General features: G+C 47.4%; 2 protein-coding genes, 2 long non-coding RNA genes and 1 other non-coding gene across 10 annotated transcripts; all 5 read left to right on the top strand.

Annotated features, from left to right (window-relative positions):
* The first annotated feature begins 22,180 nt into the window (after positions 1-22,180).
* Positions 22,181-22,251, top strand: TRNAG-GCC (transfer RNA glycine (anticodon GCC)). Its single transcript has one exon. It is a non-coding gene; the product is annotated as a tRNA-Gly (tRNA).
* Positions 22,252-42,633: 20,382 nt separating this feature from the next.
* LOC126540307 (uncharacterized) lies at positions 42,634-116,384 on the top strand. 6 transcript variants are annotated; one of them, XR_011892882.1, is made up of 6 exons: positions 42,634-43,145; positions 53,405-53,498; positions 55,469-55,694; positions 56,843-56,925; positions 78,990-79,194; positions 80,766-80,856. XR_011892882.1 is itself a non-coding variant. In XM_055075947.2 (5 exons), exons 1-5 carry the CDS (start codon positions 43,137-43,139, stop codon positions 80,843-80,845), a joined length of 471 nt encoding a protein of 156 aa, XP_054931922.1. In that variant the 5' UTR covers positions 42,634-43,136; the 3' UTR covers positions 80,846-80,856. The 6 variants fall into 6 exon arrangements, 4 of the variants coding, with proteins under 4 accessions (XP_054931922.1, XP_054931923.1, XP_072142706.1 ...); XM_055075947.2 differs by lacking the exon at positions 55,469-55,694; XM_055075946.2 differs by lacking the exons at positions 42,634-43,145; positions 55,469-55,694 and adding an exon at positions 47,357-47,595.
* LOC140215986 (uncharacterized) lies at positions 94,076-96,363 on the top strand. The gene has a single exon (XM_072286297.1). It carries the CDS (start codon positions 94,101-94,103, stop codon positions 96,099-96,101), a length of 2,001 nt encoding a protein of 666 aa, XP_072142398.1. The 5' UTR covers positions 94,076-94,100; the 3' UTR covers positions 96,102-96,363.
* A 5,350-nt stretch (positions 116,385-121,734) lies between the features above and the next one.
* On the top strand, positions 121,735-134,540 carry LOC126540308 (uncharacterized). Its single transcript, XR_007601510.3, has 3 exons — positions 121,735-121,825; positions 123,900-123,969; positions 131,339-134,540. It is a non-coding gene; the product is annotated as an uncharacterized lncRNA (long non-coding RNA).
* Positions 134,541-137,297: 2,757 nt separating this feature from the next.
* On the top strand, positions 137,298-140,660 carry LOC129387390 (uncharacterized). The gene is made up of 3 exons (XR_011892620.1): positions 137,298-137,939; positions 138,778-138,916; positions 139,920-140,660. It is a non-coding gene; the product is annotated as an uncharacterized lncRNA (long non-coding RNA).
* Positions 140,661-144,179: the final 3,519 nt, after the last annotated feature.

Below are 144,179 nucleotides of genomic sequence, written 5' to 3'. Positions count from 1 at the left end.
TTTTTCCTACTCTTACTTTCTTTAGCCTGGCAACATATCTGGCCTCCATAACTTGGTAGCCGTCTTCAAAGAAGAAAAATTTTAAAGGAAAGAGTTCAGTCCTCTACGAGGAATCAAACGCAGCCCTTATCGTGCTGAGCGAGCATCTTTCCTTGGCACCATGGCCACAGTTGGAGAAGGGCTGGGTAGTAGTTAACACTAATGAGGCGGCAAAGGGAATCCAATCCGATGTGCTTCTCCATAGGAAGGAAAAGAAAGCGAAGCATCACAGCAGCTAGTGCTGGTCACGAGCGACTAATTTCAGCTTCTTCGAATAGAAAGGCCTTCACCTTTACAGCTACAAGTCAGACACTACCTTATTGCAAACCCCAGTGTCCAGTGCCATGCCGTATTATGGGCCCACTGTCGTGCGCTGGATGCTGGGGCGCTGGGGCGCTGGGCACCGGTGCGAAGATACAGAAAGCAACAGAGGGCGTTTTAGTGCAATAAAAAATTGAAAGAAAGTAAATATAAAGATGTTTTGATCGCCATACCTACAGATCCGAAGCCCGGAACGTCACAACTATGCCCCGACAGCTGAAGTAGTGCTTGGATAATTTGCCACGTCAAGATCCAGGCGCAGTTCTAGTCTCGCAGACACGTCTCGCACAGGCATGGTATAGATGCGCTATCGCCCCGCAACTAAAGCTTACGCCTGTATAAGAAAGAAAAAGTTGCCCGTATTCAGTAGTATGCTCGTAAGCGACACAAAACCGATTTTCATTTGCCATTGTTATTGGAAGTTCGAAAAAATATCCTAAATGAACCGCCGACCCAGGACGCTGTATGCGCTGTTAATGTTGATTTTTATAGCCGTTTCTTGTTCTTAGCGCAAGGGGTATGCAAGGCTTTTGTAGTTCATTGATGGGTTTAAATCATGTATCTGTCAGAGAAGTATGTCAGTCATGTATGTTCGTCAGAGAAGTTTAGATTAGAGCTGGCAGCCTTCGGCGTCAGCAGGTATACGTATGTTTACAACACGTCACACCGGCACTGATCGGTTCTTGTGCTAACACTAGACACGAGGAAGTGGTTTATTTAAGAACGCCCATGCGAAAGCTCAAATATGGAGTGATTTACCCTTGATAGACTTGTTCGTTCCTGAGCCCACACGGGTCGACAGCGTGTAGACGGACTCGGTGGATACGCTAGGCCTAAATTTCGGTGGAAGGAACCGATTTCGGCGCGGGTACCTGGCGAATGCTAAAATGTGTGTTTCAGTCTCAGAACCTTTTATGTATTACTTGTTAGCATACTAGGGAAAGTGGAAGTGTACGAATCCCCTCAGCGTTCTTATCGGTGCGATAATATTATTACGATACCAACGAGCGATGCTCAAGGGACGAGCCGCCGCGAAAACGACGACGAAGTGGGTCTGTGCCCTCGGCGCGAGCGAGTGTCGGCCTGGCGATCTGTCTCCAGTGTAAATAGCCTCTATATAGCCTCTTTAATCTGTCTCTTTCCACATGTAGCATTCTGGTGGAGGTCGGCGATCCCCGTCCTCACCACGGAACTCCGGAGTGGTCGGTACATCGAGCTTGTCACCATGCCTCCCGGTGACGTGACCGCCTCTGCAACGGCTTCAGCTTGTCCGACTGCTCCAATCATCACGGTTGCCCAACATCGAGACCCTGGTGTGTTCTCTGGCCTGGAGGGAGAGGACGTTGACGAATGGATCACGCTCTATGAACACGCCAGTGCTAATATCACGTGGGACCCAACGATCATGCTCGCCAATGTCATCTTTTATCTCGGCGGCACCCCACGCGTGTGGCACCAAACGCATGACGACGAGATAAACAGTTGGGACAGTTTCAAAGAAAAGCTCAGGGAACTGTTCGGCGATCCCATTGGGCGCAAGGCTGCCGCGAGAAAGGCTCTTGCGTCTCGTGTTCAGACATCCACAGAGCCGTACGTTTCATACATCCTCGACGTCTTGGCGCTCTGCCGCAAAGCTGGGATACTATGTCTGAAGCAGATAAAGTGTCGCATGTGCTAAAAGGCATCGCGGACTATGCTTTCAATTTGCTTGTTTTCGGCCACGTCTCGACTATCGACGCCATCGTCAAATAATGCCGTCTCCTTGAACAAGCCAAGAACCGCCGTATCACACATCACATCACGCGGCTACCCAACACTGCTGCTACGTCGACATGTGAGGGTCGACCGCGTCAGACCACCCCCTGTGACGGAGTAACTCGTATTGTTCGCCGCGAGCTCGAGGCTGCCTGTTTGCCAGCTTTCTGCGCGACGTCTCCCGATCCACCAGCAACCACGATTGCGCTGATTCAGGCCGTCGTCAGACAGGAATTTGAGAACATGGGTCTCAACTCCGTGTGTTCATCGTCTACACCCACGGTTCCCCAGTTCTCTAGCAGCCCTCCTCGTCCCCGGCAGTCCTTTTCTGCCACATCTCGCCGCAACCCGGCCGAGTGGCGTACCCCTGATGACAGGCCGATCTGCTTTCACTGCTGTCGCATCGGCCACGTCGCTCGTCACTGCCGCAACCGATGACCACCACCTCCTCGGACATACACCGCCGCTCATTCCCGCCCCTTTGGACCTTCTGTTCCCTATGCCACCCGCCATGAACCCATTGCCGCTGATGCTCCTGCCCCGAACCTTCGCTACAGCCGCTCGCCCTCACCTCGACGCCATCAGTCTCGTTCGCCCCAACCCCGTCGCTTCTCTCCGTCGCCTATCGCCCCCCGGATCCAGCCGGAAAACTAGGCACTGCAGCTTCTGGAGGTGAAGCTGCGTCGTCCACCCTGCCCTCAAATCCTCTGCGCACGTTACACACGAACCAAAACCTTCTTGACGTTGACGTTGATGGCTATCCTGTCACGGCGCTCATCGATACAGGTGCACATCTTTCTATTATGAGTGCTGCCTTCCGACGACGACTGAACAAGCTCCTCACCCCAGCGTCGGCACGCGTCGTCCGCGTTGCGGATGGCGGTACTGTGCCTATCATCGGCATGTGTACGGCACGTGTTAGCATCGCCGGCCGCCACACTCCTGTCCTCTTCACCGTGATTGCTCATTGCCCCCACGACCTCATTCTCGGCCTCGATTTTCTCTCCGCGCATTCTGCTCTTATTGACTGCTCTGTTGTACCCTTCGCCTTGAGTTGCCGATTCTCGCAGAACCTTCTGACGCACACCAGTGCCGCCTACGCCCCACCAGCTTTATTCGCCTGCCGCCAAAATCAATAGCCCATATTGAACTCTTGTCTTCCCCACCAGTCCCTGATGGCGAGTATCTCGTCACTCCTCTGCCGGACATTCCACTACAGTGTGACGTTACCGTGCCTCACAGTATACTTACTATTACTGCGAACCGCACTTTCATGCCTATCGTTAACTTTGGATCAGCAAAGCAAATTCTACCGCAAGGTATTTGCCTTGTCACCGTTGATTGTCTCGGCGACCATCACGTGGCAACTTTATCGACCGGTGCTTCTTGCGAGCTTAGCAGGCCCATCGTGCCAGCCTCGGCCGCCGACCCCAAGATACAGAAAATGGTTGCGACGGACCTGTCCTCTGCGCAGGCTGAACACCTTTACCAAGTATTATCATCCTACAGAGATATTTTCAAAATCGACGATCGCCCGTTAGGCCAGACGCTCGCGGTCAAGCATCGGATTCTTACTGGCGGCGCTACTCCCATTCACCGACGACCGTATCGAGTTTCTGCGTCGGAACGCCGAGTAATTCAAAGTGAAGTCAACAGAATGCTGAACAAAAACATCATTGAGCCGTCTTCGAGTCCCTGGGCGTCACCTGTAGTGTTGGTTAAGAAGAAGGATGGCTCGTGGCGCTTCTGTGTAGACTACCGCCATCTGAACAACATTACTCAGAAGGACATCTACCCGCTCCCACGTATAGACGACGCCCTTCACTGCCTCCACGGTTCCAGCTATTTCTCTTCCATTGATCTTAGTTCTGGATACTGGCAGATTGCTGTTGACGATATGGACAGAGAAAAAACCGCGTTCATCACACCTGATGGCCTATACCAAATAAAAGTGATGCCGTTTGGATTATGCGACGCCCCTGCCACCTTTGAGCGTATGATGGACTCCTTGCTCCGTGGTTTCAAACGGTCCACATGTCTCTGCTACCTCGACGATGTCATCGTCTTCTCGCCCACGTTCGACACTCACCTTGAGCGTCTAACAGCTATACTTGATGTATTTCGAAAGGCGCAGCTGCAACTTAACTTGTCCAAATGTCGTTTCGGCCGCCGCCAAATTACTGTTCTGGGCCACCTCGTTGACGCTTCCGGAGTACAGCCTGATCCCGACAAAACTCGCGCTGTCCAAGACTTTCCGGTTCCGAAGACAGCCGCAGACGTTCGAAGTTTTGTCGGGCTATGCTCGTACTTTCGTCGTTTTGTTCAAGATTTTGCGGCAATTGCTAGACCCCTCACTAATCTTTTGAAGAAAGGCGTACAATTGGTACGTGGCCAGGATCGCGTTATTGCTTATGCGAGCCGCCTCCTCACAGAATCGGAGCGCAACTATTCCATTACGGAACGAGAATGCCTTGCTGTAGTCTGGGCGGTTGCGAAGTTCCGTCCTTACCTTTACGGTCGCCCTTTTTCCGTAGTCACTGACCATCATGCTCTCTGCTGACTCATCGCTAAAGGATCCTACAGGCCGGCTTGGTCGATGGGCTTTGAGGCTACAAGAATTTTCCTATTCCGTGGTCTACAAGTCTGGCCGCCTGCACCACGACGCTGACAGCTTGTCGCGTTACCCTGTTGACGACCCCGATTCCTCCAATATTTCCAGTGCTGCTTGTGTATTCTCTGTGTCGCAGCTGCTTCATTTTGCCAACGAACGACGTCGTGACGCCTACATCAGAGCACTCATCGACCGTTTTGAACACTCTCCGGCCGACACCACTCTACGCCTCTTCGTTCTCCGCGACGGTACTCTATACCGTCGTAACCTTCATCCGGACGGCTCTGAGTTCCTACTTGTCATACCTAAACACCTCCGCTCAACTGTCCTACAAGAGCTTCATGACGCACCAACGGCGGGACACCTCGGCGTATCTCGAACCTATGACCGTGTACGTCGCCGTTTTGTCTGGCCGGGCCGGGCCTCGCCCGTTCCGTACGACGTTACGTCCCTGCTTGTGAACTTTGCCAACGACGCAACAAGCCTTCCCATCTCCCCGCTGGTTACCTACAGCCACTTGACATCCCTGCCGAGCCCTTCCATCGTGTCGGCTTAGACCTTCTCGGCCCATTTCCGGAATCTACATCAGGAAACAAGTGGGTTGCAGTCGCGGTGGACTACGCGACCCGCTATGCCGTAACCGGCGCTCTTCCGACCAGTTGCGCAACTGATGTTGCGGACTTCCTCCTGCATGATATCATTTTGATTCATGGTGCTCCGCGTCAATTGCTAGCAGACCGTGGCCGTACGTTCTTAGCCAAAGTCATTGACGACATCATGCGTGCCTGCTCAATACAGCATAAATTTTCCACCTCCTACCACCCTCAAACAAACGGCCTCACCGAGCGTTTGAACCGCACCTTATAGACATGCTATCCAAATACGTTTCAGACGACCACCGTGACTGGGACCAGGCTCTACCTTACATTACATTTGCGTATAACTCTTCCCGTCTCGAAACTGCTGGCTTTTCGCCTTTTTACCTCTTGTATGGCCGTGAACCGACGCTACCACTGGACACTGTGCTTCCGTCCACCACAGCTTCAGCGAGCGCTTATGCCGGTGATGCTATCGCCCATGCTGACCATGCTCGCCAACTTGCGCGCACTCGTCTACAAGTCTCTCAGGCAAACAAAAGCAACGCTACGACCTCCGTCACCGTGATGTCCATTTTGTGCCCGGCACCCTCGTGTTGCTTTGGTCACCATCACGTAAAGTTGGCCTTTGTGAAAAACTGCTTTCCTGCTACACAGGCCCATATCGCGTGCTTCGCCAAGTAACCGATGTCACCTACGAAATCGCTCTAGCCACGCCCACTACGTCCTCCGCTGTGACAACCAGTGACATTGTCCACGTCGCCCGACTCAAACCCTACAACTCTCCACGCGCCTTGGATATTTAACAGCACCGTGACGGCGCTTTTGCCGCCGGGAGGTAGTATTACGATACCATCGAGCGATGCTCAAGGGACGAGCCGCCGCGAAAACGACGACGAAGTGGGTCTGTGCCCTTGGCGCGAGCGAGTGTCGGCATGGCGATCTGTCTCGAGTGTAAATAGCCTGTATATAGCATCTTTAATCTGTGTCTTTCCACACGTAACAATATCAATTAGCGGTAGCCGTTGAACTCGCGGTCCGTTCGAACGCGTCTGAACGACTTTTTGGTTTCGTGTCGACCCCACAACACTGCGACAACGGCGACAACTTGCAGTGTTCGGTAACGTAGAAGCCACTAGAAAACGAGGCGTCCTCTGCTTTTGCGTGGTTTCGTTCAAGACTGTAGCTGTCCACCCAATCGAAAGGCAAAATGCAAATAGCAAAAGTAATCTTCAGTGTTAAATAGACATGCAAATAGGGCAGCCTACGCACCTTTATGCCAAGCTGAGACACGATATGGACTTTTATGACACCAAATTATCGCGTTATTTAGGACAAGAGACTAGTATCAAGCGATGAAATTGTGTCAAGCATGTAATATTCAGCAGCGCCTACCCTCCTTGCGTACTGGAACCAGTGCGGCACAAACGCAACCAGCGCAGTTTCCAGCGCGAGCCAGCGAACTGCAGCGAGAACCAGCGCATGTAGAGATCAAACCAGTGCGCCCCAGCGTCATGGAAGTGAAACCAGCGTCTCGTCCAGTGCGACCCAGCTATGATCCAGCGTTCTCACTGGTATCCCAGTGACTCCCTGCGAGCGACAGCGTACACAGTGAGATCAAGTGTAAAAAAAGAAATGGCTGCGGCTTAGCACAGCTAACCCTTGATATGTAAAGCGAAAGCTTGGTATAGCCTGGTTAAGTCTTCGTTTCACTTGGTTAACCTTTGATTTCGTCGTCCTCATCATCATCAGCAGCAGCAGCCTGTTTTATGTCCACTGCAGTACGAAGGCATCTCCCTGCGATCTCCAATTACCCCTGTCCTGCGCCAACCGATTCCAATTAGCGCCCGCGAATTTCGTAATTTAATCGCTCCAACCCGTCTTCTGCCGTCCTCGACTGCGTTTCCCTTCTCTTGGTACCCATTCTGTAACCCTAATGGTCCAACGGTTATCTAACCTACGCATTACATGACCTGCCCAGCTCCAATTTTTCTCTTAATGTGGACGAGAATATCGGCTACACCCATCTGCTCTCTAATACAAACCACTCTCTTTCTGTATCTTAACGTTTTGCGTAGCATTCTTCGTTCCATCGCTCTTTGCGCGGTCCTCAGCTTGGTCGCAAGCTTCTTTATCAATCTCCAAGTCTCTGCCTCATATGTGAGCACAGGTAAAATGCACTGATTGTAAACCTTCCTTTTGAATGATAATGGTGAGCTTCTAGTCAGGAGCTGACAGTGTCTGCCGCATGCAATCCAACCAATTTTTATTCTTGTATGAATTTCCTTCTCATCATCAGGGTTCCCAGTGATTAGCTGAGCTAGTTAAACGTACTCCTTCACCGTGTTGCTTCGTGTTTAACTTGACATGACAACAACTAAGCACCTCATAACTGCAATCCCGCAGTCAGACTAATCTACCACCAGGCTTCTGGCACTTGTGTAGGTGAGCGTGATAGTGTGGACGCTCTTATTGCTGAAGTACAACTTCAAGCAAAAAAATCATGCTGCCACGGCTATGCTATTTGTGGTTGCATGAAAGGGTGACTTGAGCAATTATTTCTTCCAAACAAGCAATATCCGGTCTTCATATCATGATTACTACTACAGCAAAATTTAAGCTAATTAAAAAATGGTGTAAAATTCCTTGCCTATGCTAGTACCTCACTTATTTAAATATGTGGGTTCTGAGAGGGGGGGAGGGACTTGGCCGCCACCATGGGCCGGTGCAGCCAACAGCAGCAGCAGGAGACGCTGGTTCGTCTCCTGTGAGCGCCGTTTCACTGCCAGCCGCTGCTGCTGAACGTCGCGCATGCTGCCGACCTCCTCCCTCAGCTGTTGCAGTCCGTCCATGTGGACAGCATGTTGCTGCCGCAGGACCTCCATATGGATGGTATGTTGCTGGCGCAGGGCGTCCATATGGACCTCGCGATGCTGTTAGCGAATAAGATGTGTAATTAGTTTAATTATAGAAGCTCAGTAACAAGGCCTTGGTGTGTTGCATTCATCCGTATTCGCAGGCTATTGTCACTGTATATTGAAACACTGAATATATCTTTCTGGCCCATCAAATTTGTGCAGTTCCATTCCATTAAGATGTCTTACATGGTTATACCTGCTTCCCTGAACTTAATGCCACTTCTTTCTTTTTGCCACATAATTGCGGAGATATTGACACATATTATTTCACGCACATGTGTACAAGATATGATCACCACAGCACCGTATGCATACATTATGCTTGTTTACTGCTTAATTTTTGGAGAAGTCATATGCTCGTCAATTTCATACGCAGAAAAATATATGTATGTGGCCTTACACATACCCGCTGGTTTCGCATCAGCATTTGTCGGCGGAAGCGGGCCTACTCCTGCGCCCTGGCTTCCGCCGACTGGCCATGCCGAACGTATTCGGCAGTAGCCATCTGGACGGCGCCCTCGAGGTCCTGCTGCCTCGACTGCCTACGGGGGGGTGCCTGCGGCTCTCGTGGGGTAGGCTGGGGGGTCGGCTGGGAGGGTGGCTGCTGGAGGGTAGGCGGTTGCTCTTCAAGCAAGAGAAAAACAAAGACTGCTCATTCACTTTTATCCGACCCACACAGCTTGATTGTCCTAACCAGTCACTTCGAAATGTCATTGTAGCTGCATAGCTACAATAATGACACACAAGGCAGTCGCATATTTAGAGCTAAAGATGCCACAGAAAGTTGCTGGTTACAGTAACCTATAAGAAGCACAAGGAATCTCCATTACAACATCATGTCATTTGTAGGCTTGCATTTCTCCTCCATGAATAAGAGCTGAATGCTGGACACAAAGGTAATAACAGCACAGTGGGCTACTTCATAGCAAGGTCATACAGCAACTGCAAACAATGCTACTACAAAAGCTGGGTCACTGACTTACGTGTAAGGCCACTTGGCCCAGCAACAGCTGCAGGGCCCGAAGCAACAAATGCAGTATTTGCTGGTGCACGTCTACGGGAACCGCTGGGCCCTGCAGCTTCCTCCGAACTTGTGTCCTGCAGTCGGAGTAGTGTTCAGACATTGCGAGCAGTGTGTACAATGCGCATTATTTACACAAGTTGCTGCTCAGAGTAGATAGCCTATATTATCACTTGCACAAAAAGCGAAAAAAAAAATATGGCTGAAGAGATTTTGCAATATTGTGTTACAATGTAATGATGAAAATTTCTGAGGCCACAGCAGGTCACACAAACAACACTTTTTAAACCCAATGTACGCACCTCGCTATCGGCGAAGAACTGGGGGGGGAACAAGGAGGCTGCCTGTCCTCGCAAGAACGTCGGGGACGCGGCCGTCCACCCGACCTACTCTGCCGCCTCCAGTGGCCCTGCAAACACAACAACGAGACAACAACTACGTGAAACGACGTTACTGCCAGCATCATTAGAAAGCTCACCTCTTCCCGCTCGCGGCCCTGGCCGCTTCTTTTTTCGCCTTATGAGCCATTTTGGCCCAGTGGTTCCGCCAACGGCTCGTTGACTTCACCGCTGGGCCCTGTCCGTTTAGGATTGCCGACACCTCCTCCCATAGCTCGTTCTTTCGAACAGCAGTCATACGTGGCGAGAACTCTGCAGAAGCTCTCGCCAAGTATGCGTGCAGCTCGATGAACTGCACCAAAATAGCTGTTTGTTCTTTCGAACCTCTGGGCCCTTTTGCTTCCGCCATTTTCGCTTTTCAAACTTAGGAATTTCAGCCGGCCCGCAACACAGTACGAAATTTACAGGCAAAGATTCTGTCTAAGCTAAGGGCCTGCATAAAGTGCTCACTACGAATTGATTATTTTTTGCCTTTTTATACCGCTAATATAAAAAAAAGGTGTAGTCGCTACTCACATTTACCGCTGTAGCAGCTTTTTTCTCGGAGCGTAACCGTCAGTGCAGGGGCGCCAGGCCCAGAGTATTACCGTTGCTGCGACCACTTTGACGGATCTATTGTGGTATCGTGGCGGTGCTCTAGGTGCTGAGTGCCTTGACAGTTCTCGATCCACTATGTTGCAAAGTTTGTCCTCGGGTGTTACGGATAATTCTTGTTGGCCCTTCGTAAAGAAGAAATTATCACGCGTCAGACATGCACCGAAAACCACACGACAATGTGAGCACTACACGAGCAATATTTACTCACCTCACTCCTGCTGTATCTCACGGCTCCTTCAAGCAGCGCAGATTGTTCTCATACGCAAGTACACCGCTGTGGGCCGCAATTAGTTGCGCAAAATGAATTTTGCTCCGTAAAGCAAAATGAATTTGCTTTACGCAGCAAGGAAGTCCGCTTTTATTAAGTGTTGTTTTACAAAACAAATTTGCTATACAGCCCCGGAAAAAGAGAAGAGAGCACGAAAGAAACATCCGGCCAATGAAAGGAGCTTCTGATTGGACTATCCAAAAAACGTCGTGCGTACGCAACCACCATTTCCAAAAGGGGTGACGTCAGGCGAGAACGCATTGGCATAAAGAAAGGCATTCCTACAAAATAGCATTCCTGTATTGCGCTCTCGACGCTCACGGACGAATCAATCAGACATAAAAAACTTCGCTTTCAAGAAAGAAACAATACTGCAAAAAAAAAAAATAATAACTCGCTGTAAGTTACTGTGCACTACGTAACTGTCTTATCGGCTATCGGCGGCCAGTGAAACGCCGTAAAGGCCGATCCACACGACGCACGAAGTCTGCGGGCCGATCGGTCACGTGATGCGACGTCACGGCCCGCCGCGGTCCGGTCCGGCGCAGAGCACATCCATACAGCGGACCGCCATAGCAGACGGCAGAGCAGACCAACCAGCTACCCTCCTCGTCACTCCAAGAGGACACGGTGTCTAAATAATATATCTGCTCCACGCACGTGTAGGTGGAACGGCGGACATGAAACGACTGGCTTGACTGGCTTTTGCTGAGCCGAAAACTAGATTGGATTTGGCTGAATACACTCTGCTGCTGCCGGGCAACATTCGTTGGCTACGCCAAAATCGCTGCGGTTTGCATGCGGTCCGCTGCCAAAACTGAAGCGGGGAAAGCCTCGGCGTTTTGTTGGACCGCGAGGGCCGCGGTCTTGCGCGGGCCAACGGCGGTACACACGAACTGGTGACGTCCTATCACGTGATGCGCGGACCGCGGTCCAAAAGAGCAATTTGGTCCGTCCTGTGGATCGGCCTTAAGCTGCCGTTTTCGGCAAACACAGGCGCGGTGGTAGTGCCAACAGTTAAGGCCGATCCACACGACGGACCAAGTCCGCGGGCCAATCGGTCACGTGATGCGACGTCACGGCCCGCCGCGGTCCGGTCCGGCGCAGAGCACATCCACACGGCGGACCGCCATAGCAGACGGCAGAGCAGACCAACCCGCTACACTCTCGGCCAGAGTGTTAGCATTGTTATCATTCCGGCTCGAGTCCCACAAAGCCAGGAACTGCTCAACGAGGGATACAAAATAAAAACCTCCTCGTCACTCCAAGAGGACGCGCTTTTTAAAAAAATATATCTGCTGCACGCACATGTAGGCGGAACGGCGGACATGAAACGACTGGCTTGACTGACTTTTGCTGAGCCGAAAACTAGATTGGATTTGGCTGAAGACACTCTGTTGCCGGACAAAATTCATTGTCTACGCCAACATCGCTGCGGTTTGCATGTGGTCCGCCGCCAAAACTAAAGCGGGAACAGCCTCGGCGATTTGTTGGACCGCGAGGGCCGCGGTCTTGCACGGGCCAACGGTGGTACGCAAAAACTGGTGACGTCCTATCACGTGATGCGTGGACCGCGGTCCAAAAGAGCAATTTGGTCCGTCGTGTGGATCGGCCTTTAGCGGAAGAGCGTCCCCCTTTCCCCTCTGTTTTTGACAGCGCCATCCGCGTATGCCCCAAGCTCGATTTGTAGGCTATTTGCCAGGCGTTCGCGTGTTCCCGCTCGTATTGCTCACGATAGTACCATAATGAAAGAAATTATGCAAAAGCGGACACTCCTATAGAGCTCAGCGGCCCAATTGACTGCAGCGCACCAAGCCGTCGGCGTTAATACCTGAACCACACTTTCACTTTTGGGCCCGCATGTTTTGAATGCTAGCTGGTACGCGTCACGCCGGCTGCGCTAATCGTTTTTTTTTCTTCTACAGCTTAAACGTGCGTGGTCTTCGTTCCAAATCATTTTATTGTTAATTAAAATTGATTGCGAACGATCTTTACAAGCCTCCATCGAATATGTGCCACGTGCAATTTCATAAAGACGCAGGACGTCTTATGAAATGGGACAATGTTTATTTTATTCTATATAAATGATCCTTGCGTGCTTTTCCTGCATTCATGCAACGTTGTGGCACCAGGTAAGCAGCAGTAGTTCCCCTAGGAAGCTCCACCAGACCATGTCAGCTGGAAAAAATTTCATTACAAGCAAGTGTCATTTAGGTATTAACATGCAAGAATAATGCGTGTAGAGGCGAAGCGTGCGAAAGTGGTAAATGGGCGGCATTACAAACAAAAGCAGTTCGCTTTTACATACACGGCGTAGAAAATACCCCAACTCCTCCCAAACAATACCGTACATACCACGAGAACATTCTATTTCCAAGCATTCCCCTCTTCCCGGGCCTTATTTCCTGCACCTTTTTAGCACGAATAGACGGGTTAATGCGCGTTTCCAAAACTTGACTGCAACGGACGCGATAGTATGCTTCGAATACACAGAGGTGGCCACAGCAAAGGTTCTCAACGAGACCATGCAGGACGCTCGCAGAATTCCTTCTACTCGCACTCAAGACATGCGTGGGTGCAAAGCCTGTCTTCAGTCGTTAAGACAGAATTTTCGAGTTACAAGTTCTTGGCGTTTGAGCGGCTTGGCGTTATCTTTTGCGCGTTCTACCGGCGCAAGCAACACGCTCCCGTGTTATCACTCTTCGCAATTGCTCGTCGCGTTTTCGATAAGCGTGAGTAACGAAAGACGGCTTAAATTGTTGCGGGGCCATAAAAGTTGGCACACACTTGTCGCAGTAAGATTCAGTACGCGCCAAACTAACTTTGTCACCACGGCCGAGCTGCTTTTCGCTGCGTCACGACAGGCGCGACGAGCGTGCCTCATAGGTAACAAAAAAGTACCGCAAAATAATTTTCAACAATGTTGGGCGTCAGAGAAAGCACCATGAACTTGTCAGTGCTACAAAGCGCGAAACTGAACTGCGCACCACGGCCGAGCTGTTTTTCGCTAACCGCGTCACAGCGCTTTGCAAGCGCCCCACTGCACTTGCAAAGTACCCCAAAAAGTAAGTAAGATTCAGTGCGCGCGAAACTGCGCCATAGCACCCTGTGGGCCAGCGGGCCCCAATACTACCGAAGGGAGGTAAAATAATATTGGGGCTCGTAGAAAACGTCGCAAGCATCTTTCAGTACGATTAAATAATTCAAATTAACTGCGCCACGACGGCCGCGTTGTTTTTAGTTAACTGCGTCACAAGTCTAGCCGCGCCGTAAACCTAATTGCTTGAAGTGCGTCGCAGACTGTCGAACAAAATTTCTCACCTTGCCGTAGTCCAACAGTGCAGTGGTGCCACGTCGAAGTTCAGGAGGAACGCATGAATTCGACGGGAGCCCACCAGTGAGTGAGTTAGAACTTTATTTAGGTCCTGAGGGGAAATCAATCCGGCGGCTCCACCCAGGTCGGGGCCGGTAGACAGAGTCCTTCGGCGACGGCCCGGGCCCTCTGGACAGCCTTGAGCTGAGCGATGAGCTCTGTGCTTCTGAGCGCTGAGTCCCAGGAAGACTGGTCGGGAAAGTCCGTGCTCGCGTTGGCAGGGCACAGCGAGAGCATGTGTTCGAAGTTGTATTCGTGGCCACAGTGTGGGCATTCCGTAGGAAGGTCGGGATTGATCCTGCGTACTGTTGTTGGCGTGATGTATGTCCTAGTATGCAACTGTCTGTAAGTGACGGCCTGTGCTTTTTTGAGCTTTGTATGAGGAGGAGGAAAAATTCTTCGTGATAACCTATGATTTGAAGTTATTTCATGGTATGACACGAGCAGGTCTTTGTTGTCTAGGTCCCTCCAGGCTGGGTTGAAGCGAGAGGGCGGACCGCAGACGCGGAATGTGAGCTCTCGCGCCAGTTGGTGTGCCCGCTCGTTCGGATTACAGTGAGGAGGTCCGGAAATGTTGCCCATGTGGGCCGGGAACCATGACATGTGTGGGGACGTGAGGTTGTCTCCTCGCGTTTCTTGGAAGAAGATGGTGTTGATAACCGTAGCTGCTTTCCTAGAGACGAGGGCCGACGAGATGGTTCTAATAGCTGTTCTTGAGTCCCAGTAAATGACTGACGCTCCTTTGCAGCTTCGAAGGGCCACCGCGATGGCCATTTCTTCTGCTTCGTGAGTGAAGTTGGTAACTACCGTGGCTGCGTTGACGAGTTAGCCATGGGCGTCCACCACAGAGACCGCGTAGGCGCCTCGATTCCAATGTCTGGCCGCTTCAACGAAGAGGACTCGCGTTTCGTTACTTTTGATGTTGTCAAGGATTGCCTTCGCCGTCGCTTTTCTCCGCTCTTCGTTGTGGGTGGGGTGTATGTTTCGTGGGATGGAATCAACATTTATTGATCTCTTGGCGTTTGTGCATAGTTGCGACTTCTCTGGTGGCATGAAGAGGGGCTGTATGCCTGCTTCTAGTAAGATCTCGATACCCGCCCTTGTGAGTGAGAGCCGACTAATTTGGGAGTTTCGCTGTGTCTCAAAGAGCTCGGTTGCCTTGTTGTGTAGCCCCAATTGGAGGAGTCGTTCCGTGCTACTCTTTCTAGGGAGGCTTAGGACCTTTTTCAATCCCGTTCTGATAGTGTATCAATTTTATTCAGCTCCGTCTTCATCCAGTTGAGGAAGGGGGCGGCGTAGGTTACATGGCCGATGAGGAAGGTGTGAAATGCTTTTATGAGGTTGTCCTCTTTCAGTGCGTCCCTTTTGCTGGCGACCCGTGATATGACCCTGGTGAAGTTGAGGGAGCTCTTTGTGAGGCGTTTTAGTGCCTCCGCGTTGTCATTCCTGTAAGCCCCAATGACCATGCCCAGGACCTTGATTGTGTTACACCTGGGGATGTTTCCTCCGTCCCTGGTGTGTAGGTGAACGGGGAGAGAGCTAAGGGGCTGTCTCAGCCTGGGGCCTTGTTTGCACAGAAGGAGCTCCGATTTGCTGGGGGAGAGCTTCAGTCCCGTGTTTGCAAGAAAAGCTTCCGTGGTGTCCAGCGCTTGCTGTAGGTTCTGCTCCAGAGTGCCTAGCGGGCCGCTCGTGGACCAAATGGCGATGTCGTCGGCGTAAATCGCGTGCCCTACCCCCGGGGCTTTCGAGAGTTTGTTTGCGAGATCATGCATTGCGATGTTGAAAAGAAGCGGCGAAAGCAGACTCTTGCGGGGTACCGATGTTACCTAGCATGTGCTTTCTGCTTCTGATTTGTCCGACGTTTATGGTGGCCGTTCGGTTATACAAAAACGTTCTTACGAAATTGTGGAAATTTACTCCGAGATCTAAAGTGGAGATTTCGTTGAGGATATGCTCGTGCCTGACCGTGTCGAAGGCCTTGGTTAGGTCGAGCGCCAGGATGCCTTTTACATCCCTGGATTTGTTGTCTATGACGGCGTTCCCGATGAGTAGCATGGCGTCTTGTGTGGATAGTGATTTTCTGAAGCCTATGAGATTGGGGCGGAATAGGCCGTTTTCTTCAATGTGCTTTCCAATTCTATTGTGGATGGCATGTTCTGCGACCTCCCCGAGGCACGACGTAAGGGAGATGTGTCTCAGATTCTCTGCATGAAGCGGTTTTCCGGGTTTGGGGATGAGGACTACATTGGCAGTTCGCCATTCGTCCGGCACCCGGCCTTCAGCCCATACCTCGTTAATTTTGCTCGTAATGATTTGTATGGCTTTGTCATCTAGATTTCTGAGTAGTTTGTTTGTTAGTCCGTCTGGGCCGGGGGCCGAGCGTCCGTTTAGTTCATGAAGGGCGTGCACAATCTCCGACACTTCGAAAGGACGATCAAGCGATAGTTGAGGTGTCCCTTTATACTCGCGCGTCGGGTCGTCCCACGGGACAGATTTGCGCTCTACTGGTAGGTAGATGTCTGCCAGGGCGTCAGCAAAGTCCCGCGGACTCGTGCCTTCTTTCGTGTGAAGATGAACGAGCCTTTCGATCGTTAGTCGGGCATAACTCTTGGTCAGTTTGTTGTTGTCGGCCAATAGGTTCTTAAGAAGGCTCCACTTGCTGCCCCTTCTCATTTTACCGTCCGCCTCATTACACACTTCGTCCCATTGCTGCGCATTCAACTTTCTTGAGTGTTCTTCGATCTCTTTGTTGATTTTCGTTAATTTAGACCTCAGCCTCTTGTTTAGCTTCTGCTGCTTCCATCTTTGATGAAACGCGTTTCATCGTGCGTTTCATCCTGGTGGCATCCTGTGCCATTACTCATTTAACACTGCTAGTGGATGTGCCTTCAGCATTCTTGAACATAAACTAGATTACGCTCGACACCCACAACAACAAAATTCTTGCAACAACAAAATATTTTCGCATCCCCGGCAAACGTCCATGGGGTTCAATGCATTTCTACCTCTTGTCAGAGAAATGCCATTGAACCTAAATCCCGCATCAACAAAACTGGCTGCAACATTGCCCCACATATTACCTACTTACCGACTCCAAAGAGTGCGCAAACACTTTTGCTTTGCAATTAAATTGTGTAAAATACTATCACATTACGCTTGCATGGGTGGTGCCATTCTTGGCTACAAGAAAAACGACGCTCCACACGCAATTGTGTGTGCCGAAACATATCATGGCCGCCATCTTGGTTAATGATTGCCCATTTCAAATGGCATGGCCGCATGACTCTACTGACATGTGACGATTGTTCTTGTGTACCTAGCACAGTGCATAATCTGCAGCTCAGAGAGGAAAGTGCAGTAGAAACAAAGAAATCCATGTCCCACCGACGGGGACTTGTTTATGGCGCTTGAGGTGGCAGCCGTAGCATGGGCTTCCACGCATCCAGCCATGATTGAGCGATCATGTAAGAATAAGTGCCTCTTGCTTTAAGAATGCTGATTGTGGTATACTGCAACTGGCATCACGTGCGGATTTGGTGTTAATGGACATAGATTTGCGTGAAGCAGCCGTATTCTCGGTCGATCGCTTTTGGGGATATGAGTTATGATGACATTCGCAAGCGGGACCAGGCACATTGGCGTCTATGGGCAACAGCATGCACTGGAGGAACGTTGCTGAATGCGTAGAATGCTGTTGTTTCACCTCCAATGCCGAGTTACACGAAATCTTGCGAAAGTGATTGTACCTCTGAAAGCGATCAACTGAGTGCACCACTCCGTGGCAGTGCTACCATTGCTGACCGACGCATGGAGCACACTTTGTGCTGTTGGCAGTGTGGTTCTATAGCCTTGAGCAAGGCTTACCAAAGTAGGCTAATGGAATTTTTACATTAAAGTTTCGTTCTGCGACGCATTCCTTGTCTATGCTGTCTCATTTCTGAACAAAATTTCTGTGAAAGCGAATTTTTTTGCTTTCCCTGTTGATTTTATTATTGTGAGGTTCAACTGTAGTTGGGTCACACTTGTATTTGTTTTCAATTTAAAATTTATTACACCGTGCGCCCTTTCAACAGTTAGAACATGTAAGGTGCTGAGCGGAAATTGACATTGTTGTGGTCATAGCTTTTTTGACTTACGGCTGGTACATTTGTGTACCGTAAAATCATGAGACTTAGGCCACCTAAAAGTGAGAGAAAATTGAGTGAAAATATGGGGTGAGCTCACTTTTAGGGTACCTACAGGAACTAGCACATGTTATTTTATAAAACTAGAAAATCTTGGCAACAACAAGGGTGAGTTATCTTTCGGGTGTAAGGCATCTCAGCATTTTACTGTATGTAGTAAAGGTCAATGTATATGGTGCGTCAACCATCACAGGTTTTTCGTCATAGGTCTTTCATCACAGGTGGCAACCATTTGAAGAGTTAGGTTTCTTACATGCACCATCTCAGCAGCTCTCACTTGTTAAAGCACGAGTCTCATCTTCCCCTTGCCCACATTCCCAAATAGGTCTAGAGCCATCATTTAAGGGGGTCCTAAACCAGCCCTCAGGCTTGGTGAAAAAAAAACAAAGTCTGCAGATAGCATACACCTGGTGCAGCGGTGGCGTAGAGGTAGAACACCCGCCTCGCGTGCAAGAGGTCCGTGGTTCGAATCCCGGTGCCGCGCAATTTTCCACCGGATTAAAAAAAAAATCCGCGTGTTGATAAAATTGCATAAACAGGCCTGGAGTGTGGCCTGATCCCGGTGACCAGAACCGGTAACGCACTCCCTCACCAGAGCAGGATTGGCCACCCTGGTGCAGTACTTGGCCACAACCTCCTATATGAACACAACAATCAAACCCCGGCCCTCAGTCCCCAGCAGCTGCGAAGCAACTGACCACGGCGGCGGTCAGACCTGCGACGCTGCAGAGGGTGCTAAGAATCCCTGGCTCCGGACAGGCCGCCATTGGAATATGAACCTGGCAACGTTTAACGCTAGAACGTTATCTAGTGAGGCGAGTGGAAGAATTGGAAGAACTCTATTGGAAGAATTAGAGGGCAGTAAATGGGATATAATAGGGCTCAGTGAAGTTAGGAGGCCAAAAGAAGCATATACAGTGCTCAGAAGCGGGCACGTCCTGTGCTACCGGGGCTTAGCGGAGAGACGAGAACTAGGAGTCGGATTCCTGATTAATAAGAACATAGCTGGTAACATACAGGAACTCTATAGCATTAACGAGTTTAAGGTGGCATGTCTTGTTCTGAAACTTAATAAGAGGTACAAATTGAAGGTTGTACAGGTCTACGCCCCTACATCTAGTCATGATGACCAGGAAGTCGAAAGCTTCTATGAAGACGTGGAATCAGCGATGGGTAGAGTGAAAACAAAATACACTATACTGATGGGCGATTTCAATGCCAAGGTAGGCAAGAAGCAGGCTGGAGATAAGGCAGTGGGGGAATACGGCATAGGCACTAGGAATAGCAGGGGAGAGTTATTAGCAGAGTTTGCGGAACAGAATGATATGCGGATAATGAATACCTTCTTCCGCAAGCGGGACAGCCGAAAGTGGACGTGGAGGAGACTAGAAATGAAATAGACCTCATACTCTGCGCTAACCCTGGCATCATACAAGATGTGGACGTGCTCGGTAAGGTGCGTTGCAGTGACCACAGGATGGTAAGAACTCGAATTAGCCTAGACCTGAGGAGGGAACGGAAGAAACTGGTACATAAGAAGCCGATCAATGAGTTAGCGGTAAGAGGGAAAATAGAGGAATGCCAGATCAAGCTACAGAACAGGTATTCGGCTTTAACTCAGGAAGAGGACCTTAGTGTTGAAGCAATGAACGACAATCTTGTGGGCATCATTAAGGAGTGTGCAATAGAAGGCCGCGGTAACTCTGTTAGACAGGATACCAGTAAGCTATCGCAGGAGACGAAAGATCTGATCAAGAAACGCCAATGTATGAAAGCCTCTAACCCTACAGCTAGAATAGAACTGGCAGAACTTTGGAAGTTAATCAACAAGCGTAAGACAGCTGACATAAGGAAGTATAATATCGATAGAATTGAACAAGCTCTCAGGAACGAAGGAAGCCTAAAAGCAGAGAAAAAGAAACTAGGAATTGGCAAGAAGCAGATGTATGCGTTAAGAGACAAAGCCGGCAATATCATTACTAATATGGATGAGATAGTTCAAGTGGCTGAGGAGTTCTATAGAGATTTATACAGTACGAGTGGAACCCACGATGATAATGGCAGAGAGAATAGTCTAGAGGAATTCGAAAACCCACAAGTAACGCCGGAAGAAGTAAGGAAAGCCTTGGGAGCTATGAAAAGGGGGAAGGCAGCTGGGGAGTATCAGGTAACAGCAGATTTGTTGAAGGACGGTGGGCAGATTGTTCTAGAAAAACTGGCCACCCTGTATACACAATGCCTCATGACCTCGAGCGTACCGGAATCTTGGAAGAACGCTAACATAATCCTAATCGATAAGAAAGGGGACGCCAACGACTTGAAAAATTATAGACCGATCAGCTTACTGTCCGTTGCTTACAAAGTATTTACTAAGGTAATTGCAAATAGAATCAGGAACACCTTAGACTTCCGTCAACCAAAGGACCAGGCAGGATTCCGTAAAGGCTACTCAACAATAGATCATATTCACACTATCAATCGGGTGATAGAGAAATGTGCGCAATATAACCAACCATTATATATAGCTTTCATTGATTATGAGAAAGCGTTTGATTCAGTCGAAACCTCAGCAGTCATGGAGGCATTGCGGAATCAAGGTGTAGACGAGCCGTACGTAAAAATACTGAAAGATATCTATAGCGGCTCCACAGCCACTGTAGTCCTCCATAAAGAAAGCAACAAAATCCCTATAAAGAAAGGCGTCAGGCAGGGAGATACGATCTCTCCAATGCTATTCACAGCATGTTTACAGGAGGTATTCGAGACCTGGATTGGGAAGAATTGGGGATAAGAGTAAATGGAGAATACCTTAGTAACTTGCGATTCGCTGATGATATTGCCTTGCTTACTAACTCAGGGGACCAACTGGACTGCATGCTCACTGACCTGGAGAGGCAGAGCAGAAGGGTGGGACTAAAAATTAATCTGCAGAAAACTAAAGTAATGTTTAACAGTGTCGGAAGGGAACAGCAGTTTACGATAGGTAGCGAGGCACTGGAAGTGGTAAGGGAATACATTTACTTAGGACAGGTAGTGACTGCTGATCCGGATCATGAGAGTGAAATAATCAGAAGAATAAGAATGGGCTGGGGTGCGTTTGGCAGGCATTCTGAGGTCATGAACAGCAGGTTGCCATTATCCCTCAAGAGAAAAGTTTATAACAGCTGTGTCTTACCAGTACTCACTTACGGGGCAGAAACCTGGAGGCTTACGAAAAGGGTTCTACTTAAATTGAGGACGACGCAACGAGCTATGGAAAGAAGAATGATAGGTGTAACATTAAGGGATAAGAAAAGAGCAGATTGGGTGAGGGAACAAACGCGCGTAAATGACATCTTAGTTGAAATCAAGAAAAAGAAATGGGCATGGGCAGGACATGTAATGAGGAGGGAAGATAACCGATGGTCATTAAGGGTTACGGACTGGATTGCGAGGGAAGGGAAGCGTAGCAGGGGGCGACAGAAAGTTAGGTGGGCAGATGAGATTAGGAAGTTTGGAGGGTCAACATGGCCACAATTAGTACATGACCGGGGCAGTTGGAGAAGTATGGGAGAGGCCTTTGCCCTGCAGTGGGCGTAACCAGGCTGATGATGATGATGATGATGATGATGATGCTTCCATCTTTCTCTTAGCGCGTTCTTGGCCTCGAGGAGGTATGCGAGTCTGGAGTCTATGGCTGGCACCTCCAGATCCACGCTTATTTCTTTAGTGGCATTGGTCACCGTAATTTTCAGATTTTCCAGGAGCTCTTCGAAGGTTTCTCCTTGTTGGTCCGCATTATTCCTTATTTTTCTGAAGAGGTCCCAGTCGACGTAGGTGTAATTCTTGGGAGAAGTGGGTGTGATGCGAACGTTGATTTCTAGGATGTAATGAACACTGCCAAGGTCCTCTTGCAGGTTGTCCCACGACCCGTCAGCGTTTCTGAGGAACGTCAGGTCCGGGGTGGTGTCCCTCTGAACCGAGTTGCCTCTGCGCGACGGAAACCTTGAGTCCGTGATGAGTTGCATGCCTAGGGTGTCCGCAGCTTAGGGAGTGACCATAAACGCATCATTTTGAAAATGGGATATGTAGTTGGGAAAGAGAGCAAGTTGAGAGTGTCGCGTAGGTGGTTCAGTGGTAGAATACTCGCCTGCCACGCGGGTGGCCCGGGTTCGATTCCCGGCCGACGCATCTCTCTTCCTTTTTGGCTGCGGCACTGTTGCCGTGTCAGCGCACTCATCAATTATGTACCTTCAGATGCTGCTGCTGGCTATCCTGGGTCATCCGCGTTTCCACTCAGCTTCAACGGTTCATCTGGGGCCTCCCCTGGGCAACAGACACTGCACGGACTGGAACCAGGTGCTGCCCGGCCTTTCTTTGGACGCTCCGTGTGCTCCGCCGCCAGGAATAGCCTTTCCTTCGTCCATTGTCTGGCAACCTGGCACCGAGTCACTTGGCACACCCCTTCAAAAGCCTGCTCACTTGCTCGGCGCATTGGGCTGCGGCACTGTTGCCGTGTCAGCGCACTCATCAATTATGTACCTTCAGGTGCTGCTGCTGGCTATCCTGGGTCATCCGCGTTCCCACTCAGCTTCAACGGTTCATCTGGGGCCTCCCCTGGCCAACAGACACTGCACGGACTGGAACCAGGTGCTGCCCGGCCTTTCTTTGGACGCTCCGTGTGCTCCGCCGCCAGGAATAGCCTTTCCTTCGTCCATTGTCTGGCAACCTGGCACCGAGTCACTTGGCACACCCCTTCAAAAGCCTGCTCACTTGCTCGGCGCATTGGGCTGCGGCACTGTTGCCGTGTCAGCGCACTCATCAATTATGTACCTTCAGGTGCTGCTGCTGGCTATCCTGGGTCATCCGCGTTCCCACTCAGCTTCAACGGTTCATCTGGGGCCTCCCCTGGCCAACAGACACTGCACGGACTGGAACCAGGTGCTGCCCGGCCTTTCTTTGGACGCTCCGTGTGCTCCGCCGCCAGGAATAGCCTTTTCTTCGTCCATTGTCTGGCAACCTGGCACCGAGTCACTTGGCACACCCCTTCAAAAGCCTGCTCACTTGCTCGGCGCATTGGGCTGCGGCACTGTTGCCGTGTCAGCGCACTCATCACTTATGTACCTTCAGGTTAGTTATTGCACGTCGTGCAACTTCCGGAGTGATGATGTATGCTTGATAGCAGTGTCGTGGCCCCCTTGTTGTTTGAAACGTGTTTGTGAAGCAGTACTGTGTATCTGGAGCATGTTATTGCTTAGCGGGGATATTGAGGAAAACCCGGGGCCAATGACTAAAGCGCAAGAAGAGAAACTGAACTCGGTTTTTGACGCAGTTACCCGCATTGAATCAAGCCACACACAGCTTTTGGATTCTGTCAACAAAGTTTTGACCATGCAGATTACCGTGCAAAATGAAGTGGACATACTTAAAAAGCGAGTTCTTGCACTTGAGTCACAGGGTGGCGTGGGAGCTTGTGCGCAGGTTCCCCAGTCCTACGAAAAAACATTTTCGGCCATGCAAGACACAATTGATGATTTAGAGAACCGCTCCCGCCGTGCCAATGTTCTGTTCTTTGGAATTGAGGATACCGAAAAAGCGGAAACGTGGGAGCAATCTGAAAAACTTGTGCGTCAATTTTGCTCCGATAAGCTCGAACTAACTGTGAACACCATTGTGAGAGCGCACAGACTAGGCGCATTTTCGGCAGATAAGAAAAGGCCAATTATAGCAAAGTTTTGTAATGAGAAAGAGGTTGAATCTGTTTTAAACATGGGCATCAAGTTGAAGAACACAACACTTAGAATCTCCCGAGATTACTCAGCCCCTGTACGTGAAAAACGCCGAAAGCTCTTACAGTTTACTAAAAGTATTAAGAAAGAAGGCGATCGCACTAAGCTCGTTTTCACTAAGCTCTTTATCAATAGATATGTGTACGTGTGGGACTCGGACAACAACTGCGCAGTTCGTCTTAACACCAACGAACGGGGCACAGAAAATGTAACTGCTATAAAAGACCAGACCGAATGACGCACTAATACATGCTATCCCGCCACATTAGTGCCTTCTTTACACAAAGCGCAATTGGCCTCACGTGATATTGGCTTTTTGTACACAAATATACGAAGTGTTCTCCCAAAAACTGACCCACTGTCTTCATTGATAGATTCCTGTTCAGCTTCCATAGTGGCTCTTACCGAGACCTGGCTGAATGATACTGTTCCTGACAACTGTATCTTGGTCAGCGGTACAGAATATAATTTTTTTCGTACTGACAGGCTTCAACGAAAGGGAGGCGGTGTTCTTATTGCCATAAAACATGATGTAGTGGCCGTTCCCGTTGCTGTTAATTCCTTTCTTGAATGCGTGTTAGTTTCCTTCAAGTGTGGCCCGACGTCCTTTGTTATCGGTGTATTTTATCATCGCCCTCCTGATATGACGTGCACGTTTGCGAGCGAATTTCGCAGAGTTTTGGATGATGTGGTAATCCGATTTCCCAGCTCGGTATTAATTATTTTCGGCGACTTCAACTTTCCTTCAATAGACTGGTCAACGCTCACAGTTATGTGCAAAGATACCGAAGCGAACGAATTTCTTACCACTTGCCTTGACCACTCGCTAACACAAGTAATAGATCAACCTACGCGACACTCGGCAACCTCTGCAAATATTCTCGACCTCATCCTTACAAACAATCCTGACCTTTGCTCTGATATCACCCACTTAGATGGCCTTTCTGACCACGCCATTATCACCGGCAACCTCACACGCCCGTTTAACACGCGACAAGCCACCAACAAAAAAATCAGATGCTACAACAGAGCCAACTTTGCTAATATGAATTCCGAATTATCGAATTTTTCAGAGCACTTTATTGACAGGCACCTATCATTCACGGTAGAAGAAAATTGGCTTCTGTTTAAAAACTTCCTCAAAGAACTAATAGCAAAATTCATACCTATCATTACAATAAAAAGCAACCGTACTACTCCCTGGTTCACGCAGCAGCTTCGGCGTTTAAACAATAAAAAAAAGCGACTCTACAGACAGGCCGATAAAAACGTTACGTCGGTTTCTTGGCTGCGTTACAAAGCCTGCGATAAAGAATACCAAACATTACTTAAAACCACACGCCGTCATTTCTTTTGCCATAACCTAACATCTATGCTTAAAAATAACCCTCGAAGATTCTGGCGCATCGTGAATCCCAAACAACATCCTGGTATCACTCTTCATGATAGCAACAACATTTCACTTCCGGAATCACAATGCGCAGAACTTCTAAATGAGACATTCACGGCTGTTTTTTCCTGCGAGGACATTACTACCGCACCTATGAAGGATTGTATATCTGACATTGACATGCCAGAAATTGATGTAACCGAAGCGGGCATATTTTCCCTTTTAAGTAAACTGAAAATTTCTTCTACATGTGATCATAATGGTATCAATAACACTATACTGAAAAATACACGCCATGGCATCTGTAGTATTCTGACGGCCCTTTTTTCACAATCTCTCGCGACAGGCACTATCCCCGATGATTGGCGAATAGCCAAGGTAGCACCCTTTTTCAAGTCAGGCGACCGTTCTTTACCATGCAACTACAGACCTATTTCGCTAACAAGTACCATATGCAAGGTCATGGAACACGTCATTCACTCCCAAACTGCCAAATACTTAGAAAGCCACAACATAATATACCAGTATCAACACGGTTTCCGCAAGGGCTACTCTTGTGAAACACAAATTGCAGGGTTTGTTCATGACTTACACTCATCCATTGACGCTGGTTTACAAGTAGATGCAGTTTTCCTTGATTTCTCCAAAGCTTTTGATTGCGTTCCGCACCACAGATTACTTCTCAAACTTGCATGCCTTAACATACACCGTAACGTCCTCGCATGGGTTAAAGATTTTCTTTCCTCCAGGCTCCAGTACACTTCCGCTAACAACTACAATTCTTCTTTTGCCCACGTTACTTCCGGTGTCCCCCAGGGCAGCGTGCTAGGTCCTTTACTTTTCTTAATATATATTAACGATCTTCCTTCTTGCGTAACGTCCCGGGTTCGTCTCTTTGCCGATGATGTCGTAATTTACCGCACAATTTCCTCTGATATCGATTGCCAATGCTTGCAATCTGACCTTGATGCAATTGCCTTATGGTGCTCCAAATGGCTAATGTCGCTTAATATCTCTAAAACCAAGTTCATGACATTTAACGGCCGAAAGTCTCGAATTGAAAACACTTACTTCATTAATAACAGCACGATTGAGTCTTCCACTTCCTACAAATATCTTGGCCTTCATTTCCAGTCTGACCTAACGTGGCATCACCATATAAATTTAACCCTGGCAGCTGCTAACCGTACTCTTGGAATACTTAAACGAACCCTCAAGCAAGCGCCACCACTCGTACGAAAACAGGCATATACCACAATCATTCGCCCGAAAATTGAATATGCTGCGGCAATTTGGGATCCCCATCAGGTATATCTAGCCTCTAACCTTGAAGCCCTGCAGAACCGTGCTGCTCGATTTATTTTTTCAGATTATTCTACATTCACCAGCGTTACATCTTTAAAAAATCGTGCCGGTTTGCAATCCTTGAGCCTTCGTCGAAAACATTCCCGCTTATCACTATTTCATAAAATTTTCCACCACTCCTCACTTCGTGATGATTTCTTTCAGTCACCGCCGATTATCGTTCCTCGCCGCGATCACCCTAACAAAGTGAAACGCATTTTGTGTCGGTCATTAACTTTCGCTCAATCCTTCGTACCACGCACTATCATCGATTGGAACAATTTACCCTCATACATAGCCATGGAAACTGACATAGCCAAATTTAAGGAAACAATTTGCACTACTGTGAGAAGCTGCTAAAATGTTGTTTCCTTATTAAGTGTGTTTCCCGGATAATTTTTATGCTTTGTGATGTGCTGCTTGCTCCTGACGTTTTTATGTAACGTTTCTTTTTTTTTTTGTTTCCTTATGTTGACTACACTGACTTGATGAACGAAAACAAAAAAAAAACGTCTTCTAAATGTTTTTCTTTTTATGTATGCTGTACCTGAATGTACACTTGCTTTTCTTGTAGCCCCCCCCCCCCCCCCCCCCCCTATGTAATACCCTCCTTCGAGGGCCTTTAGGGGTATTGTAAATAAATAAATAAATAAAAGAGTAAAATGGCCAGTCCAAATTTTAACGCTGAACTAATAGCAAATATAGTCACTAGATTTGAGGAAGAACTTGGCAAATGTCCAAGTAAAGAGTGGGAATATGGTGAGCTTCTAAGTGTAATAACAACAGAAATACGGAAAGAGAAACAACATGTTCGTTGGAAAGGAAAAAAGAAACCGAAAAACTGGTGGAACAAGGAGATACGAGAAGCGATCGCCGAACGACAGAAAGCACCTCGAGAGCGCAGGAAGGCAAAGAAGGCGCAGTTGCTACAGGATGAAGTAACCAGTAAATTGGAAATATACCGGGAGAAAAAGTCTATGGTTCAAATACTGGTGCAAGCAAAATTAAAAGGTGAAAGTGAACGTTTGTTGTCAGAAATACGTGAGAAAAAGAAGGCCGCACCTAGAATATTTTGGAATCACATAAAATTATTAGGCAGGAAGTCAATAAAAATACAACATATCCTAGACGAAGATGAAAACAGACTGGAAGGAGAAGCGACAATAAAACATCCAAAAACTAACCGCCGAATCTTTCCAAGGCAATGACGAGGTTGTATTTGAAGCAAAAAAGAGCATGAAAGAGACCCAAGTTGAAAAGGAGCTGGTGCTGACAAATTTAAACTGGAAGAAAGCGGAAGAGAAAACTCCTAAGCGCACAGCCACGAGGCTAGACGAGGTTTACGTTAGGCTGATAAATGAACTAGGACCAAAAAGTAAGGAAGGTCTGGTGAAAGCAGTGGAAAAAACTTTAAAAGATAGACGAATACCAGACAGTTGGCGACAAAGTAGAATGAATGAATGAATGGCATTTTGGGAGAGCTTCAGAATGGCTTCAGAATAGGTAGGCGTTTGGATCATAACTTGTTTGTTCTTACTCAGTGTATTGAAATATCAAAAGCAGAAAGCAGACCGTTGTATGTGGCCTTTTTAGACATTACAGGAGCCTACGACAAAGTAGACCGCAACATTTTGTGGGATATTCTGGAAGGGGAATGCTTAGGTAACGATTGTCTACAGGATTTCAGAGAGATTTACCTAAAAAGACCGTTTGCGCTGAATGGGAAGGGATGAGGAGCGATGAGAAAGTTCATATCAACAAGGGAGTGAGGCAGGGGTGCCATTTATCCCCACTGCTGTTTATGATGTACATGGTGAGGATGGAGAGGGCGCTAGAAGGAAGTAATATCGGGTTTAATCTCGCATACAAACAGGCGGGTACAGAAATAGAGCAGCAACTCCCAGGTTTATTTTATGCGAACGACGTTGTGTTGCTAGCTAACAAGCAAAGTGATTTGCAACGTCTGGCTAATATCTGTGGACAGGAAGGCAACAATTTAGGTTTGAAATTTAGCGTTAGAAAATCAGGTGTTATGGTATTCGATGAAAACAGTGAACAGACAGTGGAGATACTGGGCCAAGAAATACCTCGGGTAACAGAATATAAATACCTTGGTATATGGATAAACGAAGGCAATGGATATATGGAAACACAGCAAAAAACCATAACAGTAAAGGAGAAGAGAAATGCAGCCATAATGAAGCACAGAGCGCTATGGGGATACAATAGGTATGAGGTTCTCCGAGGTATGTGGAAAGGTGTAATGGTTCCAGGACTTACATTTGAAAATGCGGTTGTTTGCTTTAAATCAGGGGTACAATCAGGACTCGACGGGAACCAAAGGTCAGTGGGTCGCCTCGCATTGGGCGCTCACGGGAATACTACAAATGAAGCTGTGCAGGGTGATATGGGCTGGACTTGTTTTGAAGTGAGGGATGCTCGCAGTAAAATTGAGTATGAAGACGGCTGAGGAATATGGAAGAAAGTAAATGGGCTGGGAGAGTGTTCAGGTATCTGTACAGGAAAAACATTGATTTACAGTGGAGGAAAAGAACTCAGAAGCTTACCAGCAAGTATGCGGCCTGTGGGGTGGGCAACACAGCAACAAAGAAGGTCAAGCCGAAAGTCAGAGAGGCTGAATTAATCTCATGGGTGGCGGCAATGGAAAAGAAAGCTGCCATGAGTAACTACTTAAGAGGAAAAAACGAAATCAGGAAAGAAACCATTTATGATAACTCAAAGGGAAACTTTTCGAAGCGAGATCGGGATGCCTTAGAACACGCACCTATAAAGCGAGATATAAGAAGAAAGAAGAAACATGTGCTTGCTGCAGTAAAGCTAGGAAAACTATGGAGCATGTTTTATTAGAATGTGAAGATGTCTAACCAGCGGTCGATTTAGGCACCACTGGCCTCCTTGAAGCCCTTGGGTTCAGCGGGAGCAGTGGTAAAGCGAACATGTCCGCAATAGACATTAGTAAGAGGCGATCGGAGGATTGGTGGAAGAAAAGTAGGGAAACGACAAAAGACGGACACGTACAAAAGCACAGTTCGCAATAGGGGATAAGAAAATTTGGGTGTGGTGGTTCATAGTGTACTTTTTTTCTTTTTTCATTGTTTCATCATCAGCCTGGTTATGCCCACTGCAGGGCAAAGGCCTCTCCCATACTTCTCCAACTACCCCGGTCATGTACTAATTGTGGCCATGTTGTCCCTGCAAACTTCCTAATCTCATCTGCCTACCTAACTTTCTGTTGCCCCCTGCTACGCTTCCCTTCCCTCGCAATCCAGTCCGTAACCCTTAATGACCATCGGTTATCTTCCCTCCTCATTACATGTCCTGCGCATGCCCATTTCTTTTTCTTGATTTCAACTAAGATGTCATTTACGCGCCTTTGGTCCCTCACACAATCTGCTCTTTTCTTATCCCTTAATGTTACACCTATCATTCTTCTTTCCATAGCTCGTTGCGTCTTCCTCAATTTAAGTAGAACCCTTTTCGTAAGCCTCCAGGTTTCTGCCCCGTAAGTGAGTACTGGTAAGACACAGCAATTATAAACTTAGCTCCCAAGGCTTTCTTCTTCCGGTGTTACCTGTGGAATTTCGAATTCCTCAAGACTAATCTCTCTTCCACGATCGTCGTGGGTGCCACTGGTACTGTATAAATCTCGATAGAACTCCTCAGCCACTTGAACTATCTCATCCATATTAGTAATGATATTGCCGGCTTTGTCCCTTAACGCATACATCTGATTCTTGCCAATACCTAGTTTCTTCTTCACTGGTTTTAGGCTTCCTCCGTTCCTGAGAGCATGTTCAATTCTATCCATGTTATAATTCCTTATGTCAGCTGTCTTACGCTTGTTGATTAACTTCGAAAGTTCTGCCAGTTCTATTCTAGCTGTAGGGTTAGAGGCTTTCATACATCGGCGTTTCTTGATCAGATGTTTCGTCTCCTGCGATAGCTTACTGGTATCCTGTCTAACGGAGTTACCACCGACTTCTATTGCACACTCCTTAATGATGCCCACAAGATTGTCGTTCATTGCTTCAACACTAAGGTCCTCTTCCTGAGTCAAAGCCGAATACCTGTTCTGTAGCTTGATCTGGCATTCCTCTATTTTCCCTCTTACCGCTAACTCATTGATCGACTTCTTATGTACCAGCTGCTTCCGTTCCCTCCTCAGGTCTAGGCTAATTCGAGTTCTTACCATCCTATGGTCACTGCAGCGCACCTTGCTGAGCACGTCCACATCTTGTATGATGCGAGGGTTAGCGCAGAGTATGAGGTCTATTTCATTTCTAATCTCGCAGTTCGGGCTCCTCCACGTCCATTTTCGGCTATCTCGCTTGCGGAAGAAGGTATTCATTATCCGCATATTATTCTGTTCCGCAAATTCTACTAATAACTCTCCCCTGCTATTCCTAGTGCCTATGCCATATTCCCCCACTGCCTTGTCTCCGGCCTTCTTCTTGCCTACCTTGGCATTGAAGTCGCCCATCAGTATACTGTATTTTGTTTTGACTTTACCCAACGCTGGTTCCACGTCTTCATAGAAGCTTTCGACTTCCTGGTCATCATGACTGGATGTAGGGTAGTAGACCTGTATAACCTTCATTTTGTACCTCTTATTAGGTTTCACAACAAGACCTGCCACCCTCTCGTTAATGCTATAGAGTTGCTGTATGTTACCAGCTATGTTCTTATTCTCGTCTCGTCTCTCCGCTAAGCCCCGGTAGCACAGGGCGTGCCCGCTTTTTAGCACTGTATATGCTTCTTCTGGCCTCCTAACTTTACTGAGCCCTACTATTTCCCATTTACTGCCCTCTAATTCCTCCAATAGCACTGCTAGACTCGCCTCACTAGATAACGTTCTAGCGTTAAACGTTGCCAGGTTCATATTCCAATGGCGGCCTGTCCGGAGCCAGGTATTCTTAGCACCCTCTGCAGCGTCGCAGGTCTGACCGCCGCCGTGGTCAGTTGCTTCGCAGCTGCTGGGGACTGACGGCCGGGGTTTGATTGTTGTGTTCATATAGGAGGTTGTGGCCAAGTACTGCACCAGGGTGGCCATTCCTGCTCTGGTGAGGGAGTGCGTTACCGGTTCTGATCACCGGGATCAGGCCACACTCGAGGCCTGTTTATGCAATTTTATCAGCACGCGGATTTTTTTTTTAATCCGGTAGAAAATTGCGCGGCACCGGGATTCGAACCACGGACCTCTTGCACGCGAGGCAGGTGTTCTACTTCTACGCCACCGCTGTACCTATTTTTCATTGTTTAACCTAGGTCAGATATTCGGCAGTATAGTAGCAAGAGCTTGGTCTCGCAGCCCACCGCCCCGTTCCAAAGGGGACGCGCATAACATCCACCCATCCCAGAGAGCATATTTTACCCGTTGCCGCCAACGGTACCTCAATTTGATTGTGAACCCCGGCATAAAAAACTTTCGTGTTGAAAAGCCACAGATTGTGGTCATGTGGTACCAGAAACTCTTATGTATGCAGCAGTCAGCCCGGTGCAGAGGTTGCAACTTGCTTTCCACACAATGGCCGCGTAGCTGCAAGCTAAACACAGTATGCTCAAACCATGTTTTCTGTTTCTTGTTAGCATCCGCGCTTCTCGAAAAATAAGTGAAAAACCAATTCTTAGATTACACGTGCCAATACTACAATACTAAGGAAACGACCTAGTGGGTGAGTCCAACTTTATTTTGGCCAGCTGAGGTTTTTACACTTGCCCCCATGCACAGATCACCAGCGTTCTTGCATGTCGCCCACAACAGAATGGGGTCGGCGCTGGCGCCGGCGGCATCGCATCTGAGACCTTGAGCTCCGCTGCTCACCGCAATAGGCACTGAGATACTGTGAAGGGTCTCTGGGCTTCAATGTGTCGACACGGGATAGCGGGCTTTGTATTTTACGGTCGTTTTTCTCTGAACGCGCAGCGCCCTTCTGACCTTCAGTGCGTTATTATCCTGCCGTTTTAGGTTTTCGGTAAGATGATGACAGTGCTGCTTTCACCGCTGCATAAAACACCACATACTAATTTGCAGGACCCCCACAGGAGCTTTTGTAAACAAATCCTTCGCCAGGAAGTCGCCCAACATTTGGCGTGCGTTTTGAATCCCTGACGTTAACAATTATAAATTCATAATTACCTTTAAGTTCAAAGAAGTCAGATCGCATACCGTGATTATGAAGCTGGCAGCTATCTAACAAATAAAAAGAAGCAGACATTATTGTGTCAGTATTTTTTCAAGAATCTAATGAATGAGAATACTTAGGGTATAAGGGTGGGTGGCGCAATGGGAGACTCAGATGGCGCGAAAAAAACCGTAGAGTGTATAAATCGCGAGATAATCATATAGAACAGTGCATAGCGTTTGACTTTTGTGATATATTCAAGTTAATGCTGAACTAGTAAAAAGAAAACGTTTCACAGAAGTTCTGCACAATACTGAAGGAAGTGTGTTTATCGAGAAGGCACCGTACGTTATTGGCATGCGAATAGCATATTTTTAGCGTCAGTAGGAATGGCCACTTGATATGTGCTGTATTCAATGACAAAAAGATCATTTGAATTTGCGTGACAGCATATATTTAGGCAATCATGCCTCAATATGTATCCATACACGCGTGATGGGCGGACTTCGCGGCGGATGCGCTAGATGGCGCAGCGTGTCAAAATGGAAAAATGAAAGAGGCGCCTGAGGAGAGCTGCGTCGTTGTGTGAGTGTTTATGCCGCATGATCACCTTTTGCGCGCTGAAATTTTACAAAGGACTCAATAAGATCGAGTCACATCCACAGATATCAACTAAAAGGCAACTCGGACTCTTATCTAGCTTCTGTGGCTCGAAAAAAGCCTTGCCGCGCCGAGCCGCTGCGTTAGCCCTAACGCCAGCGTGGTCGGAGTCGCCCGTCAGCTCCGGCACGAACCCTAGCGCCGGCGCGGCAGAAGTACATCGCGAGGCCCGTTGAAGCAGGCAGCCTTCAATAATGTAAGTGGTCGTAGAGGGCGAGAAGATTACCGAAGACGAGCATCACAGTGGGAGCTGGACGAAGTTGGAGGCGCTGCTCTGGTGCGCACGCCAATCGTCCGGAACCGAGATGGAAACGACACAGACCGCTACCGCTACGGGACCCGTGCACTGTGATAGCGGGAGAGCTCGGTTCCGCGCCAGGCCGCTACCACTCCCTAAACGTAAACCGCTGCCGAAACTTCCGCCCGAAGATTAAAAATCATCCTCCGACCGCAAACAGCAGTCAGTCTGCTGAGCTACGGTGCGACAGAACTATTTAAAGCAGTCTGCGCCGCGACGCAAGTGAATCCCACTGAAGTCGTCGCCGAGGGTCAGCTCCGGGTGCACCCTACCAACAATACGGCGCTGATTAGCAGCCCTTCTCGGGATAGGGCCGATGGATACATCAGATTGCAAGTCATCAAAATCGGGCAGCAACAAATACAAGTTTTTGCCTACGCTCCGGCGCCTGAGAACTCTACCAAAGGGATACTGTACCACGCCTGTTCTGACGAAGATGATGCAGCGATCTTTGACGAACTACGATCCAGAAATAAGGGCACCCAAATCGTTGGGGCCAGGCGACTGGGGAAATCCAAACACATTGCGGCGATATTTGCCGGGGCCGTCCGCCCGGACTAAGTAAGGTACTGGGGAGCCACGTACGTCGTTTGCCCTTTCCGGGACCGGGTCGAAGCCTGTTTTAACTGTCGGAAAGTAGGTCATCGAACAGACGTGTGTCCCCAAGAACGAAAGGCAAAATGCAAGAGATGCGGTGATGAGACACATGCCACACCGGAGTGGGGCACCAAGCCCGCATGCGTAGCTCGGTGCATAGTGTGTAAGGGTGGCCACCCCACCAGGTGGTAGGACTTGTAAGCTTAAGTACTATTCCCAAGTACAACAGCATAGCAGCAACGACAAGCAGCAACCGCACAGTTTACGAGAAGCCAGTGACCAGGAGCGCACGGCTCGCATCACCTCGGCGCTCCAGTCCAGCCAGCAGAACACGGGTTACAGGGACGCGGTACGATGCATTCGAGGGACCAAGGTGATGCAAGACCGACAGCAAGACGCGATGCCAGGGCAGCAAGCCCCCTCGAGCTCCCGAGATCAGACTTCCAGCAGAGGGACGGCCACAGCACGTGATCGCTTCTCCAGCCACGGCTGCGGGACCACGGCTGCGGGACCACGGCCCTGGCCCAGCCACGGCTGGGCCAGGGCCCAGCACGGACAAACACAGCGATTGGCCCAGCAGTACCCTGCTGCCAGCACAGACCGGGGGAGAAAGCCTGGCGGAGAAGAAGTCAACGAAACGGTGAGAGGGCTAGGCGCAGAAGTAAAGCTCAGAAAACAGCTAGCAGCCGCTAACAATAAAATGCGAGCGCTAGAAAATCCCACGCCCATCCTGGTAACAGCTACAGCTAGAGAAACTGCTGCATCCGTACACAGGAACGCAGAGGCGAGCATGGAGGTGGATAAGGCACGTAATGCTAAGAGCAAATTAACGGAAGCTACAGACTCCACTGCACAACCCGCGAACAGCCTCGAATAAAGAGTCGAAGCAGTCGAACAAACAATGATAAGCCTAGCGAAAAGCATAGAAGAAAGGTTCAACACAATACAGTGTGTAATGCAAGAAACACTCAAAGCCTTCCATGACATGCTTAAAACCGAAATCATCAGCTTGCTACCCACCTTGGGCAGCAACACAGAGACTCCGCAATCCTCTCTCCCAATATTCAACATGATGGCTACGAGTCACGCAGGACGACCTCACGGCGGACACGGCATCCCCACAGATGCGCCCGACGCCAGGTCCATGGTATTCCGCATAGGTGATGGCGGAACAAGTTAGGATATTACAATCGAACTGCAGGTCGTTTGCCAAAAAGAGGGCAGCGTTGCAGTTCGCAATGGCAAATCTCAACCCCAAGATCGATGATATCGCGCTACAGGAAACAGAATCGGCAATCAAAATAACGGGCTATACCGGTTCTAATAAGCTCTCTACAAGCAAGAAACCGAGTGCAAGAACAGCCATTGCTGTGCATCGAAACATCACCGCAATGCAAACCGACTTAGAAATCGAAAATCTGCACTACACCTTTGTGCCGCTAATGCCCCAAAACAGGAAGCATAAATGCCTCTATATACTAAACATATATAGCCCGCCAAAGTGCAATACTTGCCCCTTCTCCACAATCATGAGAAAAGCGTGGAAAGAGGCGGCACAAGCCCAGCTCGTCGTCCTGGGAGACTTTAATACAAGCCATACCATGTGTGGCTACCCGCGAAATACTAAGACGGGAGTGTCGATAGCAAATGGGGCCAACAACCACGATTTGACCCTGCTCACAGATCCCACGCCGCCGACACGTATTGGCAACAGCGTGTCACGAAACACTACTCCCGATCTGACCTTCGTACGGCAAGTGGAGGGCGCGACGTGGTCCAATACAGGCCTCAATTTGGGCAGTCATCGTTATGTCCTTGACATTAGAATACCTGCTGCGGGGTATAATAAAAAGAAGAAACTGCTCGTCAAACATATCAAGTGGGATCAATTTAGATTCAAACGCAACCGTCAGGCAGCAACGAAGATTAAAGACCTAAACGAGTGGACGGCGCAGCTCCTCCAAGATGCGGAAGAAGCCACGATGGAGGTACCCACCGAGGAAGATGGCCCCAGGCCCGACTCTAAGCTCATGAGCCTCTGAGAAGAGCAGCAGACTCTACATGCAGAATGGATGAAGCACAAAGATAACCGCACACTTAAACTAGCACTGGCCCAGGCTGAGGCGGAAGCACTGGAGTATTCACGCGAGCTAAATTCGGCTCAATGGATGCAGCTGTGCAACAGGCTAAATGGCCAGCTCGGCTCGGAGAACCCCTGGTTCTTGTTTAGACATTTGCTCGATCCCGGTAGCAGCAGAGGGGCAACGGCCAAGAAGGTCAATCGGCTCCTCTGGGTGCATCCGGCCTCGGAGCAAGATATCATACAAGAGCTCACCAGCCGCTATTTTAATACAGAAACAAATGAGCTGGCGTACGCATAGTACACTGGCGAAGCGAATGAGAGCATAGATGCCGACATAACCGAGGCTCCGGTAAGAGCTGCGCTCGCCGATCTAAAAACCACCTCGGTGGCGGGGCCGGTCGGCATAACAAATAAAATGCTGCGCAACCTCGATAACCGGCCTCTTCAATCAGGTGTGGCGCACCGGTGAACTACTACAGCCATGGAAGGAGGCTGCCGTATTCTTTATTCCAAAACCTGGAAAAACGCTGCAACTGGAGAATCTCCGCCCTGTCTCACTTACGTCATGTCTGGGCAAATGACTAGAGCACTTGGTCTTAACACGCCTCGCCGAGCATATCGAGGAACAACAATTATTCCCACCCACCCTCTTTGGCTTTCGGCCAGCTGTGTCCACGCAAGACATGTGGATGCTCCAAAGGGACGTTATGGATGCCGGAATCCCGGGGGCAGAGCGCACGATCCTTGGGCTCGATGTGCACAAGGTGTTCCATAACGTCAGACACGAGGCCATACTCAGAAATCTATCGGACATGAATGTTGGGGCACGCGCGTACAGATATATCATTGCCTTTCTTCGCGACTGGACAGCCACCTTCAACATTGGAGATATCAACAGCCCTCAGATGAATCTTGGCGCTAGGGGTAAACCCCAGGGTGCAGTACTATCTCCTTTTCTTTTCAACTGTGCAATGAGGAACCTACCCAAGTAACTTAACAAGATCCCGCTCATCCGCCATGCCATCTATGCGGACGATGTTACCATTTGGACGAGGCAAGGCAATGCCGGGGCCGTCAAGCAGGCATTGCAAACAGCAGCCGACACGGTACAAGCCTACGTGGCCGGCAACGGCCTCAAATGCTCCTCTACCAAGTCAGGACTGTTTATTGCCGGCAAAACAACGCAGGCAATCAAAACTACGCTGCAAATAGTAGTAAATAAAGAAGTAGTACCCCAGGTCGCCACCATCAGAGTACTGGGGCTCTTCCTAGGGGAAATGAACGCGTGCAAAGAAACTATGAAGAGAATGGCGAGCACCACTCGCCCAATAATCGGGCTACTGCGACGTATTACTGGCCGAAAGTATGGACTCCAAGAGAAAGAGGCATGCAGGCTAATCCAGGCTTACTTCGTCTGCAGGAGAGCATGCATACACATGTCCTTTCCTTCAACTACGAAAGATCGATATCGCAAAGATCGACACTTTATTGCGTTTAGTCTAGAGTAGCCGTCGGACTTCCTACATGGGCAAGCAACGAAAGACTGATGCAATTAGGACTCCAAAACGCCGTCACTGAAATCGTGGAAGCGCAGAGAGCAGCGCAGTGGTGGAGGCTGTCATGCACACAGCAAGGACATGAGATCCTACAACTCCTGAATCTCCCCCCCCCCCCCCTCCCACACACACAGGAATCACCAAGAGAGTGAAAATTCCGAGAGACATTAGGAACCAACTGGTCATTCCACCACTCCCGAAGAACATGGGAGAACACAACAAGGGACGCCGACGCGCACGATCCCTTAAGAAGACTCTAGCAGACAAACTGGCCGCATATGTGGACGCCTCACCTGTGGGGAACGGCGTATATCCGATAGCAGCTATGGACGGAACGGGACGGGTCCTCCGAATCGAGGAAATCGCAGCAAGGTATATCCTAGAAGCGGAAGAGGCCGCCATTGCTAGTACATCCGCAGTCGCAGAGACGCCCTTCATAGTGTCGGACTCAATGTCAGCGATCAAAAGCTTCAGATCGGGCCAAGTAAGTCAAACCGCGGCAGAAAAACTACAGAGGCCGGAGATAAGCATCAGGCTTCTCTGGGTCCCTAGTCACGAGGGAAACACCGGTAACGAAGCTGCCCACCTCACAGCCCGCGCAACTACTTACCGGGTCGAGGGGCAGCCTCCTCCGGAAAACCCTGAAACCCTGTCACTAAGTTCCGGAGATCGCCTCCGTCGGCAAAGAGAGGAACGACATATTTACCCGCCCCCATTCGGCGGCTTAAACAGACAAGAGGCCGTGACCCTGCGCCGAGCTCAAACGCGCAGTGTGCTCAGCCCCAGGAGACTAGCGGCCATACTGAATGATGACAGCGTCTCGACATGTACGTTTTGCGGCTTAGCACAGGCTGGACAGGATCACATTCTATGGGGATGCGACCGTCACCCGCCCCCAAAAGAGCTCCTGCGGCTAGCCCCCTCACCTGAGAAATGGTAGAAAGCGTTGAAAAGTGTCGAACATGAATCACAGTCCAGGCTGGCGGAATGGACGGCGACAGCTGCGGCCCCCTGGGCCCCGACCTAGCCTCCCCCCATGACCTGGCTCCCCCTTCCCCTACTATTAAATAAAGTTATTTCTTCCTCCTCCAGGCGCCTGGTTGCATACATGCGTCATGATCCGTTTGGGTGGTGGCTATATGGCACGTCGGTTTATTGTTATTTACACAGCCAGTTCACATTCATCGGCAGATGGATTATGCCGGAATTTCTCCTTTCATTCTACAGCTATAACAATTTGTAAAGGAATGTGCCAACGAATTGTCATATTGGATATTAGCAATGTGACAATCAGACCACGTGCTTCCCGTGCGAAATTTAACCGAGTTCCATAACCACATCTCTCGCTAGGTTTGTGGTCTGTGGCGTAAAAAGACGGCGAAAGGCCACCTGCGGATCGCTCACTCACGGTTATGCGATCTTGCGCTGATGTTATCTTGAACCTTGGTCGGCAATACGACCTCCCGAGCCAGGCTCACCTCTGCCGAACAGCCAAGTGGAAGCAGCATAAAGAATCTGTCAGCTCTGGAGCACGAGAGAGGGTCGCATTCAAGTCAGCGGACCAAATAACTATACGTGTATTTCAATGTACAATGCATTTCCCTAATTTGTTTTTTTAAAATCTTTCTACACAAAACGTTTCCAGTTATTTTTAACAGCGAATGTAGAAGCAAATGGCAAGTTGTTCTCGTGCAAAAAAGAAAGGAAAGTCTGAATTCGGTTCCTAGATCTTCAACAGAGAAAAATGTAAATGTGATAGTACCACCGTTCTTAAGCCAGCTGCAAAAACAAGAGCAAAAAATCAGGTGGTACCTTTACAAAATGCGTTTTAGTACAGTCTGTTTCACAATAGTGCCTGTGAGCACAAAATAACCACATGTCCCAGGCAAGTATGCTTCGTACAGCAAAGGGACACAGGCGACCGATTCAGAAGCTCCTTGGTTAGAATTTGCACAGGTCGTTTCGCATGCATAGATCATACTATTCTTGCGGTAATTGTAAAGTATGAGCTTCTCAACATAGCACACTTGAACTCTACATCACTAAAGAAGGCCGGGCAGTTTTCAGGAAGACTCAGCACAGTTCGTACAATAAACTTTCAAGGTACTTTCAATGCTGATATTTAATATACTGATGATGATAACGCGACAGCTTAAACTGAACTGACACAAAAGCTCAATGAACATTTTATTTACTTTTGATAATGACATTCAGTATATTCAAAATAATAATATGTTACCAGAATGAAATGTCTCAATGCTGTTTCAACAAAAGCTAATCAGCCAATATTTAACTTTTGTCGGTGAAATCATCAACAGTGTTTAAATGAATGGTCAACAAACTTTAATCAAACATGAATGACGCTTGTTTTCATCGACTAATAATTTTGAATGGCGTCCTAAAAATTTTGGAAGGGAGATCGTGATTTATTCTGAAGGACGATCTATCTTACATACATAACCTAGTTTTTAAGCGGAATTCGCCGTTGGAACATGAAGGCCGCGGAGACACTTTAGAGAATAAGTAGAAGCAGCTTAAGATTTCCTTGAATTCAAGACAGTGAAATGGCGCTTAGGACACGAACATCCATGTCTCATCCCACAGTCAATGCTCGTCATTACTCATCACACCATTTTTAGCTCTGCTCCTTTCCTTTGGGAAGTGTAGCATGCTACTGGGGCCCGCATACAGGGTGTCCCAACTTTCATACACCAAGATTCAAAGATATGCAAATGCCATGCAGCTGGACAGAACCAAGGTAATGTTGATTGCCGTCTCATGGAGGAACAGTTTAATTTTGCATTCCACGTAATTACATAATAAGTCCTATTGAATTATTAAACTTCTTAAACATATTAATTAGATAAAACGTGTCAATAAAAAAATTGTGGAGCAAAATAAAAAACTCTCCATACAGATTTGTGTCTCTCAGTACGTTCTACATATAAGTGCTTTTACGAGCGTGAAAGAAGCCCGCAATTCACGCAAAATTGACACGCGACTGTCCGCTAGAGGCACTTTGCGTGCAAAACTTTGAAGCAGGCCGGCGACAAATATCACCTAGCCTGCTTGAGTTACTCAGGTACGCTGTACATGCTTTTTATTTTAGCACCTTTGTATACATCTATCTAATCGTTTTTCTCCGCCTCAAAACTGCTTTACATACCTTATACCGCTACCTGTGCCTTTAACGCATCCGGTCGTATGAATCTCTTCCCTCCTTTCTTTCTTAAAAGTATCTGCTTATCTCAACTGCTGACCAGTTGATACTTCCGTGCACTTTAAATCGAATCGCTTACGGAAGACGAACCCCTTCGCATTCCATTGGCATGTGCAGAGTGGTCTCCGGGTTTTTGCTGCAGCTTACACATGCCTCCTGTAGTTGTAAATTTTATCTCTGGCATGTTTTTGTCCTTCGGCAATCAGTTCGAGCCTCAAATAGCAAGCATGCACTTTCCTTCGTGTTAACGTACAGATTTTCCCTTCTAACATCTTCTCGCTCTTCTAAATACCCATTCTCTTTTTTGTTTTCATTCGTTGCATCCAGTTCACTGTCTCTGTTTATCTCTCTTTCTGGTGGCTCCTGATTGTCTATTTACACTTTCAATTACCCTGTGCTTGGTTGCCAACTTTCTTCACCTCTTCCCCCATTCTGCGTCAGCTCCATGTGAAATGTACGCTGCGTAGCGTGATGTTGATGATACGGTTTGGTGGTGCAAGATCTAGGTGGATAGATGGATGTTATGAGCGTCCCCTTTGGAATGGGGCGGTGGGTTGCGCCACCAAGCTCTTGCTATTATACTGCCTATTGTCCTACCTAGCTTAATCAATAAAAGAAAAACCACTATGAACTCCCACAACCAAATTTTCCAATCCCCTATTGCGAACTGTGCTTTTGTACGCCTCCGTTTTTTGTAGTTTCCCTAGTTTTCTTCCACCAATCCTCCAATCGCCTCTTACTAATCTCTATTACGGAGATGTTTACTTTTCCCTTGCTCTCGCTGAACCCAAGGGCTTCAAGGAGGCCAGTGGTGCCTCAATCGACCGCTGTGTAGACGTCTCCACATTCTAATAAAACATGCTCCACAGTTTCCCTAGCTTTACCGCAGCAAGCACATGCTTCTTCTTCCTTCTTATATCTCGCTAGGTATGACCAAAGAGCGCCGCCGCCTAGCGTCGGTACGTGCGAACTTTGTATTGCAGTTGCGTTGTAGTCCACAAAATGTCACGACATGCAGCATTTGCATCGTATCGTGCCCCGGGTCAAGGAATGTGACATGTGCGCCGCCTTGTCTCGATACCGGTGTTTACTCTTCGGTACACGTTATGGCGACTCTTCGCGATGGCCGAACCGCTGCTGAATAAGCGAACCGTCGGGCTGCGCGCGCGGATGCAGCCAGGCAACAACGGGCTCATCAGACAGACCGCTAAGAAGAGAACAGCTCAAGCAGCAGCTCGACGTCGACGCCGGGTGGACAGTTCAGTCTGTTCTCGTCGAAACGACGCAAAGAGACTTCGCCGCGAAAACCCTTTAGCTCGTGCTGCCGAACAGGGAGCTCCTATGGAGGAGCTCTTCCAGTTTACCTTGCGACTGTGATGCGTGTGCGGCGCAGGCCTGTGACCTTTTACTTGACGTTTAGATTTAAGCAGAGCTCCAGGACAATTTAGGGTATATCCTCCCATGTAACATTATTTTCACCTTTGTGCAAGCAAAGTACGTGTTTTCTTCGCCACTTTTCTACGAAATAAATAATAGTGCTTGTTTCGCAGGGTGCGCTGCTCACGCGAAGATGGTCTTTGAAGTATCGGGATTGAGGTCACGCGGGGAGAAGAAGAAGACTCGCTGAACTCATAGAGTTGGTAGAGGCTCCGCGCATTTTGTTTTCGTTTGCTAAGACCAGCAGTACAAGTATAGTTCCCTCTAGCTCGGGTGGACGCCAACATGGATGACAAAGCAGACAACCACAGCAAGGCATTCATCGAGAACTCTGATGCGGCTTCAACGAAGGAAAGTCAGTTTGTGACGCCGCGGCTCCGTACCAAGTCTTCGAAAAAGAAACGCCGTCGACGCTCCCTGATGGACGCTGCGTCCAAGAAGGTGCCGCCGGGTCTGCCCCCTCCACCGACGTCAGAGGTGGAAACGTCCGTACCTGCTACCACCGAGCCTTGCGCCCACACCGACGAGAACGCCACTGCAACCAGAGAGAGTCGAACGCATGTACAATGTAAGTGCCACTGCATTCTTTTGCAAACAGCAAGATAACGTAGGTTCTCAAGTAGCATAATGGATAGTTTCCATCTGGCTGCTTGATCGCCGAGCAGACGGGCCATCATCTGTTGAACTGACTCTACAATGTGGCTATGTCGCCATGCCGTTTTCACTGAGTACGAGGTTATCTCTTTGATGCATCACGAGCGGTGGCCGCATGCTGGCGTGAGCGTACTGGTAGAATGCTCAAATGCTTGCTCCTTGAAGAACAGCGCGTGATCTAGAAGGTGACAAATTAACTGGGACCTGTATTATTATGGTTTGTACAATAAATGGCATGTCTGAAGACAAATGCACAAACTACAGCAAGGACTACGGTAATCCCGAAACCTGGTAGTCTGAGCTTCGTCGTAAACGTGCTTAATCAATATATACACGCGAACAATGCTATGTTCCGAGCGCGTAATTTGCGACAGTGGCTATCGTGAACTTGATAGATACGCGAGAAGATACGAGGAACAAGGCTTTGGCAGTCACGCTTAGGTTACAAAAATTAAAGGGTGTGTAGGCGCCGATAGCTATCGTCATGTTTCCAACCAAAGAAATGTGCCGTTTCCGACATTCTCTTTATAAGTGGGAAAATCAATGAGTTCTAACACGGAAATTCACCGATGATGAAGGACTCGGGAGCTCTTTGAAATGCATCGTTTAGTTCAAGCACTTTGTCATCAAGACTTGGCGCATGAAGGCTCCTATTCACGCCCATCCTAAGCTGTACGCGGCCAAAACTCCGACAGCCGGTTTGGCAGTCATACGTACCATCGCCGTTGGTTACATGCTGAACGCTCGTGCCGTTGTGTCGACCACGAGCTCCTGTTTTGCTGTTAACAGGTGAGTTTTGTAACTAAGGCACAGATAAGTAAGGTACAGTTATGTAAGGTAGAATTAAAGCACTCAAACCCGCGACCATTGTTGTTGGTCGAACCCACCACCTTTGTTGTTAAGGCGAAGTTAATTAAAGCACAACTAATTGAGCTAGCATTAAGGCACTCAAACCCACGACCTTTGGCGGGAGTCGAACCTACTACCATTTGTGTGAAGAGGAAGGTAAGTAACGCACAGTGATGTAAGGTAGAGTTAAAGAAGCACTCGAACCACGTCTAATTGGTGGGAGTTGAACCCACGACCTTTGGTGTTAAGACAAAGTTAATTAAGGCACAGCTAATAAAGGTGAAATTTATTAAGGCACTCCAAGCCACGACCTTTAGTGGTAATCGAACTCATGACCCTTGACGTTAAGACAAAAGTAAGGCACAGTTATTTAAGGGGAGACGCGGGTCTTGAAATGTCAAAAAATCGCAAAAGAGTCGATTTTCGGAAAAGTGCGTTTTCGCTACGTTTATACATTCAAGAATCCCTCCGCGAAATCTAAAACCTAAATTTAATCGGAAAATAATAAAAAAACACACTTATACGGGCCAGGGTGGCCGCGGAATTAGCAAAAAATCGCCAAAAATGTTCGAACTTCGCGCCGTCGTCATTTGCGAATACGTTGGCCGGCGGGCGCCATCTTGAGCTTGTTTGGAAGCTGCTTTCTTTGTGCGTATTTTGCGCCGGTTCAATGTGGCGTAGGTGAGAAGGAACCGACGCTATCGCGTCATTTCTCAAGGATGCGCCCGTGCCGCTGATTGGCCAAAGCACGCACGCCCCCCCGCGCGCCTCGCTCCTATTGGTCCGGCGCCGTTTGAGTGCCGATTCCCGCGTTCCCGACAGGCTGGTCGCTCTCGTGCGCGCTGCGTGTTTGTGTCGTTTCATCGCGCCGCTGTGAATTTTCGGCCGCTCGCTTCTCGACAACGTTCGATAAAGTGTCTTTTTCGCTGCCCAAAAGGCTGGAGGAGACCGTCGTATGAAGACTACTACGCGTCAAGCGTTCGGCAAGGCGCGAAGGCGGCCGTGGAATGCGCGACGGAAGACGGATGCTGTCGTGTACCCGGAGTTGCCGGCTGCTGGTCTGCCTGAAGATTCTGCCGGATCGAGTTCCGAGCTGCAACCCAGTACGTCTAGCATCAACACTTCGTCCACCCACGCCTCGCGTGTTGGCGCAGACCGCGTAGATACCGTTTTCTTCACGACCGAAGAAAGAAGCAAGCGCGCAGCGATCGCCGATAAGGCGAAAACGCGCCTGGCGTCGCAGTCTGCAACGGAGCGAAAGTTTGAGCTGCTGGGTGTTGACACGAAAGAGGACGTCAGCGACAGCGGAACGGAACTTGCGATCGTGGATTTATACGTGGTGCAAGACTTTTTTGGACTTATACCGTGTCCCGTGTGCGCCAAGAAAACTCTGATGCTTTCGAAGGACCTCGCCAAGGTGTACGGGTTCTGTGCCAAGCTTGTGGCATGCGCGAAAGGATCGCCGGAGGCTTCACATGTCCAACAAGGATCACACAAACAGAAATGCTTTGATAAACAAGCTTGCAAAGAGGCACAAGCCACCAACAGACTCTGCCTACACTCCTGGGCTTTTATAGGTATAGGTGTGACCTTTTGCTGAATGCACAATTGTGAGAGTGTGCAAGAGATAATTTTTTTTTTAAATTTGAGTTCTGGGATTTTACGTTCCAAAATCGTGATATGATCCTGGACCAATTTTGACCACTTGGGAAGCGCTACAACACAAGCAAAGGAACTTTTTTGCATTTCAGCTCCATTGAAATATGGCGACCACCACTGGGATTTGATCCAAATTTTTTGTTGTAGCCATAAATTTTGTGGAAGGGACATATTTTGTTGTGGCCATGAACTCTGCGCAACCTTATTTGCATAGGGATGCCATTTGTATGCCTTCTGTACAACAAGGAACTAAAATAGGAATGTGAAGCTTGTGGTGCTAGCTTTCTGGCATTGCTTTCAATGACTATGCATGATTTTGCAACCAATATCTCAATGTTATTTTTTCAAAATGGCCATATATATGTCATGAACTTGTTGCTGAAAGACAGGGCTACATGGTGGTGCAATTTATATTGCCATATTGTTAGTCCATTAAAAGTTATAGTGAACTGAAAGTTCAAACTCGTTTTTCTCAGCTTCATTTTTTGGACACCGCACACTGCCTCTCGGGGGGGGGGGGGGGGGATCTTCATATGTTCTTTCTAAGTACCAGCAAAATGTTTGGTATCAAGATATTTGTGTCGAATGGATCTAGCCGGTGATGCTATTTATTTAGTTCTAAAGTTGCCGGCTAAATTTTAATTGCCACTAAATACAAATTAAAATTAGCAAAAATATTGAAATTATGTTTACAGCTGGTATTTTTGAATTATAATTGCACTGAGAACAATAAAAATAGCATCACCGGCTAGAGCTACTCTCTGGCGTTCTGGCCGTATACTTTGTTTTTCCTTTTGACAAAGTTAAGTTTTTGAAAAGTCCCGTAAGAAATTGATTGAATTTCTGTATTAAAAACTTTGCATCATTTGTTCTACCGAAGATATACAAAATCTAATTAGATATTTGCAATCAGCAGAAAAAGCTGAACAATACTGTTAAATATCATCCCGTTCACACTAAAATTAACAAAGTTGGTTTTAGGACCCACGTCTCCCCTTAAGGTAGAGTTCAATAAAGCACTCGGACCCGCGACCATTGTTGTTGGTCGAACGCACCACCTTTGGTGTTAAGGCAATGTTAACTAAAGCACAGCTAATTAAGCTAGAAGTAATTAAGGCACTCAAACCCAAGACCTTTAAAGGGAGTCGAACCCTCGACCATTTGTGTTAAGAGGAAAGTAAGTAACGCACAGTTATTTAAGGTATAGGTAAATAAAGCACTCGAACCCGCACCATTGGTGTGGGTCGAACCCACCGCCTTTAGTGTAATTAAGCCATAATTAATTAAAGCGCAAATAAATAACGTAGAGTTAGGCACTGAAGCCCACGACCTGCGTTTTGCGCGCCTTGTGACGAACCCCGTTGGTCACGCGACATCACGGCGCTTCTGCTGACATGCCCGCTAGAGTCACGTGACGGCGCCAGTGGAGCCACCGGGCGGCGCTGCCCTTCTGTTGACGTGGCCGTAATGCTTTCGCATCCATCCGCTTAGGTACAACTAAGCTCCATGTAGCGTCAGTAATGTCACCTGCAAGCAATCTAACTACAGAAGGGGAATTTCTCTCCATACCGCTGGCCTGCTTTAAATCTTAGGCTGTCGTGTGTTTTTCAGCTGAAGCCACTGACCCACCCGATGCTTCCGCCAGTCCACTGCTTGCTCCACGCGCGTTACTGTCCGGGAGTACAACCTCGATCGCGGAACTGGACCGTCGCAGATCTGGGAGCAAGTCGGTGGGCTTCATGCCAGAGACGACTCGCAGCTTATTGGCGTCGCCAGAAGAGTTAGGGGGTTTCGGTATCGGCGAGCTTTCTCCACCACACGCGTTGCTGAGTTCACTCAGCGTCTCACCAAAACAGGTATGGAGTTCACTTTGTGGCGACGCTGTGGTTGTGACGAAGTTTAGAAAACATCAATGGAAATGAGGGATACGTAATGCAAAGCGGCGCGAACACGGACATCCAAGCGCAAACCGAGCGCCTTTCTCAAGAACCGAATTTCTAAATATTCAGGAAATTGTACGCCGCATTTAAGGTGACAAAGGTTATGCGTGAGCAAATATATAGGTGTTGATGTGAACCAGGTGTGTTGTGGGAAATTGTGTTGCTGTCGGCGATTGCCTGCTCGGGCTAATGTGGTGTTTGTATAGAAGCACCGAGCAATAACTTGATAACCACAACGTAAATCAAGTATTTCGCTGAGTTATGCTACGGCTATATTCAAGTGGCAAAACAAGAAACCGCGTAAAATAATTATTCAGTAGATCAAAGACAAAATTTATATTCACACAGTGGGCGCTATAGATAAATATACATCGAAAAATCATATAGCACTCAGAGTAATGCCAATATATAGCCAGTGCTGAGAAGGCCGCAAAACAGCCATAAATGTTGAGAAATTTTATAAAATATGGTGGAAGAAAATGTCTGGATAGTTTTATACGAAACTTTACTGAAGCAAGCTGTTGACCTCGCAAGCACGCAAGAACGTGTTTTTCCTTCTTTTTAAACGTTCGAAATAGCAAACTAAAAAAAAAAAAAAGTTCACCCACGACTACACTACTTCTTAATGTGAATTTTGACCACAGCTCTTTCGATGTTTTGCATTCGCGATATATAATGTCAAATCATTTTATTATGGATGACAGGGTGCTCCCGGCCGCGGGGCTGATCCTGCGCTCGATCATCTGCGTATTTAGCCTAGCACGCTCTACAGTCTGGCAACAAGCGCGGCTTTGGGATCTTTCTGAAACAGCTTCATCGCTGTTGACACCATTCGAGCCTGTTCGCGCACGCGACTCGCACAAGAGCGACTGCAATGAACTTGAGCAACGAGGCAACTTTCTGCTTGCATCTCGTGGAGCAATTCCCCGCGTTGTAGGACATCACTCTCACCGATTACGCGGACACGAGAGCGAAAGAGACGATTTGGCAGCGCATCGCCAGCGAAGTGGACCAACAGCTCTCGGTACAAGTGGTTTTGCATACCGAGATGGCTTGTTGGCGATATGGTCCTTTTGCCAACAAGACCTCTTCCGATGAAACAAGTACTCGTCATCATCCAATTCGGACAAACAACAGCCATTGCGGCCAGCCGTCGTTTCCTTTCCATCTCCATCTTCATTCAGAGTGAAGACGTATGAAGCCGGAACCGCATGGCGCGATTTCAGGCGCGATTGACGCGCGGATGGTCGGACGCGCGCGTCATTTTGACGCGTGCCCAGCATGATCCGTCACGGAATCGCGCCGCCGCGTGCTGCTGCTCGGAGTAGAAAAAGATGGCCAGGCTTAGCTTGGTTAAGCCAAGAATGCGTTGCATATTGCGCGCGTTGCATATTGCGCGGTCCGTGACGTCACGCGCCGGCGCAGCACCCCTAGCGGGAGGAGCGGGAGTCAGGTGGTGGCTGCGGCCGCGCGCGACCGCGCGAGTTGGGGCCCAGCTTTCCCTCCGGCTGTCTGACGTCACGTCACGTGGTTGCGCTAAAGGTCAATGGTGGCTGCCCTGCCGCGCCCAAGGGCTGAACTGAGTGATTGCAATATGCAACGCATAAAAAAAAAAACGCGTATCGCGGCGCGTCCGACAATCAGAGTTCAGGTAAGTCACGTGGCATTTTGGTTTTTTTTGGTTCTGCCACCAGATGGCCCTACTCTCTGCGCATCTCGACGGAACCTCCTTGGCGCATTTTTTTTTTTCTCGGCAGAACTGGCGCGTGCGTCAAAGAAAAAACGTGCTACCGTGATTTCGTTCGCGCATCGTGTTCACCTAAAATGAACAAAACAACCTTCAACAAGGCCCTAATGAAGTGGGAATGAAATTATGGGATTTTAAGCGCGAAAACCATTTTCTGATTATGAGGCACGCCGTAGTGGAGGACTCCGGAAATTCCGACCACCTGGGGTTCTTTAACGTGCAAATAAGTCTAAGTACACGGGTGCTTTCGCATTTCGCCCCCATCCCAGCCGCCGTGGCCGGGATTCGATCCCGCGACCTGCTGCTGAGCAGCCCAACACCATAGCCACTAAGCAACCACGGCGGGCGAAACTGAAGTAGAGAAGCGTCGCGTCCTGTGGGACGTACGCGACCGCAATTACAAGAACATCAAACGTGACCAGGCTTGGCGAGCTATAGCAGATACCCTCAACGTATACGGTATAGCAGATGCCCTCAACCCCCTTAATAGTAGCGATCTCTTCTGCTCAGCAGTAAGCGGCCGAGACTCCATTTTCTGTGAAGTTGTATACAAGCAGCGGCCTCTCAGCATGCGAAAGGTACATAGTCGCAGTTTGGCACACAAACTTGCTACTTGAAATTAAGCTTGATAAATACACTTCGGAAGAAAATTTCGCTTTTTAATTACACTAACATTACTTTTATTGTAGTGTTCTGTAAGTTTAAGGGCATATTGTATATGCGGTAACAGAGACAATTCATGTCGTTGCGAGTTGTCTTGTCTGACAACCCGGAAAACGCGACGCGAAAGCGCCGCTCCCCTTTTTCGTGCGGGTGCTCGCGCGTCGGCGGCAACGCGGGCGTTCGCCGCGCCTCACGTTTTTAGCTCGCGGAAAACGCACCATGCGGTTCCAGCTTAAGCCTACACGCCGAGAATTTGAGTATGGCTTTCGGAAACGGTGCCCACTCATCACGAATACTTTGCCGTCGAATCTTCTGGACACAAATTTAAACCAAATACAAGCCTCAGTTTGGAAGTTACGGGATACACAGTGGACGACGACGACTTGACAGGTTCGAGGCGGACGGCAGTCGCTTCGGGCGGTGCCGCCATCTTTATTGTTTCCGGCGCGGTCGTCTGCTCACTCCGTCGGTCGTCTGGATGCAGCGTCCGCGGGACCGATTATCGCGGAGCCGTCCGTCGTGTGGATCCACCGTTAGCAGCAGCATCAGACGAAGCATGGCCACCGGCTGCGTCGCTCATTCATCCGGAAGAAAGCGTGAACACAGGAACGTGTGGCTGTCGCGGAGCAGTCTCTAGCGGCGCCACAGGCGAACTAGCTCATGCGCAGGGGGTCGGAATTCCACGCCAGCGCTTTGTTTCACGCTGGTCGCAGCATGTCTGGTCGCCGCCGCCACTCCACTTACCTCCTCACCCTTTAGCCATGCCCTCCTCTCCGAATTTGTAACACGCCACTTCGCTCTCGCCGTTTTTGTCATCCTGCGCTGCGCGCCGCGTTCGCTCTTATCGTTGTGCTCGTTCGCACGGTTACGCCGACGCTCGCCGCAGAAACGGCCGCTAAGTGCTTTTGCTACGGAAAGCGCGTTTAAGGTAACCACCGACCCAGGAGCACCAACCACAAGCCCAGAAGCACTTTACTAGACGGCGGCGGTAGCGGTACGGCAGATAGTTCTCATCCCTGCTTAGTTTGCGCAGTCTTAGCAGTCGCGCCGCAGCAATTGTCACGTCGTTAAATATGGACCTGTCACGGTACGGCATTATTCGATTCGGCGAAGCACCGATCAACGGGCGCCAAAAGGTGGTAGGAATAGGAACCGGCGAGCAAGGCGGTTATTGCCGGCCACTCGGGCAAGCGGCCGAGAGAAGTCGAAGGTAGGTTTGGAGATTATTAGATAGCTTTAGAATAGGGGCCCCAAACGTTTTGGGGCCCCAAAGAAATAGCGTCGAAGCCACTGCGCATGCGCGAGACGCAAACTGCGTTTGGGTTTTGCGTTGGGAACGCTATTTCACCGATTTAGCGGGAGCCCAAATAGCGTCCCCAAAAGCTTTGCGTCAGCAAACATGGCGGCACCCATTGAAGCGACGGCTCTAACCTAGCACTAAACTGGCTTCGATTCGTGGTAACGCGTGAAGTTCGCAAGCTAGGAGCAGTGACTGCGGTTATCGCTTTCTCTCAACTAACGTTTGTTATGAAGATTGATTCATTAGACGCCGCTGATTCCGAATTCGATTGTGGATTTTATAGCTCGTAGGCCTAACACGGCTAATCTTGGCTGGTGAAGGCACGTAAAGACCGTTTGTTCAAAACTAAGTTCAAACAATTTTTTTGCTGCTTAGGGAATAACCTCTAAATTGTAGTTAAACGCGAATACACGCAAGTAAAAATTACTATTCCTATCATAAAATGGTATATTTCGTTTAATTATTTCTAATAGCTTTTCTTTGACGCCGTAGTGGCGCTGTCAGCGCAAGACGCTATTCGCAAACGTAAAACCCTATTCTAAAACTCTTCACTCCTGCGTGCCCCAACGCTAACAACCGCAAAGCTCTTTGGGGCCCCAAACTATTGGGGCCCCTATTCTAAAACTCTCTATTGTCTTTTTGTCGTCAGCGCGACCGTGACGCCCCGACGGCTTTTTGTAGGAACCCCTGCGTATTCGCTGCCCCGCGCGTGCATTGAGAAGCTTGCTAAGAAGGCCGGGGTGCGGATACACCGAAATATGCGGCGTCTCTGTGCAATCCTTTGTCCATGAAGTTTGTGAACGAACAATAGAGGCCCGCTACGGAGTCAAGTGTGTGTGTGTGTGTGGTGCAATACAAGTGCGCGAACCCTAACAGCAGGGGTTAATCACCCGTTCCCTCGGCCCTAATTAAAGGGCCGTGGCCACGACCTAGGGAAGAGCCGACATACAATTGGGGGATATCTGCCGTTCCCCAACATAGGCAACTAGGGAAAAGACAAGTTATTTAAACGCAGGTTTTAGACCGAGCTGGGCAGTCTAGAAGCTGAGCCTACAATCTACTGAACAGGGTCAAGGAGCTAGTGTCGTCCAGTATCGCCTAGCCGCGTCTGAACTGCGAGTGACTAGTTGACTTAAGAGACGACGAACCATCGGCTGCAACGAAGCTCACGGTAGTTCCCCTGAAGTTAGCGCAACCTGCTCCGGGGAAGACGTCAGACCTAGACTCCCGGGAAACCTAGCCCAGCAATCGCATCCACCGCAACGAGATCGGCTTGCCAGCGTTCTTCGGGAAAGCTCTGGTGTCGACTCCACGCTTTATGGACTTACTGTTGCTGCCCGGCCATGTGTATGCCATCATTTATTTTCTTTTGAACTTTGTTTAGTTGACCACCGTTAAGTGTGTTTTGCGTAGTGTTAATTTCAATGTTCACTGTTCGTTGTATTTCTTTTGGGTTCATCATTGATCTAGATTAAGTGCATGTGTGTTAGTGTTCTGGTGTTTTTCGTGTTTCGTTTAAATTGTGTGTCGTTGTCGGTCTATAAGTTTTTTTTTTTAATCTTTCTCCCTACTGTGTGTCCTTCGCTGTTGTTCGACGACTTCGTGCCGACGGCGAACGGTTGACAAGCCGTGACAGGACCTGAAGCGTATTATGCATGCACCAACGGTCGCGTTGTACTGCAGCCGTCGAGCTAGTATCCGGACACGATGCAAGAGCGCTTGCATCGTGTACGGGTACCGAAATTTTTAAGTTAGAATAATAAATTTCAGTGTGGACAGCCTGCCGACGAGCGTCATTAGCGCAAGGACATGAGCTGATATCAACACAAAATATACAAGGGCAAGAACAGTTCGAGTTGCTATTTTACAATGCTGGCATTCCTGACCGGATTGACGCATGCGCATTTATAAGTGTACCCTACGCAGCGAGCTACCGACTTGCCTGCCTAAATACGTGTATTTTTTTTGCGGGTTTTTTTTTTTTTTTTTTTTTTTTTTTTTGCTCCTTCGATCAGGCGAAAACAAGCGATATGGCCTTGGAATACCCGGAGCGGATGTTAGCTGGCACCGAGTCAACTGCCCTACGTACCCGCAGGGCGACCGTGACATGTGAGTAAAATTAATTTTCTCACACTACTGCGCAAGAATTGACGCAGCGCCGACACAGGCCCAGAAAGGTTTTCGGAATGTGAGAAATGCGACACGCTTTGAATATTTTGCTGCTTGAGAAACGCAACCACCAGCAAATGATATTTACTTTGTACCAACAGCGCAAGCGCCACAAGGCGCACCTATTATTTGTAGAAGGCATAGGTATAATCTGCGTGAGCAATGTGCCTATCTTCCGCTACAAGTTGCATGGTAAGCATGCGCCCCGTGCTTTTTGCGCGGCGCTGATGTTTTATTCGTTACACTATGGCAAATCAATCGCGCAAGGTGGAGGAAGCGTTATGAAATGGAAGATTTCAATCCACCCGAACGTAGCATGCGCTACAAAAAAAGAAACCCATACGTATTTTTCAAAAAAAAAAGAAAGCTACGTAATTGAAGAAAAATTTGTCCTTCTCCAGTCCAAGTTTTTTACTCAATTACGAAGTTTTCTTCTGAGAAATCTGCATGCATTTTCTTTGTAGGTTCGTGCTACAGTCGAGTGGATGACAATTTTGCCCTTAATGTGTACACTGTACGCAGGGAGTAATTACAGTGGGGTGCCGTAGTGCTAATCTTTAATGCCTCAAAGGCATAACTCGATCACTCCTCCGCTCCTTGGTCGCTGTCCTCGTCATCAGTCGATGAGCTGCCCCGTAACTGCAGTCCTGTGGTTTCGAGCTTGCAACGTCACCGTCATCGCTCTCTGAACACACTCGGCTGTTTAGGCTGCGTTCGTGCAAGCAGTCTTTGTGAAAGTTCGACCGGTAGTGTGGATTGGCTGCTGATGTTACAGAAGCGAGTGCCCGTTCTTGGCGTAATTGACCTAGCGTGTTCTCGTCGCTCTCAGAACTGTCAGTACCACTGCTGAGTTCGTCAGGGACAACCTGGCTTTACGATTCAGCGGCTTTCCTTCTACATTTCGTGCGGGCCGGGACGCCTACTACAGCTTCATATAGATACTGCTTGGATCTCCTTCTTTTAGGCATCTCCGCAGATACTTACTCTTCCGCAAAACACTGAATTCCAGCACGGCAAGCACCTCTACCTCCGGCAGAAGTCCAACGTATCCAGCGCTCGGACATGGTACAGAGGGTATATATACAGATGGCAGATTGTCCTAGAAGGGGAAGTGGGTCGAGCGCGGCCTCCCCGCGGAGGCTTTTTTTATTGAAAAAATCAGTGGTGTCACCATCTCCTTCAGCTGAAAGCGCGGCCCTGCGCCCCGGCCGGATGCTTGTCGCGTCGGAGTCCCGCAGCTGCATGGAGCTGTGACGGGCGTTTCAATCTGCTGCATATAGTTTTAACACTCGGTGGCGGAAACAGTGATTTTATTCCCCACCGATATGTAGCCAATAAAATGGAGAAAGAGCGACGGAAGCGATGAGCACGCAGCAGTGACGGTGCGTCGAGCAGACGACGGCTCTAAGCCCGTGACATGGCCCGTAAGGTTGTCTCAGCCAATGGACGCTACCGAAACCGCAGGAGCTTCACAGTAAGGCAACGGCAGCGCCGCCACTACTGCAGCGTTTTTTTGCATCACCCTTGGCGCTTGCCAAGTCGTCCGCTGGACCCACTGCCCCTTTCTGGTACACTCTACAGGTGTCCTTTAGATGGTGCTTGCTTGGCTATGCTTGGGTAATGAAAGCGTGCTTGCTGAAAATATTTTTACTTTCTACTTTGTTTCTACCTTTTCAACAATGACTGAGCAAAAAAAAAAAAAGAATCGCGTAAGAGAGGTGATGTCCACATCGCAATTTTCAGAGACAGTTTTGGTAGTGTAACAAAAAATAATGTCGAATTATCACGGTTTTGCGCTGCCGCCGGTCGTTCAATATTTAGGTTTACCCAATCCAATCCAGTCTTCTTTAACTGGAAAGCGCATAAAAGATGGGTACTACCAGCATGATTCTCAATGTCTGTCCGCGTAGTTTACTGCGTTTGACATTTGACAACGGCACCATGAAGCACGTCCTCGTAAAATGGGAGAGTGAGGACACGTGGGACGTGTATCCAGTGAAGAGAATCAGCGATGTCGCCATCGGGATGGAGCTGCTTGGGGACCCGGCCAGCGCACTGGAAAAGTTTCAGGGGTCATTGTGGGCGTCGTGTGACAGCCTGGAAAGCCACCAGCACCAGCCAGGATTCTAGCTATCGGTAAGTTGAACTACAAAAAGCCGTAGAACGTTATAGCCCCGGTAAGCGAATTTAGGCAGAACTTAAACGTGTGGTGTGATGCGTGCACCTACCACACTGCAGGCTAAGTGCGAGGAAATCTTGGAATGATTTCACTTTCACTGCTGGAGAATTTACTGTGCTTGGCTAACTTTGCCGTTTTGGTGCCCTTATGTTGGCACGCGAGGGGTTAGAACAAAAAAGAAACCTTTATTATGGATTTTAATTGTTGCGCACGTGGCGATTGGCATTTTGAAGAATTTTGCAATTGGTGTCGCGTCCTGTCATTTTGTATTTGTCTGACCTCGTGTATTTGTGCAGCAGGTCGGTTTTCGCATCTCCCGTGTTTTGCTAAGTCTTGCGGCCGCTTGGCTTCTTGGCAGCCGCAAACCATTACCCAAATGTAATCTTCTACCTGCTTTTTTTTTTCTTTTAAGCCATGCTGATCAGAGCTGTAGCACTTTCTACCAATTAGTTAGCACGTGCAAGGGTTACATGTCAATTCAGGTTTGCACGTGCTAGGTGAATAGGCAAGCTGAGTGGTAGGCCAGAACACATAGAAGCTGAGTGGTAGGCCAGAACGCATACATTTACCTATATTTCCCATGAAGTGGCGAAAGTCTGTAAAATGGTAAAACTTTCTCCTCATGTGCAGTTCAGTTCTTAAGCAAATTTTATGCAATAATTTTTGCCTTCCTGCCAGCGATTTACTTAAACATCGCATATGACTGGCACAGGGATTATTTGTGTGTAGAAAGAACTGTACCTTACAACCTGATTCATTCTTGATGTTTGTCTACAAGGCTACTAGTTTAGAAATTTTTAACGTTTGCAGCATTTGTCTTATGCAGCCGGTAGCAGCAAGTGCCCACTTCATTGTAGATGCTTTTTGTTGATAATTGGTGCCAGCACGTTTTAACATGCACCATTAAAGACCTGCCTGTTATATGCTGCTTACTGTGTAACATGTTCACAGCTTCTTATGAAGTAAATGAACGGAATAGCCCAGAAATTGTCAGCCAGAAACAATAGTATTTAACATATTCCAAAGAAGGGCATTTGTTTTTGTGCACCAGCAAACCGTCCACTATCATTGTAACTTGCATTGTTGTGTGTTTGCATGCTTACAGGGAGTCAGGCTTCCACGGAACGAAAAAGAAATAGGCTGGCACTCGAAACTGTCGAGACTGACAGCCCAGCAACTGGTGCGAAGGTAAATGTCAGTTCTTACTTTAAATAAGAAATTTCCAAGTAACTGAGCTTCCATGTTTTTGCAACTTGTAAACTAACAACTTACAGGTGATCTGTTTGCTTGCTTTCTTGGAGTGTAATTCAGGGTACCGGCATGCCTTTCTTCTTTAATTGATTGCATGTGCCGTTTTTAACCTGATGGATGTTTACGTTTCCATAAAACTATTTCATTCATAACTTCTCGTTCCTTGCCACGTTAGGTTATGTTAAGTAAAATGTGGGATCGTTGAGACATACCTACATCTGTTTAAAGCAAAGTCCTACTATGTATGAAACTCATCTCTTGGAACCACTAATTGGACGTTTTTGTTTGCAGCTATATTTTAATACCATTGGTGTTCACCATTGATATAGAATGTTTCAATCTTTAAATAGTGACTGCTGCCAGCTGCTAACCACTTCACAATGACCCACTCATCTGTCATGTATTTTTGGCATGGGAAAGCTCGTGAAAAGTGCTGCTATACATGTATTTTCTGAAGCAGACAAAACAGACTAAAATGGCTTTGAAGGTGTGGTATACTTCAAAAAACAATGTAAATGCACTTGTGCTAGTCTTCGCATGTACAGGGGTGGTAGAGTTGCACCAATAGTGACCAAGTGCTACATATTCTACTTGCTGCTTTGAAACCATAAAAAAATATGCCGTGGATTGCGCCAAAGTTGCTCCGAAACACTAAGCGCGTCTAGCACTGGTTGGTGTTTACTGCTAACTTGAGAGGAAAGTGTAGGCTAGGTTTAATAGCCTGGGTTCTGTAACTTCATACTCAGGATACCGGGACTCACATGTGTTATTCCGCTGAATTCATGTGCATTAGCACCTATATTAGCGCTCCTGTGTGTTTTGTCCTGGGCTTATGAAGGGCATACCTTCATGCGTAGCCCTTGAGATATGCGCGATCGTTTCCGCCACTGGTAACGGTAGACAAAATAAGTTTTGACTTGGTCACCCACGCCATCGGAAGACATCTTGGTTCTTTTAAATGACTTGTCATGTGTCTACTTTCATGTAATGTTTATTAGTGTGCGGGTGCCTCGCTTACAGCAGTGCGAGTAAATGTAAAATAGGAATGCACAAACTTCTAATAGACTGCACGTCCCCTGCAAGGAACACTACAGCAATGCGCATGTATGGTCCCTAGAATATTGGCTAGTCTACCGTCCGCCGAAGGGAGCGAGTACTGTTTTCGAATGACTGTGGCGGCGGCGCTGCGAGCAGTCCTCGTGCTACGACGCGGCGCTCGGCCGCCTGGCTGCGGGCTGGCGAAGCGTGCGCGCGTGTTCGGCATATGGTTTAGCTGTTTATTCTTTTTTGTTAAATGATTTTCTGTCGCCGCGTACTTGTGTCGCATTAGAGCAGTATTTGTTACGGGTTTTATGCGCGGTTTTAGCTGTGTAAATTGGTATTCGCTTGCGAATACTTTTTTTTTTTCTCAGACGTATGAGGAATGCCTATGGAGTGGGATACGACTCGGGAACACAATGCGATTGGGCAGCCTGGAATAGCTTGAGCACTGAATTTATTTATTCATACTGTACTGCTGCCCATTGGCAGCCAAGCCTGCAGTGGTTAAAAGTGAAACAATAAGTTTGAAGGGGCCTTTAGTTTTCCCAATGCGAAAGCATTGCCACCACCTCGTGATGCCTACGCACTTTCAGTCGTCTTAATTTAACTTTGCCCTAATTAACACCAAAAGTCGTGGGCTCTACTCCCACCAAAGGTCGTGAGTCCGAAATCCTTAATGAACTCCATCTTAATTGACTATTTAATTTCACTATAACATCAAACCAATGGCCGAGGGTCCGGCTACTACCAATGGTGTGGGTTCGTGTGCCGTAATGAGCTGTAGCTTAATTAAAACTGCCTTAATTCACTGTCTTAATTGACATTGCCTTAATAAACTTTAATAAATCGACGTTATCAATTGCCTCGATTGGCTCACTTGACTTTTTATACCACTGGGGTCGCGCGAACACCGACAATGCGGGATTTTCCGCGTCTTAAGCCATATAATGCTTCCGCATTAATAACAAACATGAAGTATAGTTGTGCGATGTGGCACAGTAGAGGGTAGGAATAAAAATAGAACCCAAGCCCATTCAGAACATATACAAGCGAAAAAGGAAGTACTTAATTTCAGCTTAGGGTGAGCAAGAGCAGTGAGGACAAATATAAACACATAATAAAAGATCAAATTGCAAACAGCGAAAGTAAACGAAACAAAAAACAAGAAAACATTCCCGAAGGATGCGCCGCTGATGTGATGTCAGGAAGTGACGCGACATCATGGTGTTTAATTTGGCTAAGTCCGTGGCTGCGAGTTTGACATATGGTGTCGAGTACATGGTTCTGCTGGTTATGTATGCCTGCACAAGTCGAAGCAGATCGCCCTCGCCCATGCCGTGGTGCCGATTAGCCACCCGGCGAATGAGCTGTAGTGTGTAGTTGGTCGCCCTCTGGAGTTTCTTTAACATGAGCCCGCAGCGCAGCGTGTTCTGAAAGTCTAGTCCCAATATTTGGATACTGGGGCGCTCCGGGATGGTAAGTTCTCCGACCTTAAGTTCAAGGAAGCGCCTTCTCCGTGGTAATCCCCTGGGACAGCTGCTCCTGCCGGGCTTGATCAGGAGGTATTCGGATTTTTCCGGTGAGCACGTCAGGCCCCTCGACTCCGCATAAGCTTGTACGACGTCGATGCCGCGTTGCATGATCTCTTCAAGAGTTTGTGGATCATCCGCCGCTGCCCATAACGTCACGTCGTCAGCGTAGAGGCTGTGGTGAAGCCCAGAGATAGAGCACAGCAGTTCCGGGAGCCCGCGCATCGCCGCGTTAAAGAGAAAAGGGGAGATGACTGATCCCTGCGGCGTGCCTCGGCTCCCCAGCTCTATAAATTCAGTTTCATGTTCGCCGAATCTGATCCGGCACTTCTGGTCGGTGAGAAAGTTTCGAACGTATTGGTATGCTCGGTTTCCGACACCCAGTTGGGTGAGGCCCTCGAGCATCGCTGCGTGGGCGACATTGTCGGCCTTCTTCTGGTCGAGGCCCAGGAGGCACCGGAATCGGCGAGCGTCCGCCGGACTTTCGGGTTGCATCACCTGCCTTTTTAACTGAAGGAGCACATCTTGGGAGCACAGGTGCGGTCTGAAACCAAACATAGAGTGGGGGAACTCGTCCCCATCTTCTACGTGTTCATTGAGACGGTCTAGGACCACGTGCTCCATCAGTTTGCCGACGCATGATGTGAGTGAAATCGGCCTGAGGTTGTCCGCATTGAGTGGTTTGCCTGGTTTTGGTATAAAGACGATCGTTGACGTCTTCCACTCTTCCGGGATGGCGCCCGTCTTCCAGCTTTCGTTCATGAACTCGGTGAGCTGCTCCATTGCGGCCTCGTCCAGGTTGCGTAGGATCTTGTTGGTAACGCGGTCCGAACCCGACGCCGAGTTCGTCCGCAGCTTGTAGGCGGCTGCCGACACCTCAGCGAACGTAATGTCTTCGTCTATGTGCGCGTTCGGCCGGCCCTGGTAGGCCGCAGGTAACGATGTCTTGAGTTGCGGGCCGATGTGCTTGTCTCGCATCTCGGCCAGGAACGCCCCCGGGTCCTGAGCATGCCTGTGGATTAACTTGGCCATGTTTCTTATGCCTTCGGCCCTGGTGGTGTCCGGGTCCAGGAGGTGGCGTAGGAGGTGCCACGTCCAAGCTGCGCTGAGGCGTCCCCTCATGCGATCACATATTTGGTACCATTGCTGCCGGGTGACCTCGGTCGCGTGATCGGAGATCTCTGCGTCGAGTCTAGTGATTCTTTCTTTTAGGGCTTGGTTATCTTTCCCCTGCTGTTGCCAACGCCGGAGCATGCTCGATCTTGCCTGCCACATGTGGAGCAGCCTGCTGTCGACGTTGGAGGTTTCCGGGGCGTCTTCCGTGTCAAGATGTTCCGTATGCTCTTCCACGTCGGCCAGGAGTTGGCTCGTCCAGGATGAGATATTGGCGATGGATCCCTCACTGGCTCGCATTCTTCTAGACTCGTGGAATTCGTCCCAGTTTGTAACCGAGAAGCGATGCTTCCGCCGACGCTTGCCGCGTGCATAGATTTCCGTGTGAAGGATGCAGTGGTCGCTTCCCAGAGTTTCGTCGGTGTTCGTCCAGGCGTAGTCTTGCGAGTGGACGACGAACGTCAGGTCCGGGTTAGTGTCTACGTGACCTCGGCTGCCGATTCTGGTGCGGGTGATAGTATCGTTGATTAGCGTGAGGCCCAACTCTTGCGCGGCTTCTGCTAGATGTCTACCCTTGCGGGTGTCGCCCAGCTATCCCCACAGAGTATGACCGGCGTTGAAGTCCCCAACGATGAGCAGGGGGCAGTCGCGGCTGACTTTGAGGGCCGAGCGAAAAAGCGCATCGAGCTTCGAGCTTCGGGCTTCGTTGAGGATGAATAAGCTGGGATCTGACGGGCGCGTCGGGATGATCTCCACGAAAACGTGGGGGATGCCCGAGGGGGGAGAAGTTTCGATGTCGTGGATCGCCGTCACCTGTTCTCGGCGAACGACCGTAGTGACTTTCTTGGAGTTGTTACGGCAATGGAAAGCCCGGTAAAAGGAGAGGCCGGCTTCCATGTTGACTTCTTGTACCGCTATGATATCAGGTTTGTAGGATTCTTGCTGTGCCGGGTTATTAACATGCTGGTGAAGGTTGGCCTTCTTTTTGAATCCGCGGCAGTTCCACTGCCAAACGTGATAGGTGCTATTGGTTGTTACAGCCATGTTGATTATTGGGGAGCGTGTGGACGGCCAGGTCCAGGCGGGAAGGGCAGAGGACCACCCCTGCGCTGACGGGTGCCACCTGAGGAACGACCGCGGGGTAAGGGAGAGTCTGCTCCGGCTGGACGGGCGCTAATTTTGGGATGTATTGCGCGATTTGTGCGACCTGTGCGGCTAGGGTGTTGTGGTTCTGTTCGAGTACCATCATGCGGTTCTCTAACTGCTGGAAGCGTTCAAAAATCGCAGGGAGGATGGCGTCCATGGCCGCGTTGACCACGCTTTCAACGTGTTGCTCTACGCGTTTCATTAGGTCTGCGTCCTCAATTGGGGCTGTAGTGGGAGTCCTGTGAATGAGGCTGGCTTTTCGTTTGTTCGGTGGACCCTGGGAGTCCATATCGGACTCTTCACTTTCGGTAGTTGTTGGTATGCTAATAGGCACCGAAGTCGGTGAGGGAACTGATAGGGCGCTGGTTGTCGTGCTAGGGTGTCGGTCCCTGTCCATTGGTTGTGGGAAGCAACCCCTCTCGTAGGCGCGAATCTTTGTATCCTGTTGTGCGATCTTTGTCTGCATGTTTTGGATGGTTTGCTGTAGAGTCTTAACTGTATCAAGTGTAACTATTTCGGCATGCACCTCACTCCCCCTCCCTGCCACTATGCTGGCCCAGTTTCTTTGGGACGTCACATGTGATTGGGCTCCTTGTTGGTTTCGTTGCTGATGCTGCTGTTGGCCCCGGCCTCCACGGTTGGCTTGGCCCCCCGGCTGCTGCCTCGGGGCGCTCCGCGATCTCGACCGGCCGCAGCGGCTCCGGCTCCGACCTCGGCTCCGGCTTCGACCCCGGCTGGTTGACCGACGTCTTCCGGCCGTGGCGCCGCCGTCACCGGTCGACTCTCCGTCCGCGAAGGAGACTGACGACGAGCGCCTCTCCCTAGACCGGCTGCGGTGGTCGTCGCCCCGTGGGTGCGGTGATTGAAGCTGCTCTTCCCGCTCTCGAGCCTGCCGATCGCGGCGCTGGCGTCGACGCTGGCGGATGATGAAAGGGGTCTCAAACTTCTTCCGGCACTCCCGGCTTCCCGTGACGTGGCTCTTGCCGCACAATAGGCAATGCGGCGTGCACTCGTGCCCGTCGGTCGTGTCGGATGCTCCGCATTCTCTACACTTCTTGGTCGTGCCTCGATTCGGACAGACGTCTTCTCGATGCCCGGTCTGGTAGCAAATCAAGCAGGCTTGTACTCTGCGCCGGAATAAATTGCATCGGTGCCATGCCCCGCCGTACATGACGTAATGAGGAACTTCCTGTCTCCTGAAGACCAGCAGGACGGTTTCGGACTCGCCTAGACGGCGGAATCCCACTATGTCGGAATTCATGCCGTTGTAGGACAGATTCTCCTGAATTTGCTGTTGGGTGTGGCGCGGAGGAATTTGGCGAATAATGCCTTTCCCTTGATCTTCAGTTGGGAAGTAAGCATTAATCGGATGGGTTTGACTTCCCACCTTTAGCGTCGATAGCGTCGCGTAACTGTCGGCTCGGTCCCCATCCTCGGTACCCACGACAACGAAGTTGCCGACGGCGTCCAAACGTACCATGTCCTTGCCGCAAGCTTGCTTTGACAGTCCCGTGGAAACACACAATGCCTCCATGATGGCTGATGGGCGTTGTCCGGACACATTAAAACCACCGCTGATTCGCAACACCACTTTGAAGTAGTGCGGAGGGATAGGGGGCTCCCTCGGGTGCTTGGGACGCCGCGCCGGGTTAGGCCTAACAACGACTCCGGCAGTGCTCGCCTTCTCGCGGGGCGAACTTATTGCTGACTTGCATGGGGTACGTTTGTCGCGCTGCAGCGTGCGCCATCCTTTATCTGCGAGGTCTTCGGGGGTGATGGGCGTCCCCTCCACGACGACTTCCATGTTGGCGTGGCGTCGTGGGCCGGTCCGGCCCCGACCACTTCAGACAGGAGCTATGCCTAACGGCAGTTTTCAGGCGAGAAAGCGGTCACAACTCGACGTACCGAGATGGGAGCGGTGTCCGTCGATGCCGCTTGACATGTTGAACGTGAGGATGCAATCGGTTCCTTCCTAGGACCAAGGGAACCTGCCGAAACAACACAAGATAGCGGACCCCGTTTCCCATACGTGTGCACAGAAGCGCCTTCGTCGTCTTCTCCCCAATGGCTGTAACAAATCCGCTCCAGGAAGTGACATAATATTGTATATAATGATCAAACACTTACACCCTGAAACCCACAAAACACTACTATCACTCTTCAACTCTGTGTTCTCTGCTGGCTACATTCCATCCGCCTGGAAGGAAGCAATAATTATTCCAATTCTAAAAGACGGCAAGGACCCAACATCAGTCAACAGCTATAGACCTATAGCGTTGACAAGTTGCCTATGTAAACTCTTTGAAAAAATGGTTAACCGGCGTCTCCTTCATTTTCTAGAAAGTAACAAACTATTAGATCCCCTACAGTGTGGTTTCAGGGAAGGTAGATCCACAACTGATCACCTTGTCCGCATCGAGACGAATATTCGCGATGCTTTTGTGCACAAGCAGTTCTTTTTGTTAGTATTTATTCACATGGAGAAGGCTTACGACACCACGTGGCGGGTCGGAATTCTCCGTGACCTGGCCGAAATGGGAGTCCGAGGTAATTTGCTGAATGTCATCCAAAGTTACCTGTCTAACCGCACGTTCCGCGTCAGAGTTGGTAATATGCTATCTCGTCTATTTACACAGGAAACAGGTGTACCACAAGGTGGCGTGCGTAGCTGCACTCTATTCGTTATAAAAATGAACTCACTCTACACTATCATACCACGTACAATGTTTTATTCTGTGTATGTAGATGACGTACAAATAGGTTTTAAATCATGCAGTCTTTCCATCTGTGAGCGACATGTAAAGCTTGGGCTAAACAAATTGTCAATGTGGGCTGACGAGAATGGGTTTAAATTAAACCCGCAAAAAAGCACGTGTGTTCTCTTCTCGAACAAGAGAGGTATATTTCCTGAACCCGTTATTTACCTTAATCGACAACAGCTCCCAGTGAGCCATGAACATAAATTTTTGGGCCTCATATTAGACACTAAATTAACATTTATCCCCCACTTGAAATATCTGAAGGCGAAGTGCATGAAGACAATGAATCTTCTGAAGCTCTTGTCCCGTACATCCTGGGGAAGTGACAGAAGATGCCTTTTGAGCATATATAAAAGTTTGATAAGGTCACGCCTTCACTATGGTGCTATAGTGTATAACTCTGCTACGGCTAGTGCCTTGAAGATGTTAGATTAGATTCACCACTTGGGTATCCGTCTTTCTACAGGTGCCTTCAGGACTAGTCCTGTAGAGAGCCTGTACGTTGAATCCAACGAATGGTCTCTTCATCTACAAAGGGCATATTTATCTTTCTCTTACGCCTTGAAAGTTAAATCAGATATTCAGCATCCATGTCATTTTGCAATTAGCGACTTGTCCACTGCCAGGCTATTCCGTAACCGCCCAGCCATCAGACCTCCTCTGTCCCTCCGAATGGAAGCACTGTCAGAAGAAACAGGCGTCCCTTTTCTAGAAAATATCCCAATGGCTCCTACTCGGTTACCACCGCCTTGGGAGTGGCAAACTATCCAATGTGACATATCTTTCTTAGAAATATCGAAACGAGCGCCTGAGGCTCACATACAATCCCATTTTTTTGAACTAAAGGAGAAGTATTCCTGTGCTGAATTTTACACGGATGCTTCGAAATCTGCTGATGGTGTTGCTTACGCAGCTCTTGGACCATCATTTTCAATATCTGGGACACTAAACGCATACGCAAGCATCTTTACAGCGGAAGCATACGCTATACTCTCGGCTATTAAACACATTAGGCTCACAAACATCGCTAAGGCTGTTCTCTTCACAGACTCATTAAGTGTCGTGAAAGCACTAATTAGTTTACAAAAACATAAGAATTCCGTTTTGAATGAGCTGTATAACTTATTGTGCGCCCTATATATGTGCAATCAAGTGATTGTCATATGCTGGGTACCCGGTCACAAAGGTATAAAAGGGAACGAAGTAGCTGACGAAAGCGCTACATCAGTAACTTTTAGCGACAGAGATAGAAATATTCCCATCCCTACCACAGACCTAAAGCCTTTTCTACGCCGTAAATTAAGGAATCATTGGCAAGGCAAGTGGGATACACAAGTAATGAATAAGCTTCACATAATAAAACCAAAACTGGGGAACTGGATAAGTGGGAAAACAGCACGTTACAAGGAAGTAATTCTTTGCCGATTAAGGATAGGCCACACATACGGTACTCACTCTTATATCTTGACTGGAGGCGATCCCCGGACTTGTGGTAAGTGCGGCAATAGTCTGACAGTAATCCATGTTCTTATTCAGTGCCCTGCAATAGAAACAAAGAGGAAAAAGTATTTTCCTTCTGCATATCGTGAAAATACACCTCTTCACCCTGCATTTTTTCTTAGTGATGAACCGCTTTTTACCATGAAATTAGTCTTACAGTTTTTATTGGAAACAGATACTCTCAAATTCATTTGGACAGGTAATTTTTAGCACACTACTAACAGCCCTTCTAATAAAAGGGCTCTCTTGCGGTTCTACTATTATTGTTATGTGTTGTCTTGTTCCATCATGTTTTTTTTAACGAAACCCAATTGCCATCGTCCATGCCCTAATCAGTGTCATCATTTTAGTACCTATTTATTTTACGCCATTTATAGCGACAGTTTTAGGCCTTTTTACAGCCATGTCACATTTACATTATGAATCCACTGTCCACTGCATTCACAATACATTGTCAAAATTACCTTTTGGCATGGCGCTCTTTGGCCATACTTGGCCCTTGCGCCATTAAACACCACATATCATCATCATCATCACTTCTTCATCTCAGTCTTGGATCTTCCGCTTTATGCAGGCTCAGTTGCATGTTCGGTTCTGCCGCTCTCACATGGGCTGATCGACCCCTTCTACACTACTCGAAACAGGCCACTTTGTATGCCATATGTCGCAATGGCTTTCTGTGTTTCACGGTTAGTTTGTATTGCAATTCCTAGTGTTCTAATGTCTCCGTGTAGTAAATGCTGAATGTTGGATCTCCCTTGTGAAAAAGCTGCACAGCTCCAAATGAGGTGTTGCAAATCTGCTCTGCATGACTCCTGGCAATCTGTGCATCGGGTATAAGCCTTCGCAATCGTAGCTTGTCGGGGTTGGTGCCATTTCTCGAGTATGTGTGGCGTGTATGCAACGTTGGCCATAACCTTATTCAAAAAAAACCTCTTCCGTGCGAGTAAGCCCGCCCTTGTCGTCAAACACATGTACTGGTGTAGCTTCTAATAGTCTCCGTTTACTGTCTGCTTTTATTTTAGTACGAATGTAATGCATCAGTGCTCTGTAGGAGAGCCTTCGGCCAATATCTTTAGGTATGGATTTTGGTCCGCGGGTTTGGCGAGGAAATGGAGTGTGGGGAGCTGTACGCGTAATCAAGCCGACCCGCTTGCGCGGCAGCTGCGTGAGCGGCTGCGTTTCCCCCATCCGTGCCGGTGAGCTCCGGTGTCCATAGGATTTCAACATTTGTCTCATTGTCCTGTATTCTCCTTAGCTTTTTTCTGGTGTCGTTGGCCACCGCATCATCGGTCGTAGGCCCCGTTAATTCGGTCACTGCTTCGTACGAATCAGTAAGGATCCGATAATTATTTCGCACACTCTGCTCTACAATGTCCCCGTGTCAATGGGAATGGTGTTGACCGCTCCCCATATAGCTAAGAGCTCAGCGTGCAAGGTTGCACCCTCAGGAAGCTGACATGTGTGATAGCCATTGTGTTGGGGTGCAGATGTGCTAACCCAGGCCATGCTTGCTATGTCGTTTGTGATTGCAGCGTCCGTGTAGATGTCAATGGTGTGCTGCGGCGTTCTTAATTCCAATCTCTTTTCAAATATTTTTCTAGCTTCCGCGTTTCGTCTGGCGATAGGGCGTTGTTGCCTCCGTATGCCCAGTGGTGCTTCCCATGGTGGCGCTATGGTCGCTTCCGCGGGCTCTGGCTTCGCATGGACTTGTTTATCCCATGCCATGATCTGTTTTCTTTGGGTCGTGTTTTCCAACCGGGATCGCATTCGAATTCGTGCTTCACTGATTATGTCCCGTATGGGTGGAATCGCTACGAGCTTGAGCAGGTCCTCGTTCCTCGTGTGCTTCGGTAGCCCAGTGATCGTACGGAGTGTGGCCCTGTGTAACTTTTTGATGTCACCGAGGTGTGGTTCAGAGAATTCGTACACGGGTGCCCCGTAAAGAATCCTTCCAACCGCGGCCGCTTTTGCAAGCGCTTGGCACGCTTTCTGACGCGCTCCGCCATACTTGCTCGATATTCGTCTAACCATGTGCAACAGCGGTCTCCATTTTTGCTTTAGTGTGCGAATCCATAGCTGGGGGCTGTTGCAGCTAGCAATCTGTGCTCCAAGAATCCTAATTTGTCCATTGGCCGACGTAATATCGCTTTGGCCGATGTGTAAAGTTATCTGCTTGTTTACATTGGTTGCTTTCTTTCCGTCTACGCTGACCAATTCGGTCTTCTCTGGCGAGAGTTGCAGTCCAAGGTTATATAAAGTGTTGCTAAGGCTCAGGATCGCTGCTTGTAGTTCAGTTTGCATGCTCTGTATGTCGGAATAATCCGCCGCTTCCGTCCATATTGTTATATCATCGGCGTAAATAGTAAAACGGGCCGAAGTGTTTCGCTCAAGACTTTCTGCCACGCGTGTCATGGCCAAATTGAATAGCATAGGTCCGAGGATGGAGCCCTGGGGCACTCCCCTATCCAAGTAATAGGTCTTCGGACTCCATCCCGGTGCCTTGCCATGGAGCTCGATTGGTCTGCTTTGGAGGAAGCTACGTATCCAATTGTATGTTCTTTGGCTAGGGTACCTGGTTGCCAATTCCTGTAAGATGGCCTCTTGTTTCACGTTATCGAATGCTTTACGCATATTGACTGCAAGAATATAGTCAGGCATCTGTTTGCGAGACTTACGGTTGATCACTCTGCGGAGCAACCAGAGGCAGTCATGTGTGCCCATGTTCGGCCGAAAACCTGCCGGGTATAAGTCACAAATGCTAGCTAATGTGCACTGAACTAGTACCAAGTGACACATCGTCGCCCACTGAGCAATTGGACTTTGTTCTGACTGAGTTAATGTCCCGCAGCACAAGTGTCTACGTCGCTCACGATACATCATGGCAGCGCAACACAGTCATCACGTGATGCATGCTCCTTGGAGAAATCGGTCGCATTTCTCTGTGTCAGTACCCCTTGCCTCCCGTTATGGGTTATGTTCCCTCTAAAACTTTTTATATGCTTTAAAGTCAAGCTGTGGCACACTAGTATATGGCAGAAGTGTCCCAACTGTACAGCTACCTGAAGTGCCTTTGCTATGACACTCTCTTCATATTGTTTTTCTTTAAATACCTCAAGACTAGTGAAGCGCCTCAAACACTTGCTGGACAAGGCGAGCGCTGCTGCGGAGCCTGTTGGCATCGCAGCAGCCCCAAAAGTAAGGAATTTTGTATTCTATTGGCAGATAAATATTTATAACAATCGTAATTGTGCAGGAAGAATGACGTTATGGACAGTAGCTTGGAAGTCGTAGCTTTTAACATACTAAGTATTATTTAAGAATGTTCTTTCAGAGTCACTGTCTAAAGCAGTGGCTGACATGAGAGGACAAGTGAGACACGATAATTCCACTAATCAACTCCGCTCACTTAACTTCCACCATTGGACTTAGATGGCTCATGGCAGTGGCAAAATAGAATTAAGATCTACAAATTGTTATTGCTTCTGCTGTTATAATGTGACAAATTGGGCTGTCTGTGCATGTGAAACAGACTGTGAGGCTGAGCACAAACAGCCATTCATAAGAGCATGCATCTCTCATTAACAGGAAGCCAGGACACTGGTCAAGTGGCTAGCTTTGTTCAAAACAGCACCATCCTTCAATGTCTATTCATTGTCTCTCTTTAGCATTGCCATGGCTAGAACAATGGCTAGATGATCTTCGGCTGCTGAAAACATTTAGATGGTTGCTGCTTATGTAACTGTGAATACACATGCCTACTTAGCGGTGTGTTTGTATGAAGCTACACATCCTCGTCGGTTTGTGCCTTCCATTGCTGCTGTGGTTACAAGCATTTGCATTCCAACAGTTGGGACTGCACTTTCTCGAAGACAGCATGCTTCCACTTCAATTGAGCAATTTGCAACTAACGCTCTCCTGTACGTGGACATGAAGTCTGTCAAGTGTAGGATAAATTGCAGCTTCATCAGGACACACTCTCACTACAAGGAACCAACATTGCTGCCTTGTCTGGTCCTTTATTATTACACAGTGCCTGTACAATTTTAGTGTTTTTCGTCGATCTAGTAACTGTTTAGAAAAGCTCTTTCCACCATTGCCAGGCTGTGCCTCTTCATGCTATACTCTCCATCTCACGCATAGCAGGCAGCACCACAAAAGCTAGCAAAACTTCTCTTGCTGCTTATAGTTACTGGACCCGCGGCCATAGCGCACGGCAATGAAGTCACCGTAGCCGCTGTGAGGGGCGTGGGCACACTGACCGCACAGGTCATGTGCTCTGCTTTTTATTGTGCATCGTGCGCCCCCTGGTGGTGTCATTTACATCACTTCCTCCCCTCTTAACAGATTAACACACATATAAGCAGTTACAGGTCAAGGAGAAAACCGAAGCATCGGACGGCGTTCCCTAGTGCTCCGACGAAGCCGAGGTGAGGAAGGAGGCGGGGAGCAATCGGTGTATGTTGATGTTATGTTGTCACCGGGCTCCAGTTGATAGGGCTAGCCGGATAATAGTTGACCCTCCAAGCTTGTCGCTGCTTCGGGTAAAACTCAGTTGTACCTCCGGTCCCTGAGGATAGTCAAATGTGGTTCCGAGCGTGCGGTAGAAGGGCTGGAGCACTGACGATTGTGCTGGTCCAGCATCGACTGTGGCCTTACATGGTCGAGATGCCGGGTCTATTGTCGCCCATGATCCAATTGTAGCTTCACCGGTGAATTGTGGTGCCTGGTGACTACAGCGGGAATCCAGCTCGGACCTGACCGAAAATTCCTGGTGGATACTGTGTCTCCTGGTTGTGCTGGCACCCTCGGTTTCATTCTTTCATCGTACTGCACCTTCTTAGCGAGTTGTTTCTGGAGGACTGTTTTCTTTAGGTCCCGCCGCAGCACATCCAATGCAGTCCTGAGCCTCCGTCCCATCAACAGCTCGGATGGGCAACACCCGATGACCGCGTGGGGTGTCGACCTATAGGATAACAGTATTCGTGCAATTTGTGCACGAAGATCCCCTGGGCTAACTTTCTGTAATTTTACTTTCATATTTTGAACGGCTCTGTCCGCCGCACCATTCGAAGCAGGGTGATAGGGCGGTACTAGCATCCTCTTCACGCCGTTCTTCTTCAAGAATGTCTGGTACTCTTCACTCTCGAATGCGGGTCCATTGTCAGATGACACCATATCGGGGAGGCCCTGATTCGCAAACATGACCCGCATGCAAGCAATTGTAGATTCTGCTTAAGGTGATGAAACGGGGAAAACTTCAATCCATTTGGAGAATGCATCAATTGCAATAAAAAATAGGAATTCTAGTAAGGTCCCGCATAGTCCACGTGGATCGTTGACCAGGCCCAATCTGGGAACGGCCACGGCATCGTAGGCACTGGTCTCAATGGTCTCTGTTGGCAGGCGAAGCACTCTTGAACCGTGGTTACGATGTCGCTGTCTAACGACGGGCATCACACATGACTTCGGGCGATGGCTTTCATTTTTGTGGCCCCAGGGTGGCTGTCGTGTAGTAACGTGAGGACTTCCCCTTGGAGGCTGGTGGGTACCACAACACGGTTTCGCCAGAGCACCCAGTCCTGATGCACACTCAACTCATTGAACCGAGACATGCATGCCCCCCCTCCCCCCCTGATGTCAATTCTTGAACATGACCAGATAGTAAATCCTGCAGAACTCTTGACAACACCGGATCTGTTGCAGTGACTTCGGCAACCACCTTTGATGAAAGGACACAGGGATAGACGCCTTCAAGCATGAATACCTCCACAGGCGCCCCTGGAGAGCAATCAGTTGTTGGCAAGGAGAGTCTACTCAACGCATCTGCATGGGCTAGCAAGCCTCCAGGCCTATTGCTCAAACTGTAGCTGTACCCTGCCAGCAGCAACGCCCAGCGAAGAAGCCTTGGCGAGCGTGTTTCCGGAATAGGACTTCCAGCACATAACAGGCTCAACAAGGGTTTGTGGTCGGTAGCCGCTTGAAATTTCCGTTCCCAGAGATACTGCCTCAACTTTGTCATACCAAACACGATACCAAGTGCCACTTTATCCTGTTGACTGTAATTCTTCCCAGCGCCCGTGAGGCTTCTTGATGGAAAGGATATCGGCCGCTCTTCTCCACTTGGCTCTCCCTGTTCCAGGACTGCCCTCAGTCCATGAGGGGAAGCATCAGTGATAAACACCGCTTGTTTGGAAGGGTCATAAATGGCCGAGACACGGGCGGATGCGAGCAGCTCTTTGCTTTTTATGAATGCACATTGCTCAACTACCGCCCAGCGCCACTTTGTTCCAGGGGTGAGCAAGCCATTCAATGGCTGCAGTACATCTGAATGGTTGGGGAGAAACTTGCTATAGAAGTTCACCAAACCCGACTAGCTTTGCAGCTCTTTCACATCTCGAGGTTTGGGAGCATTCCCTACTGCTTCAGTCTTGGCAGGATCTGGATGTAGCCCGGCAGCACTTATTATGTGACCCAACTACTGGACTTTAGGTAACAAAATATTGCACTTTGCAAGTTTCAGCTTCAAGTCCACCTCTTGCCAGCGCTCTAGTACCTTGCAGACGTTTGCCCAATGTTCGTCGTCATTAGCGCCTGTTACCAAGATGTCATCGAAGTAAACTGTGACATGATCAAGACTTCGCAGGAGGTTTTCCATTTCCCGTTTAAATATGGCTGGGGCGGAACCAGCTCCAAATGGCAGTCTCGTGTATTGAAACAAACCCTTAGGGGTATTGATAGTGACGAACTCCTGTGATTGTTCTTCCAGCTCGATCTGCTGGTAGGCGTCCTTTAGGTCTAGCTTTGTGAACCTTACTCCTCCCTGGAGCTTTGTGAACAATTCCTCTATGCGTGGCACGGGATACGTTTCCACAAGTGCTATGGGATTAACAGTCAGCTTGAAATCGCCGCATATGCGCAACTGCCCATCTTGTTTTAGCACTGGAACGACAGGTGCTGTCCATCTGACAGTCTTCACTGGTTAGACCATGCCTTGATAGAGCAGTCTCTGCAACTATTCTTCACACTTGTCCTTCAAAGCAAAAGGCATCCGCCCGGGCTTAAAGAATCTGGGTTTGGCGTCTGGCGGCACCAAGATGCGAGACTTAACCCCACGGAACGTGCCTAAACCATCTGAAAACACCTCTTGAAAACGGTCAACAGCTTCTTCTGCAGACGACACAGACAAAATAGATTCCGGCTTGCTGATTCCCAACTGGAATTCCTTCATCCAGCTTCTACCAAAAAAATGTCGGGCACTGCCCCTTTGTCACAAGCAAAGGTAGCCGTATCTCCTCCTCCCCAAGGTTTGCAGCGGCTGCAACCTTCCCGGCGACTGGTCGCGTGCCACCGCAAAAACTCCTCAGCTGTACGTCTGATCGTTTCAATGCGGCCGATGGGAACAGTTGCGTGAACTTTGTTTCACTTATGGTTGAGACACAATGGCGCCCGTATCAAGTCCCACTCTAGTGGAACGCCGTTAATGATAACCGCAATGCCCATAGGCGCCGGCCCAGCCGCCTGAAGTGCCCAAAAGTCGTACGCTTCCGGCGTTTCACTTGCTCAGGGTGCCCCAAACACTTCATCCACGGTATTCACGCGCCTCGAATCTGCGCGCTGCGCCTGTCTGTTTACTAACTCGCTATCACTTTTGCACTCTCTTGCCAGATGACCTTGCCGCCCCCATTTCTAGCAAACTGAGTTGACGTGTTGGCACTGGCGCTCTGGACGGGTAACGCCGCAGCGGAAACACCCGCGTTCGCGACGGCCAGGTTGCACTACGTTTGTAGCCACCATGGCAGTTTCGACTGTCCATTGGACTTACTCCGACTGTGGCGTGGGGTGAGCTTAGCGTACGAGAATCCTTGCGAGCAGCCTCGATGGCCCGTACCGTACTTATTGCGGTTTCCATGTTTAAATCGGCTGTTTCCAGTAACCGCGTTTGCATTGGCACGTCGTCGATGCCACTGACGATTTGGTCTCTTAGCATACGGTCTCGGAATGACCCAAATTTGCAGTCGTCGCCCAGTCGCTTTAACGACGCGAAGCACTGGCTCACCGCCTCTCCGCCCCACCTGTGTCGTGGGAAGAACTTGAAACTTACTACCACTTCCGACACCTTTGGCGCGAAGTGGTTGTTCAGGGCCTCAAAAATTGCCGATAAGTTCACCGCGGCAGGTTTCTCAGGGCCCTGTAGGCTTCGCCGTAAGCGATACGTCGCGGCCCCGCAACACGTTAGAAATACGGCCGTTTTCTTACCGTCTGGCACGTCGATCACCGTCAGGAATAGTTCCACCCGCTCTCGGTACTCGGTCCAGTCTGCAGTGTCCGCGTTGAACTCTATCTTTCCGATGACCGGCATGCTTGTTCTTGCTTCACCGTCACCGGTGTCGCTCACTTGAAGCATTTTCCCTCGTCGCCAGTTGTAGTGACCGGACCCGCGGCCATAGCGCACGGCAATGAAGACACCGTAGCCGCTGTGAGGGACGTAGGCACACTGACCGCACATGCGCTCTGCTTTTTATTGTACATCGTGCGCCCCCTGGTGGTGCCAGTTACCACACTGCTCACATTCATGACGAAATGGCGCATCACGTATGAGAGTTATAGCAATTTGACATGTAACTCTGTGTAACATAACGTGTCATTCATACTTTTGTCTCAGTATATGCACAATTTCGTATGAACTGTCTCGCATCTGAACCTATTTAATACCACTGAACGAGCAGAATGACATGTTTCTGCGATCGGCAGCGCCAGCACACCACTTGTGGTTGCGACTAAAAAATGCACAAATATTGCATGATTAAACTTAGCCTACGTCCACAAGTCGTAGTCGTTCTTCTGAAGAAAAAAAGTGTGACTACAAAACTGCCCTGAAAAATGCAGAGTGGGACGTCTGTGCCCACGCTACTTGCGCAGCATGGGCAGCATTGCCTGCTTATTAGGAAATGGGGTAAAATCGCTTGAGCAGTGCAATGCTGGTGGTGGTGTGCTGGCTTCATGCAGCTGAGTTACGCTTCCTCGTTATGTCTGCTCGAGGGCATGGCTCCTTGCACTAATGAACCTTCAAGCCAAAGTTTTCTGTAATCACAATTTTTGATACCTAAATGCTTATGGGGCACATACAAACTGCTTCATTCAATTTAACATTAAGCTGAGATGTCCAAAATTTACTTTCAGTTAATATTTGCAATAATCAACTCATTTCACCTGTCTCCTAAAGAATCTAAAGAAAATCCATGCTTCTAGCTTGACAAACCTATATACACGGCTTTTTAAATTGAAGCTATCAGTAACTATTAAAGCCTACGCTAACTATGAAAATTCTGCTTGTGTATGTGGTTTATTCACTTTGTCAAACAATATCTCTACACACGAGCGCAGTCAGGAAATTGAAAATTGCATGTCTGCAAGAGGAAGTCAGACAATTGTATTCGAAGAAAATTGCATCTTGCTTGATACTTCTAGAGCACTTGTGCGTCACTAATCAAGCTCAGCTTGACCCTTCGCCCACTAATCAATCCAGCTTGAAGCTTTCAACTTCTGCTAGTCACTAGAACTGCACCAAGAAGCGATGAAGCTACCCGCGTCACCAAATTCAAACAAACTTCGACAAGCAAAAAAGCACAACGCGTGAGGGGGGCGTATTTCAACAGGCCAACTTTACGAGCGCGCCTTTTCGCTCATTTCAAGACGCGCATTGCATTGCACGTGAGAGTGGTGTCAACGCCCCCTGTAACGATGGGCGCTGAAAAGGAATGCATTTATTAATAATAAAAAAATTAAATAAATTGTATTTTCTTAACTCGTCTAGAATATATAAAATTTACCAGAAATTTTATTTTCGTTGAATTAATCTAACTATGTCTCGCTTGAATTAAAAGACGCTTTTTTATTTCCCAATGTTTGTTCCCTCCAAACCTAGTCGCGCTTCAATCGCTGCTCCCATAACCCCCCTTGCTGATGTCGGTGACAATCTGTATTGAACCGCTTTTCGCCCGAAGCTTCGCGACCTATTTGGATCGACCTTGTGTCCTGCGCCGAGTCGCGCGAAAAACACGTTGCTGACTCAGCCTTCTTGCAGAGTCAGCCCACTGTTGCTGGTGGTGGCAGCGTATGCTTGACGTCACGTACTCGTTTAAGGCGTGGTAAAATGAGTAGATACGAGACCGACAAGACGCTGACGCTGACAATTGGAGACTATTCAGCACTGAGTCACTGAGTCCATTTGATCATAATAGGCCGACAGCGACGCAACAGACGGGTGCGAGTTGTCATGAAGCGTGACGGGCTTTCTTGTCGACGGCACCGACAAAATCAGCGTGCCGACCATGATAACTTGACGGAACCCTACGCGATAAGCCGTCGAACCAACAACGCGATAGCTGCAGCTCATTCACTTGTATACATAATTATTCACGCTCAAAATGCGTCGACATGCCTTCGAAGTTGAAATGCACGAGCTTCAGACCTCTCAAGCCGTGCACGTGAAGTTTGAGCCAATGTTGATCCTGTTTTGCGAAGGTTGGGTTAGGCCTCACACCGTTGAGTTCGTGCTACCGATGGGCCTGAACATTAAAAGTAAGCAGTCAGGACGGAGGAAACCGATCTTAGAGTTCAGTTGTGGGATTTGACAACTACTCTTCACCTCGCACGGCACGTACACGATAAGCGGCAAGCGGCGACACAGCGCTGTGCCAACATCTTGTACTTTGGTCACCGACGCTGCCGGTCGCATTCACATTGATGGTGGGTCTGTGTGCATTGTTATGCTGACACATTTCTTAAGTCCAGAGAAGCACCTTTTACCTCGGGGTCAAACGGGAGAGACAGTGCATTCGGGACAGCAGCATAGACTCGCTCAGTTACCAACCGTGTCAGCGATGGCATCCGCGTTTTCGCGAGACAACTACACGGCCTATAAGTGAGGGCTTATGCCGAGCACAGTTTTGTACAATAATACTTTATGGTACGCGCAAACTGTAAGTATGATGAAGGTAAACAAAAGCGAGAATCAGCAGTAAGAGCGCGTAATATATATGTGTCTGGATCGCAGTTGCTGTTGTATAAGTGGCTCGGATACTCATATTGACTCGTCCCAGAGTGGAACAATACGGCTCATATGCGCAGATATGTATGTTTTGCTACGTTCTGAGAACCAGCGATGCGCCGTTTCTACAATATCTGACGCTAACAGCGATCTGAAGTTGTAGATGTAGATGTAAACAAATGCTCCGCTTTGGCAAATCTGACGTGGAAGGCTGCGCCCGAAGGCTTCTTGAATATGCGAAATGTTTAGTGAGTGTGTAAAAGGAACAGAGAAAGCGATGTGCAAGCACAGACATCAGCGACAACGAACTCTAACGCAGCCGTGTTGGCAGACGGAACGCAGCGCGCCTTTATCGGCCGCACTGTTACCACGACAGCGCACTCGGGCTTGTTCACCCAGTATAGTCGATGGGTGAACGACACGTTGGCCGGGGAAACCACTAATAATCAATCGCGATCCACGAAACGCACAACCGACGTACACTCAACATGGGTGCAGGTACACAAATCAACCGGCGCGTTCCCCGGCACCCTTCCAAAACGTTTCCAATGGCGTGCGTCAGAGGGCAGCACGGGAACATGAAAGAGGCGGATTTCAGACCAGCGTTGCCATCTGGTGAAATGGGCCACCAGATTTCGGAAATCTGGTGAAAATGTAGAGCTCCTGGTGGCCAGGCCAACAAACTACTACACCAGACAAAATCTGGGGATATCTGGGGAAAACCACTCTACCGAAATTACCGTCCACCCGCGCTGCTCATCCAAACATTTAACACTAGGTAGCGCCTGCGGCCGCCACGATGCTAAGGTCTATATTTGTATTGGTTTATTCCTCATGATATACCTGTGTTGCTGTGCTACTGCTAGGGTACAGTGAACTATATAAAGCTTACTGTAGCTAAGGTTTGTGCTACCGTGTGATGCTAGCGCTAGGTTTCAACGCACGTATAGTTATAAGTCGCTTCAATAGACGGCACCGGCTGTTTTAGTGGAGGAATGAATTTACCGTGGGAAGCACGGGAAGAGCAACGCCGGGCCACCGGCAATGCGTCAAGTGGCTAGCCAACACACGTGCTGACGCTCCGCTCGTTTCGCTGTCACAAAAACCTGTTGCGCAGGCCGTCTTCGACGGGAAACTTCCTGAGGATTCTGCAGCATTCTGGGCTAGAATTTTCAAGTTTAAAAATGCCATGGGGGAAAAGCCCTTCCAGGAACTTGCATTGTATGCACTGGCATGTCTTTCTTGCCCAGTGTCGAATGCAGTGGTGGAGCGTGTCTTCAGTCAGGTCATGTGTGTTAAGACGAAGTACAGGAACAAAATGTCGCTGAAAACTTTGGATTCCATTGTACGAATTCGCACAACGTTGACCTCTAGAGAGGGGTGTTGCGTGAAGTTCACTATCACAGACGATATGCTACGCAGGTTTCGTTCAGGCATCTACGATGCTCCAAGGGATGATTAAAGGCTTCTCATCGTGATTTTATATAAATAATAAGATGAGTGCTTGACGAATGTTAATTCTTGGTCATTTTTGTGCATATTAGGGCAATTTTATTTTCTGGTGAAATCTGGGGAAACTTTAGCGAATTTCTGGGGTCGTGCCGACTTTCCAATCTGGCAACGCTGTTTCAGACCTTTCCGTGGCGCGTAGCGATGTAATTCTTTTGTAAACACGATCGTTAGCGCGCATTGTATGCTCTGCGCTTGTCAGCTCAAAATGGCCAGACCTGGTGAGGGGACCGTTAAACGGAATCATCAAGAAGCAGCTGCTGCCATTTTTGTAAACGTTACCCTATTTCCTAATCATTCCATGTTCAAAAGTTTATAAAATTAATCTGCGCCTGTTCTATTGTTTCACAGGTACACATCGGTGACGGAGCCTGCGTTGAAGAAGGGCTGCTCAAGAGGCGGCGACTGGACGCAAATAATTCGGGCTCGCGGTTTGCGAGGGGCCTCCTCAAAGCTCTGTTTACGAAAGAAGAGCTCTTTGGGCGGCCCTCGAATGCCCATAAAGGGCTTCCGCAAAAGGAGCCACTGGACTTCAAGAAAGTCAACGCCATACTGGGTACGTGTGTAAAAGAAAGAAGCATCTTAATATTCTTTGTGCAGTTTTCAACAAAACTCTTTTCATGACAAGTTAAGCACTATGTTAGGGTAGCGCTTGTTCTCCTGGTAAAATAGCTGTTAATCTGATTATAACAGCATATTATAATAAAAGCTTTGGTAACCTTAGTAGAAAACTGTCATTACTGTTGGCACATGCATTTTTGTGATAGAGGCCTTGGTCATATGACTGCACTAGAAGACATATGACTACGAGACATGACACTACAGTGTCATGTCTTGTGGAAAACTAAGCTGTTTTGTAACAAGCTCACATTGACAATGTCTGCCTACACAGAAAAAGGATTTTATAATATTGCTGTAGAACGTTCATAATGCCTGTTCAACTGCTTAGATGTTGCTTGTATCATTTTGTGGTCCTTAAGTGCCGCTCTTAAGAGGAAGCTTTAGCTATGCCCAAACTCCGACGCGGCCTATTCAAATACACGTAAAACGCAAAAACATTTTGTGAGATAACGCCAGGACCGATTTTGATGAAATTTGTTGCATTTGAGAGAGAAAGTTAAATTATATTGACTGCTGGAAGTGCAATTTCGACTTATGGCCTGAATTTCGTTACGAAAAATTTAACATTTTGAAAAAAATAGAAGCACGAAGTATGCAAATTAATAGCGTTGCATCATGAACAGATATCGTAGTTCTGTAAGCGGAATCCATTAGATCATTCAAAGCGGACAAATTCGATGTATCAAGTTATAGGTGAATTTGTTACGTTGTGTGCAATGGTTCTACAAAAGCTGTATTTCCATATTAAAATTTTTTTTAGATTCATGTGTAACATATCAATTTTGTTCGCTTTAGATGCATCATTAGATGCAATTCACAGAATGGTGATGACATTTTTCATTGCTGAGTTAGAGCTGTAAACGTGATAGTTTCGTTTTCTGAAAATTTTAGATTTTTGCCCATTTTTATTAAAACATTAACAGCCTAAATTGAAAATTGGAAACGCACAGTCGCTAGATTTTAAGTGCTTCTTTTAAATGAAACAAACCTCGTCAAATTTGGTATAGTGTATGCCGAGAAAAATGAATTCTTCTTTTACATGTATTTACATAGGTGTACCCGATCTAAAGCTTCCTCTTAAGTCAACTCGTCTGTGTACCTGTACCAAAGCAAAGGTGCGACACAGTTTCCACTGGCCCCTTGCCTTTCTTAAGATAATTCACACGCATGAAACTTCCATGTACTGGTCACGATATGAATGTGGAAGTTCATTAAACTGAAGTTGATTTGCAGCTTTTATTTGTATATGACAATTGGTATGATAGAGCTTATGTGACTTGCATCTGTTGGTCTTGCGCACATCCATCTTGCTCCCAGTTCTAATGCACTAATTCAGCCATTTCGTGAACTTTAGAAGGGCTTTGCACAAAACAGATGTACACGATTACAGGTCACAGGGTTTTAAATTTGCATCTTGTGCACTTCCTTTCTCAGAAACAGATGCATGGTGTGTTGCAATGTCACAGTAACAAAACCAATATATTGCCTTCTTTTTCTCTTTTCCAGACTACACAACGCAACACTTCAGCGTGCTACCAGGACAGCTGAAAAACTTCTTGTCATCATTGCTAGCCAGGCGGTATTAAATTGATGTGTTCAATCACACGTGTAAACCGGTCTTCTTCTGTTGCATGCCACACCTAGCCACTTGGCAACGTGTGACACCTGCGTTTGTTTAGTGCCTGCTTCTATGAGAGAAAAAAAACTGCCGTGGCTTAGCTTGGTTAAGCCTGGTGATTGCGAAGCAATAGTGTGTTATTCTCGGATCAGCTGGTAGTATGGCTGGTGGTAGTCTTGGGTTATGCTAGTGTTACGGCTTACAGTGAATCATCTAAGCACCAGCACGTCCAGGTGCACCTCGGACTTGAGCACGCCGTTGGCGAACGCCCGTATCGAGCTGAAGGACGAGAGGTCCAAGTAGCGCATGACGACGTTCTCGATGCTCGACACCCGCCGAACGTCGGCTGCTGCGAGGAGGCCGCTGCTCATGTCGCGACACGCGAGGATGACTCGGGCGCCGCGCCGCGCCCCTGGTGAGAGGAGCGGGAGTTAGGCCGCCGTTGGTGGCTACCGCCTCGCCTCGCGACGGCGTGAGATGGGGCCCCGTTTTTACACAGCTGGTGTGACGTCAATCTAGGTCACGTGGTGTGACGTCACGCAGCGAGGTCACGCTAAAGATCAATGGTGCCTACCACCGCCTCGCCACGGAACGGGCTGAAGTGTGACCTAAAGTAGTATTGCTTCGCAATAATAATTCCCGTAGTCACTATATGCCTTGCAATGGCCAGCATTCTAAAGTTTCTAGACAAATGTCAAGCTAAATCATGCTGCATCATTATGGACTTTAAGTAGCTTTCATTAAAGCTTGCATGCTACTTACTAAACAATTATTGTGTTCAGTTGAGTGGTATACATTTTTTAAACGGCAACAAGTGTGCGTTACTCAGAACGTCATTATAGTGTTCATTGAAGTCCGACAAGGAGTTCTTGGACAACAGGTTTTTAGGAAGTACATAAAAATTTTATTCGCGTGATAACAAAACGTTTGCAAATGCTTGCAACATCTCTGTGGCCAATAGTTGACAGGATGTCCCTAGCGAGTTGTTAGGATGTATAAAGGTGGTTAATAAACAGTCGCTTTACAGTTTTTAGGAAATACATAAGAATATTATTCAGAAGTACTAAAAAGGCTTTTTTGCAGTATACGATTGCAAAAGTAATTATCTCTTAATAAAATTTTTATGTACTTAAAAACCGTGAAACGACTGTTTATTAATCACCTTTATACATCCTAACAACTTGCTAGTAACATCCTGTCAACTGTCTGTGGCGAATAGTCGACACGATGTTACTAGCAAGTTGTTAGGATGTATAAAGGTGATTAATAAATAGTCGCTTCACGGTTGACACATTCTACCAACTTAAGGTAGTAAGCAGTCGGTAAGAATTCAATCGACATTTTATATCTGTATTATCAATTCAATATCGGTGGCCAATAGTCGGTAGGAGGTTACTAGGGCGTTGTTACGGTTTCTAGAGACGGTTTATTGGATGTGGATAGGTTCTAATAACGTTTGTCTAAAGACGGTTTATTCAATGTTACTAAACATTTTTGTAAGGGCAAAGGATTCTGTGCGAAGCTGAAGTGACAATTTAGACAAATGGCTCTTAATAACCTTGGAAAAAAAAGGCAAAAACGTTTTCATTTGTTCTTCGAATTATTTAAAGAAGTTCTGATTCTTCTTGTTTCTACAAAAACAAACTTTGTACTCGCCAAAGAAAATTATGTTTAAACCTGGTATGATACGGTCTGCTGTTACACATTTTGCGATTTTAATGTTTATTCTTGCTCTTGATAAGTATATCTTACAGTAATAAGGTTGCTATTTCGGCCTGTTTGTGTGCGACCAAAACGTGTACCGTTGCGTGTACCGTGCAACGTTATACGTTCCAATTTTATTGCAATTTCGTTATTTTACCTTTCGTTATTTATTGCTCACACTGGCGATTGCTTTATGGTCACTACAGAGCACGTAGATGCCTTCTACCTCAACCGCATTCACAATATTCTTCGTGGGCCTAAAATCGTACGTGAGAAGTTTTTCCTTATGGGCTCGGCAGGGTTAATGTGGCAGCGCCTTGCCCATCCTCATAACTTTAGTGCCTAAGTTAGAATATGCGTATTTGAACCCAAAGCTGCGCTGTTGCGCCAATATAATTTTTAAATGTTTATTGGGGTTTAATAAGTCAATAAGTTTAATAAGTTATTGGGGGTTTCTACGGACTATCTAAAGTAATTTTGTCGCAATAGCTATCCGCCCTTTGCGATGCATTGTGGTGCCATCGAGCGGTGGCCACGAGAAACAATTTGGCAGGCGCCGCTGCTCGCCGCGACAGCCACCCCACGCGAGACTCGCTGCCACACAAGCAGCGTGAGAGACGAGACCGAAACAACGTGTACGAGCCGTCATATTTTGCCGTCGTCAGCTAGCCATCGAGCCCGCTGGTGAATGCTTCGTACCCGGAGGTTTCTTCAGCGTGACGAACGGCTGGAAGAAGAGCTTCGGCAACGCTTTACAAGCTCCTCCTTGGCACCTTTGGCGTAAAGTGAATAAGTAATAAAACTGTATGAGTACGCACAAAAACGCATGACTCGAATATGGCATGAGGTGTAGTTCTTAGGGCGAATATTACGTTTTACCACTGCATGTCTTGCTTTATGGTGTGCCATGTGCTAGGCGCACATACATACACAGGCAGTGGGAAGGCCAACAGAATGCCAAGTTTCATACGTTGTTTACCCACATGATGTGTGTACATCTACAAAAATGCCAAAAATGATCGGAATGACCAAAATCGGCGATACCCCCTGTTTGTGGGGCGCCTGTCTTCCTCTTAGAACGCGCCGCGGTACGAACATAGCGGTCGACCGCGTCCTTTTTTTTGAACTGGTGCATGTGCACAAACAGCGTCAGTATTGTCACGTAGTGGTGACGGCAAAGAACACAATAGCAATACTGTGAATGACTAAAACTAACCTTTATTCGCCGAACCTGTGCCGACAAAAACAGGCTACACTTAAAGCATAACGACAGCGGCCAACACAGTCGGCGATCGTCGAAATCAATCTGATCAGCGGGTCAAGCGCGACAGCTCTTATACGTGAGCCATCGAACATCGGGAGTATTCGCTGGTGCCCGCGTGTATTCGAGAAAGTTCTACGCCATTCGCGTCGCGCATACATGCAATCAGATTACAAAAGGTTCGGCGACAACAGACAGCGGATAGAACGATCGATAACATTCGAGAAACTTCCGATACCGGCGGTCGAGCCCCGCGCTGAGCGATAACATTTGTTTGATGGTGAAAAGCGATCACCCGAAAAAGATAGACAACTACACGTCTCAGTATGAAGTCCAGATGTCTGGGCGACAGCGAAGGCGTCCTTGAAATGTGTCAGTTACACAATGAGACGCGCCACTCGACTCCAGATCATGCCGCACGGGAAAATGAGCCTTAGTACATACCGTACTACATGCCGATTCGCTAAACGAACATAAAAGCCTTCTGCAAGTAAATATTACTTGGTGCCGACAAGAATGACGAAAAGACAAATAGCAACGATTGCTAATTAGCACTATCAGCTACTTCCACAGTGCACGCTGTTTCCCACGTCAGCCCAGCAGTGCAGGTGAGTTTGGCTCCGACAGATAACTACGTCATCATCACGAGCATTCGCTGAACGTTTATAAAGCTGCAAGTGTGCACGGTGTGAAGTTGCGAAGTGACGGCGTTCTAGCGGCGGACGTAAAGAGACGATAGAAAAAGAAAAACACTTCGTGTTTCACTGAACCAGGTCGCGCGAGCTCAGAGATCCTTTGTTTGGCTAGCTCAAATATAACGTTGCGTCTTCGTCGAGATTGTTCGTGTGAATCAGTAATGACAAAAGCAGAGAGGTAAACTGCATATGCCAATACATACCTGTCACAAAGTGCAGCCCTAATCCAGGCTTCACGGTGCTGTCGATCGCGTTTTACCGACAGAAATCGGAAAAGCCGCATTGCCCTGCTAGGATGATCACGGGAGGTGCAGCCGTAAACGAGACACGACATTGGCATCGCGCCAAATTTCGATGGCAATAATGTTCGAAAGGCGTTCCGTGCTCGCGGCAGCGAGATTGGCAAGGCTGACAAGTGAGAAAAATAATTCTATTGGAGTTCCGGCGAGGACGCGAACTCGTCGCGCACCCGGCCAGTCTCACGTCGGAACTGGCAGGAACAGCCACGGTCACGGGCACTCCGGACAGCTAGGATTTGCTTGTCTAGAGCGGGGCCACGCAGACACAAGTCCCACTCCTCCTTGCTGAACTTGGGTTATCTAGACCCGCACTCCCGGAGCATGTATGCTAGACTGGAGGTCTGCCAGCAGGACGGGCAGGTGTCGTAGAGATATACGTAGAGGTCAATGCCTTATTTACTAGATGCCCGCCGCGTTGCTCGCTTTACCATTGTAGCGGCGGTTCCCTTAGTTCAGCATAAATTCCGTGAGGCGGCGCTCGTTGCCTTTTCGACTTCCTGCGGATGTGGCAGCGGCGGCTGAATGCTTCCGCCGGCGCGTTATATTCGCGGGCGCATGTTAGCGAGCGTTATCGCGGGCCTCCGAGACGGTGACAGATGTCATGGTAATCTCAGAGGCCGCAGCACGTGATCTAAGTTGCAGGCGTTTGCCATGAGAGGCGCTCGTTGCCTTTTCGCGGAGACGAGAAAAGGGAGAGGGTACGGAACCGAGTTTACCGAACAACGCGGCAGGCATCTAGTAAAGGATGCATTGGTAGAGGTAAACCGTGCAGAACGGCAAAACACGGATATGTGCCGGTCTAAGAGTCTAAGAGAAACGGCTGGTGCCCTATTCCACTGACAAGTGCAGCGCCTGGCACGGCCGTACTCCGCACATTCAAAGGAGTGAGTCGAGTCCGGCCGTGAGCCTGCCAAATTGCTTCGGTTCTCAGCCGCTAGGGCGCTGCACATGCGCAGTTCGGCGTCGCAAAAGGCGGATTGCATAGAGTTTCATATCGCTATAACTATAGGGAAATCTGGCGCTGTGATCGTTCAACCACATCGGAATGATGGGAAGTACAGGCTACGGACTGGTATGCTGTTGACTGGCGAACTAGTCTACAGGCATGTTTTGGCGGTTCGGTCTCGCTCCAAGCGCAATTGCTATACCCGCAGTGGGACGGTGCGATGCAAAGCTTTGTGCCTTGGTTATGTTGCTCCAAGTGGCGATAGCGCGCTGGGCCAGCGGCTGGGCCGGTGTTTGTGTCGCGGTGTGTTGTCAAAACCCTGATGAGAAAGCGACGACATCGTAAACGTTGAAAGAACCTGATTGGACCGTTTTGACCTTGGTTTGTTAAGTGTGTTAGGTTGGCGCTGTAGCGTTACGTGCTTCATTTAACTTTTGAAGAGCAAAATGAAATCACTTCTGATACAAGACATAGGCAGTTATACTTCCAGTGGCTTGACAAACAAATTTTATTGAGGGCTTCCATACGCTTTGGTCGTTTATGAGCTCATTGAAATGTGTGGGTTTGGACTTTGGGAACACAACCTTACTTGTGGTAGGAAAGATTGCTGCTTCCTGGCTGCAGTCTGCTGTCGCAAAATGGGTAAGTGCAAAGCCATGCCATATCAGCTGCTGGCGGACGCTTCAGAAGCGGTACGTCAATACAAAATATAATGAAGCATACTCGTAGGAGGCCATAAGCATCCTAGCCAGCACTGCAACATATGTGCTTAAATGTACTTGAAGACGTTCCGCAATCGTGACAACCGACGCAGCCTTTCGAAAGAGCTAGAGAGTCCGTTAGTGCCTGTCGTCTGCGAGAGAAATCTCGCGTTCGCAGCTAGCAGGCGTCGTAGCAGACGACACTTGTAGCATTCCTCTCAAAGGCGCAACACTTTCTCACAACACACAATTTTTATTTCCATAAATACTAGATGAGTATTTTTATATAAGTAGACGCATGGTTGTTATTGCTGTTGTGAAAATAAGGAAATAGCCATTCTCTGGCGCTAAATCGCGAACATAAATGCAGAAGAATGCATAACCCGGTATGCCCTCACGGTAAACCGTGCTTCAGTCTCAAATATAATGCACAACACAATACATAAGCTTTGTATCACTTTTAGATTGAAGAACGGTTTCATGATATTTCAGTATAGCTTCATTTACTGCGCCGCAAGCAAATGCCGCTAGTTTAAAGATAGAAGCCAATCCGAAGCTTGTTCTTCCCATCATTCCCATGTAGGTTGAGGCAACGCTCCGGAGAGCCCCCGTAGACACTAGCGCCACATTTCCCTCTAGGGTATTTATTTAGAAACTCTATGGCGGATTAGGACACTAGAGACGCGTTCGCGCCGCCACCGTCTTGTGTTGTCAGCGTATCGACGAGCCTTGGTGGTAAACGGCGCGTTACCATTCAGAGGGGTATGTAAAGAGGCAGTGTGTGCTTTGCTGCAAAAGTGAAGAAGCCAAAAGTAACGCCAGGTCACCATTAGCCAGGGTATGGGACATGACTTGTTTGTATTTCAGCTTTTACAGAGAAGCTGTATACCTCTACCGCCCAAGAAAATTTTCTTGTCGTAAGCAAAAAGCTCCCCATGCCTGGACCGATCCCGCAGATTGTGCAATACCGGTCCAACCCGCGGCGGAGGTCAAGCAGGCGTTAAGCACTCCCCATACGTGGGCCGATCCCGAAGATAGCGCAATGCAGGGCCGACCCGCGGTGGAGGTGAAGCAGGCGGTAAGGACTCCCTATACGTGTGTCGATCCCAAAAATGCTGCAATGCCGAGCCGACCCGCGGCGGAGGTGAAACAAGCATTGAGAACTCCCCATACGCGGGCCAATCCCGAAGATGGTGCGATAGCGGCCCGACCTGCGGCGGAGGTGCAGTTCGCCATTAAGGGGCTCACATACACAGCTTCGCTCGTCATCCTTCTTCACAGAGTGTAAGGGCACTGAGATTTTTTTCCGCACTGTGCAACATTGTGGATCACCCTCAGCTTCCGCTCCATCCTTCCTGCCGTAACGCAGGCAGTGTTCTGGCTTCCACTGCCGCCATTACCATGGTATATACACTGGTCTCAGCGGCAAGGATAGTAAACGTCAAACTAGATCTAGCATTGACAAACGCCGATAGTTTTCAAGTTTTTTCGTCCGCCCCATCTCCTGTTCGGACAGGGGCTTTTTTGTGCCCAGTCAATGTGTGGCGCCGTCGCCAACGTTGCTCATCACGCTAGCGTTGTGACAACGCCTTGCGTTTGCCAACCCGCTGTTTCTCTCGCGCAGTAGCATTTGTCTCCTGTGCTGCGTGTCGCTATGTTGCCTACACGATTTGCAGGAACACCGTGCAAAAAGCGCGAACGCAACGCGGAACCTTGCTATGATGGTCAATGCTTCACCTACGGATGAGACTGCTACTTTTTATGTAGGCGTACATAACCCTTGATGTGTCCTACAAAGTGTACCGAAGGAGTTCCGCAGAATATGCATCGCCTAAAATGTTTAACTCAGCTTTTCCTTCTGGCCTCCTTGTAATCTATACACGTGTGCTGTGTGACAATACTTTTCTCGCAACGCTTTATTGTCACTGTAGCTTTATTGTAACATTTTTGGGTACACCAACTAAGCAACAACATTTTCGAGGCATCTACACTGAGCTTCTCCAGCGTGCGGGGCCTGGCCCGTTCACACAGTCGCTGGCCCCGGCCAAAGCCGACCCGGGTCTGGTAATACAGGCACGGAACCGCGTCGGGTCTAGGCTTTGAGCCACAGACACCAACTGAGTCCAGGCCAAGAAATCCAGCTCATGGAGTGCTCTGTTTTCGTGTGCAAGACCTCCGCCGTTAATTTGTGCACGCAGTAAGGGAACATGGGACATATAAAAAAAGTTGCACTTAGGAATCTAATTTGCCTGGTCACGGTCTCTCTGGGTTGGGGGAATTTCGAGCAAAATTCCACGATGAAGTGATCATATGCCGGGAATGTCTTAAGTGCATGCAGGCCTTCTTCAGGGCTGCTTTGAGTTTACACATACGTTGAATTCATGTTGAGAAAAGTTGGAACACGATTCAAGCGCCAGTTGAAGTCAAAGAAAATCAGTCTTACTGATCGTGCTGGGGTTGAGATAGGGGCGGAGTCACTGGGCAGCGCAGTTTAGCGTTGCACTCCTCGCATGAAGGAGTCTTCGGGATCGGCCCACATTTTCACGTATCATGATTTGTTAATTCTTTTAAATCACTTCATGCATTCAGCATGTCAAAAGTAAGATGCGATTGTGAACCGCGCCGTGATAGGGGAAATGCGTCCGTGGCGTAATTGTTACAACATTCTATGCTACAGTATTACAGTATTGTGTGGCAGAGGTCTTCAGTTGGAATACAGTCGTTGGCCAATTTTAATAATGTATTTCCCAAATCACAATTTCGCCAACAGACTAAGCAGTGAATGCTATAGCAACATGTTAGAATATTACACGAACTAAGGCTTACGGATTTAACCAGATTTAATGGTAGTATTAATTGTAGTAAACGTTAGCTGGCTAAATAAACACGCGTGACGTGACGTGACGGGCGCAGACACACAGGGACAGAAAGAAATCGATGAACGCTAGAAGCACCGGCTTGAACTGCAAGATCTTGTGGGCGTTGTAGCCTTCCGTCGACCTCGCGTTCCTGTACTGCGGCATATGCTCACGGCAGGCACGATGTGCACCCGCTTCGCGTTCTTGAACTGAAGGGTTTCTCATGCGTTGCCGCTTAAGCTAGGCTCTGCACAAGTAGCAGCACGTTGTTGCTGCGCCTGGACCACTGTACAGGTACGACAGGTACAAGCATGGCAACTACGAGGGCGAGTCAGAAAGTCTTTGTCCCTATTTAAGGCGAAAGCCTTTCTAGGCTCATGACCTGACCGCCGGAGTGTCCGCTGAAGCGTCATCAGGCCATATGTAGACAGATTAAAGAGTGAAAAATGATTGATAGTGACAGTTGGTGAACGATAACGTTATAGTAGAGGTTGGTAGAGGCTAATAATAACTAGTAATGACTAATAAGGACTACTAATGAATTGTAATGACTACTAATGACTCCGAAATGACCAGTATGTCAACGACGGCTTGTAATGACCACAGTTGATTAAAAATGACAAAATGCTTAGTAGTGAGCAGTAATAACTAATTATGACTGAAATGACTTGTAGTGACTTGTAATGAGTACTAATAAGCAATATAACTAACGACGAATTATAACGACTACAACTGATTACAAATGACTGAAAATGCTTACTAATGAGTTGAATGATAAGAGGAGGAAGAGTAGGCTTTTGCCGTTCAACTCTTGAGAGATATCTTAAGAGACCCTGTAATTTTAGCCAAACTACGGCTGTAAATTCGAAGCGAACATATCCATTCACAGCGGTGGACCTTTCGTGGACCGGCCCGGTCTTATCTGCCGGTAGCTCCGCAACACGGCGCTGCTGTCAGTTGTTGGTGGTGGTGGTTGTGCTTTACATGTCCACGGCGTAAGAGCAACGAAGTGTGATTCGTTTTTTGTAGAGCAAGGTACGAACGCCCATCTAAATCCACAGGGAAATGCAGCCCACGTATGGGGAAAGGTGTTTTCGGCCAGCTGAAAACTTCCTGGCAGGACAGAAACTCATTTTCAACGATGAAGCGAAGACAGCAGTCGGACGGTGGTTGCACAGTCAGCCGGACGAATTCTACCACAGGGGCGTCCTAAATTTAGTGCTGTGATGGGAAAAAGGTCCATACCGGTGTGGGGCCTATGTGGGAAAATACTGTAAGGTACGTACAATGGTACGTATATTTGTAATTGCCTTCCCAGTGCAAGCAGCGGGAGGCGATCCCGTGGGCGCCGCCATGTTTGATCACGTGGTGACGGGTCCATTGCTTGCCTCAACTGCCTCCGTTGCCTCCGTGTGTACAACTGGTTTGTATAACGCCAGTATAACATGTCTTATTTGATCAATGAAAAACAGTGGCGAAGACTTTCTGATTCGCCCTCGTACGTGTGGGCAAACGATGGCACATGCTGGCACGGTCTGCATAGCTGCGCTACAATTTGTTCTAGCAAGCAAATTTGTCACATGTAAATCCTTTATTACGCAGCTGCTCCTGTGCACCAGTATGTGCGAATGGGGCATGAGCACGCCTAGGCATATTTCGCCGCTTGGCGTTGAAATTCTGACGCAAAGGAAAGCGTACGGTTAATGCGAGTATTCTTCTGCAGAAAGCGCACTAAAACTAAAAATTTGATATCTTTGTATAATTGACGACAACGGCGAAAGATCGCATCAAATGTTTATATAATTGATATCGCAATAATCTGAACGAACTCTAATCAATGTCATGATATTGCAATAAAATGCGCCAAGCGGCTCAATACGCTGGCTTGTACGCGGCAAATGCTGAAAAGGGACGGCCACGAGCTAATTTTTATCCAAGTCACGAAATACATTTGAAGGTAAAATTTCAGAAATACATTGCTGCAAAAAGTACATCAATACGTTCGGCAGAAGAGGAATTAATGACACTCAAATGTCGCCTATTGACCCTTTTCGCGGAGCAGTTTGTTCTAGAGAACTCAGGTGGCGCTTCCGCCGGCACGCCGCACGTAGCCTCAGCGATAGTGCACGTATACGAAACCACTACCGCTTCCACCTTGCTTCCGTGCGGTCAGCTGTCGGAAATGCAACTGAGTTTTCGCTAACGCACTGTGTTACAATCATGCTGGATTGAATAATGTGTATTGAAGACGTGTGCAGTTGTTGGCTGCAAAAATAGTGACTGGCATATTAAGGAATGGAATGAATCCATGTGGCCAACTTCGCCGATCACTGCTGCAACTGTCCGTACGTGTTACCGGCACTTCGAGATGTACGGCTTTCCTCGAGGGTACAGAAATTTGCTCATCCGTAAGCCTTGCATCGCTAACCTTTAAAGAAGTGCCTAAGCCTCGGAACGTCGGCAAGAGTGAGCACCGTTCGTTAAACAATGACAAAGGGATTAGCGCCGCTTCCTGTCATAGTAAGTTTTGCGCACGGTATCAATACACATCTACCCCAGCTGGCACGGAAACTTACGCCCCCTCTGTCAATTGTCAACTGTCAATGAGTGAATGGGTGCACACTTGAACATATGCGCGCCATATACGCACAATAAATGGCGGACAACACCAATAGCGCACGAATGGTCGAAGCTGAATGTTTCGTGATGGTTCACAAGAGTAAGCGAGTTACTAGCGATAATACATCTTTGCTACAAGGTAATACAACGTACAAAACAGCTGCGTTTCAAGCCTAGCGCGTAGCAAGAACAAATCTGTCGTAAGTGAGCACAACCGTGAGCGATTATAGGCAGAAAATAATCAGATAGTGACTGCACTGAGGAAGTCAAGTGTGACAAGCCGCAGCTTCAATATATTTGCCAAATAAAAAACGAAGAACAAAACACACTAATCCTGAGGCAATTTGTGTGCGGAAAGGTTGCATAGCTTGGAACACATATTTGGCCCTTCTTAGAACAAGTACGATATACGCTGCTCTCGCCGTTTGGACGTAGTTTAATCAGCTCCGAAAGCGCTTTTGCATGTTCTTTAAAGCTGTGGCCAAAGTATCGTGTCGTGCGTCCAGTCACCGTCTACGATATCTCTCGAAACAGAGGTCTGCTAAGCCGCACTGGCATCATACAAACCAGTTGTAAACACGGAGGCAGTTGAGGCAAGCGATGGACGCGTCACCACGTGATCAAACATGGCGGCGCCCACGGTATCGCCGCGAATAGGGTCAATAATCCCCTTGGCGGCGCCCCCGCTGCTTGCACTGGGAAGGCTATGGCGTATCAGGGCTTGCCCACGTCGCTCCGCCTACTGAAACTCACCGTGACGCACAGTTCAAATTTGATTTTGGATGCTCACGTAGACGCCGCTATTTTTGACCCCTACGACACACCAAACGCGGTTGTAGTCAGCGAGCCGCAAAGCGCTCAGCGAGAGGACTCATCGCGGCATCCCGTGGCGGCCGCGGTATCTACGCTGCACTGAGCGCAGCTACACGCAACAACAACGCGTATGCTTAGCGTTGCTTTGAGCACAACAGGGCTTGAGTGCGTGTTCGTACTCATACGCTCCTGTATGGCCGCGTTACCTGGTGAGGAGCGGCTTTGTTCTGCACTAGCTTGACTGGCGGATAGTAGCCACATCCAACCTGTGCATTCTCTGTGCAATACGAATCGAAGTCTGCGAAGGCGTCTAGCCAGGAGCGGTCAGGCGTGAGCGCGCGCTAGCGAGAGTGCATGTGGGCTGACCTGAAATTTTACAGTTTTTGAGGCTAGTTGAGTCAGTGCTCAATAATAGACAAAACTGACGAGACCCCACGGTTATGACACCACTAAGCAGTCTGGTCAAAGTTTAGTTCTTACGGGGGTGGCCGTGTCCGAGCGTGAGTAGACGATAATCGGCTTCTTTCGGAAGTAGATATTTCTTATCAAAATTCGAAAGCAGATATTCGCGTACTTCACAATGCTTAACAAACTGGATCAATAAACTTACAATGTAACAGTAGGAAGAAGTGTACTTATTCAAAACATCCTTCATGGCTGATGTCAGGTTTTGGCCAATAGCAGCTGCGTATGGGCATCTGCTATATGACGAAATATAGCAGCCACTAAAGAGTGAGGATCAGGCTTCTGTTGAGAGCGTCTGAGAGAAAAGTCACTTCGCGTTCCGCTTTCGAGCTCGACACGCCGCGTACGACTGTAAAAGTTTGGTTGAGTTCTTCACAGCAGCGTATGCTATCCGCGGACTGCGTTCTTTGACAAACGCGAGGTTTGGTTCAGGGCTGTTCCATTCCGCCTGCTTCACCCGTTTGATGGTTCGAACATCGAGCTGTTGTACTAGGCGTCCTCTGTTGGAATGGTGCTACCTGCCATTTTGACCAGATTGCTTTATCATCATCATCATCAGCCTATTTATGTCCACTGCAGGACGAAGGCCTCTCCCTGCGATCTCCAATTACCCCTGTCCTGCGCCAGCCGATTCCAACTAAGCAGTCTGGTCTGGTGCCTTGGCAGTTGTAAAGCAGACTCCTTAGTGGTGTTAGAAAACAGCCGATATGGAAAAATGTTGGTAACTCGCTAAGAAAAGCTGTCTTTCATTATTTGCAATAGCGAGTCGCAGTGATTGCGCAAGATGGTGCACACATTTGACACACTCGCTTTTGTTTTCGCAGTCGGCGGCACGATGGTGCGGGAGATTTCGCTGGCCACGATGTCCATACTGGAGCACCATGCGCCCGCGATCCACGCGATTGCGTTGGCGTCCGTCGTGCTCGTCCTGCTGACAACCGGAGTCGCCATCCTCATGAGCCGCATCACCCAGAATCGACCGCGCCTGGGCGGCTGTACGGCACCTGCGTGCAACCGCGCAATAAAAAACCTCGACATTCTACTCGACGATGCGGTAGACCCGTGCCAGGACCTGTACAACCACGTCTGTGGCAAGTGGCGGGAAACTGTCGACGAGGGACTCGATTTTCTCGACTATGCCTCTCGACTCACGTTGTATCGCGTCAAGTCCAGGCTGCTCTACGCAACCGCTCCAGAAGCCCTCGTGTCGCGCGATGTGAAGCCTGTGGCCCAGTTCTTCGAGCTGTGCTGGCGTTACGTCCACAACGCCCTGCCCGACGGAGGCAGACAGGCACTGGACTTGGCGGAAATACGCGAGTACGCGGGCATAGGTGAAGTTCCCAACTTCTCGAGCTTCCTCGAGCACCTAGTCCATCTTTCGCTCGCACGGGGCGTGGACACACTAATCGGCATGAAGCTTGTACGGTCGGCGAATGGCACCAATCAGTTGCACCTTTTTCCCGGACAGAGCATAGCACAGAAGATGGACGAAGCAGCGCTAACGGATCAGATTTTAGAATACATCAGAGACCTTGTTGCGCGTTCCAACTTTTCGAGACCTTTAGACGTCAGCTCCATCTTAGCTCAAGAGCACCGTATGCAGAATTTCTTGTCATCACCGATTAGGAAACGAAGCTACAAGCTGGTCGTGTTGGGATCCCTGAGCAAGAACTTTAGTACGGACAGCTGGATCTCGACTCTCAATTCTATCCTGGCAGAAGAGGACAAGGTGGGGAGCCTCTCGACAATCAAGGTGCACGGCCTCAACACTATCAGAAAAATCTTGGGGTTCTTTCAAGGGCGCATAGACTACGGCTTCGCGTACGTGTACGTTCAGATCCTCATTGAAGCTTTCCGCTTCGACTTCATAAGAAGGTCGGCACACCGTAGTAAAAAGACCGTGAAGAGCTGTCTGAAGGCAACGCTGGACGTGATGACGCAGACATCTTACGTCATAGAAACTGAAATGCTCGCCTGGCCCGTTGACCGGGACGGCGACGTATTGCTCAAGATCCTCAGCGACGTCGTGGCCGCTTCAACGGCAGAAGAAAACACCGTCTGGATGGCTGGCAAGAACAAGCGCCGCCTGACTGCGCTGCTAGGGAGCGCGCTGATTTACGCTCATACGGAACGTTTCAGCAATGTTCTGTCAGAGTCTATGGAACAGATGAACGCCTCCTTCGCAATGATCGGCTTTCCTGTTATCTACATGCGCATGAAATCTAAGCGGCGCGGCACTCTTCTCGAGACACCTTTGCCCGAGACGGAGGACATCTACGCTTCGCACTTCATGGATAGCCGCGTTTTTTATGACACCGATATCAACACCGTTTTTGTTCCCTTGCCTTTGAGAAGCGAACCGATTGCGTATTCCTCCGAGGTTCCCCTCGAGTACTCCATCGCAATACTGGGAGCGCTGCTCGCCAAGGAGCTCATACGCGCCGTGTTTCCAGGCAGTGAAGTGAGCGAGGGCGAGTGGAGCAGTGTCGAAACAAAACGCGTTCGATTTTACCAGGAATGCTTGGGCGCTCTGGCGCGCTCTGTTTTCAACGTGTCCCTGGAAGAGGGAGACGGCTCTGACACTGCACAGTGGGCGTTCGCGGCCCACGTGACACACGGCGCTTTGCGAACTGCGCTTGGAAAGTTTGACCGAGTGCAGAACTGGAACGAATACTGGTCCCAGGCGCAGCGCGTATTTTTTCGCCGCTTCTGCCTGATGTGGTGCACATCTAAAAAGGAGCGACATTTACAGATTGCCCGTATGCGTTGCATTTTGCCGCTGATCAACATCGCGGAATTTGGCAATGTTTTTAGCTGCCCTAGTCATTCACTACCGCGCGTTTCCGGGTTGTGTGAATTTTAGTGACTGAGCGTAGGAGCCGCCAATACCCCTGCCTTTCTTTTTCTTGGACGCCTGCTTAACGATATAGAAGCCTGAAGTTGTACTAGAAATACATATTGTTGGTGTAGCTCTAAAATGGAGAGCAAATTGTGATTGCTCAGTTTGAACTCGTCAAGAAATTTACCCGCGTTATGTACTAGTTGGTGCACCGCTATGAACGTTATTGTTTGGAGAGTGGATGTTGTGAAATGAAATGCTCTACTTTGTTGCTTTGTTAACTATTCTGAATTGAAATCAAGTTAGATTTGATTGTTTCGACCTCTTCGTTCATGACGTTGATTACAGGTCAGATTATTCGGGTGTAGAGCCTCACCGATCACTGCACGTTTCAGTTTGGGTCATGCATATATTTCTCCATATTTACAACTTCCTTCATATATGTACATGTGTCATGTGTTGCGGCTAACCACGCAATTACTTGAGCGTCATATAAACCTCATATCAACCTCGTCGTTCACTACGATAGGGCTTAACTATCGAATAATCTTACGTCGTGTTTTTACGCCCCCCCTGAACGCTTCAACTGATACACTCAATGCTAAATGTTCATCTTCCTTTCGCTGGGGAGTGTGTTGCTCATGCAGCTAAATTAGCGAGAGATGCGCCCACATAGTTGACGAAGGAGGACAATAGAGAGCCCGTGTAAGTTGTGATAATGGTTGATGACTTCGTTCTTCTATATTTTCGTTCCCACTGAGTGCTGTCTTGAGTGCTCTTTTGTTTCCCACACGTCCTGCCGGGTGCTTTCTTTAGAAAGCTCTAGGTATAATCTAACCAACACATTGGAGCAATGGGAGGCACAACTCGCCAGCTCAGACCCGAAGGTGCAGAAGGCTCTTCTTGGTCACGTTCGGCTAGCGGCAGAAGCCAGTGAAGCCCTGGACTTGGGGCACCACCCATCAAGCTCCTAATCCCCTATCCCCATTTCCCCAGTTCAATAAAGTTATTCTCTCTCTCTCTATGGGGACGGAGACGCCTAGCTGGCCGTGCGGCTCGCAGCACGAGGCATGAAACACGCGCGGGAGCGCGCCACGTGTAAAAGGCGGCCGACAAAGATGGCGATGGCTGTTAGACACTGATACTGTTCCCGCCGTTGTTGCTCAGCGGCTATGGTGTTGGGCTGCTGAGCACGAGCTCGCGGGATCGAATCACGGCCACGGCAGCCGCATTTCGATGGGGGCGAAATGCGAAAACACCCCTGTGCTTAGATTTAGGTGCACGTTAAAGAACCCCAGGTGGTCGAAATTTCCGGAGTCCTCCACTACGGCGTGCCTCATAATCAGAAAGCGGTTTTGGCACCTAAAACCCCATAATTTAATTTTAACTGATACTGTTTTCCACTTTTAATGTTTAATAGTTTGATGTGCTTGCGTGCTACCATTCTCAAACTTCTGAGGCATGTTTTGGTCAAGAAGCACCTGGTATGAAAGTGACCTTAGTGATTAGTGAATTTAACCTGCATATACGGCATGGATAAGCGCATAGCCTACACATACCTAAATATGCGTATATGCGAAGCCTCACGGCGACACAGACGTCGGCGGCGTTGGCGCAAATTTGCTTCGAGCGGCCAGATGATTGCTATCGCAACAAAAGTAACTTCGTAGATATACCTGAGCATGTAATGTCGGCTCACATGTGTTCACGAAATGGTGAAATGTATTGGACCTATTCTTCGATTTCTTTTATTTTCATTATTTTGCCATCGAGCATATGCCACTAGGTCTTTACCCGTTCTCGGCCAGTGCTGCTCAATGCGCATGTCCCAGTGCAATCCCTACATAAAACCTTAGCATATACTGCCGGCTCACAGATATCTCTAAAACACATTAATTTCTTAATAGAATTATGCTTCACATTTTCTTTGATTTAGCCATATGTTATGTGCCTCTGGAGGATGTGCCCGCTCTTCACCAATCCTCCAGAATAGGCATGGCCCACTGTGAAACAATAGGCCATGATGTTCGTCGCCATGATGTTCCGTCGTACGAAATCCAAGGGCGTTAACACCGACGCCAATGTGCGAGTGAAAGCGTGCGAGGGTGAGACCGCGATAGTGGTTCAATCTCACGCGTACAAGGGAAGAAAGTGAGGAGGAAGCGCGCCCTCTTCCGTCGCGGCCAAAGCACCGGGGAGAGGGGTGTGAGGGGAGAGCGCTTTCTACTCCGGCGTCTATGCGCATTGTTACGTTTCGCCTACAACGCGCGTTATAGCCGGCGCGGATACAACGGACGCCGGGGCTTCGTTCAAAGCGGCGGACATTTTGGCCCGTTCAGCGCCGCCGATACGCCTCCCCGCCAAGCGCGTCCAGGCACACGCTAAAAAAGCGCGGCAGCCGGGGAGAGGAGCTCCCCAAGTGTGAAGCGAGGAGGTCTGACCGGCGCCGGCCCGGCGGATGCGTCACTACACTCGTCCCAACGTGTCTCTCAGCCTGTCCGTGCCGCGCATAACGTGCGCCTCTGACGAGGCGTTCCTTCTTCCCCTCGACTCCGAGAGTATAAGAGCAGCTGCTCCCGGACGCCGAGAGAGGCTCCGATTTCTTCTGTCGAGTAACGTGCTCTCCCGTCTCTCCACTTCGGTCGACCTGACCGCCCGCTCTTTTGCGATGCTAGAATAAACAAGTTGTTCTGTTAGCAGTCGACTCATGCTTTGCCAGGACCTTCGGATGCTTCCAGTTGTGCCCCAGGCCGCCAGGCCAACGCTACCCTTGGGGCTTGCGACCCATTTGCAACAACGGGTGTCAGCGCCGAGGTTCCAACAGCATAGGGCGGCCTCACGGGCCCTATTTTGAAAGCCATTTTCGCCCGCGTGCAAGGCACCGGCCGGAGGGAACAAAAGGAAGCGCTCAACTCCGGTGGCTATTGCGTATGGCGCAGCCGTGCGGGCCCTATGTTGAAACCTAATTGCGATGAGTACAGTGTCTAGGTACTGTAAGATTTGGAGACGATCTCGCCGCTGCCACCATTTGTAAGATATGGAGTCGGGCTTGTAGGACGATCGGAGGAACTTGGGGCGACAGGACTAAGCGAGCAGGATTTATTTACATTATTTACAGTTGAACATGAGATACATTTACACAGTCTAGCGTGACTCCCAAATGGAGCCCTCAAGACGAAGCATACAGCAAATGAGCACACAGCTCACGAGTACATCTCGAGCAAAGAGACGACGGCGAGCACGACGACGAGCACGACGACGAGCACCCCCTAGCCGCCGACCCGTTATATCCACTTCGTGTTCTCTAGATCCCTAGGTGAGGAAAACGTTCGACCAGTCAATTCGTAGAAAGTCCTCGTGGTCGCCTTTGTGAGAAGGGGGTAGGGGTTTTACACACACACATGCCGCACACGTTTCAGTGCTCTCTCCGAGGGCAGACGCCCTTTGCAGCGCAGTCGTCGTGGTATCCATTGTCCTGCTTCCCCGTAGTCAGGTGGTCACGCCCGAACCCAGCCGGCGCCTCTACATTCCAGAGCTGCCGCAGCCCCCAGTTCTCCAAAGGAAGTTCACGGGTGGTTAGCGCTGTCCTCGCTGGTTCTCTGAAGGGCGCCACCACCCCGGATTGATCGACGCACCTGCAGCGGGCTGAAATAGCTTAGCTGCAGGCCGATCCTAACAGTACGCGGAGGGGTCAAAGCTTACGGAGCGGGGTGACTGCATGGTTAAATTTGCCAGCTCTGAAGTTGGCCAAGACCAAGTGTGTCAGAAGTTGATGAAGCCTACATTGTTGTTGAATAACCGCATAGGCTATAATTAGGTACTGTTCATGAGAACTAAATATTTACTGGAAATCTCTGAATATATTATTCAAACCCAGAAGAATACCCTCCACTAGTAGTGACGTCCTTGAAAAAATGGAAGTGTATGAGTTTTGCTTCTTTAGGCCTAGATGAATGCAAAGAATAATAGTAAGCAGTTGAATGCTGGACACCAACCATAAAAAGAAAGAAAAAATATGAGATGTTTCGGCTCCCACATCAGAGCCTTGTTCACAACTTTCCTTCATGCTATTGATGCGAAAGCGTAAAATGGTCCATTGAGCGAAAAAGCCGGTGGTTTCTGTAGCAGTTACAGCGGCACATACCTTCCCATTGGCTCCAACGCCACGTCAAGAGTGCGCGGTGCCTCGCGCATTCGGAGCACTCGGAACTCGCGCTTGCTGGCTCGGGCAGCAGGTACCGCTATGGAGTTCTCAAGCATCTACACTGTTGGTGGCCGCAACTTCAGGTAGTAGCGAAACGTGGCCGTCTACGCCAGTACACTGCAGACGAAGTAAGGGAGCGTAAAAACACAGCTAAACGAGCGAAGAGGCAAGCAGCGGAATACACCATCGTCAACTCCCAACACAAGGCAGACAAAACGAGCATTAACGCAAACATTACTCGCAGCGCAAAACTCGAATGACCGCTCAGCGGCGTTCAATTGGACATTAATGCTTCCGCATTCACAACCTGCAAGAAGTGCTTAGGTGTCCTCGGATCTTTCTTTTTATTATCGCAACATGGAGACATAACAGAAGTTGATTATCAAATTATGAAGGTTATGGCGAACCCTGTAACAGCAACGAAACACTGACGAAATGTGCATAGTTCAGAATAGCGGGCACAATGACAATCTCATGTACTGTTCATACTTGCAGTGGCAACCATTTGACTGAAATGCACATTCCCCTTTGGAAGCTTAAGAAGGGTGGTAAGGATAAGTTTCTCATCAAAGTGGGTGACACTCCAGCCACTGTGCACCGCGCAAAAATCACTGTAGAATGATGCGAATGATGTAGCTTAAGGCGTCACGAGACGCGATGTCTAGAGACGTAGTGCCATTTTTCTTGCCAATAAAGACACTTTTCACGGTGATCCCGCGGCCGCCGGCATGTTTGATCACGTGGTGACGCGTCGATTGCTTGCCTCCGTATCTATAACGGATGTGCACGACGCCCATTGCGGCTCAGTAAAGCTATGTTTAGGTGGATATCGTATACGGTGACTGGGTGGACGACACGAAGTTTTGGCCCGAGCTGCAGAGGATATGTAAGTGCTTTTGGTGGTCGTTACGCCTTGCCTGAACGGCTCGAGCAGCTCCCATGCTGCTTGTAGAACGAGGCTCGAAATATGTTCCAACTGCTGCCGAGACTTTCTGATTTTCAAGTAAATCAGGATAAATGTCTTTTCTCTTCGTTCTTAATTTGCCAATCGCTTCGAAGCAGCAGCTTGTCAGGATTCTGACTCCGTGAGGTTGCTCGGTGGGATCACTATCTGATTGTTTCGCTCGCGGGTGTGCTCGGTTGCGATGGGTTTGTTATAGCTGCGCACAAGGCTTGGAACGTTCTGTACTCTCTAATATCTTGTAGCAAACGCGAATTATCCCTAGTCATTTTCTCAGTGGAACGTACCGAAACGTTCAGCTTCCCACATATCTGTGCTGTCGCTGTAGACCGTCATCGATGCTTCGGCGCATTGACTGAAGCGTGCGCTCACTAATTTATTGTTGATGCGTGGTCGCTGAGCGGGCCTAAGTTTGAGTGTAACTTGGAGTGTATGCGTGTAGATAACGAGCGAGAAACCTACTATACTAGGACGCGGCACAATTACCTTCAAATTCGCACTAATACGTTTGTCAATGTGCTAGGAGCGCCACGCACTCGTGCCGACCTTCCGAGGCTGAAATCCTTTCTTTGGACGTTAGCGATAGAACGCTGGTGGAAAAGTGAATTTCTTTTATCTCCGAGGAAAGCCGTGCATAGCGAAGGGCCGGCAACACAGACCGTCCTTATGTAGCAGGGATCCTTGGACTTGTCACGCCGATTCATTACATTCCTTCACGTGCCAGCCGCTATTTTTGCAACCAACTGCTGCGCAGGTGTTTCCTCTGCCGCTCCCGATTTGGCAGCATGAATGGAGCACAGTGCGTTAGCGCACACCCAGTTCCATTTCTGACAGCTGACTGCACAGAGTATTCGGCGCGGTAATGGTTCATTTCAGTAGCAATCGACGAGGCAACGTGTGGCGGGCCGCCGAACGCACCATAGTTTTGCGCTAAAGCAGACTACCCCGCGAAAAGGTTCTGTAACCAAAGCATCGCCAGCAAGCGTCGACGCAATCGTGCCACGTTTTGTCGTGCGAACTGTCTGTATATTTCGCTTACGAAACGGTCGCATCTTCTCTATATCGTCCCTTCCTGTGTACGAGGTCATGAATTGATGGTGTAGGCGACAGCCTCTAATGTTGTATTTTCACTATGTAAAAAGAAAGAAAGAAACCACAGACATTCTGAGAATTCTATACTAAAGCGCAAGCATTGTTTCGCTCAGTTGTGACATGGCTCTTGTTTAGTGTTGCTTACTTGCATTTCCTAGCTTATGCGCGTCCGCCCATGGCCTTTTCGGTGTGCAAAGAATGCTTAGGCTTTAGTAGACAACTGTCAGATTTTCTCGCCGCGTGCGGCCCCTTCAATGCAAGCGCAGAAATTGAACCGGGACGCCGGGCACGAGCGTGCCTCGACGGAGCAGAGCGGTCGAACACCAGCTACCGCAGTAGCGCGTGAGGAGAGTGAATCGCTGTGATGCCATGTCACCCTCGCTGCCGCTCTTGCAAGCCTGTGTTACGCGTGCGTTCATTGTCCACACAAGCTCTCGCCTGCGTTCTGACTGCGCCTCGGTTAGGCCCAGTGAAAATGCGCCAAGCGTCTCAACGCGCTCGCTCGCCCGCGAGGCGTTCATAACTCGAAGGACATTGGACATTGGACCATCCCAAAATCTCAAATAGGGCAACACCCTAATTTCAACTTGGCTCACCGCCAAATTTCACGTTGGCCCACCCCTAAATTTTCGTGCCACTGCTCGCGCGTTCGTCGTCGTCTTCTTCTACGGCTGGCTGGCTCTACCTTGAAAGCGATCGTCTTACGCGAAGAAGGGACGGACGGAAAGTTTTCTCGTTGGGTAACCACAGAAATGTTTACGCATATAAAAAAAAAAGAAGGCGGGACCCGTGACGTGTTTGTCATGCAAACCTCCGGCTCCGGCATGGGGCACCGAAGGAAACAAATTTCACTTTCGTATGCGAGACGGGGCAAGCGTAGAGAGTGTCCATGTTGGCGGTGACGCTTGCCTCCTGAAATCACGGGTTCACGGCACATCAACTATTTACAGTTCTGCTGTTAATGACCTAATTTCAAAAGTTCTTGTGGTGGGTTACGCCTTCGAGGGCACGTAAGTAACAACTTGCAGCGTATAACGCAAATCTTATATGTGGCCTGGTGAGGCGCCCTTTAAGGAAAACCAACAACAGAATGAATTGGCCTTCAGGCAGACATCACATAAATAATGCATTGAGAGGAATCCTAACTATACGAATAGTTTCGAAAACAAGAAATTTCGTAAGACACGTAAGGAAGCGATTTCGTGATACCAGCTTGAGCTACCACTAACGTGAGATCAATACGTTGAGAAACGTTCAGCTTCGCAACGAAGAGCGTTCTGCGACACTTGCGAGGCGGACGCTGGTAGTTCGCGAGCTTCCCGGATTGCGACAATTATTTTTCTCCGCACTTGAGCAAATTATGCAGTGGAGCGCTCTAGCCAGTGGCCCCGGCACGTGCGAAGATAACAAAACCCGTGTCGCACACTTGCGTACGCTTGTCTTGTTGGCCTCGTGCGAAACGTGTGCTGTATAGCACGGCGAGGGGGCTGCGACCACCAGCGCGGCGTGGGAGAGGAGGGCTTGGACGGCAGCAATCGCAAAGCTAGAGTCCCTTCGCGGCGGCGATTGTATACGCGCCGACCACAGTGACGCGCGCCTATCTTGTTCTTTCCATTATCGTTAGTTGGCCGGACACTCCTACGCTTTTTCGAGACAGCGGTGCCCAATCGCGGGTCCTCTACGTTTTCTTTTCCAAGGCGCATGCGCATAACGTTCCGCTGCCATAAAAGCACGCGGCCAACTTGTTGACCTGCGGCCGCGATCCAGCGAAGCGACAAGCGCCTTTAGGATTCGCGGTGACTGAGTTCGTACAAGTCCTGTGGATCAACGTAAGTATGCAGTACGCTAAATCTGTAGATGCTGTCACTTTATTTTTTTGTGGCAACGCACTCTGACCCCGTTACTCATAAAGACGTGCGTAGGTAACTGGTCGGAACGCGCCGTTTAATAAAGACTTTCGCGAAGACTTTCGCGAAGGCTTCCGTAGAAATAATGCTGATCATCATTCACGTGAGCATAGTTTCATTTGCGAGCCTTGAGGATGCGCCTACTTCAATTATGCTAAAGGCTGAGCGCCCTCACTCTGAACTTTACTGTCATTTCAATACTGGAAAAATAGCGCACTCCTTGACGTTAGTTGCGCCGTGAATGACATCGTAGAGGTCATGGCATACCTTTGTAATACATTTTCTTTTACTATATTGCGATAACATTTATATGAAACCTATTTCATTATCACCTTCTTGCGTTTTCATGTATGACGGTCAGCGATTTACTTCTGCTTCTGTTTTTTTTTTTAAACCAGCCATCGTGTTGTTTGCAAATGCTAGTGCATTGGTCAATTCCTGCGAAATGGTTGTTACACACGTAAGGTGCACAGCAGCGATTTGCAAATTCGCCAAAAAAAGCTGAAATATCTCAACATCCACAACTATCAAAGAAAAGCTCAAGAAAGATGTCGTTTTTGCTGAAGGAACTCGCTAGAACTGGCGACAGATTGTGCCCCGATACGCTGTTACAAGATGTGCCAGGAGTGCCAGAACAGCCTCACGGTTAGAGGACGAAGTAATCGCTTTATTGTAGATGATTATGATTTGTTCTTGCCGATAGATGTGAGACATTTAATCCTTGGTCGCAGAACATATTCCTACGAACAATGCGATGGCACGCAACCAAGCATAATTTACTACACGGACAGATAATTAAATTTCTGTCAAGACATATGAAAAATATTTTCCCTCTGTATAAAACAGGTCTGCTCTTAACAGCAAGTAGGGGCTGTTGCATCAATACAGAAAATCCATTGTCTCAACCACATACGTATCGGGTTATCACGTCATAACGATGTTGCCTAACCAAGCCCTGCCCAGAACGTGTAGCTACGAAAATAAATACGGAGGACACAAAAGCACTTTATAGGAGTTGCGAATGCGGAAGCTATAATGTCCAATTGTACGCCGCTGAGCGGTCCCTAGAGTTATGAACTCCTCGTGCGCAAGCTAGCGCGTTGAGACCATTGTCTTGTTTTTATTTCGCCTTAGCGAGGTGCAGTTAGAATGCCGGCGAGAGCTTGCGCGGACTGGGAACATGCACTCTAAAAAAAAAGTTTACACCCTTTGGCGCTCATCTCGTCCCACGGCAATATTCGTCATCTGCCTTGCTTGCGTCTTCTCTTTTGAATACTCGGCGCTCGCTACTTTCTTGTCGAGAATGCTGTGTCAAGTTGGTAACACGCAGGCCGTTCGTGACTACACTCTTAAGCAAACTTACACCCTTTTGCCACAACGATAATCGTCACCTGTCTTGTCCACATTTCCTTTCTTTAACGCGGCGAGCCCAGTACTTTCCAGTAACGAAAGGCATGCGCGTTACGAGCATGACATAGCATTCCCGACAGGAAAGTAGCGGGCGCGGCGTTTTCAAGAAAGGAAACGCAAGCAAGGCAGATGACGATTATCGTTGTGTGGCAGCGATACACCCCAAGGGGTGTAACTTAGCCTACGAGTGTAGGAAGTACCCGGCTCGCAGTGTCAAAGAAAGGAAATGTGTGCAAGACAGATGACGAATATTGTTTGCGGACAAAATACAACCCAAAGGGTGTAAACTCATTTAGACTCTAAAACAGTTGCACGTGTATATTTGCCATACAACCATAATTGTCATCTGTCTTATCCGCATTTCCTTTCTTTAACGCTGCGAGCCCATACTTCCAAGTCACGAACGGCATGCGCGTTATGCGCATGACAGAACATTCTCGACAGGAAAGTAATGAGCGCAGCGTTTTCAAGATAGGAAATGCGGGCAAGACAGATGACGATTATTGTTGTGTGGCAAATATATACCCTAAACGGTGTAAACTGTTTTTAGAGGGCAATAACGTGCGTATAACACAGGCTTCCGAGAGCGACGGCGATTTGGCGTTGCGGCTATGCCCTCTCCCTTGACGCAACACATGGCGCGCCATAGAAGCAGCTGGTGTTCCCTTTCGCCCACTGTTCGGAGGCACGCCCATGCCTTGGCGTCGCGGCCAATGGGAACTCCGTCAAGGGGCGCTCTTAACGTGCCGTCGCAGTCAATGGCAATTTAGGTGCTGCTTCGCTGCTACAGCCACAGGATGCCGGCCTTTTTGCTCAGTGAGCCACTTGACGCTTTCGCGTCAAATGTGTTTTTAAGAAACAGAGTATTGAAATTTACTCCAGTATGGCGTGGGATAAGGTTATCCTATGTTAGTGGGCCACCGCGAAAATTCCTGAAATAGATATAATCAATCATCATCATCAGCCTGGTTACGCCCACTGCACGGTAAAGGCCTCTCCCATACTTCTCCAACTACCCTGGTCATGTACTAATTGTCGTCCCTGCAAACTTCTTAATCCCATCCGCCCTCCTAACTTTCTGCCGCCCCCTGCTAAGCTTCCCTTCCCTTGGAATACAGTCCGTAACCCTTAATGACCATCGGTTATCTTCCCTCCTCATTAATTTCCTGCCCATGCCCATTTCTTTTTCTTGATTTCAACTGTCATTAACTCGCGTTTGTTCCCTCACCAAATCTGCTCTTTTCTTATCCCTTAAAGTTCCACCTATCATTATTCTTTCCGTAGCCCGTTGCGTCGTCCTCAATTTAAGTAGAACACTTTTCGTAAGCCTCCAGATTTCGGCCCCGTACGTGAGTACTGGTACCCGCCGTGGTTGCTCAGTGGCTATGGTGTTGGGCTGCTGAACACAAGGTCGCGGGATCGAATCCCGGCCACGGCGGCCGCACTTCGATGGGGGCGAAATGCGAAAACACCCGTGTACTTAGATTTAGGTGCACGTTAAAGAACCGCAAGTGGTCGAAATTTCCGGAGTCCTCCACTACGGCGTGCCTCATAATCAGAAAGTGGTTTTGGCACGTAAAGCCCCATAATTTTAGAGTACTGGTAAGACACAGCTGTTATACACTTTTCTCTTGAGGGATAATGGCAACCTGCTGTTCATGATCTGAGAATATCTGCCAAACACACCCCAGCCCGTTGTTATTCTTCTGATTATTTCAGTCTCATGATCCGGAGCCGCGGTCACTACTTGCCCTAAGTAGATGTATTCCCTTACCACTTCTAGTGCGTCACTACCTATCGTAAACTGCTGTTCTCTTGCGAGACTGCTAAACATTACTTTAGTTTTCTGCAGATTAATGATTAATCCAGATTTCTGCATTAATGCATGCTCACTGACCTGAGAGGCAAGCAGAAGGGTGCAGTTTTCTGCACCCTTCTGCTTTGCCTCCCTAGGTCAGTGAGCATGCATTGCAATAGGTCCCCCGAGTTACTAAGCAAGGCAATATCATCAGCGAAGCGCAAGTTACTAAGGTATTCTCCGTTAACTCTTATCCATAATTCTTCCCAATCCAGGCCTCTTAATACCTCCTGTAAACACGCTGTGAATAGCATTCGAGAGATCGTATCTCCCTGCCTGACTCCTTTCTTTAATGAGATTTTGTTGCTTTCTTTGTGGAGGACTGCGGTGCCTGTGGAGCCGCTATATATATCTTTCAGTATTCTTACATACGGCTCGTCTACACCCTGATTCCGTAATGCCTCCATGACTGCTGAGGTTTCGACTGAATCAAACGCTTTCTCGTAATCAATGAAAGCTATTTATAAGGGCTGGTTATATTCCGCACATTTCTCTATCACCTGATTGATAGTGTGAATATGGTATATTGTTGAGTAGCCTTTACGGAATCCTGCCTGGTCCTTCGGTTGGCAGTAGTCTAAGGTGTTCCTGATTCTATTTGCGATTACCTTAGTAAATACTTTTTTTTTAATTACGGGGTTTTACGTGCCAAAACCACTTTCTGATTATGAGGCACGCCGTAGTGGAGGGCTCCGGGAATTTCGACCACCTAGGGTTCTTTAACGTGCACCTAAATCTAAGTACACGGGTGTATTCGCATTTCGCCCCCACCGAAATGCGGCCGCCGTAGCCAGGATTCGATCCCGCGACCTCGTGCTCAGCAGTCCAACACCATAGCCACTGAGCAACCACGGCGGGTGAGTAAATACTTCGTAGGCAACGGACAGTAAGCTGATCGGTCTATAATTTTTCAAGTCTTTGGCGTCCCCTTTCTTATGGATTAGGATTATGTTAGCGTTCTTCCAAGATTCCGGTACGCTCGAGGTCATGAGGCATTGCGTATACAGGGTGGCCAGTTTTTCTAGAACAATCTGCCCGCCATCCTTCAACAAATCTGCTGTTACGTGATCCTCCCCAGCTGCCTTCCTTTCTTCCGGCGTTACTTGTGGGATTTCAAGTTCCTCTAGATTATTCTCTCTTCTATTATCGTCCTGGGTGCCACTGGTACTGTATAAATCTCTATAGAACTCCTCAGCCACTTGAACTATCTCATCCATATTAATAACGATATTGCCGGCTTTGTCTCTTAACGCATACATCTGATTGTCGTCAATTTCTAGTTTCTTCTTCACTGCTTTTAGGCTTCCTCCGTTCCTGAGAGCATGTTCAATTCTATCCATATTATACCTCCTCATGTCAGCTGTCTTATGGTTGTTGATAAACTTCGAAATTTCTGCCAGTTCTATTCTAGCTGTAAAGTTAGAGGCTTTCATACATTGGCGTTTCTTGATCAGATCTTTCGTCTCCTGCGATAGCTTACTGGTATCCTTTCTAACGGAGTTACCACCGACTTCTATTGCACGCTCCTTAATGATGCCCATAAGATTGTCGTTCATTGTCTCAACACTAAGGTCCCCTTCCTGAGTTAGAGCCGAATACCTGTTCTGTAGCTTGATCCGGAATTCCTCTATTTTCCCTCTTACCGCTTACTTATTCATCGGCTTCTGATGTAGCAGTTTCTTCCGTTCCCTCCTCAAGTCTAGGCTAATTCGAGTTCTTACCATCCTATGGTCACTGCAGCGCATCTTGCCGAGCACGTCCACATCTCATATGATACCACGGTTAGCGCAGAGTATAAAGTCTATTTCATTTCTTGTCTCATCATTCGGGCTCCTCCGCGTCCACTTTCGGTTATCCCGCTTGCGGAAGAAGGTATTCATTATCCACATATTATTCTGTTCTGCTAAGTCTACTAATAATTATCCGCTGCTATTCCTAGTGCCTATGCCATATTCCCCCACTGACTTGTCTCCAGCCTGCTTCTTGCCTACCTTGGCATTGAAGTCACCCATCAGTATAGTGTATTTCGTTTTGACTTTACCCATCGCCGATTCCACGTCTTCATAGAGGCTTTCGACTTCCTGGTCATCATGGCTGGACGTAGGGGCGGAGACCTGTACGACCTTCAATTTGTACTTCTTATTAAGTTTCACGACAAGACCTGCTACCCTCGTTAATGCTATAGAATCCCTGTATGTAACCAGCTATATCCTTATTAATCAGGAATCCGACTCCTAGTTATCGTCTCGGCTAAGCCACGGCAGCAAAGGATGTGCCCGCTTTTTGGCACTGTATATGCTTCATTTGTCCTCCTAACTTCACTGAGCCCTATTATAACCCATTTACTGCCCTCTAATTCCTCCAATAGCACTGCTAGCCTCGCCTCACTAGATAACGTTCAAGCGTTAAACGTTGCCAGGTTGTGATTTCAATGGCCACCTGTCCGGATATAATCAATACCGACATCGTAATTGGTGTTTTCTTGGCACAAATAAAGCGTCCAACTTGATGAACCATGATACGCATCTGCGATAGTGTATGTAATACGAATATTGAAGCCCGTGAATAAATTGTTTGAGACTTTTTAGCAAGCCCGTGAAGTATGTGGAAACCACTCAGGAACCAGAAGCAAGAGCCTCTAAAAAAAAGCAGCTGTACCATCTGGGTCCGAAGAATGTGTACTTTCGTTTTGGTTTTCTTGTCGACTTTCCTTGTTGCTAAGTATTACATTAAGTTCATGACAACCAGCTAGCCCATTGCGATATTTTCCTTAATTACATTTCCTTATTGTCGGACGCATGCCTAGGTAGTTTTGAATGCGGGCAACACTAGTGTTTCACTTTCATACCACCGATTTGAAGAACAGAACTTTTTGAAATAGAAAATTACGTATTACATAACGTAGGTTTATTACCGTTAACATAATATTGCACGCGACGAAAGCATTTATTTGTCTCTCCATAAATACGTGTCCATAAATTCAACAGTGCAAGAATTGGTACTAGACATGTCACCAAGCACACAAATTTATCACGCATTGCTCATGGTTGAAGATCTATGCAAAAAAATTTGAGCATAAGAAGAGATAATGTTAACTATCGAAAATACTTTAAGTACACTCCGTATAACATTCTCTGTAGCATTTCATCTGCATTGAATGCACGCTTGGAACCAAGTGCTTGCACGTAGGATTTTGAAGCCCTATACATAGAGTCCTTCATCAAGGAGTCTTCGAATTCGCATCCATATACATGAACTCACAATCTTGTACTTTTCATCAATTTTAGCCTAGTTCCATTCAGAATAACTAGCTATTATTCGGATTGTTGGTGCTTTAAAAAACAGGACACACTTGCCTACATTTTTACAGCCGCCATTGAAACTACGACAAGGAAAAAGAACCTCAAGTACGATTATAGTTCGGCACGTTAACATTTGCTGTTTCGTAACGCTTGTTAATGCTAAAATTTGGAAGAACACGCTTTACCCCATAAGCCGTCATATCAATGTTGGAGCTACGCTAAAGCTATCGCTTGATTTCATGTACTGCCATTCTCAATGATAAAGTGTGCACCTTTAGTGTAACAGCTGAAGAAATCGCTTTTGCAACATCGCCTTTTCCACGGATAGAGAGTGTGCTTACTCCACTTTATATGTAATTTCCTCTATGGTATAACTAGACAGCCTTAATGTTACTGTGTTCATGAATATAAAAAAAATCACATGTCCTGGTGACCCATATTTCCACAGAGGTCTCTACCAGAATTTTGAGTTGCATATACACCGTGTCCATAGAAAAGCCAAAAACATTTTAATTAGGTTTTGCACACGTTTTTCGTGCAGCCACAATGTTTTTATTGTTGCTGAATCAGGGGGGCTAGGAACCTCCACTTCTTGTCTGAGCTTTTTTAAAGCTATTCACTAAACTGTTTTTCTTGACACTATCAAGAATATTGAGCGGATGCGGTATTTTGTAGAAAGAATGTCTTCCTCGTTGTGCGCCTGTCATTGAACATATATGACACGGCAGCGCACTTATTGCATTCGAATATGCTTCAAAATTGGCCGACAGCACACCCTGAGAGCCTAAATATAAATTTCGGGTCACATCTTGTCATGATATTTTGTTCAAATCCTGGTATCTTCTCATCACACACCGTTTAGCCAGTTGTGGCCGACAACGGCGTAGTGCGAGGCAATGGGTAAAGAGAAGACCAGTAAATGAAGACAATCATTGCATATGTGGAACTTGACAACGCCATCTGGTATCTTTGCAACATAGTGTGGGCCTGAGTCTTCGGTAACCACATAGGTGGTGATGTTGGTCACGCCGGACCGCCGACACTCGTTACGCCATTGTCAGTGGTGGGCACTGTAAGAAGAGTTTCACTATCGTGCGTGCATTATTATACTCTGTCCCTCAAATACTCCACAGAAGCCTCCACAGTGGAGCCAGAAAGGAGCCTACTTTCGTCGTTACGATTGCACTTAGCGTCAAACCTATCACGATGGGACGCAACACTGTTGGGCTGTAAGCCGTTGTTACATTTTCTATTTCTTGCTGATGTTGCGTTGGAATGGCTGACTTTCCCTATGCGCACTCAGTGCACATATGAGGAGACAAGAGAGCACTTAATTTGCCACTGGCCTCGCTTAAACGACAGTGCAAGACTCGCCGGTGCACTTTTATAAGACCGGGCGATCTAGCTATGGCCGAAGGTCACATTCCGTGATCCTGATCTAACTCGTCATTGGTGAAAAATACGACATGAGTGCTCAACAGTACAGGAACCCGATGAAAACTGGTGCCAGATTACAGATACGCCATATCCCTCCTAAGCAGGTGATCCTTACAAACTCGTGTGCATCTCTTTCCCTCCTTCACCCCCCCATGTGTGGATTAGCAAACGGTGCAGTCCAACTTTGCTGGACTTCACTTCCTTCTCTGTCTCTTTCCAACTTAACTCCAGGAGTCGGTCTATAGACGACGTTCAACTTGTGAAAGACGGTTTACTGATCCTTGGTTTATTTACAAAATGATGGCCGAGTTTCGCGCTGTCAGGAACCTTAAAATTCATTTGGATCGGGCTGTATGGAATAATATCTGCTAAATTATTTAACGAATCATAACATAGGCAGCAGTACACGCGTCTGTCATAGCCACAGACAGGAATTGACTGGCACTGCGCAATGACTTCATAATTTCATGCCAGAGGCATTAAAATGTATATTTATTGCCTATTTTTCAACATTGTACTTTAACAATAATGACTTGTCGGCATTCGACGGGAAGCATTCCGTTAAAAAGGTGTTCACACGATACGTGTTTATACTCGTTTTCAGGATCACAAGATGCGATCCTGTTTCCAGTACTCAGCTGCACTGTTGATCGCACTGCTCGTCGGCTTTGCTTTAGCCCAACGTAAGTGTTATTATGCACGTTAAAGTCACTCAAATGCATCTTGAGGCAGCGTCTGTAGCCTATTCAATAGCGATATAAACCTGAAGTGAACAACATATTACATAGTTGTTTTTCACTATGAGGCTCCGGCAATAAAAGTGAATATGCCTATTTTTTTGCCTTGTACATTACTATTGATTTCCATGTTAACAGGTTGCCATGTTATGATTTGATTAATACAGAACAAATGCACGTTGGTAGCCAATTTGAGGCACGAACGCAAATGTTATGCCAAAGGTGGAGTGAAGTTTTCGGCAAGAACTTCATTATCAAAGATGGGTAAACTAGATGAAAAATTGGCGCCCTTGGAAAATCAGGTTCGTATGGCTGGCTGCCTGTCTCTCTTAATAAGGGGAATTCGTTAGTTTACGATAAGATCACAATTTGCCTATAAACTGTCGGAAATAGGTTGACGTTGAGTCTTTTCCAAATTAAGAAATTTTCAGCTTTGAGTAGCGGGTGCTGGCCTACGCTATGTTTACTATTCAGTAAATTAGGTTAGGCTCCTCGCCATGGAGCTCCGAAGCGGCCGCACCGTCGTGTTCTCAGCCATGGTTTCCGGTGGTACCACCCCGTTGCCACCTACACCTGCGGCGCCAACCACAACGTACGTTACGGTTCCTAGTCTCCGTGATCCTGGGATATTGTGCGCCCAAAATGACGTTGACGTCGACGACTGGCTCTGGCGATGACTGGATGGCGATGACTGGCGATGACTAGATGTATGAGCGTGTTAGCCAATGCCACCACTGGGACCCTACTATTTTGCTTGCCAATGTGATCTTTCATCTGGACAAGACACCGCGTGTCTGGTTTCGCACCCATGAGATCGAGCTCTCCAGCTAGGTCATCTTCAAACAGCGGCTTCGCGACCTATTTTGCAACCTGTCAGGTCGCCAACAGGCTGCGCGGAAAGAGCTTGCCACACGTGTCCAGTCGTCGACCGAATCGTATGTCTCCTACATACAGGAGATGCTTGCGCTTTGCCGGAAAGTCCACGAGCACATGACCGCGGTTGACAAGGTGGGCCATATCCTAAAAGGCATCGCGGACGACGCCTTCAATTTACTCGTCTAGAAAAGCGTTTCTACCATCGACGCTATCGTCAAAAAATGCCGCCGCTTCCAGGTAGCCAAAAGCCGCCGCGTCGTCCCACAGTTTTCCCGGCTCCCAAACACCCCTGCCCCGTCCTCTTGCTCCGCTCTTACGTCGCACCTCCACCACAATGTTACACGAAGGGACGAGTCAGTAAAACGAGCAACTATTTATAGTTTATATTTACAGCAGCGGTTGTAGCGCTGACCGGTTAGATTCACAGCGCGAGCCCAGTTCGTTCTTCCTCCTCTTTTCTCGAGTGATGGCGCCCACGCGCGTCGTTCAAATAATCAAATACCACACGCATGTAGCAATATGTTACCCTGAACTTATGGTTATCAAGTGGCTAGTGTGGCTTTTACAGTGTTCACGTTTATCTAGTTTTCTGCAGAAGTGCTTGGCTAGATCATAAAGACGTACATAATTTCGATCCGAACCTTTATTATAGAAGTTAAAGGTTCCTCGCAAATTTTATCACCCTAACAGCGGTGCTTGAATATACTTTAGGTTCCAGAATTTATTACAAAGCGAACGTTCACTGCACATATTGTCCACTGAAAGAACTTTCTGTGTAACGCCTTAGGAGACCTATATTAAAGCTCTCCAGTCTTGCAGTGCTGCACAATTTTTGTCCTTCTCACGTACTACAGCAAGTCCTTCCTAACACGGCCAGTTTACTGTCCCCATTCTATAACCTGTTCACCAAGGAGCGCCGTTGGAAATGGGGCTTCGCACAGCAAGATTCATTTCAGAAGTCAAACGACCCTTTGTGTGAAGCCAGAATGTTTGTACACTTCGACGTCTGACTGCCGTTGTGCCTCGAGTGCGATGCGTCGCCAAACGGCATCGGCGCAGTTTCTTTTCACCGAGTGGGGAATGTGCACAAACCCATCGGATTTTGCTCTCGAACAGTACCTAAAGTAAACGTAAACTATTCCGAGCTGAAGCGAGAATGGCTAGTTTTCAGCGTTTCCAAGTTTCGTTAAAGCTTACTTCGGATAACATTTACGGTGGTCACTGACCACAAGCCGTTGGTTGGTCTGTTTCGGGAAGATCGTCCAGTGCTCGTCAGGACTGCAACTAGATAGAATGCAGTGTTGGTCACTGTTGGTGGGAGCATACGAGTACAAACTAGAGAAAAACCTCTCTTGGACATTGTAAGTGCTGAACCCCTAAGACGGCTTCCTCCAGCGACAGCCAACGACGCATCCGACGAGATACCAGAGTCTGTGCACTAGCTACAGCAGCTCGAGGACATCCACCTTTCGTCGCAAGTGATTCTCGAGTTGGCCAAGAAGTATGCGGTACTCAGAACTGTCACAGACGTACCTTCCTTCCCGGATGCCCAAAAGCGATGGACTACCCACTGACTGAAGTCGGCGGGAAAAGGGTCTGAGACATGCCAGGCAGGCAGCCCCCGGAAAGTGCGTGAATAACCCTAATAATGTTCGTCGAATTAATAACCGTTGTTGTGATAACAAGAACGTTGTGATCACAGCTATAAAAAGTGAAGCCGTTAGCACACAAATGCATTTCTTCTACATCCACCTTTACCGTTCCTATGGTTGCAGCCGCCCGGCCACCCACTGCTGGTGGTCCAGTATGGCAAGAGTCACTAAAGCAAGGGTTATCTTCGTTTCGAATTCCTGTTAAGTATAACTTTGGTATTTCAATAGTTTAAACCAAACATCATAATTCATTCCCGCTGTGTCTTTTTTGTAATTTTTAAGACGTTTACCGGTCATTTTCTTCGCATGGTTGCGGCTAACAAATTATTATAGCAGATCCCAGCAATAAAATTGTGATTCAAACCAGATTTATGGGTTGCATAGGGAAAGGGACACCACTAGAAAGATGGGGGCAACTTTTTTAGTGACAAAAGTTGGAGATAGCTTAATACCAAAAACTCCCCATGCTCGCAGTGGCGTTGCCCCTGAGCAAATCTTCCCATGTATTCACTCTAACTGGCGCACAGCAGGTGGTTTCCCTGGTCGACGCTGCGGGCCCGGTGAGCAGTTTTCCCAGTGCAGCACTGCCTGCCCCGCAATTTGTGGCCAGCCACCGCCGCAGGCCTGCGCTTTCAAGTGCGTCACCGGGTGCGTCTGCAGACCTGGATTGATTCGCGCTTTCAACGGATGGTGTGTGCCCGAGCGCCTCTGTGTCCGAAGACAATAAAGCCTCATTAAAAACATAACTCCGTAGTCTCGTTCCGCCAGGGTATCCCTCTTGGCAAGCGATGCCTACAAGCCTACCAAGTCCCAGCCAAGAGCTGAAATGGTGTAGCGATGCGTCTAGTGAAATAAAAGAAAGTAAACTCGATCCAGCCTGGTGTGCTCGTTAACTGAAGAAATTGGAACTGGCACCTGTAACTTCTACGGAAAACGCACAGTTGGTTCCTGAAAAACACAGCATCACAGTTGAACAATTACACTTTCTAGTACGAGAAAACAAGTGCCACCACCTTTGCAACGCTGTGGATCTGCGGAATAAGCCAACCAAAATCCTGGTAGCTTGAAGGGCGCTGGTGACGGGCTAGAAGGAAAAAACATTCAAACAAACAAATAAGCTGGGCGGAAACTGGCGAGGGGGAAAAGTGGGCGCAAATATCACATCACTATTCCCGTGCCTACCAAACCTGTTCCTTAAAATTTTTGCAGACTGCCGACTATGGCTGTCATAAGTGCAGGCATACACTCATGTTTAACAGTGCTTGTAGTGAGGGGTGCGCATCAATGGAGCGTGAAAAAAATACAGAGCCAGCGTCCACGGAGCACCAATCGCAAACAAGTGCACGTAATTTGTGCTGCGACTTATCGCATCATAGAAACACCGCAATTATAACCACTTTTGCTCACTTCTTGCCACCAGAGTGTGATTGCACGCAGTTTTGGCCCCATTTTGTGACCTCAAGGTTCTAGGGGCATTTGCTTTTGTTATCCAGCGGTAATTAGGAATGCTTATCGACGTTCTCGTTCGCATAGGAGCCCGAATTTAATATATGTAATTTTTTTTTATAGTCATTGCCAATATCGTGAACATTGCAGTGTGTCGTTTACGAAACAATTTTGCCTATGTAGCGACTGGTAAGGGCGCCACACCGGTAGAACATGTCAACCTGTTTGGTTGCCGGAAAGCGTTCTCCGAGCCGTACCGTGCACCCACAAGCCACGCACCGCGAACTGTTATTTTCGTGGTCTTCGCATGTTCGCGGATATGTGCACCACACAACTACAAATGAGGCAGTTCGTGGTGACATGGGTTCGGCCTGTATCGAAGTCACAGAAGCGCAGAGTAACGTCATGTTTCAAGAAACACTCAGGAAAGTGCATAAAACAAAATGAGTGGCTAAAGTGCACAAATATATGTAAACTGCCTAAATACTGAGACAGAATAGAGGAAAAGGTCAAGGAAGCTGGCAACCAAGTGCAGGGTAGTGAAAGCGTGAATAGGTAACCAGGATTCATGAAAACAAATGTGAGAGGAACAGAGACAGTAAATTGGATGTAAAGGACTGACACACGAAATACCATGGAGCTTTACAGGAAATGCAAGAATGAAATTAGAAAGGAATATTTCTACGGTAACACAACTGGCAGTTCCTTGCTATTTGATGCCCGAACTAGTTGCACAAGGGCGAAATCATAACAAACCAAATATTCGCAACAGGATGACACACGTGTCTGTTGCAGAAAAATCCCAAGACAATCCAGCACATCCTAATGAAATATCAAGGTGTTCACCCAATGGGATCCCTATGTGACGGCCACCATCCAGAAGCGCTGGGATTTCAAGCGGGTGGAAGCATTAACCAGTCAGCAGTCGCGATAATCAAGCGACGTTTAGAATATTGATGAAAAAAAAGCAGGGAACACATTGATAGGACCGGATCAGTTAGAGGCATAGATAACCGTACAAGGTAGACGTTGAGTTTTTATGAAAGAGAGAAAATATTAACGAGATATAGGCAAAGTGCTAGACTGATAAGCTTGCATAGCTTACATGATTAGCTCAACCAGGCTTATTGTGCCATTGTCCTCAATTTCAAGCACAAAGACAATCTTTGTCCAACACATTGAGCAAATTAGATGATCGTCCTCTGAGCGAACAGACAGTACTAGAGCACCGTTGCGACCCATCATCGGCTCAGAAGGCAGTGAAGGCACTTTTGTGCTTTCTCAGGACTTCTGGTTTGCGCGAGCAGCTATAACTCACGTGCTGTCCGTACACGCATCTACACTTTCTCTCTCACTTCTCTCTTTTCCCCTTCTCCCTTTCTCCAGCGTAGGGTAGCCTATTGACTGGTTAACATCCCTGCCTTCCTAAATTCCCATCTCTCTTTCTCTCTGAACCAGGCAATGTGACCAGGGCGCTATAACGTAAAGCTATTCCCAACTTTTCCAATTCTGCAATAAGCTCTACGCGTTTGGTCAAAAACTTTTTCGGACCATCCCTACTTCGCCTGTCTGTCACGCGGCGTCACGAAAACCGCGATAGCTCCAATCTTATGTGACGTGTACGCACTTTTTATGCGTGATTCGACCGAATAAAAAAATAATTATTTCTGATTCGACTCCTTTTTGCCATTAACCCTCTGCTATTGGTTAAAAGGCTGCAGGATGCCCCCACTTCACCTGTCTGTCACGCGACTTCACAAAACCGCGAGAACTCACCACGTCAAAGTGGCGTGTACGCGTTAACCATGCATTATTATGCCGAACAAAACTAATGTTTTTTTTTTCTTCTGAGTAGCCGGAGACTGCTTCGTTTCGAAAAGAAGAGAAGATGGCTGCCCGCCGGTCTCTCAGGTACTGGCTACTCGCACCTTTCGGAGGGCATGGATTTATTTGCGTACAATAAAGCTTTTTGCGTGGCAATATACCGTTATCGAGCCCTTTCGGTACGTATACGACATCGGTCTACCATCGCTTCTTTGTTGAGGATCCCTTCTGGCGGGATTTTTAACCTTCAGTTGCACGCCGCCGCGATTTTAGACAAGCTACCGCAAACTAAGTGAGGGGAAGCGGACCAATGACAGACGCCGGCACCACCCCCTCCATGCGGTTATCTATTATGAGTGCGCTGGCTCGGCCCATTCAAAACCCTCTCCACTTGAGCGTGCTCCTCGCCTCTTGTCAGCCAATTAGATAAGAAAAACTGCTCGATGTAGGCAATGTTATTCGTTTCGAAAGCAAAAAAAAAAAAAGTGACCTACAAATGAGCAGAGCGTTTGATTGGGCTGTTAAGGCAACGCCGCCGGTCAACGCCCGATTCTTGCATCAGTGGTTGCGTAAATTTGACGTCAGGAGATTGGAATAAATACGTATTGGAATAGTTTTACGTTATAGGGCCCTATATTTGTCACCGCCCCGTTTCGACGGGGATGCCAAGAAATAATCTTCTTTGGCGTTCTTGTGCAGCTCACGAAGTCGTAGTCTACACTGTAAACACAAATGAGCCCATATGGGCGTTTTAACAGTTGATATGCCATTTCCCCCCCCTAGCTTAAAATGAGTACTCCCACGAGAAGAAGTAAAATAAGCTAGAACCATTATTATACCCCCGACCCCATTTGAAGGGGCATTTCGGTTGTAAAATGGGGGTTTTCAAGGAATAACGGTGGCGTAGGGGAAATTGAGACGAGCCAAACAGAGAAAAGAATAACTCAGCCATGACCAACAAGGCAGTCAGCCGCAGCGACAATTTCAGTAGGATTATTTCTGCAGTCAGATTCGAAATATCCCGCGCAATGTGTGTCGGCGCTGTTTTTCTGTTCGGAGTAGCCGCGCCTTGGTGCTGCAGAGGACGCCGAAGTCGGAACTACGCGCGGAGGAACACCAGCGCTTCGGAGCGCGCGCGCGCGCGCTGAAAGCTGTGATCGAGCAGCCATTTGCCAGCGACGGCACATTCTTCTACCGTGGTTGATGTTTCTCACTGCTTTGAACCCCCAAGACTCCACGGTAAGTGACTTTGAACGATTATTACATGTTCTATGAGTGTGCATGTGTTCTAAGTGAGGAGACGCGCTGATATGACTTATTGAAGGTCTCGATACAACATGGCGCGACAGTTGGCCGTCCAGAACCATTTTGCACGATCACTGTGTTTCTTCGAGCTTTGTCGTAATCGAGGCGACATGAGTGCTCAGAGTCAAGCAAGTGTACTTAAACATTAGGATTTTATATAATGAGGGACTTTGCCGCGTCTTTAATTGGGCGGATGTGAGCATTCGACATGATCCCCGAAGCGCAAGCCACTACCATAATAGTTACGTGCAGTGCGAGGTGAGCTAAGCTTCGCCGCCTAACCGCGGCCTGAAAATGTGGCGGCTCGTTAAGGGCTTACTGCAGTGCGCGTGTGTGAGTGTTTGTACAGCGATCATTTGAGCGAGAACCGGCGGCGCTTCTTTGTGCGCGGTATCTGCTAGCTGGCGCGTACGTGGCGCCAATCCCCTAGCTCATGCGATTGTGTGCAGTAGGTCGCCCACTTAGCGCGCATTGTGCAGATTTGCCAGTACGCTCCTTTCTATCGTCTGTGTCTCTTCGCGCCCACGTCGTTGATTGTGCAGGCAGTGCGCGACTGCGGCCCGTAGCATGTAGAGCCTGCGCCCGTCGACTTTGATCTACGGGCGTGAAATGTCGGCGGCGCGTTTGTGGTTATTAAAAGCGTGTGGTGAGCTTCCAACGGCACTACGGGTCAACGCCGCATGAGCTGCCGGTCAGAATATAAGAACCTCTTTATTGTTAGCGTACTGCTTGGCGATAACAGGTGTCCTGCTTGGGTTCAGATTACTGGATACGCCGTCACTTGAACCTCGGCGGCCGGAGCAGGTGAGTACCAGTGGCGCCGGCACCTCGGCGGGCAGAAAACTGTGCCCGTGCCGTGACGAGATATATAAATTTACGCGATAGCATTGCCGGCGATAGGTCATACGGGCGCGTCGCTCCATGCCTGTGTTCTTTGCTGAGGCCGCCACTACGCCTGCGGTGCACATACTACGCTATATCTATATAGTCGATGCTTGTGCAATGTTGTTATTCAACAGCTGGCGCTGTGCTCTGGATACCTGGACTTGTTTAATGTTTAATTACTTTGCTGCTGTGCCATTGCGTATTGGGTACAGATATTTAGTTTTGAATTTCTAGGTGCCAAATTCACACAAAGTTGCGCTTTTCAAGTTAGGATTATATCACACATCACAGCGTCATCCTATATTGCACGAGTATAAATAACAAAATGTCTGTTGCTGGTGAAAAAAAAAAGGCAGACCGATCAACCTGTATCTGTGAGAAAAATGTTCTTGAAGTCCGCCATTGTCTATAAAAAAAGGTGCTACCTTGGTATTAAATGTCAGTAACACTCATAAGTTATGCATCCTTTTGTGTGAAATAATTTGTCTTAGAAGCCATTCATTGTAAGGGATCAGTAAACATCTCATAGCTTAAGTAGTGCATAAGTGCATGAGTTGGGCAAAGGTATTGGTTTGTAAAGAGCAAAGCCATTAAGTTATAAAATATTGGCAAGCTTAGTTTAACAATAAGCTGACGAATATACAAAACCTAATGTAGCAGCAGATGTTCTCCAAGATAAGCTTGTGACCAGCTTTTTCGTGTTCTGTGTGTTCATTGTAGTGTCAAATTTTTCATTTTTATTTCAGGATTGCGGCTGCGGTCGTTTCATTGCCAACTGTGAGGATGAAGCAGCTTCATGGCCGGAGATCGGGCGCCTCCCATTAGTTACCCTTTTCAGCAATAGAGGCCTTGGTATGCTCTTACCTAGAGTTTGCTTTTTTACCCTGTATGTTTTGAGCGCAATGGCTAGTTTAGCGGCATTACTTAGAGTGATTGGTGTGACACCTGTTCCATAGGAGGTATGCAGGTTATCCCACGTAACTTTAGCAAACTTTAAAAATATGAATATGCCACCTAGCTGCACAGAACCTAGGTAATCTTTCCTGTCTCTTGGAAATACTTGGATTTTCTGCATTTTGCCTGATTACCTAATTAGTCTTAATCAATTAATCAACTTCTCAAATGTAATCATCAACCTCAAATCAACCTCGTGCAAGTTTAGAAAAATATTAATTAAGTTAGTTTCTGTCATTCTACTCTGTCACATTATTATTGCAAGAATGTGCTCTCTAGTATTGCACGATTAAAAACACAGTTCAAATACATCATTTGCTGGAACCTTGACATTCATAGCAACATAGAGAGGAATGGTTAGAAATTTGCTTTGCTTCTCTGACCTTCATTTTAGGTCCTTCTCATGTTTGTTGAGCTTCTTAAAGTATCATAGACACCTTCCAGCATTTACAGGCCGCTTGAGCACATTATGCCAGATTGTGGAGAAGCTGCAGAGGTCGCAGTGTGTATACTGGTGTCCGGTATATGCAAGTTTCTTGCATGATGCATTATGCTCAGTACCAATTATATTAAGTTATCATTTTAGCAAAAATCTGTGTTTTCCAGATATATATCAATGTGTCTCCAAAGAACTGCACTTTTTAAAAGAGTTGCTCATTCTCTGTCTACTGTTCGGTGTTGTTAAATGCATGTATGTTGGACAGCATAGTGTTTGGCCTTCAGCTGAAGGTACTAGTGTAGGTAGTAGGTAGTAGTGTAGAAAGTGGTAGCAGTAGTAGCTTTATGCATGTGCATAAAGCTGCAGTAAGCCAAATGTGAAAAGATAAGGGCTAATACGATACAGCCATGTAGCAAAATTTACACAAGCAAACTGTTTGATGCAATCCCTAGGAAAGTAAGCAAAAATATAAGAATGTGCTTATATGATAAACAGTACCTATGTTTCAGGCGCATGGCCTTCTACCGCCATATTCCATAACAGTTCATTATTTAACATTTTAAAACTACTAGCCCTGTTTATGTCTAACTGCTCTAAATTCAAAAATTTTCATTGATTGCACTATGAAGGTTTTGGCCGTGGCTTAAGTTACTGCCAGAATTAAATTTATAGTTGTGGCCGTCCTATGTGTGATAACAAAAAGCCATTTTGGAACCAGGTGACTGTTATGCAGTATGCTAAGTGTGCGTATTAGAACAGCCACTTATATTTTCATTGTAACCATGTATAAAATATGTATGTACACATCTCGAAGCCATAGACTGTGTACTCTTAATTGGAGGTGTTATTGTGTGGAGTAGGTTTTTTTGTAAGCATTGTCTAGAATTTGCACTACATTAAGGTGTAGTGAAGCCAAGCGAAAAATATTGACAAAATGGCTAAAGTACATTCTTAAGAGTATTAAGCGCACTTAGATGACTTTACAGCATGTAGTAAAACAAGAATGGGAACTGAAGTGCTTAATTTTTGTTCATTATTACCATATGGCACCAACATGCAATGAAGACAAAAGAGGAAGAGAAGTAAAGTGCACTAAAGGGTAACTCGCTCCTGATGGGAGCTGCATTCACATCTACATGATGCATGCAATCTTTGAGTTATAGCAGCAGCTAACCACCTGTTCACATTGTTGCACATTTGCATTGTTTATGTACTAAGTCTGGCCCTGGAAGTGTTAAGCAGTGCCACTTGTGGCATTGGTGCTGCATGCAAGACATCCTTCTAACCACAGGTGTTATGTATTATGTAAACCTAAGTTCTTTTAAGTTCATGTAACCCACAAAAGTTCCATTTGAAAGGATGTGCCATATTTGCCACCATTGCCATGAGTAGCATTGGCTGACAGTCACAGGGCGAGACGTTAACCTTGCTCAGCTATTATGCAAAACTATTTTACATACAGATGTGGTAATTAGTATACATGCCGAAAGCCTCACAGAATAAAATTTTTTATTCGCATTATTCGCAACTCAGGAGGCCTTTCTACCTGCGTTGCATCCTGTGGCTGGACCACTCCAACGATCTCGGCAGAATCGTTACACAGGTGTGTTCTTTTGTGATTCTCAGTACTGATATTTTCTAGTTTACGTTCAATGTAAATGCACAGATCAAATGAAAAACAGGTTAAAAGAGGAGCTCACAGGCACTGTATCCAAATGTTTGTTAGGAAGGAAAATCTTTTTTACAAGTTGTCGTTATAGCAACACGAGAGAGTGTGCACATCACACCACCAGTACCTAGCAAGCAACAGCATTATACCGTAGAAGAAGCCAAAACATCAGGCGAAAGCCTGTACTAAACTAGGGACTGTATTAAGACCTTTTCGAGGCTTAAACTATTTCTTGGGTTACTCTGTCTTATTGCTTTAACTGAACTGACGTGTCCTGCAAAACAGTTTGCATTCGCATTTGATACAATCTGCAGCAAAATATGAACAAAGGGCTGCAATACTCTAAGGGCCTACTATTGAAGTCGCAACCAGTCTTCCCAGTGTACTGCAGCCTCAGGAACATGAAATGTGGTACACTGTACCACATGCACACACAACAAATTTTAATCCATGGGCATCTGTACACTGTGCTTGTGCAGGAGTGCGCAACTGGCTGTTTATTCGTGACTGAAACAGCTACGTACATCAAGACTGTATTGGGAAGCCACCATCTTTTTCAGTCAGTGTAACAGTCCATAAACATATGGATTTCCATGAGCATTTTGTCTGCCACACTTTTCCTTGTCGTTTTTTTTGGACTCCAGCTTTGATGGCTGGAAGACACTTCAGGCTGGCTGAAGAGACAGTGGTAGCCTAGTAGGTGGCCTCACAAAGTTGTTATTTTGATTTTTAAGAGCCGACGTGCTTTGGACAATGCTGAATAACACATCAAAAGGCACGGGATTATTGACAAGGTTAGAATGACTTTGAAAGAAGTTTAAGGCTTCTTTTTAACTCTGATCTGTCTGCTGAGACCAAATCTTGTCAGCCTTTAATGAAGCAATGTTCAGGTTGGAAAGCTGCAAGGCTGTGTGGGTACTCAAACACCATCATTGCTTCATATAGCTGAAGTTGCTGTGACATCAAGGCAGAAGCAAATGACATGGCAAAGGAAAGGTTGGTCGACAAAGGACTCATTGGCAATTATGTAGGTTCAAGGGCTATTGCACTGAGTAAGAAAATGTGTTCCTGATACAGCGTGAACAGTGCTGAAGAACAAACTGGCACCATCTCCCCAGTCCTACACAAGCACGTGCATAGAAAGGGATGCCTGTTGGCCTTGAGGGCCACCACTGGAGGGATCACCTGCTATCGCTATGACATAGAATGTGACATCAGATGACTATAGTTCACACCTTTGCTGCAGCTCGCTGGCTGGGCAATTGAATCCTTGATTGTAAGGATGAAAAGTTTCAATCACAAGGTGGCAATTTAGTTGCCAACTCTTACAGCATGGTTCACTACTCAGTGCTGCAGTGCTGGACGTATTTGACCAAGCCTGGTGCGAGTTCTCATGAGTACCCATGTTCAAGCTGCCGCTAGATACTTAGTTGATAAAGTCACTGAAAATGAAATTTGGTCATCGAAAGAGTCATGAAAACGATGCACACAAGGCTTGTAGCGTGCTTACTTGGTATGACCTCAGTCAAGACACCCTGTGTAGAGATGCTGGCAAAAGTGCAGCAGAAGTGTGGATTGAGGAGACAAAAATATAAGCTGTTCAAGTTCCACATATAACAAACTGATAATAAATCGCCGTTCAGCAAGAACTCTGGCAAAAGGGGCAAGCCGCACTCCCCACAACGAATGCTATAAAAACAGTACTGTTATTGCAGCAAAATTGCCTATAGCTCTTTTGATAGCTTGATAGCTGGTAGCTGGTAGTTACTTGATGGTAGCACTTGATAGCTGGTATCACGCAATGTTTTCTATGCCACGGAAATATTCCAGCACGTGGGGGCCACAATTCTCCTAGAGGCCAATACAGACACAGGTTGCCAGCAAGCATGGACTAAAGATTTTTCCGTTTACATTGATGTAATCTACCACATTTTGTTTTCTTAGGTGCACAGTCACACTGGGGTAACAATTTTCTGCCTGAATATTCATCGCAGGGAGCACTGCAGCCAGCTAAAGCGAGTTTTTTGTTCACACCTTGCCACAGATGCGGCAAGATGTACCCTTGACCCATTTTTCTAGGCACATTTGTTGGGTTCAAGAAAGAACACAGAGTAGCTTAAGAACTTTATTCCTTCTAGATTTAAGTTTTGGAGCCAGGTATTGACCATTGTTTTAAGAATTTTACCAAACCGGGAAAGATTCTTTCTTGAAAGTCTTCTCATATCAGCTTGATACAGTCCCTGGCTTAGTATGGGTGCATGTGCTGTGGCTTTGTTTTAGTCTGTTTAAAAGGTCGTTTTCCTTTTGAGTGTTCCAGTCGCAAAGAAATCACAAATATATTTTGATTTCAGGAACCCTTGTGACATTACACAATTCCTTTACATGTTGCAACCAAGCTTATTTTTTAAACACATGCCTTTCTTTCAGCATGAAAAATACATCTTAGATGAAACAAGGCAAAAATGGCTGCTTATGCATTTGTACGATATTCCAACTGAGAGGGGTGAAAAGTAATAAAATGTTCTACTTTCATAATTTTTCTACCATGTGTACAACATTTCTTAATAGGCATGAAGCAAATTCACTTTTATCACTAGCCTATTACAGAAACAAAAAATGACAAACTGAGCTTTTAAGGGGGCCCTCAGAAGGGCCCAGTCTGTGCGTCTTCTTTTCTAGCGCCATGGCTGTGAGCGCAGCTGAGCACATCTGCAGCCTGCACACCCTGCTCTAGAGGTGATCTGCTGCGTGTGGAAAGACTAGACGTGCTGATATGGCGTGGTATTATGTGCACAGTCTTCCCACGTGTTTAGTACACGGGGTTGCATAATCTGTAGTTTCAGAGATGCATTGAAGTTTGAGACAGACAAAGCATTCGCCTCCACTGCCAGCACTTTTCATGATAGTGTCGTTCCACTGTGTGTGGCAGTATCAAAGAGGACAGGGTGGATGCGAAAGCAAGGCTGGGTTTGCTCCATGCTACCTATGTGAAGGTATCGTTAACACACCGTGAAACTGTACCTTTGGTCGCTGACTCTCAAATTCAAAATTTTTTTCTCATTCAGATTTGTGTTTTCTGACTGTGGCCCTTTCCGTGGGAAAACAATCCATTTGCAAATGTACTTATTTGACTAAACGGTCGAATCTGAGTAAAACAAACCAAATTGCTGATTTTAGTGCATTCGTTATGTTGGGGTTCCTTTGTGTATGACTCCAGGAAAAGCCGACCATTGTCTGCTCACACTCCGCCGCGCCCGCCCATATAGGCATAAACTTAATTTTGGTTGGCCACGATGCTTATCGGTGTAGTAGCTGTCGTGTGTCCACCCATACACATTTTGTTGGCTTCCCGAAAACCTCAAAGAACAGCTGTATTTTGCTTATGTGCATTCACTAATCAAATAAGTACATGTTTGCTAGAATCCCCATAATATTGAGTCAGCTGGTCTGCTTGAAAATGTTCAAAATATGGCAGTTAGATTTGTAATAGGAAGTCATACTAAAAGGCTTTGTATTACTGAGAGTAAGGGTAAGCTGCAATGGCAGGATTTAAAAGACTGGGAAATCTCTTCAGTTAAAATTATTTAAAGCATATACTGTTCCAAACATATAGAGATAGAGAAATTCATATCAGGCTATCATCATACCTCACAAGAAAGAGATTACACTAAAAAGGTTTATTAATTTCCTTTTACTTATAGGTGATGCCTCACATTGTTTTTTCCTTGGACCAAAGGGACTGCAAGGTTTTTCAGCCTGCAATTGTTTGCATAGTTTTCAAAGATAATTCCCTCCTTGCTTTGTGTGCTTGATTTGAATGTAAGTTACATTACACAGAATGTATACCCCCCCCCCCCTGCAATGCCAGTACAGGCGAAGCACGTACTAAATGAATAACCACGAAAGGATTTTGGAGCGAGCAAAAATGGCATGTGCAATAGATATGCGTAGATGTCCCGTTGGTGTTGCTGTCAAACAAGAAATTGGGATATCGAGGAACTGAGCAAAGTAACTACATGTGTGCTTGCCAAACTATAGCTGTCATTTGCACCTTGATTGTGACTTAGCTACCAAAAGATTTTTGTCTTGTTCTTTTTCTGTTAAAATGTACTTTTTTCTTTGTCTACTTTCGTTTGGGTTATTGTAGCTATATCGTGCACATGTGACCAATACTGCCGTGTGGAAGTTAGTGGTTGTTGGTATTTCTCACTGCCTGTCATTTGTTCAATGTGTGTACTAAAGTCAATAGAGCACCAACCAGTATAAACCAGTGTGTTGAATTTGTTTTCTTGCTTTAGTACAAATGATCTGACTGGTTATGTGCCCAAATAAACAATTAGATTATGAAAACAAAGTTCATCAGAACATGTCATGCATTTTACTTATAATTACCCTATTTCAACTGCAGAACCCACATATTAAGGCATGTAGATTTAAGTAGAACAAGTCTTTTTGCAATCCTTAGTTCTGTATAGGTGAGAGCAGTGCTAAGGACACAAAGTGAGTCCACATAGATAAATGGCATGGTGCACTGTGCACTGACTAATAATTGATGTGTTTTTGCAACAGACAAGCAAATAAATATCCAGTAATGCCTTGTCAAAGGCACGAAAGCACATAAAGAGGCAGGGGGTGGTCAGATACAAATGTGCCGTGGTTTCAGGTTTGTTAACAAGCATACCACTTTTCTGTAACTTCAGAGAACAGGTGCTGCGCTGACACATTAATCTTTCTTTTTCTTGTTGTTATTTTGTGGGCTTTGATTAGTTTCTGGGTTAATGGTTGCTGCTTTCGCTAACATGTTGCACTTATGAAATTTGGGCTGTCATCTGCACTGTTTACAGTGTATGTACTCTTATGGTCACATTATAGTGGTGCTTAATCGTGAAGGCTCTCATTCAAATATAAGCTTGTCTGGTCTACATATGCTTTCCTTCATGCCAAAGGAATAAGATATACCATGTTTGTGTCAGAAGGAAAGAAACTGAGACTGGTGTCTATTATTGCACATAAATCTATGCTTAGTTGCGTTAACATTTTTGCATAATTTCAACAACTTATTTAGTGCATTTCTGTAACATTCACACTCTTTCTTATCCACTTAGGTGTAAGGAATAAAGGCAAAAAAGTAAAGCATTGCAGTGGATTTAACTTAATGCTCTTGATTCTTGTTACCTTCTTGATAGCTTTTCTATTTGGAAGAGCATATGTACAAAAGCATGTTTTGACCAAATAGGCTGCTGTTTGGGAGGCTTTGCAAGCACCACTATAACGTGACAAAAGCAGTGTGTGGCCATTTGGTTATATAAATTCTGGTGTAATGACACCACAAAAAGTAAACAAAGATATGTACGCACATGACACAAGCACCGGATCTCACTTCAAGCCTTAAAATAAGGAAACAGGCAATATTTAATAACAGGTGGAGACATGATGTGATGATATCTGTTAAAAGAAATTCTTTATGCAGTGCAACTAATGGATCACTGATACATTCGTCATTCTTTTTAAATGTTGCAAGCCACAATTACCTTGCATGTTGTCAGGTCGTAATACCTGCCTACAACGCAAGTTTTGTGGAACACAGGACCGCAGTCACATTCTTTGCAGTATTTAACATTGTGTGATAGAGGATTGTTTCACACGGATGACTCATACTCCCTCAATTTCCCTGATTTCGCATTAATAGAGCATCCCATCTGTCCAATGTAGGCACGGCCTTATGATGGCAGCAGACTACACAACGCTTGCGGCCTAGCTCACTAGATGCATATTGTGCTTCAACCACAACCAACCTTTTCCTTTTTTTGGCTTCTGCCTTTTATTACAGCACAAAACTTACCTAACAAGAGCCTGAGAAAACAATGATTTGCGCAACTAAATTAGGCATGAATATGGAATATAATGAACGAGATGAAGTAAAAAAGTGGTTGCAGTTGTTTCGTATGCATTTGTAATTTTCATGGGTAATTGTGTAGCTGGTCTCTACGGGCAAAAATTTTTTTTATGTATGAAACATGTGATGAGAGATTTGCTCTGATGAGAAAAAAAGACAAGCCAGGAAAACAAATTAGTTTGTTGCGTGCAGCACAATTTGCAGGCGGTGCACTGTGCAACGGAGGTTATGTACAGTCAGCCATTCCCATCCAGTCATGCTTGCATTGCATACACACATTGCATTAATTTGAGATTGCGGCTAATGAAGTTTGTGTGGAATAACTCTCATTCGCACATAGTGATGCACTGCAAGATAATAGATTGGTTCGTTCCTGTGTTCATCAAAACTCGTAGCCAGAAATTATGAGCAGATGTACATAAGATAATTAAGCTTTGGCAGATTAGCACGAAAAGGACAAATGCATCAGTCATTCTCAGTTACATTGCACAAAGAATTTGTTTTTGAATTAATGACATCACTTCCTGTCACTATGTGATGTATATGATGTCTGTTTTCTTATTAAAGCGAGAGTTGAGGTTAGGCACTTGTGTCCTGCATGTCTTTGTCTTCGTTTGCTTCTGTGGTGCCATTACACCAGAATAAGTCCATGACAGGAGCTGCCAGTCTATGCAGTTGTACTACATTGGGCTCAGTACGCCTGGCGGCCTGAATGTGATGAGTGCGAAGTAGCAGTAAGAACTTCAGAAGGGTAGAATTTTGTGTCGGTGGTGCATATTAAAGTATGGTGAAGCGCTATAGATGGAACAGTGTGAGGCGAGACAGATGGGAAAGTGCTACAGACAACTGTGAATGTTTACTGGAAAGTTTCGCTGCAGCGGGACAATGCATGCGTTATCCTGGTGCAGCAAAATTTGCCAATGTTCATAGTTGTCAGTAGCACTTGCCCATCTACATTACACTTCACCGTACACTAGTAGCAGTAACAACATAAACCATCTGACCCGAGCAATAATGAAAGCCCACAGAATTGCCAAATTGTAGGAGAAATGTTTCAGTGTAACACATGTTTTGTTAACTGACAAGCAAATGGCATACATGTCTGCGAACCGATGATCAGATGCATTTTTCATGCACATACATTATTTTGTACAACTGCTTCCTGCTTTGGTTTTTTATGGCTTTTAGGAAGCATTCCAAAGTACTTAACTCTTTGTCTGTTCTAAAATTGAATCTGTTCTCAGCCAGCACTATGTGGCATTACTGCATAAGCCCTTACTTCGTCAGTGTCCTTCGCACTGTTCCCAACTAAATATGAATAACCAAATAACCATGTTTTTAAATTTTCAGATTATGAAGAAAATACTCTTAATATGTATTTCATTAGAAAAATTTTCTCAATTTTAGGAAGAAGTCTGGCTGGCCCCAAGCCTGGTGCAAAATGAAGAAATAGCACTCCACATCAATTCATGTTTACTTGTCGTCATAACCAGTCTGTTAGCTTAATTTTTGGTTCTTCCTATTGAATTCTCAAGAAAGGTACCAACTCTGTCATTCATTGAAAACAAATTTTTGCACTTGGGGATGCAGCCATGCACAAAGCCTTTGAGCTCATTAATATCTTTATTTTTTAAAGAAAGTGCAGCTCCTGCGTGGAGCAATAGGTTGAATAAGACGAGGTTAAATGAAAAGATGGCGAAATTAGTCATCAACAGTTGTCCAACAAAGGAAGTCTCAAACTGGAGGCAACATCTTTGCAAGAGAACCAAATGGCTCCAGCCTGAAACATTCGTTGTTCAACCTGGCAAGTCTCCTTCTCGAAATATTTCCTCTAGCCTGAGACCTATATCCATTCCACCACCCTTGACCAACAATACACCTATACATTTGGCAACTCATGGAAAGGTAGCAAATTCACATTCAAGGAAAGGGAATGTAGTGTGCACCCTGGAAGGTAGCATGAACAGTATTTTATTTACTTAATGAAATGCAGATTTGCTATCCAATTACTTTATTTTGATCCCCGTTTTATAGTTGGACAGCATGGTTCCTCAGAGAGAATAATAATTCGAAGCTCACACAATTTTGCTCCTTTATGTCCGTTAAATCTGTCCTGGTTGCTACACTATCAGCCCTGTCTGCAATTGCATAGCAGTGTTTTGAGCATGCATCCAAATTCAAAAGAATAGTTAGGCTTCTACCTCAGAATGTTTGCTACTGTGTTGCAGCTCGAATTCTATGTCTAGGTGGTCACTGTGATGCCATGTGCTTTTTAAATAAGACCAATATGCTATTTGAAGGGCAATTAAATGCAATCTCAAATGACCTCAGCTCGGAGAATGATACAATTGGAGGTCAATGTGATAAGGAGGATTTGATTTCTGAAAACAAGGCACTTAAACGGGAGAAAGCATGACTAATTTCGTCTAAAGATGCTGCTATTGGATATGATCAGGGAAGGTACTTGTTCGTGGCTGCATTTGCAACATGTTACATTGCTGGCTTTATATATTGCACTGGGTACAGTGAAATGTTGCTGCTTGCACAATATTAAACTAAACATGGTAGCCATGCTAATGTGTCCATGCAGAACACAACTCATCCACTATTATGGACTACAGTGGAATCTCGATAAACGAAAATCGCTTCGAAACTGCCGCTTAAATAGGACACCATCCTGATAATTGGTTGGCTCTCTGCAATGTCTCTCAGTAAATATAATGCCTGGTAAATGGAACCAATTTCCCTGGCACCTTGAGGCTCCATTTAAAGAGCACCCACTGTAAAAATATAGGGGGGATCGTGTTTGGAACTTTCGTAAATGTAGTCTTAAACAAAACCGCATTTCAGTGGGAGCGAAATGCAAAAGCACCCGTGTACTTAGACAGGTGCATGTTAAAGAACCCCAGGTTGTCCAAATTAATTCGGGGTTACTCGCTATGGCATGTGTCATAATCAGAAGGTGGGTTCTGGTTCGTAAAATACAATAATTTTTAATAGCTTGCTCAGAAATCCAGCACTAAATTATGTAGCTTGTTTGTGTGATGAGTCCCAATTTCTTAATTTAGTACTTTGACATTTATCATATTTGTGTGCTAGTCCATGCAAAATACCACTGATCGGCCTCATTATACCAGCCACTGTTAATTAGGAATGGCTTAGTCAAGCAACTTAAACTTACAGCACAAACACCTAAGACGAACCACAAAAGGAAGATACGACACACGCTGGTGCTAACTTCTTTATTTCTTCGTCGTCGATGCAATATAAACCCTAGGCCACACTACCGCGCAGGCACTCAGATTACATTACAGAGATCTGCCAAATTATCACATACGCAAGCGTAGGAAGTCAAATTCAGATGGATGAAGGGACAAAGATATCTTACTAATGCAATTATCGCCCTGCCTTTCTTGTGGTAAGCCTCTAAGGCAAGCCGCACATGCTCATTCTTGCTTTTGCCAAGAATCGACGTCCCATCAAGTTGTGCCTCACAATTGTTGCAAAAGTTTATATGCGCACCAAGGTGCGTTCCTCTATCTATATGTATACGTTTGTGTTTACTTGTTGCGCATGTTCCCTGAGTCGCTCATTGACGCAATGCCCTATCTAGCCAAGCTATGTGTTACCACATGAGAGTGAATGGTATAAACCACGCCGACCGCACACAACACGTATGAAGCATCATGCCGAATTTGGCGTGCTCCTCTGCCCTCTCCGCAGGTGCGGGAGCATAGCTTTAAAAGCTTGTTCGGTGCAGAAAACGCCAAAGGAACACTATGCCTGCAAGCAATTTTCTTGAGTTGATAGATGACCTTATGTGTTTAAGGGACCGCGCAGGGAACATGCACAAAAAGTAAAAAAAAATGTAGATAGAAGAGTGCACATTGTTGCGCATATAAACTCTTGCAAAAATTGTGAGGCACGACTTGATGGGACGTCGATTCTTGGCAAAAGCATGAATGAGCTTGCGCGGCTTGCCTTAGAGGCCTACCACATGAAAAGGCAAAATGATAATTGCATCAGTGACATAGCTTTGTCCCTGCACCCATCTGAATTTGGGTTCCTACGTTTGCATATGTGATAATTTGGGAGATCTCTGCAATGTAATGTGTGCGCCTGTGCAGTTGTGTGGCCTAGGGCATATATATGCATCGACGACGAAGAAATAAAGAAGTTGTCAGTTAGCGCCAGCGTGTGTCGTATCTGCCTTTTGCGGTTCGTCTTAGGTGTTTGCGCTGTAAGTTTTAAGTTCAGAATTATGTACCAACTAGGCCAAATGAAGTTTTACTCTTAGTCAAGCGAGCTCAATATATAGTCTGTGCAAAAGTGTGGAGTGTCAGTACAAAGTAACAGTTCAAACACATGGCTCTGTAGTTACAGTTCAGTATGAAACGAGATAAGATTTCTTAGCATTTCTTTCATTTACTAATTTCATTGTGTTAGGACATGTAGAATACTAGCAACTGACATGCTTACAATGTACAGTGCTCTTTTTTAAAATCCAGACAATTGTTTTACTGGGGCAGAAATGTGCTTTCTTTTGGGCCCGGAAGTGAACATATTATATTTCTTACATTTGGTGTAAAATGAATTTTCTTCACTGTCAGTGTGTGTCTCGTGCATTTTTCCTTTCAGCAAGTAGCAACTGCTCTCGAAGGCGTTTGCTGGCCTCGGAGGCACTGCCGATAAGCTAGGACGACTGTATAAAAGCTTTGCAAAGAGGGGCTCTGTGATCAGCGAAAGGGAAAAAAATGAAGACGTGCGGTGACGGGTTCATTCGCCATTGGACCACGTGTGCGCGTGACTTGCTCGATTCAGCGGTGGCCCTGTGCCGTCGATTGGACCACGTGTGGCGAGCCCGCGGCGAAATGCTTCGTGGCGGTACGCCGCGCCTATACAGCAGCAGACGGAACACCGCAGGCCAAGGTGTCGGACGCCGGCGTTCGCTCCGAGCAGGTGCGACGCCTGCTCGGGTGGCAGCTCACGGACGGCCGAGTTCCCTTGAGCCTTGATCGCCGGCGTTCGACATGTCGGCCTGCGGTGTTCCGTCTGGTACTGCGTAAGTGCGTGACCCGCGCCACCATGCATTTCGCTACGAGCTTGCCGCACCTAAACTAAAATGCCTTTAATTCCTTCACAATACTCCCATTGTACCTCCCAGTCAAATGGGGGGGGGGGGGGGGAAGTGGGCGTATTACGGTACCCCCGTTGTGTGCCCAATTAATGCTGCCCACGTCAATGGGAGTTTTATCGTACGCCCTTTCAATGGGAGCAAAAAGATGTACAAAAGGGAATGCGCTAGAGGACAAGCAAAAAACGCCCATCTGGGCGTTTTTTTGTTTACAGTGTAGCATTAACGAGAGGGTGGCATGTCTTGTTGTGAAACTTAATAAGAGGTACAAAATGAAGGTTGTACAGGTCTACGCCCCTACATCTAGTCATGATGACCAGGAAGTCGAAAGCTTCTATGAAGACGTGGAATCGGCGATGGGTAAAGTCAAAACAAAATACAGTATACTTATGGGCGATTTCAATGCCAGGGTAGGCAAGAAGCAGGCCGTAGACAAGTCAGTGGGGGAATATGGCATAGGCTCTAGGAATAGCAGAGGAGAGTTATTAGTAGAGTTTGCAGAACAGAATAATATGCGGATAATGAATACCTTTTTCCGCAAGCGGGTTAGCCGAAAGTGGACGTGGAGGAGCCCGAATGGTGAGACTAGAAATGAAATCGACTTCATACTCTGCGCGAACCCTGGCATCATACGAGATGTAGACGTGCTCGGCAAGGTGCGCTGCAGCGACCATAGGATGGTAAGAACTCGAATTAGCCTTGACTTGAGGAGGGCACAGAAGAAACTGGTACATAAGAAGCCAATCAATGAGTTAGCGGTAAGAGGGAAACTAGAGGAATTCCGGATCAAGCTACGGCTTTAACCCAGGAAGAGGACCATAGTGTAGAAGGAATGAACGACAATCTTATGGACATCATTAAGGAGTGCGCAATAGAAATCGGTGGTAACGCCGTTAAACAGGAAACCAGTAAGCTATCGCAGGAGACGAAAGATCTGATCAAGAAACGCCAATGTATGAAAGCCTCTAACCCTACAGATAGAATAGAGCTGGCAGAACTTTCTAAGTTAATCAACAAGCGTAAAACAGCGGACATAAGGAACTACAATATGGATAGAATTGAACAGGCTCTCAGGAACGGAGGAAGCCTAAAAGCAGTGAAGAAGAAACTAGGAATAGGCAAGAATCAGATGTGTGCGTTAAGAGACAAAGCCGGCAATATCGTTACTAATATGGATGAGATAGTTGAAGTGGCTGAAGAGTTTTATAGAGATTTATACAGTACCAGTAAGACCCACGACGATAAGGTGAGAGAGAATAGGCTAGAGGAACTTGAAATCCCACAAATAACACCGGAAGAGGTAAAGAACGCCTTGGGAGCTATGCAAAGGGGGAAGGCAGCTGGGGAGGATCTGGTAACAGCAGATTTGTTGAAGGATGGTGGGAACACTGTCCTAGAAAGATTGGCCGCCCTATATACACAATGCCTCATGACCTCAAACGTACCGGAATTTTGGAAGAACGCTAACATAATCCTAATCCATAAAAAAGGGGACACCAAAGACTTGAAAAATTATAGACCGATCAGCTTACTGTCCGTTGCCTACAAAGTATTTACTAAGGTAATCGCAAATAGAATCAGGAATACCTGAGACTTCTTTCAACCAAAGGACCAGGCAGGATTCCGTAAAGGCTACTCAACAATAGACCATATTCACACTATCAATCAGGTGATAGAGAAATGTGCGGAATATAACCAACCCTTATATATAGCCTTCATTGATTACGAAAAAGCATTTGATTCAGTCGAAACCTCAGCAGTCATGAAGGCACTACGGAATCAGGGTGTAGATGAGCCATATGTAAAGATACTGGAAGATATCTATAGCGGTTCCACAGCCACCGTAATCCTCCACAAAGAAAGCAACAAAATCCCAATAAAGAAAGGCGTCAGACAGGGAGATACGATATCTCCAATGCTATTCACAGCATGTTTACAGGAGGTATTCAGAGACCTGGAGTGGGAAGAATTGGGGATAAAAGTTGATGGAGAATACCTTAGCAACTTGAGATTCGCTGATATTGCCTTGCTTAGTAACTCAGGGGCCGTATTCTGTTGCGGTTCCTTTTGGAGCCGGTTCCTTTTGGCTGTTGCCATTGGTCGGCGCTTCGTTGTCGTCATCCCTGGTGGGCGGGACGACAAATTTTGATGACGTCACACAGGTTGCCAACCTTCTGGAAAGGAACCGGTTCCCTGCTAGGAGAGGAACCGCGGAGAAGTGGTTCGCTCGAGGGTCGCGCGCGGGGGCGAGCATGATGTCGAGGGTTGCTAGGGCAACCGTGGCTGCCGGCTAATCTCGCGCCAGCTGACGAGCCGGCACCTAGACGAGACGAGACAGAGACGGCAATGGCGGCTCCTTTGGTTGTGTTGCTGGCGAGTGCCGAAAGACAACGACGCGACGCGTTCGGCATGGCCGAAGAAGAGTTTCGAAGGCATTTTAGGCTCTCCAAAGACATAGTGTGACGTCTTTGCGATGAGCTGGAAGGACATCTCGGACCTCAAAGATTTCGTGGTGTCGACACTACGATGAAAGTGCTGTGTGCGCTGCGGTTTTTTGCCACCGGGAGCTTTCAACAGTGCGTCGGGAATGAAGAAGCGATTGCACTGTCGTAGCCTTCGGTCAGCCGGATCATTACAGCCGTCGCCAAGGCCATTACGGTTGTGGGCAAAGAAAAAGGATGGGTTAGATTCCCATCCACCGCGCAACAGAAAGCCGCCGTCAAGGAAGGCTTTCTTAGCCGTGGAAAAATTCCAGGAGTTCTAGGATGTGTGGACGGGAGTCTGATAGCCATCGTTCGCCCTAAGAAGCTCGGCCCCGGCGAAACGGAATCGTACTGGAGCCGTAAAGGGTATTACGCCCTCAACTGCATGGTCGTGAGTATTGTTCATTGACAAATATTTTCGATATGTGATTGCGCGAGTGCACGTTGTAAAAAACATCGTTTCGTTATTTTTCATCAATTGCCGGTAATACTTGCGTTCCTATGAGAGAAAGTAGCGTTTGTGTTGTATGTGTAATGACGACTTTGATCTTTGCATAGAACACGGCCGCACTTTTTCAGTGCTCTCCAATCACAGTTGAATAGCCTTTTCGGTGCTACAATGTAAACACATTACGCGCGACTTAAACCGGAATAGACGCCGTAGCAGTGAAGGGAGTCTTCGTCTGGGAGCGATCCTAACAGAAGACGAGCCCTTGTGATTCTTATTCGACGTAAAACAAGCATTGTGGCCAACAGACTGTAAACGTGAAAAGGAGCATCCCATCAATGAAAATGGTGTGAGGGAGAATGAGAATGTGTGGACACCCATTTGCTCTAGCTGTTAATACGGCACATGCTGCCCATTCCGCGTTCTTTCGCATGTAATAGGCACTTTGTCTGGAAAAAAAATACAGGTGGCACTCTCTAGCAGAATCTTGTACAATATGGACGGAAGAAACCAAATGAATTATTTTGCACATTGTGTTGTGACCGCACGCCATACATGAGCACATGTACACATGCCAACATTGCATTTGTAGGTTAAGATGACATTGTTATCATGCTGATCATTAGTTCAACTGCCTACTGCGTATGTTGATATCTCCTTTTCTGTAATTGTGTTGGCTGACTGAACAGTAACTGATTGGCAAGTAGTGTTGTAAGCAAAAGTTTGTGCCAGATATTTGTTGCAGTGGCATTGACACCTTCTCTTTGCTTTCCCTTACGAGGTGTGTGATGCGAAGCTGAATATCCTGGCAATTGACCCACGGTTTCCGGGATCGTGCCACGATTCTTTCGTTTGGAGGCATTCTGCATTTCGCCGCCGCCTCACTCGTGGCCTGTTACTTCATGGAGAAGTCTTGCTTGGTAAGTGCACCTAAAGTAGCAGTGCTTCTTCCACATGTAAAACATACACAGTCAAATAGTTTTGCATCCTGGCAAGCTTTAAGAAAGCGTGATTTGCTAGAAATGTGTTGTGAATGCAGCAGTACCTAATGAACCTGCAGCGACTATCGAGAGAAACATGTCTCTCTTAGAAGGCAGATATTTTTACCAGCATGTATACAACAGCTGACATATTATTCTGTTTATTTACTTATTAATTTCAATACACTGAATGCCACGTGGAGCGTTACAGGCAGGGGTGTAATTCTACAGAACACGTCGAAATGGCAGTTTTCAAGTATGATGGAAAAGGTTTGGTGACAATGGACTCGGGTAGCTGGTTCCTGGTCACTGTCCTTGGAACGAAGGAATAAGCGTGTGCGTGAAACTTTCGGCATCGACGTTAGTGATCGGTGTAGTATATATTGTAGAATAGTGCAAGGTGCGCTATTTTTCTTTGCGTCACAATGTCTGCAATTTGTTTTGTTGCAGCGACATGTGGTGCTGGAGTGATTAGAAAGGATCAGACGGGTAGCTCGAGTTCGGGTACCTTCACGAGAAGAGGTACGAAAGGTAGAGTAAGGATCCCAGATACTGGCAGCATATTCAAGAGTAGACCTTAGAAGTGTTTTATAATAAACCCCTTCTGAAGAGAGAAGAGCTAATTAGTTTTAGTGGAGGATGTACATTTATGGAGGGGCAAATGGGATGAACGGAGCAGAAAACCATGAGTATGAAATAAATATTACATGTCCAACTTAACCCGAGAATGAGATTTGCAGCCAACACAACAGGTGAAATTGGGCTTTTCTTTAATATGAGTCGAACTTTCTTTAAAACTTTCTGGGAAGGTCAATGTTTGAGAGATATTGCAACAATAAATCCAAGACCCGCTGCTGTTGTAAAAGGGCCCTGGCGTAGACTGTGTTCTTGCATTGTGCCTTAATGTATCCACGTTCGTTCACTGACATGCAACACTTTACAGGGGACTCTGGGTACCCGCTAGAGCCATGGATCATGACTCCTGTGCCTGGTCACCCAAATCGCCTCACGGCAGAGGGGCGCTATAATGAGGCACACGCATCAATGCGAAATGCCGTTGAGCGGTGCATAGGAGTCGTCAAGAGCCGCTTCCGATGCCTGCAGAGGTATCGGGTGCTCCACTACTCGCCTCAGAAAGCAGCATAACCTCTGCCTTGCAGCAGGCGTGCCTCTGCCAGACGACCCAGATGACGACGGTGCACATGACGACAGCGCACAGGAGCCAGCCCAGGCACAAGTGCCGCTTCAAGTACAGGTGCCACCGCAGGCGCACCCTGTACAGCCTTCTCGAGCTTTGTTTCAAAGAGGCCGTGCGGTGCGTGAATCCATAGTTGGTGTGTTTTGGCTGCCCAGAAATTTGCGCATTGCCTACCTGCAAAGTGTGCGCCGGCGCATTCGCTGGCAAATGAGGCGGAGACATGTGCTGGTGTAACATGTTTTATTTTTCTTTTCATGAAAGTAAATAGGCCGTGCACTTCAACATAACACATTGCGTGTGCTCACATGTGGCTAATCATAGTATGCTGCCTACTGCAGTAGTGAAAAGCACATGATTTGTCTATGTTGAGCATGACAGATACACATGCAGTGACAAATAACCATGTGCCATTATGTTACTCCTTTGCTTTGTTCACTGTGCTTTTGAATATTGTCCCGCCAGGGAATTTTCTTTAAATAAAGGTTATTTCCAAGGTGAATGGCAACCAATCTTGCATTGTTAAATATTGCTTTGCAATGCCTATTTTACTGTGCAGTATGCATTGTTTCAAAGCTGAAGATGTCTGTTCATGTGTGACATGCAAGAACAGCATGAGTTACACAGCAACTGAAATGTCGTTCAGCAATCTGTATAGCACATATTGAAACGTATAGCAACAAACGAGACATGTCAAGCACTTATTGGAGCAGGATTTCTTTAAATAGCAGACACTCATGCTTACTACTGCTTTGTTTAAACTCAAGAGTTGCTTCAACATTGCATTTCTTGCACGCATGATTTCACATAATGCTCGTAATTGCTGCTTAACAAGGTGCAACAATATAAACAGAATCATGACAATGAAACATTTCTTTATTTATTCATTTTATTCACTGGGTACCTACTTCGCCATTCAGGCATTACAGCAGGGAGCGTACAACTCATATAAATGAACACTCAAAATTACATTCATAAAGCATGGAAGAAATCGTCATTTGAACAAATACAGACAGTGTCAGGTGGTAGAGTATTCCAGTCTCTTATAGTACGAACATAGAAAGAGTAGCGGAAAGCGAACGCTTTTAACCCTCTCTTGCATGGCGTCCCATATTTGGCACATACCGGTTACCATTCTTTTTCGCGTGTGTGAGATTCCTAGTTGAGAATGTGATACCGTCAGAGTAAATCTCGTAGTTATGCGCACTTATTATGGGCAAGTGCTGCCATCTCTTGAGTGATACGCAAAACAGAGGTGAAGTAGATTTTGGGATGCGACGTGAAACTCGGAGGGGGCAAACACGAGCAATTGTTTTTTTTTTTCCTCTGAAAAGTTCGACCGCAGAAACATAGAAAAATTATTTTGGCATAATTTCTGGCCTCGCCAATTCAAGGCAGTTACTAGTTTTCTCAATTGTGCCTGCAACTACAGCAGAGAAACCGAAATCGGTGTGTGCCATATTTGGCACAGTATGAACTTGAAATACAACATATGGTGACGTGCTGCCATCTGTTCAATAGCCCGAAGCTGCAGGTCACTCTATCACAAGATGTAATTTTGACGATCGGTACAGTGAGGGTGAATTGTCTACCAAACAGCCGCCTGAAAAGCGAAAAGGAACTGAAATGTAAAGGATGTGGTGCTTCAGAGGCACTCATAAGCGCGATAGATGACGTAGAGTTATCGTGCGTGCGTTGATACGATAACCGCGCCGTGACATTTCTGTCGAGCTTTGTTGGGAGAGATCCAGTCCAAAAGACTAAGCGCTGGTTTACCTCCGCCAAGGTGTTTCGCGAAATTGATTGCCCCAGCGTAGTAAAGGTCCATAACAGGCACATGGGTGGTGTCGACCTGCTGGACTCTCTGTTTGGACTTTACTGCATACATATCAGATGTCGAAGAAATGGCACTTTCGAATTTTTACGCCTATGCTAGACTTATCGATAGTAACAGCATGGGTATTGTACAGGAGGGTGCAGGAGCAGCTTAGGAAGAGACAAGTACTACCGCTGGCTCAAATAAAAGCAGAAATTGCAGAATGCCTTACCTCGCATAACAAGTGCCTACCCAACTAGCGACCAGGAATGACTTCTAGTCAGGACATCGAATGCCATGTTCAAGTCAAAAAAGTACAGGGACCAGTGGCCGCAATGCCACCCAAAGACGACCGATCTGACGAAGTCGGCCACTGGCCAGAATTTGACGAGAAGAAACAAAGATGTAAGCGGCCACCTTGCACAAACAAGTCGTTGGTAAGATAGAGGAAGTGAAACATTCATCTGTGCCTGAACGCAGCAAACAACTGTTTCATTTCATTCCCCACATCGCACTAAAAAGACCACCGTCCCTGAAGCTTTGTTTTCCGCCCATGGCAGCAAGAGCGCTCAGCCATCTTTATGGTGTGCCATATTTGGCACAAAGCTTTATCTTTATTATTACAGTCATATTTGTTCATTCAATCAATAATGAAAGCTGAAAAAATGACTTTAATAATTCATGCAATAGAGGGTCAAAAGGAATCTCACATATTTTTAATTTGTGATCTCGCCTTTTAGAAACATATGTGGGCGGCTGAAAATACAATTACCTGGCTATCCCCGTATTAGAGTGGTATATGTTATGAAGAAATTTTAATCTGAGATTTCGGCGACGGTGTTCAAGAACATGCCAATTTAATGCTTTTTTGCTTTCTGTCATGCTAAGCATCCTGTCATAATTGCCAAGGACAAACCCAACTGCCCTGTTCTGCACTTTTTCTAGTTTATCTACTAGTTCTGTAGCATATGGATCCCAGCAAACACACGCATACTCCACTGTACTGCGCACATGTGTGAAATACAGTTGCTCCCTAAGTTTATGTGGCAAGCTACTAAAGTTACGTTTCAAAAAACCTAATGCTCCGACAGCCTTGTTCCTAACATGAGTAACCTGTCTGTTCCACCTTAGATCAGCAGAAAAAATACACCTAAGTATTTATATTCTGACACTTGTTCAAGAGCAGCATTATTTATAGTGTTACGATTGCTCTCGTATGAGCTCTTCCCGGTAAAGGTGACGTGGACACTCTTTTTCTCATTCAGTGGCATTTTCCATTTTTCACACCATGTGGCAATCAAATCCAAATCGTGTTGTGCTTGTTGGTCAGATTCGCTGTTGATGACCCTATATACTATACAGTCATCTGCAAACATTTTAAATATTTATTTATTTATTTACATGTACCTTACAGGCCTTCGAGAAGGTATAGTGTAAGGGGGGAAATACGGTAACATATTAGTATGGAATCGGGAAAGAAATAAACATCAGCATAATGAAAGGAGTGCGCACAGAACATGGAAAATTATTACATTAGCAAATACAATGTGTAGAGCAATAACAATAAATGGTAAACAACAACATAATAGCATAATAACATTGTAAACGTTTTTGCATGTTATACAGTAGTAAGTATTGTAAAGAAATTGGGACCACTGAAATACTTTAACTTCTAGAAAAAATGCAAGAAAATTACAAAAGACATGACGTGTTTAGACGGTTCAAACGGCATATTGATCGTTTAGCAGATTGCGAAATGCAGTGTGTTTAGATTGGCATGCAATGGTATCTGGTAGTGCGTTCCATAAACGGACCGCACGGGGCAAAGTTGAAAAATTAAAAGCGTGTGTGTTGCCATAAATCGCGACAGCGCGTCGACTTGGCGTTGACCTATTGAAACCCATGCGCTGATGTTCACCTCTTCGTCGGGCTCGAAGAACGGCGGGCAGACTCCGATGGCGCTCGCCCTTCCAACTAGGGAGAGGATGCGCCCTCGCGGTCCGGGCAGGCTGCCTCCTCCGGTTCCTCTGTGATTAACACGTTTGTTAGAATATGGTGCGCAAAAGCTCCGTCAACGAGTGTGCTTACCTGTTTTCGGCGTGCAAGGCGGCTGCATCACGGCGGGCGTTATACACATCTTTCTTCCACACGCCGCGCCATTGGGCTGCAGTTTTCACTGCCGGGCCCTCAGC

The sequence above is a fragment of the Dermacentor andersoni genome, chromosome 2 (genome assembly GCF_023375885.2).
Source record: "Dermacentor andersoni chromosome 2, qqDerAnde1_hic_scaffold, whole genome shotgun sequence".
Classification (NCBI taxonomy): Eukaryota; Metazoa; Arthropoda; class Arachnida; order Ixodida; family Ixodidae; genus Dermacentor; species Dermacentor andersoni.
Note: the sequence above shows the minus strand (reverse complement) of the source record. Positions and strands in the feature narration are given on the sequence as shown.

What these genes read in the sequence shown, in the direction of transcription:
- LOC126540307 (XM_055075946.2), top strand. Translation starts at nt 47,479, where the DNA reads ATGCCAGAGACGACTCGCAGCTTATTGGCGTCGCCAGAAGAGTTAGGG. An exon ending in CCGCAGGGCGACCGTGACAT is followed by an intron (nt 53,499 to 56,842) that starts GTGAGTAAAATT and finishes GCATGCTTACAG; the next exon opens with GGAGTCAGGCTTCCACGGAA. An exon ending in GAAAGTCAACGCCATACTGG is followed by an intron (nt 79,195 to 80,765) that starts GTACGTGTGTAA and finishes TCTCTTTTCCAG; the next exon opens with ACTACACAACGCAACACTTC.
- LOC140215986 (XM_072286297.1), top strand. Translation starts at nt 94,101, where the DNA reads ATGTCCATACTGGAGCACCATGCGCCCGCGATCCACGCGATTGCGTTG.